Source organism: Castor canadensis, chromosome 4 (assembly GCF_047511655.1).
Source record: "Castor canadensis chromosome 4, mCasCan1.hap1v2, whole genome shotgun sequence".
NCBI lineage: Eukaryota > Metazoa > Chordata > Mammalia > Rodentia > Castoridae > Castor > Castor canadensis.
Window position 1 is genome coordinate 85,015,893 of NC_133389.1, and position 144,179 is coordinate 85,160,071.

Consider the following 144,179-nt stretch of genomic DNA (forward strand, 5'->3'; position numbering starts at 1 on the left):
TATTTTTGGTAGGCTAGTTGTTGGGTTTGATTGCCTGATTTCTTTCCCTGATTTAATTTTTTTGTTGTGGCTGCCTTGGTTGTTAGCTAGGTTGAGGTGTTCTATCTGACCCTGGTTTGGAGGTGTAACTTAGCAGTAACACCTAGGGTCAATGCTAGACCAGTCATTAGTGTATTTTATAGAGCATCCCTTGATGATAATATCTATAAACAGTTGGAGGTGGGGGGGAATGGTTATTAGGCTAGTTATAAATTTTGGGGAATTGGTAAAGGTGGCACTAAAAAGTGGGGGGCAGGAAAAGTGGTATGTGGGTGCATTAAGAGGTATGGGGGCTGCTGGGTTTTGTGGCATTTGTGTGTGTTTGGGTGTTTTTCTGTTGTTATAGTGGAGGGTGTTTGTGTTAGGGATTGCAGGTTGCTGTCATTGTGTACATTTGTTGCAGTAGGCTAGTCAACAGTTGCTAAGTGTACAGGAGGGATGGGTAGTGTGTGGTGACAGTTTGGGGGAGAATAGGAGGTGGAGGTGAAAGCAGGGGAGAGAGTCTATGGAAAGGGGCAGAAAAAGTAGTTGGGAGTGAGAACAATGGATTATAGTATAAGAGAAGAAGGAAGAGTGAAGAGGATGAGAATAAGGATAAGAGAACAGTGATGATGGAGTTAATAACACAGGAGTAATAAAGAAAAAGAAAGAAAGAAAGAAAAAGAAACACAATAAAAAACACCAGGTTCAGGAGCCACAAAAAGTTCAGTCTATTGATAAAAGTTCTGAAGTTACCTGTTAGGTGTCCAATCCTGGTATTGGTGCTCAAACAGAAACTCTGATATGGTTTCACCAGGTGACTGGCTTGTGAATGGTATTTGGATTTTCTGTCTACAAGATTAGTTGGAGTTGTGAGGTGAGGTAAGACTGCCAGCTCATGTGGGGTGGTCAGAGCTGTTGTTTTCACCAGGCTGCAACTGAGTTGTCCTTCAGCTGCAGCTCTGTTTGTTCAGCTCCTCTCCCAGCAAGGTGGGGCAATTCAGTTGTGAATGCTGCCCTCCATCCCAGAGATCAACTCTGGGATCCACCTCCTGCCTTGCTTTGGGATGTTGGCCTGTTGTCCCACCCCCACTCTCAGTCCTCAGTCTTTGTGCTTCTCTTGATCTCTTCTAGGTGCTGGCAGCACCTCTGGGTGGTTGCCTGTTGGCCCATCCCCCACTCTCAGTCTTTGCTGCTTTATGGCATGTCACTGAAAGTTTGGCGCTGAGGGCTCTACTCCTTGCTCTACCCCTGACAGTTCAGCACTGAGAGTTCAGTTCTTTGCCCTACAGGGCAGATTCAGCATTACACCCCCTCCCCCAGTGTCAGTCTTAGATTACAGTTTGTAGTTTATCCTTTTACAGTTTTGCTGGAGGTGTGGGGTTCAGTCTGCCCAGGGGCTGCACTGGATTATTTTTCTGGGGTTGGGTTGGGGGAGTGAGTAGGGGAGCCATGCGTGGTGCTCACCTGTTTCTTCTCCAGTTTCATGCAGGCAGCTTTGTAGCCAGCCAGGGGAGAAATGGTGCCAATGTTTTTAGTACAGCAAGTCATAGGGAGGCTTTCCACAGGCTAAGGGTCCAAGATGATGCAAAGTTTGATTTTGATTGATGTTCTGTCTTCTGTTTATTGGGAGAAGAAAGAAAAGAAAAAAAAAAAACTGAAGTGGTTAGGGGCTTTTTTCCTAGGGCCTTAGGCTGGACATGCCTTGCTGGCTGTGCCAGGTGGGATTTTTGCAGTTGTTAGGTGCAATTTAAAAGGTTATTTAAAGATCAGTCTTTGAATTTTATCTGTACCTAATGTGATGGCAGTTACTGTTTTGGCTAGGAGCAAATTACCAAAGTGTTGTTCCAGTGTCTCAAGGAGGTTTCTGGAGTCACAGAGATCTGATTCCTTACTTTAGCCACCAATTTGGATCTCCTTAACAGACTTTAAATTGAAAAACTTAAGCTTAAAAATGTAAAGAAATTTCTACCTTCTTTTCTATTCTATGAATTAACAAAGGTAAGTCAGAGTTAGATGTGCAATTGGACATTCTAAATACTCTATATTTATCTTTTTGAAATAGCAAATAGAATTTAAAAAATTTCTCATTTGCTAGTACAGTGATGGCCAATAGATATTTTATACACTGCATATTATGATATGATTATGTATAACAATGTATATGATGACCTATATGAAACTGTTTATGGAAAATGCTATATAAATGTTTTTAAGACATTATTATTGCCTTTTCATTGCTTATGAGAGACAGCTAGTCTGTTTGGACATCTTCATTTATTTGGTTAATCCAAGTCCAGTCTTTGCTTTCTGTAACATTAAAAAATATTATTATGTAACCATTTGAGTTAGAGATTCCTCTCCTAATGATGCTATAATTATCTTTTTTATTTAAAGTGTTTTAAAATATCTTCTTTTGTTATAGCCAATAACTAAAACAACAAAGTGATTGATTCAAGTTTTTGATGATACTTGAAAAGCAATTATCAAATAAATCAGTATTAGTAAATGAGTACTCTGTCAATCCTGTGTGTGAAGAATTTGTGTTAAGGCTATGTCAACAGCAAAAATGCACCTTTCTGAGGAAAAATGTGTTCCAGTGATTTAACCAGTTTAAATCACTGGTTGATTTAAACTGCTGGCTTAAAACAACTTGATTTCAATCAAAATTACATGTCATAGTCATATGTACTTAAATTTGTGAATAAAATAATGTGTAGTGTACAGAATGACATTAATTAAGATACATTTGTTTTTGTGTCAGATGTCTCCAAAGTTGCCAGCCTCTATTTGCTTGCTTCTTGCTACAATGCAGTCTCATTTTTCCAGTATCAGAGAGTGGATCTTGGTCTTCTACAAGCCTTGTTTCTGAATAAAGCTAGCTCTCTTCTTTATATCCTACACCTTTGCTTTCATGGACCACTCTTTTACTGGATAGGACTCTAGAACTACATTGTATCTTGGCATCATTTCAGTGTTCTTTAAATATGGAAATGTGCAAGTACCGAAATTATTGAATGCGTCTTGCTAGCTCAAGGTCAACGTGATGAATGCTCACTTTCATACTCCACAGAATTACAACATGGGAACTACTGAGGTACATGTAGAATCTATTAAGTATGTGCAGGTCTGTCTGCAGGCAAACAAGCTCAAATTTGAAAATGCTCCTAAGTCACTCAGAGGTTATATTTGTTTTACTAGATTCATTGATTCCTACTCGACTATGAGCAATTCATTCTGTATGTTGTGGGCTCATCCCTATTTTAGTCAAAAGTCAAAAATCAGTATGTTGACTATGGAGAAAGACAGAAGAGAACTAAGTGAGAACGTACTGGGATTTTTTTTTTTTAATTCCATATCACCAAAACAAGAGTAAAAAAGAAAAGAAAAAGATTCTATCTATTTATTTACTAGATTGTTGAAGAGGAAGGAGCATCATGCTCTTATATTAGTTTAGGATGAAAATTTTCAGCTGCTGCTGTTCTTATAGGGGTTTGTTTGCTTTTGTCTTTTCAAAATAAATCTGATGAAATATACATGGTACATATTTACTGTTCTAACAATTTTAAGTGTACATTTCCATGGCTTTAAGTACATTCACACTGTTTTGCCACCACAGTTACTATTAGTCTCCAGAACATTTTATCATCCCAAACCGAAACTCTGTACCCATCAAACATTGTCTTTTGATTTCTTCTTTCTCTCAGCCCCTGAAAAACGCTATTCTACTTTTTTATACCTATGAATTTGACCATTTTAGATATTTTATATAAGTAGGGAAAATTCTTGTTTCACTTTACATAAAGTTCTCAAGGTTCATACATACTGTAATATGTACTTGAATTATTTTTTCAAAGGCACTACATTGTATGTATCCACCACATTTTGTTCATTCACTCATTTATCTGTCAATGAACATTGGGTTGCTTCTACCTTGTGTCTAGGGATTGATGCTGCTATGAACACTGGTGTACAAATATCTGTTTGAGTGCCTGCTTCCCATCTGTTAAGGGACATACCTAGAAGTAGAATTGTAGGGTATATGTTGATTCTATGCTTAATTTTTGAAGAGATATCATACTCTTCTTCACAGCTATTGCATCATTTCTTTTCCCTTCCAACAATATACACAGGTTCCAATTTCTCTATATTCTTACCAATACTTGTTATTTTGGGGGTTTTACTTTTAAAAAACAGTAATTGTTTATAATGGGTATTACATTAGTCTGTTTTCTGTTGGCTGTAACGAAACACCCAAGGCTGGATACTTTATAAAGAAAAGAGAACTGTTTAGTCAACAATTTTGTTGGTCCAAGATATGACACTGGATTCTGCTCAGTTCTATTGAGGGACCCCTAGGTACACCACATCATGGTTGATGGCATAATAGTAGGAGTGCATGTGAACGGGAGAGATCACATGGCAAGACAGGTAGCCAGAAAGTAGGAGGTGTCTGTTTGCTGCTTTTGTAATAACTCACTCTTATGACAACTAACTCACTTGGATTAGAATGAAGCCATTATGAGCACAATACCACCAAATTCTTCTACTTAACACTTCTTAATAACGCTCTGTTGGGGACCAAGCTCCAACACACAAACCTTTGGGAAATACACTCAAAGGCTATCCAAACCATTGCAGGTATGACATGGAAATTTCAGCTAACTTTTGAATAGCTGTAAATGCCAATTGATTGGGCTAAGAGTTAGAAGGACAAGCAGCATTTGAACTGTGTTTATGTTTCCCCATGTCTGCTTATAACTTCCCAGATACAAAATTAAACTAAGACCTATTCATTACTGAAAGATATTTACCACTTATCTTGTGTTGAACACCACACTAGGCATAAGAATATTTGGGCTATTTAGGTCTTTGCCCATGACACATTTCCATTGAATTTAACAAATCAAATCATATGAGTTGGGAGGGGCATTCAACAATTTCCTGTAGCAATGATAGTAATTGGCCAGTTAATATGCTTGGGTAGTAATATTATTTATTTTTGAGCTTTCAAGTTACTTTGATTTGTACTACCACATTTGAGCTAATCTTTTTACTTGAGTATAAAATAGTGATTTTTATATCTGAGAGACTAGTATTTAAAATGCAAAAGAAAGAGTACAGCTGTTCTCTGATGGCTCTACCTACCTCATAGAAATCCTTCGAGCTCCAGGAGATTTGACCACTGTATTTCAAATAGATATACTCTTAGAATCTGACCGCATGTAAGCTCCTAACACTCTATTTCCTTGTTTACCTTTCTTTCTCCCTTAATAGTTGTGCCTCACTGATGACAATAACTATTATAGTGAGAAGAAATCTAGCTTGGCCTAGGGCCCAATATGACTAATTGATCATTTAACCCTCCCTTTGTGCCTGGATGTCACCTCATTATTCTTCTAAGCACCCACTATGGGAAGCCACTAGCAATTATTCCTATTTTGGCCCTCAAGCTGCCAACTGCCAGCTCTGAATTAATACAACTATCCCACATTGTGGAGACAGAAACTGAGGCTCAGAACATTAATCTTGCCACTAGTGTTGCTCTAAGGAGTCTCTTTTTAGAAGATGATGAATCAGAGAACTCAGAAAGACCCTTGGCCAAAATCCAAGGATGCCTGAATCCAGTGATCTTCCTGCTTCTCATAGGAAAATTTGGAAGGAGGTGGAATTTACCTTTATTCTTAATGCAAGATTAAAAGCAAGAAAAACAATATGCCAATGCAACTTTCTTTTTCCCTCTGTAAGCCTAATGTCTTTACTAAACAATTAAGAGTTAGAGTAGCAATTTTTGCTTTAAATTACCAGTCACATTTTTTGACTTAATGTGTTCAGAACAAAAGTTTATCCTGAGATTTTCCTACAAAAATTGTATTTTTAAGATTTATTATTTTCCCATGTTTTTTTTTAAAATTTAAGCCAACAAATTAAGAAAACAGAAATACCTGAAAAGTGAAGCTCCAAGTATTATCTTCTATAATTTAAAAATATTATAGTCATGTGTCCTGAACTCCAAATATTTATCTTAGGAGCAATCTTTCTTTTCCTAGCAATTCAAGGCCAAGTTTTAATTTGGCAGGAAACCAAATCCTCTCATATGACTTCGATCCCTGAATGACTGACTGCCTTGAAAAGGCTTATGTTTTATTACAGTACATGATTAAAACATGAAGGCAAGTGATGAACTCATGACCAGGGAGACAATCTGAATATACAGTCCACTCTCAAGAGAGGACTGATTTGGGATCTATTAAAATGAAATTATGCTGGGCCATGATGTAAGGCATATGTGATATGAGCTGCATCACAGAGCATTTCCATATGCATTGCAACACTGTACACATGAGGGCTTACACTGTCGGATCTGAGGGCACCAGTCCATCCATCTAGAGCAGTTGCCCCTGCCTACAGAGTCAACTCCTACCCTGCCTTTAGTAAAGAACTGACCTTTTGTCTCTGCTTTACAGTATTCTCTGGTCCCCAGAAGCATCATACCTTTCATAAAGACTTACCTGATCACTCCTCTCAGGTTGAGCTAGAGGCTTCTATGACATTCTCACATATTACCTAAACTTTGCTCACTTGTCACATCAATTCTGTTATGCCTTTGTAACAGAACAAATTCCTTTCTGAAATGTAAAGTGCATGGATCCTGTCCTCCAATGATCCCCCAGCACTCAACACAGTGCCTGACATATATTAGATACTTCATAACTTCACAGACTTAATACTTAATAAACATTTTTGATGAACTAGTATTCAAGTCTTCCACAATCTGGTCCCACATGCCTTAATTTTCCATATTTCATACTGCTCTTCACCTCACCCTGTTTATTCTATGCAGTGTACAGTTTAGTTCTGTCCTTGCAGTTCTGCCTAAATGCTTCCCACTTCCTCTGAAGTCAACAAATTTTCCTTTGCCTCACCAGCACTCATTCATTATTCAACTCTCAGAAATCTCTTATATTATCACTTATACCACAATGATGATTGCCTGGGGGATGTGGCATTTGCCTCCCTAATCACAGAATTCACTTTTGAAGCTTTCATGGCAGCACTGGTTCTATTTTACAGTGTTCCCTTCGCAGACTAGTTCAGACTGGACAAGACCAGATTCCACAGCACAGCTTACTATTATTTTGAATTTATGCAGAGACATGAAAAACAATTTGTGAAAAATTTTGATATTTTAAAAGAAATACAAAAATCATCATGGGCAAAAAACCTATAGTTTGTGCTTATTTTATGGTTTTATATTGTTCATTCTTTCATCCTTTCTTCTCCTCCGCTCCTTTCCCTTTCTGTCCTCTCCCCTTTACTTTCATTTCCTTTCCCTTCTCCAGGTACATTTCCCCTCCTTCACTAGCTTTTCTCTGTTTGAGGTCTTCACATTTCCAAATCTAATGCTAACACAGTCTTAAGCAAATTATTTTGACTGAAATTTCAGACCATTTTACACTCATCTTGGTAGTAGGAGAACAAGAAAGTACCCCTACATAGTTCTGTGATCTCTTACAAGGGATATTTCTTTTCTTCATCTCCAAAATTAAAGGTGGTACTTGCAGGCCCAGGGTCTTACCTGGCCAGGGTAAAGAAAGTGCACCATCACTCTCTTCTCTCATCTTTGTTTTACACTGCAGTGACTACAATTTTGCTGCCACCCAGCCCTGCCAGTGACTTTTCTATGTTCTCCCATCAGGAAGGACATTCTGATGTTTTCTCAACTGATGTTCACTTCCCTGACCATCATGATTCAATCTGTATAACTAAGAACCCCAAGGATGCTAGCCTTTTCTTTGTGTTACAGTTCATTTGGTAAACTCTTCATTTTTCTAATAGTCCTTAGTTCCAAAGTCTGTGTCAAGTTCATAGTGCTATCTATCTATCTATCTATCTATCTATCTATCATCTATCTATTTATCTCTATCTATCATCTATCCATCCATCTATTTATCTACCTACCTATCTATCTTTTTATCTATACATGCACTTGTGCACACACACACATTTGAACTCGGGACCTCATGTTTGCTCGGCAGGTTCTCTACAACTTGAACCACATGCCCAGCCCTTTTTGCTTAAGTATATTTTTCACTTTTTGCTCAGGGCTAGCTTCAAACAATGATCTTCCTGATCTCCATCTCCCTCACAGCTTGGATGACAAGCATGTACCACCATGCCTGAAGATAATATGCTATTTTAAAATGAGTTTGAGAGACCAAAGGAGAGAATAAGATGATAAGGATTTAGGGTATCCTTCAGGGAAGTGAATGAATACAAAAAGAATACAAATACCTCAAATTTGTTTCTTTAGGTAGTATCTTAGAAGGGAACTTTAGTATCAAAAGTTGAAAGTAACAATGAGGCTCAATTCAAAGAATTCCTCTTAGATTGGAGAGAGCTCTCTGACCCACAAGGGCTCAGGTCAAGACTGTAGGCTATCTAGGGACAGAACTTGTGAGATAGAACATGCTTAGGAGGGGTTAGACAACTTCTGGATTCTCTTTCAATTCTGCATCCTGTGGTTCATCATTAACAAATGCTTTTCGAGAGACTATCTTTAAATTTTAAAAATGGAATTCACTGATATGTGATATTCCTGCTAATATTCCTTTGCAGCTGCAGAAAGATAATGTGTTCAAATTTCAGCAGAAACCGGAGGAAACATACCAGTGTTCACACTTTCTACCCTTCCAGGCAGGAGGCTCATAGGATAGCGGTGAGAACTTAGGCAGTGGGTCAGGCTGCCTTTGCACTGCTTTGGGCACTCCAAAACTGTATTAGGTTTCTCAACTGTTAGGATGTCATTAAGATAAATCACAATTTTAGATGAAAGAGAAGCAAAATAATGATCTTTCAGGTATAATATTCAGGAAAATGTGCCATGAGAGCCACCCTTTTTTCTTCAAGTCTATGAAGAAAAGAGACTTCTGATGATTTATGGAATCATCTGATTCCATAAATGCTCTTTCATTGGGAACTGAAACGGGGGCTGCTCTATGATCCCTTCTCTGCGTTTTTCTATCTTTCATCTTCACATAGGCATGTTACTGAAGGGAGGCAATTATGTGCCATTGAGTGCCGCTGGAATACCAAAATATGACTTTCTATAAAAGTACTTTTTTCTCTGTAAGGGCATAGCACACAGAATTGTTTTTTGAGATATGGCTTCTCTACAAACTTTGTTCTTCACTCACCATTTTCTTACAAACTCAGAGCAGAGCTATACATTTTTCAACTGGCTTCCCATAGATTTCTGCTATCTGTCACTTCACACTCCAGATGAAAATATTTGCTTCCAGTGTTTTTTTAAGATAAATACGCTGACTAAATTGTACCTGTCCCCCAAACTGTTAATAATTCTTCACAGCACCTTTTTTCCCCTCTAAAGTAAATAGTTGGTTGCAGCCCAGAAAGTCTGATTTTGTTCATAAGGAGGAAGCTGTTCATCTTCTGGAAGGTTTTATTATCCTTTGGCATGAAGACAGACCCTGGTTTATTGGCCCAAGATGATTTGCAGCAAAAAACATGTCTGCATAACTGCAGAAGTAATTAAGCTCGCATTGGGGTTATCTTTCCTGCTGTCAGGGGTTGGAGAAAGGTCCATGGTACAATTTAACTTAGGAAATGCTAACACTGATCCTGTGTAGTACATAAGAGGCATGCCAGATTGTGGGAGTCATTTTTCCTCCAGGGGTCAGTCATCCCCACTGAAGTTGGGGCTAATTCTGAGGAAAGCAAAAGTACATTGAATTCAGATGGAAACCATGACAGCAAGAATATACCATGCTCAAACTTCAACAGAAACTAGAGGAAATGTAACAGGGTTCACATTTCGCCCTTCTAAGCAGGAGGCTTATAGGATGATGTTAAGAGTTTGGGCTAAGGGTCAGGTTACTTTGGTTTAATTTCTGCCTCTGCCCTTTGCTAACTGGTAACCTTAGGTAAAGTTCTTAATCCAAATTTCCATTTATTTTTCTATAAAATGGAAGATATTAGTGATATTACTGTGTTAGTGAATTTTTCCATTAGTATGACAAAATTCCTTAGATAATAAATTTAAAAGAAGGAAAAGTTTATCTTAACTTTGGGTTTTGGAGGATTTAGTCTATGATCACTTGGCCTTGTCCAGCTTTGTGGTAGCACAATACAACTTGGTGGGGGTGGATGATGGAGGAAGTCTGTTTACCTCATGGCAATCAAGAAGCAAGAGAGAAACAGGACTGGGCAAGGCTCCAATAATCCCTTCAAGGGCACAGCTCCAGTGATCTAACTTTATTCCACTTGGCCCTACTTTCTAAAGTTTCCATTATCTCCAAAAATCACGAAATTGGGTTAACACATGGGGTTCATTCAAGATTCAACTCATGGAGTTGTAATTATTAAATAAAATAGTAGAAATAAAGAAATTGTAATTGCTATAGTTTGATTATTTATGTCTGCCCTCCCTCCAAAATTCATATACAGAAACTTAATCCTCCAGTGAGATAACATTAGGAAGTGGAGCTATTGGGAAATGAATAGATTACGAGGGCAGAGCTTTCATGAGTGGGGTTAGTGTCCTAATAAACGAGGTCCCAGAAGGCTGCCTTTTCCCTTTAAATTTAGGATGACACAGTGAGAAAGCACCACTACGAACCATGAAGCACCAGTCACTGAATATACCAGCACTTTGATCATAGCCTTCCAATTTTCAGAATTACAATAAACTAATTTCTATTGTTTATGATCCAACAAGTCTATGGTATTTTCTCTTCATAGCCCAAATGGACTAAGCTAATAGCCAAGCCTTGCACACAGTAAACATTCAATAGATATCTACCACAAATCCCATTTGCCATATTAATCCTTTTTGTTCTCATCTTGGGTATTGAAATGATTACTTACCACTTCTACAAATCCATCTTTGACAAATTTAAGGTAAAATATCTCAAAACAGCCTTCAGTCATACTTCTCCATTCCAAGAGGTCTAATCTTTCTCTTTCAATGTTAGAGGGTGTCATTTTCACTAAATTCTCTTCTTTTGTACTGTATCAATGATACTGCATGTATGTATTTATTTTTAAGGTCTGGTAATGGGAATGAAAGATGAGATAATAATATCTAAGGTAGAGTGTAGGAAAGAGTTTGTTGAATGAGGGAAGATGAGGCAGCTTTTTCTAGAAACGTGAAGAGCTTTTTTGTAAACAATGAGTGGTGTGCAGATAAGATCAAAGTAGAGGTCCAATTCTATATCAGCCAAAATCACATGGGAAAAATCTTTTCTCATTTCATTTGGGGAAGGTGTAATCTTGTTCAAAGGAAAGGCCAAGCACAAGTCTCATAGATTCAAGGCATCCAATTAGCACACCTGGTAAAGTAGAGAAGAATGGGTCAAAGGTCTCTCTGCTCTGCTGGAGGATGGTCTTTGTTCCCTGAAGAGCGCATGGCACAACATTGCTTTCCTTGGATAAAAATCTTTAGGAAAAGATAAACTACATCTTTCAGAATGTCAAATTATTTCTGCTGAGTAGTATTTTGAAGAACATCTGTTCAATTATTCTTAATTTTTAAAAATGAGGAGACTAAAGTTCAGAGAATTTAAGTGAGTTTATCATAAGGTGCTAATAAAAAAAATAGAGACAGGACAAGAACTCCACTCTGTAGAATTTTGGTGAAAGGTACTTTGATTCAAAGATTTGAATTGGTGCTGGCCAATTACATCAGAGGTCTGGATATCTCTAACATTGATCAATAAAACCTAGCAGGGTCACAAACGTAGTAGGCAAGTATTGTGTGTCTTGGATTAAAGACACTTAATCAAAACACCAAAATGTTGAGCATCAAAAATGAAATGTTAAACACTTAAGGATCCACAGAAAGGCTAGAACAGAGTGGTAATACAAATATGACTTATCTTTAGCTTTACAACTGATACTGTAGTATATAATCAGGCAGAAATGAATGTTTTTATTATCTACCTACATAAATCTCAAAATCCAGTTGGAGAGATCAGATATCTATAGGTTTCTAGTAATGCATGTGAGGTTGCTAGAATTACCAGGATTTCTTTAAGGGTTGAATCCACATCTTATTAAACTGAATGGATTTTTTTTCTTCTAATGCTATTGGTTCCTTCTTCACTCCTTAAAAATATCAGAGAAGTAGATGTGGCATTGGGGGTCCTTTCTGATGTAGATTTTGTCTATTTTTAGTTTTCCCTCCTGTTCCCATCTTTCATTGTAATAGCCATCTTCCAACCAAAACGAAAGATAACTTTGTTGAATGAGAAATATTGCTTTAAGACAAAGTCCTTGCTTTTCATGGGCATTATTAGCAGTCATGTTTAAGGATAATCGAACAACATCAGAAAAATCCCCATGTGAGTGTTTGATGTTGAAGCAGCCACCCAAGATAATTCTTGTCTTATTTTATTGTATATATTTGTCATTTGCTCTTCATTGGAAGAACTTGAGTCACATGCCTAAACCCTGTTTCTTGAACGAAAATTCTTTGAAGAAATAACTGTGGCATTGGTGGATGGCAGGGAGGGAAGGAACCACATAAAACATTTCACACGCTCTGCTTTTAAATCTCATGGCAAGCTAGACAGCAGGTATTAGTGTTTGCATTTTACAAAAGAACTACTAAGAAATGTGACTTTGTTTATTTGCCTATGAGTTGTTGAACAAGTTTCCACACACTAATGTCTGTGCCTTATCTGTCACACCAAACTGCCCACCTCTATACCCATACACATATTTGAGAACCCAAAACATAATAAGCTCCTATTATATCTCTGTGGAATAAGTGAAGTGGCCAAGATGTTGCATGACTTATTAGGAAGGTATCAGCCTAATTGAAGTGCTTACCTCTATTGATAACTATCTTGTGGCCTTGGTAAGTCACTTTGGTTCTTGAGGCTTTATTTTGTGACATGTAAAGTGTGACATACTCTAGTGTATGGGGTTCTTTAGGGATAAAAGGGGAGCATGGATGTGAAACATCTTTAAGTTAATGCTTCCATTGTAAGGAAGGAAGTAAACACTGCTGGTGTGAGGTCACCAGGGACTACCAGATATATATAGAAAGCACCTTGGATTATCAGTCTTTGAAACCTGACTATGCCTGTGAAGATCTCCTGTCTCAAGATGAAATTGATGAAAAGCTTCTTGGTTAAGGTAGTAGATGCCTCTGTGCTAGGAGTACTTTCTTTCTAATCTTCACATTTGAAATTTGGATAAGAATTTCCAGTCAAAAGTTAATATTATAGACACACCTATGCCATTCTTGCTTAAAAGTAGAAGAGGAGGCACTTTTGGAGGAATGGGGGAGATAGGGCACCTTTCTTTCACAGTAATGGAACAAGATGGATAGAGCAGAATCCCTTAATGTCAGTACCACTCCTAGCACAGTTACATTGACAGGAAGCTTCTGAATTGTCATCTTTGTGGCCAATGTAGACAAAGTGTGGATATAGAAGCAGGCATTTCAAGAGTCCCAGTTTTGTCTAGGTAGTTCTCCTTCACTCATTAATTAATTCATGCATTCAATGCATATTTATGTCAGGTAATGGTGCCATGTATTGTTTAGGTACTGGATACAAAATGCTGAAGAAAACCTCAGACTCTCTTTTCACGTGAAACTGACATTACCATGGTACAAATAGTCAGCAAAGTAACTCATTGAATAGATTTAAAATTTTCATAGATTGCTAATTGCTATGAGGAAAACAAAGCAGGAAAGATGCCACTTGTTCTTTTCCTGTCTCACTTTTGTTATCTGTCAAATGGAATTGACAGTATCCAACTTACAGAATTCTTATGAGGCAAATACCAAGCACACAACAGGTGTTTAAGCAATATTAGTTTCTTTTTTGAAGCATTCTGTTTATTGTGGTTTTCCTTCTTGCTCCCAGTTTTATAATATAGGTGACAACAAATGAGAACAAAATTTGAAAGAGAAAAGTTCTCAGAAGAGTGGTATATAGTCTAAAAGATACTGAGCAAGGGAAAAAAGTGGCCGATTCCCATTTGGCTTGATATTTTGTGGGAGAGAGGGTTATAGTCAGTTGTCTGTACATGAGTGTTAAATACTAACTTAAGTATAAATTAGTTTTCCTTTCCATTATGGAAATTTCTCTGAATCTGCCTGATCTCCCAAGACGTAATGTCAGGTCTTCAACATTTTTGGTGTGTGTTTGTGTGTGTGGGTGTGTGTGTGTTGCCGGGGATGGAACTGAGGACACCTTGCATGCTAGACCAGCACTCTAACACTGTGGTATAGTCCCAACCCAAGGTATCTCCCTTTATCTAACAACTCCCCCCAAATCAGTTCATTTCTAAATATCTAAAAATTACTTTTACCATTGTGATAATAGTGGAAAACATTTTTTTAATGTGCACCTATTATGTTTTAGGCTCTGTGCATTATATAAAACATCTCATCTAATTCTCAGAAGAGCAGGAGGGTTGTATAATTCTCTCTTTTATTTTGTATTATATCTATATCTATTCTATTTTTATCTATATAATTTGTATGTATAAATAAAAATTAAAACCTTTATTTTTAGAGTAGTTTTAGGTTTATAGCAAAACTGAGAGGAAAGTATCTCTAACATACTCTCATATACCACCTACCGCCATGTATAGCCTCTTCCATAATCAGTCCCCACCACAGAATTACATTTGTTAGAGTAGCTGAACTTATATTGACGCATCTTGTTCAGCCAAAGTCCATGGTTTATTTTAAAGTTCCTACTTGATGTACATTCTGTGGATTTGAACAAAAGCATAAAGACATGAATCCACAATTATAGCATCATGCAGTGTATTTTCACTGTACTGGCTCTGTCTATTACTGCCTTCTTCCTACTCCCAAGCATGTCAAGCACTGATCTTTCTACTGTCTCCATGATTTCGACTTCTCCCTTTTTCATCAATGAAAAATTTAAGAGACTGGAAGATACTTGGCTTTCAAAGGATGTGGAGAGGGCACTATTTGAAACTGCCCAGGAATTGCCATAATGGTTTGTTTCAATCTGTCATCTTGGATCCAGACCTGGATCATAATGCTTGCTCTCAAGGTGGGCTTCTGCCCAAAAGTTTATAGCATCCTCTGACTTTGTCAAGTTTGAATTCCAGCTCAATATTCACTCTCTTCCTATAAGATTGTTGCTGGCATTCCTTCCTATTATTGCTTATATTCTCTCTACAACAAAATTAGAAATAAGGGCAAAATAGTTTCTGCTGAGTATTGAGGGGGTAGGGGGGAGAGGGAAGGGGTGGGAGCGGAGAGGGAGGGGGTGGGGGCAGTGGGGAGAAATGACCCAAGCCTTGTATGCACATATGAATAATAAAAGAAAAAAAAGATTGTTGCTGGCAGGTCCAACAAAGGCTAAAGTTATTGATATAAAGTCCAGTATCTTCGGTGATCAAAAGACAGAATCAGGCTAGTGTATAACATTAAGAAGGTCTGGGGACTGTGGCAAACAGAAAACACATACTCCATTTAAATGTGTGTAGCTGGCTGCTCATCTCCAATTTTTCTTACTGTATGAGAAAGCAAGTGTTATTAGTGAAGCTTAAACTTTAAACCTCAATTTACATATGAAATTTCTTTATTTGTAAGACATGATACAATCCAAACAAAGTACATCTACCCACTCATAGACTGCTAGGCTTAGAGCTCTGAATTTAAAAGTTCATGCCTAAAAATATTACATGGGTATAGTGTCAAGCTCAGATGTAATTTAATTCAAACCATTGATATTCCAAGTGTGTCTTTGTACTTATAATATAATATAGGAGGTTAACTAATGTATTCATGGTCTCATAGTTGGTCAGTTGGTTGAAGATGTGGGACTTTAGCCCAGTCTCATAGCTCTCAGACCTATGGTGTTCATACTGTGCTCTGCTACTTTCAGGCATGGTTTAGGCAGGTGCAGAAGACTAACCAGAAATAACTTTCTCCACTGATTGGATTTGAAGGTTAAAGGAGGCAGAATAAGAAAAGCACTGGATTTGGAGGGATTATACGATTGACCCAACTTAGTATTTCTTAAGTCACTGTGTAATTGAAATCATCTTTATAATATGTTTTCTCCTTCATAGGTACTCAACCTTAAGAGCCATTACTTTTCCTATATAAATAAAAAAATTCTTTTATATCACATAGGGTAAAAATACCTGCTAGCTGCTGCATTCAATAGTATTAAAAGTCTTAATAGTATACAGTAAAACTTTCCTTCTTCACAAATTCCAAGGTAGATGGCATTGGGTGATGGCTCTTCTGGAGGAATTCTTTTAAGATTGACCCAGGAACCCAGTTACCTTCCACCTTGGGACACAAGCATCCTTACCTGCCACTAGTAAAGAGGAAGACTCACTGCTGGGAGATTTTTTTTTGAGGGGTAAGAACAAGAAAGGAGATCATCGTGTCTCTTGCATTACAACATCCACAACTGGACATATGGGCCACATCTCGATGCAAGGAGGTGGGGAATATAGGCTTTGCATGTTGCCAGGAATGCAAAAAAACCCAGATTACTAAGCATATAATTATTTCCTCCATGAAGGAAAAAATAACAAAGAAATAAGGCAAGTATTGATTTGAAAACATGACTTTTTCCTATTACAAACTTGACTCTCAATGATTGGATTATGATGAACGAGTTCTGTGGCTGAGAACAGAATGATTACTGCATATCTTGTTTAAAAGCAGGTGAAATTTGGGACAAGGGTATAGAATACTTCTTATCTGTCAACTGGCTTCCAAAAAGGCATTCTGATGGACTTGGCTTTGCTGGGTGGGTGATCCTCAGGAGGCTGAATCTCAGTGGGATTGTTCCAACAAATCAGAGATTTGCTAATTTTGTAGGGTGTGAGAAAATATGGCCATTTTCAGAGAATGGACCAATCTCTCTCTGCCTGGCTTTCTTGCCTTATAAAGACAGTATATGCTTCAATGCTCTGGGAAGTTTGAGGTTTCTTTTATAATCACTGATTTTTTTTCTCACTAATTTCTAGTGATCAAATCCAGGGCCTTAGGCACTCAGGCAAGCACTCAACCAATGAGCTATATCAGAGCCCTTCTTACCAACTTTTGTAAACAAATACTATTATTTTTCATGAATGTAACAGAGAAAATTTAGTTAAGAAATAAGGGAAATAAAATGCCCTATGTGCAAATACAATGATTATTACCAGAGGAAAAACATCAGACATAAGTGGTCTTTAATTAAGAATAAAACCACTAAGCAACCTTATAAGAATATCATATTTGCAATTAATACACAGACTAAGTCCAGGCACACTATCTATTTAATTGCTTCCTACAAAAGTGAAGCATCCATAATTCAGCACATCCTCAGAAATAGTAAGTTAAATTTAGTCTGACCCATCTCTATGTTAAAGCACTTTTCTTACCATGAGCATTTCTCCTCATATTTTTTTCATCTGGGTCTTCTAGCAAAGATTTCCTCAATAAACGCCACTATGCAACTGCTGAGAATTTGGAATTCAGTAGTGAGCATAATAGAGCCTGCATTAATCCTAGGGTGGCTATAACAAATACCAAAGATTATGTGTCTTAAACAAAAGAATGTCATCTTCTCAATGTTTGAAATTCTAGTTCAAGGTGTTAGCAGCATTGCCTTCTTCTGAGGTTTCTTTCTTTGTCTTGCAGATGGTCATAATTTCCCTGTGTCTTCACATGATCTTCCCTTTGTTGTTTTCTATGTTCAAACTTCCACTTCTTATAAGAATCCCTATCATATTGGATTAGGGTCAGCTTAATGTCCTTGCTTTAATCTAACTACCTATTTTCTCTCCTTTATTGTTGTGATGGGTGGGAGTACATTGTGGCATTTACATAGGTTCTTCCAATGTATCAACTATATCATACATGAGTTTACCTCCTCTACCATTCTCCTTTCCCCTGATTCCTGGAGTAGTTTTAACATGTATCATTTTGCATTTATATACATGTGTACACATTTTTTGTGCCGTATCACCCTCCGACCCCCTTTCCCCAACAGTTAATGTCACATTCCAAGGTACAATGGGTTAGGAGGACACAATTCAAGCTGTAACACTTTCATCTTCCAGTTGTTGGGCAATATTCTGTGAGATGTTACTATATGTTCTGGAAGAAGGAAAGCTGAAAGTTTGAATATAAACTGCACATATCTTCTTCTTGAAGCTTCATACCAAACATGATGCCTGAAGATATGCCCTTGGGTCCTTCAATTCCTTTGAGCTCATAAATTCATTTTTGGAATAAGAGAGTTTGAGTTTGTTTTACTGTTGTTTGCTACATGAAGAACTCTGACTGGTTTAAACACCATTTCCACAGGGATCCTCTTCCCTAACATGTTTTGTCACATTGATAGAGACATCTCTGTACACTCTTCATTCTAAGCACTAATGTCTTATCCCTTGGCTTCACCTTGGGTATCTAATGTTTCCATTTTTCTTGAGGGTTCCTTTTCACTTTATCCTTCTTGTTTTATCCTCCCATGACATTCTTCCTACTTGCTTGGAGGAAGGATGAGGTTACAGATGTTCTCATTCAATCAACTGGTAGATTTGAAAAATGGAGTTAAGAGTCATAGGGGTTTAGGGAAGGCAGAGAACAGTCTTGATATTTACACATACAAAAACTGTTTTATTTCATAATTTTGTTCAAAGTTAATCTTCCTTTAGAAGATGTCCACATGTGATCTCATCTCTGATGACCTAATTGTGCTATGCGGGATGAAACTGCCACTTAGTCGTAAGGTATATGGCACAAAATCATGAAAGTTGAATGGGGAAGCACTTACACTGCCATCTGGCCCATCTTCAGCCCTGTGTACTCACCCCATCCCCTTGAATACTGTACTGCAAAATTGTCTTTTTGTAAGAAAGATGAGATAGTCTACGAAGGCATGTAATCCTTTGACTTCCATACATTCTGTAAATATCTTAAAACCTTAAACAATGAGTGCCTATTTCATACATTCTACACATATCCTACTTAGGCCTATCCACTCACCTCTTTCTAATGTGAATGAACTGAGGTCCAGAGAGACAAACGGAATTGATCAGTATTTCCTTTGCTATGAACTTTCCCATCACAATGGAGAAGTCACAGGACCTGATCAGAAGGGAGTATGGTTTCATCTAGAAGAGATGAAAGATGCAATGACTTTTGTTCTATGTTCCTTTAGCATTACCATATATTATGCTTTTTGGCGTTAAGATGAAAATTACAGAGAAAATCTCTTGTAGGATTATAAATTAAGGAGCATGCTTCCTTTGTAACCCATTTCCAAAAGGTCATCCATCCAGTCTCCTTCTGAGATGTGACTAATCAGATTCACATGCTTCCTTTGTTTGGGTTTTTTGTGTTTTATTCACATCAAAAGGCAATTACTTTTTGTGCACACTTAATCCCACCAGTTTAATGGGGCATATAAAATATGCCTTGCAATTTGCCCTTTATTAATCTTAAGCTTCCTGAAAACAATTCTTATGAACAACAGCATGTCCTTCAGTAACTTAACCTTTGTTTAATTCAGCTAAAATCAGAAGTATTTTAGAATTGCATTCTTGGCAGTACCAGGTTATTCTCAGGGAAAATGTCTGTAACCTCCATAATGGGAGCCAAGGAAGGGCTGGATGCTGGATGCTGGATGGCACAGGGCTGCAAGAACCTTCTTTATTGATGCATGGGTGGGGTTTGCCTCATCTGCACTAGGGCCAGAGACAGGAGATAGGGAGAAACATAGACTTGAGAGTCTTCCCAGCCTGGGATTGGACAGCATCCTTACCAAGTTCTGATGAACTGATGGTGTAACATGGTATAAATTAACATTTCCTCCTCAGTGCTTTCATCTAAAAACAGAAGAATGTATCATTTGGGCAGCAAGGACTGACATGTGATACAAGCAAACTGAATTTCACCTGGTATGGGCTTAAAGAAAAGGAATAGTAGTAGTAGTCATCAGGTAGTAGTAAGAATCACATTCTTCCTACAATTGATGCCAACATAAGGATCCAGATAGTAGCACTTTGGGTCAGAAAGACTGAAGGATATGATCTAATGCTGTTTGAGGGGAATGTAAATCAAAATCAGGAAAATAAAATATGAACATTTCAGGCAAAGAGGATTAGCAAGTTCCAAACAGAAGCACCAGTTGGAAAGACTCATCTAGACTGGATGATATCAACATAAGGCAGGTCCTTGAGGGAATGGGAGAGAGGATGGGAAGAAAAATGCAGAGGATATATTGAAGACTTATTGTTATAGTTGTCCCAGTTAAATCACATGTTAGTCAATTCATGATGCCATAGTGGAATACTACAGACTGGGTGGATTAAACAATAGAAATTTATTTCTCACACTCTGGAGGCTGGATGTGCATGATCAAGTTTCCAGTGGGATTGGCATCTACTGAGGCTTGGATCGTTGGGTTTCAGATGACTGTCTTCTCACCATATCCTATATGGCCATTCCTCTGTCACAAGTCCTTCAAGAAGTTGACAGGGTACAAAATCTTAAATTCAATTTTTGTTGCTAAGAATCTATTCAGCAGCAATAATCATGGAAATATAAGGATTGGGATGGGCTTGAAAGGTCACCTAATCTACCCCTACTAGAACCTTGAATTCCCTTAAGGCATCACTGGTAAGAGCCTCCCTCGCTCAACTCAAGTCTGAGAGTTCTGCAGCTGCACCTTTCTGCTTTGTGTTTCAGTTGGCCATTTATTGGCCAACCTTGAAAAATGCTTAATGGTGGCTACCATAACCCAACAGCACCTCATTTGTTTAGATTCATCCAACCTTAGGATTATTTATTGGTTTGAGTCAAATGCCAAGTCTCCAGACCAAGTAAAATAATATTAGAATTATTCAGAATTGATAATTGTGATATGCAATTGATAATTGTGATATGCTTCCTAATAATCCATTCTATTCACTGAAACCCGGGGAATAAGTTACTGTATATGAAAAAGCAGGCTTTTTATATGTGATAAAGAATTTGAGATTGAGAGATTATTGTAGATTATTGTAATGGGCTCAGTGGAATCACCAGGATCTTTATAAAAAGGAGAGAAGAGGGTCAAAGTCTGAGAAGAAAAGATTAGATGATGAAAACAGAAGAAAAAGAGGAAAGATTTAAATATGCTATGGTGCTGAGTTTAAAGATGGAAGTGAGTCACCAGAAAGCTTCAAATGGCAAGAGTATGAAGGGTCCTCTACAGCTTCCAGAAGGAACATATCTCCTCCAAAATGTTTGTAGCTTGTTTTCAATGCCTAATCTCTAGAACATCAGGAAAATAAATTTGTGTTATTTGTACCCACTGAATTTATGGTAATTTATTACATGGAAATAAGAAATTGATAAAGTAATTTTGGCCAGCCAGAAGTCATCATTCCTATCCCTGGGGTCACTATGAAATCCTAGAAAAAAAAAAAGGAAGATGGGGTGGGATTTAGTCATAAGGCATAGAATGGAACACTGTTTAACTTCTTCTAGAAACTTCCCAATTGATATTTGTTTTAAAATTACTTGCATTTATTTTAACCAAAAGTTTAATATATTTAACTTATATAAAAGTTTCAAGTATATGAAGATTCTAAGTCATTCCAGACTTTAGTGTATTTTTTCTCTTTTCAACTTCTTAGTGTAAGCATATACTATATACTATATATGTATAAAAAATTTCACATTTTTAAGACAGAAAGGATAAATGAGAATACTTCTTAAGATTCCAATTGGTATTGATAAGTCATTTCCCACCTGTGAATACAAATTTAAGAAATACCTTATCAGATGGAAGATGAGGATATAAAAATAATTCCACCAGAAAAAATGTTATTCTTTATTTCAAAATATGACATATAGTCAACAAAATTGGTTGCACTAAAATGATATATTATTTCACAAAGTCCATTACATTGAGCAGAACTGTTTACAAATGGGCAGCTAGTGGCAGATGGGGTGGTGACTACTGATGATGACAAGTCTGATGTGATCATTGACATTTGACACTGGGATTTTATATCCACATTCAATCCTAACAGTAAGGAAAATGTGTAACATGGAGTAATCTGAGAGTCATGCTCATGATTCAGACTTGTTTGCTTTAACAAAATATTTGAAGACGTACTACAAGGAAAAGACCTTTGACCATTTCATGGTTTAAATAATTTATTGGAATGACTCTTTCAGTGATCAAGAAATTCAATTTAAACATGTAGTGACCCAGTGAGGAAGCAAGGATTTGAGAGGTGAAAAAATGATCTACAGGGATGTGAAGTAGCTGGCCTAATGTTGTTTAGACTGTTTCAGAGAAAGTGACCAGAAATCAGCTACCCTGCCAGTTGTCTTTTTTGTCACATCATTCCACATTGAGGAAAGAAATTCTGTGGCACCCAGAACATCAAATAACATATTCTTGCCAGCCAAAAAGAAAGTATATATTGAAGAGAAGTCTTTGTAGGAAGGAGGGAAATCGTATCCTATTTTACTTTCTTGTCCTCTCCTACATAAGCCCTTGGCTATAAGTAAAATATTCTCCTTCCTTACTCTGGGAATCTGCTCTGTGCTTTCCCTCTACCCTGACATTCGTCATGCTCTGTTTATACTGCCATGCTGACTGTGTTAACACTGTATCTGTAAGAATTTCTGCCTTCCATGGACTAGCCCAGGTTCAAGATCCTCCAGGAAGCTTTCACTTTTCTATCCCTTTTCTGATTTCCTATTGAGCCCATGCTTTGTATCACACATTCTTGCAGTTTGTTTGGAACACCCATATAATCACCACCTGAACTGATCCTGCATATAGTTCTTGTGGTGGGGAAGCCTCGGTATCCACAGGATACCAGGTCTGAAGTGTGCCAGGTAAATTCTCTACTGCTTACCACATTATCTGCCCTAAAAACTCTTGCAATTAAATGTTGACACAACTATACTGGACTAAAAACAAGTAAAGAAATGTGGGAAAAGGGAGATAGAAAACATTTAAAAATTTTATTAGCATAAAATTTATTTATACTAACCTTATTTAATTGTAAAAAGAGGATTTATTGTGGTATTTACAACATGCATACAATGTATTTTGATCAAATTGACCCCATCTATATTACTCTTTCTTAACTACCCTCCCTCCTCCATCTAAACAGTTTTTGGTGGGTTTCATTGCACTGTTTTCTATAATATTACATAGCTCTATAATACCACCCTTTCCATTTCTGTCTCCTCCCATATTCATATAAAAGCATAAAAGATCCGAAGCCAAAGCAATCCTGAGCAAAAAGAGCCATACTGGAGGTGCCACAATACGTAACTTCAAATTATACTACAGAGCCATAAAAAAATAGCATGTTATTCAAAAAAACAGACACATAGACCAATGTAATAGAACCAAATATCCTGAAATAAATCCACACTGTTATAGTTATGAGTTTCGACAAAGGAGTCAGAAACATGTTGGAGAAAAGATAGTCGTATTGGGAAAACTGATATGCACATGTAGAAGACTGAAATTAGATCCCTATCTCTCATCCTGTACAAAGCTAATTCAAAATAGATCAAAGATTTAAGTGTAACACCTAAAACTTTGAAACTACTAATTGAAAATACAAGGGAAAACACTTGAAGATATAGGCATAGGCAATTACTTTCTAAATAGGACTCCAGTTGCTCAGGATATAAGAGTAAGAATTGACAAATTGGAGTGAATCAGATTATAAACTCTTGTGCATTTCAGAGGAAACAATTTCTAGAATCAACAGACAACCTCCAAAATGGAAGAAAATGTTTAAAATCTATTTATTAAATGATTAATTTCCAAAATATACAAAGAGCTCAAAACTTAAGCATCAAAAGAACAAATAAACCAATTAATAAATGGGCAAATGAAGTGAACAGACAATTCTCAAAAGAAGTACAAATAGCTAATAAATACATGAAGAAATGTTCAATATCCTATCCATAAAGGAAATGAAAATCAAAACAATAAAAGACTGCAAGGAAAAAGAAATCCTTGTATGCTATTGATGGAGTTGTAAGTTAGTCCACCTGCTATGGAAATCAGCATGAAAGTTCCTCAAGAAACTAAAAATAGAACCATATGATCCTGCTATGCCAGCCTTGGGCATATATTCCAAGGATTGTAAATCAACATAGAAGAGAAATACCTGCATACTCATGTTTATAGTAGTACTATTTGCAATAGCCAAGATATGGAATCAGCCTAGGTGCCCAATAACTGATGACTGGATAAAGAAAACATGGTACATACATACTATATATATATAGTATATATATATAGTTACTATATATAGTAACTATATATATACACACATATATATGTACATATATACAATAAAGAAGAATGAAGTTATGTCCTTTGCTGGAAAGTGGATAGAACTAGAGATCAACATGTTAAGCAAGACAAACTAAGCTCAAAAAGACAAATTCTGTTCATATGCAGAATAAAGACCTAAAAATAGAAAACATTTTGAATATGAATCAGACATTTTGTGAGAGAGATGGAATCTGAGAAGTGATGTAAGAGAGATGGAGAACCAATCTCAGTTCCTACTTTTCTAGTACCCAATTCAGTAGTTGAGACCCTGGCTACTCATCTGCTCTTAGATGAAAATTTGACATCAAACTAACTGAATTTGCATACCAGATCCACTTCTCCTTCTCTGTGAAAATTAGGCAATCTCTTTAGTGATATGAGGCTCAGTGCTCTCATTTACAGAATAAGGATATTCAAAAAACATGTATCATAATTTTCCGATTAGGATTGAATGGGAAGATAAATTAAAATTGCTTAGAACACTATGTGGCTCATATTAAACACTCAAAATATTAGCTGTAACTAATGATGCTTTGGTTATGCTTCTTATCCATATCCCTTATGTGAATTTCTTTTAATTGTGGCAGGTTGCAGAGAGGTTCAAAGACATGTTTCCTTGAAGTGATCTCTAGTCATTATAGTTGTTAGAGTTCCTTACAAATACATCAGTGGCAGACACTATTCTTTCCAATTCCTCCAAAAGTCCTGAAAAAAACCAGACTTAGAAATTGGAACAGAATAGGTACTAGGTAAATCATTAGTGAAACCCTATAACATCCTCAATCCTATATTCTGCCTTGTTCGCCAGTCCTGGTACTATCCAGTATTCATTATTTCAGTACCTTCCTCAAACACACAGAACGAATGGCCATAAACAGAGGTAGAATTTTGGCTTAACCAACTCCATTGATGTTTAAAGGCCTAGCATTGGAGATTATCTGATATGAGGCTTAGGATCAAGGGACTACCTCCCACAGCCTAGTTTAACCAGAACATGTCTTTGCTCCTTGTCATACAGCTAGCCCCGTATCTGTGGATTCCACATTCACAGATTCAATTAACCATAAATCAAAAAATTAAACTGTGTCTGCAATGAACATATATATACTTTTATATATAACAACTATTTCTATACCATTTATATTGTATTAGATAAATAACCTAGAGATGATTTAAGGTATAGGAGAGGTTTTCAACAATTATATGCAAATATGGTGTCATTTTATATTAGGGACTTGAGTATCACAGACTTTGGTACACTTTTTGGGGAGTATTGTGCAACAAATTCCATTTTGATATCAAAGGACAATTGTGTATTAGTGTAGATTACAAACTTAAAGTTGAGCCAGACCCGACTCAGTCTTGGAAAGTAGTCAGTGAGAACAATTCCCTTCAGAAACTTGACATCCTGATAGACAAACAATTTTAATCTCATGGGGCTTTTTACCAATACCCCAATACTCTTAATTCCAATACTTTCCCCAATACTTTTAATGCACAACTGTCTGAAACTACATATACTCAGAAAATCCAAATCATAGCTAGTTAAAAGGAGGTAACCTTGAAAAAATCCAGTATGGTTGGATTCATGTGTTCAGACAATATAGGTTGTCGTTCCTTTCTTAAATCTATTCTAATTTCCTGTAGGTTTGATTTATTCTTCAGAAAACTCCCCCAGGTAATATCAAGAGTGGCCACTAGCAACTCTAAGAATGTACTTTATCATTTAACACCCTAGTAAAAAATTAGAACTCATATCTAATACTTCCAGCAAAAATCCCTGGAATGATTCTCAGCGGCCTGGATTGAGACTACATACTCACATCTGAGTTGTAAGTCTAATGGGTATAAACAGACCTCCAAACCCATCATGCTAAGCCAGAGCATGTGATCTGCCCCTCTGAAACCATGTGATTAAAAATTAGGATGGCACTGGTTTTATATAGATGAATCAGAGATGCCATGCAGAGGAAAAGGAAGGGATTCTTAGAAGACAAAAAATAAGGGGTTGATTCTGCCTCTCCACCCATAATCTCCTGTAAACTATCACTTCATCTTTGCCTATGTTGTGCCTCAATTACTTGTTGGACATTTTGTTTTCCATCTGCCTATATTTTCTTCAGCTATGACGTTCTGCCATCCCTTCCCTCTCTGATTCCTTCTAAACCTCCTCTCAGTTTCTAATTTTTGCCACCAATTCCTTTTCTGCTCTCTCTCAGTGTGAAAATTAAATCATCTTCAGCCTTAGCCCTTAGCTTCTGTATACAAAATACAGCCCCAAGACACTCTATTTTTTTTGCCTGTTGCATTCTCTTTTTGTTAGCCTTCATTTGCTTCATGTTGGTCTTCTTTGTTAAATTGGAAGCCCATGAATGGTAGAGTGCCCATGTCTTCGTCATTCCCTACTGAATCACCGGGACATTGTGGAGCACCTGACCTAATACTGTTTGTTGAGTAAATAAAAGAATGGCCCCACTAAGAAAAGTTATTATGGGTTTAACAATACATTTTGCTTTTAAGATATATTCTTCTAATGAGTCCTGGGAGACTATGAAAGAGAAAAATCAGTAATTGGGGTTAAGACTAGTGAATTTTTACAACCCTTCCAGGAAATTCCTGATTTTAAAAAAGCATAAATCAATAAGTATCTTAGAACTACAAATTTCCACACAAATATGCAGATTGACAAATTTAGTGTGAATTGACTACTAAAGGTGTGATATAAAAACATAACTCTTTAGTTGTCTCCCCTTTAAAATGCATATGTTCAGCAGGAAACAACTATAAAAACTAAGATTATGTTTCTACTTACTAATTAATATTTGACATCTATAGGATATAAATGAGTTTTACCTAAAAGGAGAGATCAAGCAAAATCAACTCACAACATTCTGCAATTTTAGCAACATCTTCATGTAGGTATTTATAAAGCCAATCATTTCAAATAGACTCAATTCCTAAGACCCTTTTCATTTAACACAACTTGAGGGCTTTCTGAAAAGTCCCCTGTGTAATTACAGATATCTATCTAGACCACAAAACCTTAAATGTCACCTCCCTGGTCCTTCTGTTGGACAAAACTAAATACATAAAACTTCTGATTCACTAATGAGTCAATTTGAGTTGTAACACACTTGTGCATGGAAACAATGCTAAGAATCTCTCTGTATAGCTATCCTTATCTCAACTAGCAAAAACACTATGTCTTTCTTGCTTATGTCTATTCTTCAACAAAATTGGAGAAAAGGGCAGAACATGCTCTGCCTGGAAGAGAGGAGAGTGGGAGTAAGAGGGAGGGGGTTGAGTGGCAGGGTGGAGAAATGGCCCAAACAATGTATGCACATATGAATAAATGAATAAAAAAAGAATTAATTAAACTAAAAACCCAACTCAAAAAATAAATAAATAAAAAGGTAACAGCTTTCATGACCTGCTGGACAAAAATAAGCGCTGGGTTATTTTATTCAACTTTCCAGGCAAGGCCAAAAAAACTGAGACCTGTGTAACAGATACATGCATATCCATGTAAGTTAAGACTGTTCTAAATCTCTGAGTCAGGGGGAAGATTGATTGGAATAGACTGTCTGGTCTGTGGTGTTTTTATAGTCTAATTCTTACAGTATAGTGTTTTACATGGTGACCACAAGGTGATCAATGTGTGGTAACACATTGGTTTGGGTACAGCATTCATAGATATAGTTTTGAAAAAAACAAAGAAAGAAAATGATAAAAGACACAAAAACTCATTGATGTTCAGGTATATGTACATATATAAGATCATACATGTCTATTATGTATATATATTATGTGTATTTGTGTTTCTTAAGATGATAAGCTATTCTTACCATGGCTACAAAGAAAAAAAAGTAAGACTCGTGGGAAAGAAAAAGAAAAATACCTTCTAGGTACACATTTCAAATTTGTTCTGATTAGGTCAAAGCCAAAATTTAGTTAGAAGGAATTAGCAAAGGAGATTTGGAAATAGAGCTGGGATCAATCATCTGCTAAGTTACTTTCTTTCTTATTATGATCAAGTATCAAGTTTTCTGAGTATCAATGGTCTAGAGAAATAGGTAGGGGAGACTGGGGCAAGATGGCAGGTTGTTGACACCCCCTGAATCTGGGAGCCTAACAACCCCAAAGAAGAAGACACTGGGGACCCGAAAGGACACACACGAAGGCTCATAATGAGAGAAAAACAGAGCTCTTTTTGAAACAGACAGAGCTCTCTTGGAATGTGAAAAGAGAAAACCAACTGACTACTTGATAAAACAGCTTGCAAGTCAGCACTCCCACTCCTTCCCTCGCCTCTGAAAGCCCCAACACCACCTCCCCTCATTCTGCAACCCACTTCCCTATGCTCTGAAATGCCCAGGAAATCTGCTCCCCTGCACAAGTAGGTTCAGGGTCCTGCTGCTCCACAGGCTCCAAAAAGCACATCTTTGGCCCGCTTTGTTGCTCCATGTCCCATTGTAGCCTGCTTTGCACTCCTACTTAGTATGGGAAACCTGCTCCCTCACATAAGAAAGCTCAGGGCCTGCAGCCTTGTGGGCGCCAGAAGGCATACACAAGAGAACCTGTTTAGATTTCTAAATACCCCCTCCTCCCGACTATCAGACACTGCCCCAGAGCCAGGTGTCTGATGTGATGTCATCAAATAGATGCCATCTAGTGGACTGAAAGACTCAGTCACAAAGGTGTGGGGGAGATAATTTGCTCTCAAGAGCACTAGAAAAGTTGAAATCTTTTAATATAAAATTTGTGTTTGTCACTGTTAAGATTGTAATGTAGATTTTATATTCATCTATCTATATCTTCTGTGCTGTGTACTCCAACAGCATCTTTGCATTCTCCCCTGCCCCTATTTTCTCTTAAGCCCTATCCACTCTGAACTATCATCACAGGAGAGTCCTGTAACCAGCATTTCCAGCTTTAACCTGAAACTACTTCTTACCCCCTTTCTATCACCTTCCCCAACTCATTCTTTCCACCTAACAACCAGAACTCCTTAGCTCCCAATTTTCCTTTTTACTATTCACCCACCTACACTGATGAATATTATTAGTGATTAAATCAATTCTTAGATCAATTTTTTAATTTTGTTGTGTCCATACCTGTTTGTCCACCTGTTCAACTTTCTCTATTGTTCTCCCCCACCTTCTCACTCATTTAAACATCTACTGACTCTCTTCATTACATCTCTGTCTGTTTCTCAGTCATTCCCTTCTAATACGTAAGCTACCATCTCTTCATGCTACTTAAACTTTTCACCTCTTATAACCCACTAGTGCTTTCTCTCTGTCTTCCTTCCATCACAGCCCCTACTACCTTTAGCCTTTCAGGGCCATGAAGATACATCTTTGCTTTAATAGGCGATAAAAATACTGGAACAGTAGCAATAACTGATCTTCATGAGGGATTACTATCACTTGAAGGCTGAAATTTAACAACTGTAGCAGCTTTAATAGATAAGTTTCCTTGCTCTAAGTGGAACAGGGGGTAGAATCCAGCATCCTGAGAATAAGAAACACAAGTGAGTACTATCGAGCTTTTACCCCACCATCTAGAGACAAGAAAACACACCAGAGCTCAACCACTGTCCAGTTCTGAACAATCCTTCATTAAACCTCAATGGGAGCACAAAGGATGAGAACCCCAAACCAAAAACAACCCCATATACATTAATCTCAACCTAAAAACATGAAGTAGCAAGGCAATAGCTCTCCCTAAAAGCCAACTTCATCACTATGGATCTAAACAACAGTGAAGATGAGGAAATATCAAATATTGAATTCCAGAAACTAATAGTAAGAATAATTAATAAATTCAAAGAAAAGATACAAAAGTTAGTGTCTGATCTCAGAGAAGTTATGAACAAGTGACTAAATGAAGTCAAAGAGACTAAAAACAAACAGATGCATGAAATTAAGAATACCATGCAGGATATGAAAGAGGAAATCAATAAAGATACAGAAATCCTAAAAAATAATCAATCTGAAATGAACAGCTCAATATTCCAAATAAAAGTCTCAATCTAAAGCTTGGTGAACAGAGTGGAGCAAGTTGAAAATAGAACATCAGGAACAGAAGACAAAGTAGAAGAGTTAGATCAAGCAGTAAAAAATCATGAAAAAATACTAAGAAAATATGAATGGAACATGCAAGACATCTGGAACATCATGAAAAGACCAAACCTATGAATTATGGGTATAGAAGAAGGAGAAGAGATATAAACTAAAGGCACAGATAACTTATTTAATAAAATGATAGCTGAAAACTTTCCCAACCTTATGGAAGAGAGGGTCATTGAGGTGCAGGAAACTTACATAACACCAAATCATCAGAACAAAAAAGAAACACCTCCAGGCATATTGTAATCAAAACACTCCACATACAGAATAAAGAAAGAATACTGAAAGCTGCAAAAGAGAAAAATAAGTCACATATAAAGGCAAACCCATTAGAATAACAGCAGATTTCTCAACACAAACCAAATGCACAAAAGTCATGGAAAGATATTTCAGGCCCTGAAGGAAAATAACTGTCATCCTATCCAGCAAAACTATTCTTCTTAATTGAAAGAGAAATCAAATCTTCCACAACAAGCAAAAACTAAGCCAGCACTGCAGAAAATACTTAAAGGACTCTTACATGAAGAAGAAGACACTAGAGTGAGACAGGAAGATGCAAGAAAAAATAAACTCTTTTGACCAAGCAGGCCAGGAAACAAGGAATATGTAAATAGTAAACAAAAGGGGAACAAAAATGGAGAAAACAAGCAGCTTTCAATACCAACACTGAGTGTCAATGCCATTGATGCCTAAATCAAAAGACATAGACTAGCAAACTGGGTTCAAAAACAAGACTCAACCATATGTTGCTTAGAAGAGACTCATCTCACTGAAAAAAACAAAACATCATTATTACAGTCAAAGAGTGGAAAAAGTTTTTCCAAGTAAATGGACCCGATAAACAAGCAGAAGTAGCTATATGTATATCTGACAAAGTAGACTTCAGACTATAATCAGCCAGAAGAGACAATGAAGGTCACTTCATATTAATTGAAGGACCAATTCATTAAGAGGAAATATCAATTTTTAACATATAGCACTAAATATGGGGGCAACCAACTACATAATAGCATGGATAGACCCTAATACAGTGATAATGGGAGACCTGAATACCCCACTGTTACCAATAGATAGCTCATCAAGGCAAAAGATCAACAAAGAAACTTCAGAACTAATACACATGTTCAACCATATGGACATTATAGACATCTACAGAATATTTCACCCAACAACCATGCAATATACATTCTTTTCTACAGCTCATGGAACTTTATCCAAAATGGATAATATTTTATGACATAAAGCAAGTCTCAAAAAATTTAAGAAAATTGAAATAACCCCCTGTGTGATATCATATCACAGTGGAATAAAATGAGAACTCAACAGCAAAAGGAACCACATAAAATATTCAAATACAGGGAGGCTTAACAACACATTGTTGCATGACTTGTGGAGAAATAAGGGAAGAAATAGAATCTTATGAAAATGAAAATACATCCTACCAGAATCTGTGGGTCATAGCAAAGACTGTGCTAAGGGAAAAGTTTATTGCTATAAATGCCTACATTAAAAAACAGAGACTTCTCAAATGAACAACCTAATGACACACCTCAAGCTTCTAGAAAAAACGAGAAGAAACCAAACCCCAAACTAACAGACAGAGATAAGATCAGGGCCAATATCAATGAGATTGAGACAAAAAAAAAAAAAAACTATACAAAGAATCAATGAAACAAAAAATTGGGTCTTTGAAAAAGATTAAGAAGATCAACAAATCCTTGGCTAACATGACAAAATGGAGGAGGGAGAAAACCCAAATTAATGAAATCAAAGATGAATAAAGAACATAACCCCAAATACTAACAAAATCCAGATGCTCTTTAGAGAATACTCTCAAAACTTATATTCAAGTAAACTGGAAAATCTAAATGAAACAGATAAATTTCTAGATGAATACAACCTATCAAAACTGAATCAAGAAAATATTAACCACCTAAATAGGCCTGTAACAAGCAATGAGATTGCTTAATAAAGAGACTCCTTACGAAGAAGAGCCCAGGACCTGATGGATTCACAGCCAAATTCTGCCAAACCTGTAAAGAATAACTAATACCAATACTCCTCAAATTTTCCCAGGAAGTAGAAAGGGAAGGAACACTACCAAACTCATTTTGTGAAGCTAGATTTACACTCATTCCAAAACCCAATGATTGAAGATGCAACAAAAAAGAGAATTATGGACAAACATCTTTATTGATTATAGATGCAAAGATTCTCAACAAAATCTGACAAATGGAATTCAACAACACATCAAAAAGATCATACAGCATGACCAAGTCAGTTTCATTCCAGGGCTGCATGGATGGTTCAACATACATAGGTCCCTAAATGTAAAACAACATGGAAACAGAAGCAAGGACAAAAGCCACGTGATCATGATCATGTCAATAGATGTATAACAAACCTTTGACAAAATCCAAAATCCAACACCCCTTCTTGATAAAAGCTCTGAAGAAACTAGGAATAGAAGGAATTATCCTCAATATAATAGAGGCTATATATGATAAACCTATAGCTAACATTATACTAAATGGAGAACAACTGAAACCATTTCTGCTAAAGTCATGAATGAGACAGACATGCTTCCTTTTTCTACTCCTAACAATATAGTTTTGGAATTCTTAGCCAGATCAATAAGACAAGAACAAGAAATAAAAGGGATTCAAATAGGGAAGGAAAATGTCAAACTATCCTTACTTGCAGATGACATGATCCTATACCTAAAAGACCCTAAAAACTCTTCCAAGAACTATTAGAAGCCATTAACTTTTTTGGCACAGTAGCAGGATACAAAATTAATATACAGAAATGAATAGCCTTCCTATATACCAACAATGAACAGATTGAGAAAGAAATCAGAGAAGCAATCACATTTACAATAGCCTCAAAAAATATAAAAGACCTTGGAATAAATTTAATGAAGAAAACCAAAGACTTTTCAATGAAAACTATAAACCACTGAAGGAAGAAATCTAAGAAAACATCAGAAGATGGAGAAATCTCCCATGCTTGTGGATTGGTTGCGTCAACATTGTGAAAACAGCCATACTACCAAAAGCAATCTACATGTTCAATACTATCCTTATCAAAATTCCACTGACATTCTGCGCAGAAATAGAAAAAGCAATCTTGAAATACATATGGAAACACAAAAGACCACAAATAGCCAAAGCAATTCTGAGCAATAAGTCCAATGCTGGAGCTATCACAATACCAGACGTCACACTATGCTACAGAGCCATAACAATAAAAACAACATGGTATTGGCACGAAACAGACATGAAGACCAATATATTAGAATAGAAGACCCAGACATAAACCCATGTAGCTACAGCCAACTGATCTTTGACAAAGGATCACAAAACACAAGATGGAGAAAAGACAACCTTTTCAACAAATGTTGTTGAAAAAACTGGATATCCACATGTAGATGATTGATACTAGATCCCTGCCTCTCATCCTGTACCAAAATCAACTCAAAGTGGATCAAAGACCTTAATATAAGGGCTGAAATTTTGAGACAATTATAAGAAGTAGTTGGAAATACACTGGAACATATAGGACTTCCTCAGTAGAACTTAAAAGGCTCAGCATCTAAGAGAAAGAATGAACAAATAAGACTACATTAAACTAAAAGCTTCTGCACAGCAAAAGAAAGTCACTAGATTCAAGAGACAGCCCACAGAAAGGGAGAAAATCTTTGTCTGTTGATCTGATAAGAGACTAATTTCTAGAATCTACAGGGAACTCAAAAACTCAACCCCTAAAGAATCAATACCCAGTGAAGAAATGGGCACATGAATTAAACAAGGAATTCTCAAAGGAAGACATATGAATGGCCAGTAAATACATAAAGAAGTGTTAAACTTCCCTGGCTATAACAGATATGCAAATCAAAACTACACTAAGATTTCATCTCACTCCAGTTAGAATGGCCATATTCAAGGGCAATAACAACAACAAATGCTGGAGAGGATGTGGCAAAATAAGAAACCTTATACACTCTTGGTGGGAATGAAAATTAATATAGAGATGTGGAAATCAGTATAGAGATTCATCAAAAACTGAAGGTAGAACTGCCATATGATCCAGTGATACCAGACCTGAGCATATACCCAAAGGAACATAAGATCCTTACAATAGAGACTCCTGTATACCACTGTTTGTTGCAGCACTATTCACAATAGCCAAGTTATTGAAACAACCCAGATGTCCTACAACTGATGAATGGATCAAGAAAATGTGATATAGATATACAATGGATTTTTACTGAGCCATAGGGAATAATGACCACATGTGGTTTGAAGGTAAATGATTACAATTGGAGGACATCATGTTAAGTGACATAAGCCAGGCTCAGAAACATAAAGGCCATATGTTTTCTTTCATGCATGGAAGATAGATCCAAAAGATAAACAAATACACAAAAAACATGATCATATACAAACTCATATGTAGAACATGTTTGTAATAGTGGAACTACTTTATCGAACTCAGGGAAGGAGGGAAAGGAAAAGAGAATGATACAGCATAAACAATATAGTAAAACATAACAACTGTCAAGGTAGAGGATATAAGTCCCATTTGTCCATTCTTTCTTTTAGTTGCTGACCAGCTGGAGTTCTATTGAGGAAGTCCTTACCTATACCTATTACTTCCAGAGTGTTTCCTCCTCCTTCCTATACTAACTTCAGAGTTTCCAGTCTGATATTAAGGTCATTGATCCATTTTGAGTTGATACTAGTACAGGATGATAAACATGGATCTATTCTCAGTCTCTTGCAGATGGATAACCACTTTTCCTAGCAACATTTGTTGAAGAGGCTGTCTTTTCTCCATCTTATGTTTCTGGTGCCTTTGTCAAAAAATAAGGTGGGTACAGTTGTGTGGATTCATATCTGGATCCTCTGTTCTGTTCCACTGGTCTTCATGTCTGTTTTTGTATGAGTACCATGCTGTTTTTATTACTACTGCTTTGTAATATAGTTTGAAGTCGGGTATTGGGATACCTCCAGCATTGCTCTTTTTGCTGAGTATTGTCTTGGCTATTCACAGTCTCTTGTGTTTCCAAATGAACCTTAGGGTAGATTTTTCAATCTCTGTGATGAATGTCATTGGGATTTTGATGAGAATTGCTTTAAAGATTAGATTACTTTTGGTAGTATAGCCATTTTTACTATGTTGTTTCTACCAATCCATGAGCATGGGAGATCTCTCAACCTTCTGTAGTCTTCGTTGATCTCTTTCTTCAGGGGTTTGTAGTTCTCCTTGTAGAGGTCATTCACATCCTTTGTTAAGTTTACTCCTAGTTATTTGATTTTTTTTGAGGCTATTGTGAATGGAATTGTTTCCATATATTCCTTCTCAGTTTGTTCATTGTTGGTGTATAGAAAAGCTAATGATTTTTGTAGTTTGATTTTGTATCCTGCCACCTTACTGTAGCTGTTTATGGTATCTAAGAGTTTTTAGGTAGAGCTTTTTTGGTGTTTAAGGTATAGGATCATATTGTCTGCAAATAAGGATATTTTGACAGTTTCTTTACCTATTTGTATTCCTTTTATTCTTTCTTCTTGCCTAATTGCTCTGGCTAGGAATTCCAGGACTATGTAGAATAGGAGTGGAGATAGTGGGCATCCTTGTCTTGTTCCTGATTTTAGAGGAAATGGTTTCATTTTTTCACCATTAAAGTATGATGTTGGCTGTAGGTTTGTCATATGTAGCCTTTACAATGTTCAGGTACATTCCTTCTATTCCTAGTTTTCTTAGAGCTTTTATCATGATGTGGTGTTAGATCTTGTCAAAGGCTTTTTCTGCATCTATTGAGATGATCAAATGGTTTTTGTCTTTACTTCTATTAATGTGCTGCACTACATTTATAGATTTGCATATGTTTAACCACCCCTGTATCCCTAGGATGAAGCTGACTTATCATGGTGGATGATCTTTCTGATGTGTTGTTGGATTTGGTTTGCCATTATTTTATTGAGGATTTTTGCATCAATGTTCATTAAGGAGACTGGCCTATAGTTCCCCTTTTTGGAGGTGTCTTTTTCTGGTTTTGGAATGAGAGTAATATTGGCTTCATAAAATGAGTTTGGCAGTGTTCCTTTCCTTTCTATTTCATGGAACAGTTTAAGGAAGGTTGGTATTAGTTTTTTTTTAAATGTTTGATAGAATTCAGCAGAGAATCCATCAGGTCCTGTACTTTTCTTTTTTGGGAGACTCTTTATTGCTGCTTCTGTTTCATTTTATGTTATTGATCTATTTGGGTGATTAATATCCTCTTGGTTCAGTTCTGGATGATCATAAGTATTTAGAAATCTGTCCATTTCTTCAAGATTTTCAAATTTGTTAGTCTCTGATGAGTTCATAGATTTCCATGGTGTTTGTTGTTATCTCCCATTTTGCATTTCTGGTTTTACTTATTCAGGTTTTTTCACTCCTCATTTTAGTCCGGTTTGCCAGGGGTCTGTCAAACATATTTATTTTTTCAATGAACCAGCTTTTTATTTCATTGATTCTTTTTATGTTTTGTTTTGTTTGTTTGTTTCTATTTCATGGATTTCAGCCCTTATATTTATTATTTCTCTCCATCTGCCTGTTTTGGGATTTGCTTGTTCTTGTTTTTCTAGGAGTTTGAGATGTAGCATTAGGTCATTTATTTGAGATCTTTCTGACTTTTTAATATATGCACTCATGGCTATAAACTTTCCTCTCAGGACTGCCTTTGCTGTGTCCCATAGGTTCCAGTAGGTCGTGTTTTCATTTTTATTGACTTCCAGGAACCTTTTAATTTCCTTTGTTATTTCACCAATGACCCATTGATCATTGAGCAATGTGTTGTTCAGCCTCTAATTGTTTGCATGTTTTTACTGTTGCTTTTGTTGTTGAGTTCTAGTTTTAATTATTGTGATTAGATGGAATGCATGGGATTATTTCTATTTTCTTATATTTGCTGAGGTTTGCTTTGTGCCCTAGGATATTGTCAATTTTGGAGAAGGTTCCATTGGCTACTGAGAAGAATGTATATTGTGCAGCAGTTGGATGAAATATTCTGTAGACATCAGCTAGTTCCATTTGATCTATGGTGATTTAGTTCTAGAATTTCTTTAGTGATTTTTTGTTTGGATGACCTATGTATTGGTGATAAGTGGGTACTAACATTTCCCACTTCTACTGTGTTGGAATCTATGTTATTAGGTTGTTGAGAGTTTGTTTGATGAAATTGGGTGCATTGACATTGGGTGATGTTAGGTTGATAATTGTTATTTCCTTTCGGTGTATTTCTCCTTTTATTAGCATGGAATGTCCTTCTTTATCTTATTTGATTAATGTAAGTTTGAAGTCTACTTTGTCCAAGATAAGCATTGCTACTCCTGTCTGTTTTCAGAGGGCAATGGCTTGGTAAATCTTCTTCCAGCCTTTCACCCTAAGCCAGTCTTGTTTCTGTCAATTAGATGGGTCTCATGTAAACAACAGATTGTTAGAGATTCCTTTTTAATCCTTTGCCAAATGGTGCCTTTTGATGGGGGAATTAAGTCCATTAACATTCAGTGTTAGTATGATAGGTATGTGGTGATTCCTGTCATTTAGTTGTTTTTGTTGTTTTGTTGTTTAGTTGTTTTTGATTGTGTGCAGCTGAATCAATGTTACTCTTTACTTTCTTGCCTTTTCTTCTCCTGTGGTTTGGTACTGCCTGTCCTTTCATGGTTTTATTCACTGACACTTTGTGTGGGCAGAATTTCTTGAAAAATCTTTTGCAGTAGTGGCTTGGTGGTCATATTATGTTTTAGTTTGTGCTTATCATGGAATATTTTTATTGCTCCATCTATTTTCAATGATAGTTTTGCTGGATAGAGTATCCTAGGGTTGCTCACTCTATACTCTTTTTGTTTTAAGGTTTTCATTGAGAAATCTGCTGTGATTTTTATGGGTTTACCTTCGCATGTTATTTGTTTTTTCTCTCCTACAGCCTTCAATATTCTTTCTCTAGTCTCTGTGCTCGTTGTTTTAATGATAATATGTCATTGGGTATTTCTATTTTGGTCAAGTCTGTTTGATGTTCTGGAGGCTTCTTGTACTTGAATGGGTATAGTTTTCTCTAGATTTGGGACATTATTATTTTGTTGAATATATTACACATTCCTTTTGCTTGCACCTGCTCTCCTCCTTTAATGCCCATGGTTGTCAGGTTTGGTATTTTAATGGAGTCAGTGAGTTCTTGCATATTCCCTTCACAGGTATTGAGTTGTTCTAGTAATAGTTCTTCAGTTTTTCCTTTAATTAACATTTCATCTTCAAATTCTGAGATTCTGTTTTCTGTTTGCTCTATTCTGCTGGAATGGCCTTCCATTTTTGTTTTGTATTTCTGTTTCATTCTTTTTTCTGAGGTTTTCCATATTGTGGGTCACTTTCTCTTTAATGTTGTCAATTTTCATCCTTAATTCATTTATCTCTCTATTTATGGTGTTCTCTATTTCATTTTGGTGTTTGGTTAAGGCTCCTATGAGTTCACTTATTTGTTTTTGTGTTTTCTCATATTCTTTGTTTTTGGAATTTTAATTTATCTTGGAATTTCTTGAGTGCTTCCTGTATTTTTGGTTAACCATATCTAGTAATGTCTCTATGAAATTCTCATTGATTATTTGCAGGATTTCTTCTTTCAGAGTTTTCTTGTGGACTTCATTGGGTTCCTTGGCATAGTTTATCTTGTTTTGTTGGAGTCTGGATCTGGGTGTCTGTTTTCTTCATTTCCCTCTGAATCCTGTACTAATTGGAAAAGGGTTTCCATCCCTTTTCATCTTCCCATCATTCCACTTGGTGCTGTTTCTGTTCCTGGTTTATGTGTAATTTAGTATTAGCTAACTTACAATAGTAAAACTAACAGAACCAAGAAAGAAAGAGAAAAAAGAAAAAGAAAAAAACAAAAAAACCAAAAAAAATGGAGAACCAAAGAAATCAACAGGGAAAGATGGTGGACAAACAAATAGTGAAGAAGACAAACAAACACTTAAAAGAAAAAAAGAAATTCCAGGTTTAGTAACAGTAGAATTCTGGTGTTACTTCTTTAGCATCCAGTCCTGCTTGTCTGCTTCTCCTAAGCAGGTTTTAGCCAGCATCTGGTGGGGCAGGAGCCCTCCTGTTTTCTCAGTGTAATGTGGTGTGGAGAAGCTTTGCATGGGTTTGGGGTTCAGGGTTTCAGAGTTGTTTCTTCTTTTTGTTTTTTTCTGCCAAGTGTGGCTCCAGCAGGAAAGTATTCTGTTTGGTCTGCCAAAGGTCTCCCAAGTACATTTGGAGCCAGTGCCCAGTTCCAAAGAATTGGGTAGGGAAAATTCCATGTGAAATTTAAGGAAACATGTATTAAGCCTAAAATTCTATTTCAATGCTAGTAATTCATACCAATAGAAGGTTGAATGTAGAGAATATAAGATATCACTACTTTTGCAATGTAGATTTGTAGTAAAAACCAAATTGACAAAGTTAAATTCAAATGTTTTAAAACTTTTTCAAATAATAAAGGTTTTTATATATCTATTTTCATATGTATGGAAAGAGTTAGCTTTCAATTAAAATTCATAGTTATGATTCATATCTTTATAGATTACATTTGATATTTTATTTAAAAAATATAATGCTGGGATTCTATATTGTAACACATCCTAAGTTTGGTAATAAGTCCAGGCAGGCCTCTAGAAAATTAAGTACTTTTGCTGATAAGATAACTTAGTCTAATGGAAATAGCATCAAGATTCAAATCTGAAATAATAATTTAAGTTTAAATACCATCCTGACACTATCAGTACAAATTCAGGCCAATAATTTAACCTCTGTGCTTGAATTTCTTCTAAGCAGAAATTACTTAGAGAAAAAAATGAGAAGGTGAAAACAATAAGACTGAAAATAAGATAGCTTTGGAAGATGTCAGAGGATGAAAACTCAACCTCAAAATTCAGACATTCCCAAAGAAGAAACAGAAGGAGATGAAACATAAATAAAAAGTACACTCAAGGAAGTTTTAAGAGCATTAAAAAAGACAGGAGTCACTGATGAAATGTGTTCCCAATCTTAAAGGCAGGACTAGTAAAGGAACCTTACTACTCACATAGTGAGACACATTTTACAATACTGGAAAAAGAAAAAAAGATATTTTAGGCATTTGTGCATATATCCTGTATAAAAAATGTGTATATAATATCATGGGAAGTATTGAAATCTATCATAAATTTGATGGACAACATATACTAACTTAAGCAACATGTTTGTAAAATGTTTTTAGTTAGAGAATGTTTTAGTTAGGTAAAATTATGCCATTAGCTGATACAAAACTCAAAGAAAAAAGAAACAAAAGGTGAATTGGACAAAGAACATTTTCTTATAATATTAAGGAAAACAAGAGTCTTGAGTCTTATGAGCTCCTAAAGACCATCTTTAATTTTGTCAATAAAATCAAACAGTTTACATGTCCGGCATGCAAGTATATAGTTAACATGGAAAAGATCCATCATTAAAAAAACAAATGGAAATCATGTCTAATATCAAAGAATGTACAGATATAGGCTATGCTAAGTATTTTACACATAGTATCTTATTTAACTTTCACAATAATTTGTTGAAGTTTGGCTTGCTATGAATGAGCATGAGTATAAGCTTCATTAATATGTTGCTTTTCACTCTTTGAGGTTCTATCCAATGGGAAAATAGACACAAGAAGATCAAGTGCAATCCAATCATTGGTTTTTATCTCTGAGCAAAGACATTCTTAAAGAGTAATGTTTCCACTAAAGCTGAATGGGAAGACCTGGGTGGGAATTGAGGTCAAAGTAAGAATCTCTTTGCTGCTTTCTGATCTAAAGTTGGAGGCTCATCTGTTGCAAATGCTTGGTCTATAGAGATTGTCTCAGCTAGCTGCAAGTGCAACTTTCTTGCACACACTTGTGAAAATGCACATTGAAATATACCTTCACTGCTTTTCTTATGGAATAGCATTCCCCAGGTGTGCTTCAGTCTTGGAAGGATTAAATGAAGGATGACTACCACTTCACTTGAGCAATACTGGTCCAGGAGAAGAAGGTGACATGAACAAGCAATCATTTTTAGCAAAATAACTCTACCCAAGGGTAAACTATGACCTAAGAAAAATAGAGTTCTCAACTGTAGAACCAGATGCTCCTCTCCCGGTATGAACAGCAGATAGAAGGAGATAGAACATCAGTCTGAGTAGAGGGGTGAAAAAGAAAGACTGAATTCAGTGTATGTGGATGCCAAAGTAGAAATGTGGTATGAAGAAGAGAAGGGTGTCATTTTACAGAATCCATCAAAGTGAATACTATTACTCCCACTTTTCACAGAAGAAAACACAGCTGAGAGTAATTATGTGACATGCCTAAAGGAACATACCTTATAAGCCACAACATATACAAGACAGTAGAAGTAAAGAATTCAAGAAGAAAAATTAGCATACACTGCATTGAGCAAGTTAAGCTTGCCTTAAAGCCTAGATGCAAAAGAAAGTGTTACAATTTCTAAGTTCAGGACAAATGGATGGGGTGGATACTATGTCTTTAACACACACAATATTCAGAATCTTTGCAGGAGAGCAAACACCCTAAATTTTGGAGACATTGACAAACTAGGAAATTAAAGAACTAGAAATTTGAATGGCCATTACAAATACACAAATGGTAAATATTGCCTCTACAATTTTGTGGAAAGAAGCTACAAGGGAGGGATAAAGAGGATGTGGTAATATTCTGGTACATATCCACTTTACATTGTGGAAGTCAATACATTTTTTTCCTTCTGTGTAGGACAAAATCGAGGTTCTTTCCCTTAAGTAGGACTGAGCTTTTTCAGAGGATTTTTATAGCATTGGCTAATCAGATCCATCTTAATGCAGAAATGATTTTGAACACTTGGAAGTCTTGAAGTCACCAGAACAAATAAAAAACTACAACAGAGGAAGAAAAGAAAGTAAAGAAAGTACTCTGTTAAACTTCCTTCTATTATTTATACATTAAAATAAAGGAATCCATTTAAAAATTCAACATACAAATGATAGTATCCTTTTCAATAGAGAAGCAGTCCTCAGTATTGTCATGGGAGAAAGATAATAATTCTAAATGGTCATTTAAATCATTTTAATACATATAAACTGCACATTCAATACAGGAACATCACAGCAAAATGTGCCATAATAAGAAAACACAGGCACATTACGCCCACAATCCATTTCATTATTATGATTGCTTTGTACCTCTTCCATTTTTAGAGGGAACATCTCTCATCCTAATGTGCAATTCTTCTGCTTTAGGATAAGATAGTCCATGGATGGCAGCAATACAAAAATAACAAAGCTAGAAAGAAAGGGGGGTGGGACCCATGGCTATCAAACTTTGGTTATATGTATAATATCAATTCTGAAAACAGCAACACAGCATTCTGGGGGCTTTTAGAGGCCAGCAAGAACCAGAATTCACAATCATTTCCTTGTGTCCAGCTAACAGTCAGACATACAAAATCATTGCAAATTTAAAATGTAATATGATCCATGAATTAGCATTGGGGATCAAATCAGCATCTACAAGTTATGCAGAGGAACTACACATGCTGGCTGTATTCTTGCTCACTCTTTGATCCCCAGTAATAAGTTCCAGCTCTGGTATAATAGCCCCTTCCATAAGTCCGCTGAATGAATGTTGAGCGGCTAACTTAAAACTGAGGTTCACACATAACTACAGGGATAGAACTGTGCTTAGAGCTAGAGCAGTGCCAGTGCCATGCTAGAGTGAGTCAGGGTGTATGGAAAAGGGATGCTCAGGCATGGTAGAGGTCAATGGAGTTTAGGTTAGTAGAAGGTGGAAACCAGAAACAAATGAAGTAAATTGATTACATTGAGACCAAGGCAAAGCCCTTCTAGAATATCTCAAATCTAATAAAAATGGACAGAATCCTGTTCATTTCAACATGAAAAACTTTAATGTGTGAATTTACTATTTATAAAATAGTACAACTAGTATACACAAAAATGAATGATGTGTAAATCTTTCTTTCCAAGGAGCTTTAAATCCATGAGGATAGATTAGCATTTAATTTTTTACTTTATTACAAGTCAAGTTAAAATGTGTTGTGGTTAAAGGTTCATAAACACCAGAATGGAAGTTTTAAATAAAGAATGCTTTGCTTTTAATCAGGGAAATCTAGAACATCTTCAAAAAGTAGATGCCATCAGCTAGACCTTAAAGAATAACATTAAATAATATCGCCCAATGATGGAGGTAGGAAAGCAAGGATCTGAGCCTGGGGAAATGGCATAATGGCTTGTAATTTTTTTTGGAGTCATGGACCCCTTTATGAGGATAATTAAGTGCACATAAAAATTAGCATATAATTTGCAAGAAGTTACTGAGATTTATGAGCTCCTTGAAGCCCATTATTTGATGGCTGGACCCTTGGGCCGCAGACTAAGAACCCTTGAGAGAGAATGAGCAATTAATATAAAGCTCTGGGATCAGGGAGGACTGGTATAATGCCTAATGAGGCTGAAGTAGAAGTTTGAGGCCTGTCAACGAAAGCCTTAAAGACCATGTGAAAGGTAAATGAAAAGGAAATTAGATTTAAATTTGTTGATAATATTCCAATGCTATCATGCATTAACAAGCCCTAGAAAAAAGAATTTTGTTGACAACAGATATCCCAGCTTGATCTGATTTCAAATCACCATATGGAGTAGAATGAAACTGATAAAATCATACAGAAAATGATAAGAGAAGTTTTCATGAAGACTTTTTGCTTTTCCCCAGCTCGTGTGGTATGTACACCCTCAGGTAAGTTCTCTTGGCTGGGAAACAATGGCTATTCTTTTCCTGACACTCTGGTCCTACCTGTTATCACCTACTAAATGCTGCACTTGCTTAGGAAAGAAAGAAATGCAGGTTACCAACACTGGAGTACCCTCTGTCAATCATCTGCTGACCTTGTTTTATGCAAACTGTTCTTGACCTCAGAGTTGCTACCCATGTCCACACAGCTTCACCAAATTTCTTTTTCTTTAGGCCAGCTGTTTCTTCAACCACTTACCCAGACTTATGACACCCAGCTGGATAAACATTCCTGTTCATGGCTATTTACCTGTTCTTGCACCTCTTTCTATATTATGATTTTCTGTATGTTTATCTTTGTGATTCTGTTATACCCAGGCAATGTGGCCAACCTTCTTATGGTTACATCCTGGAGCAGGACATAGATTCTGTTGAGAGTGTATGTGTGGTTGCTGTATTCAGGGTGAGTCAATTAATAAGTGTCCAGGCTGAGGAAGAGCTGGAACAGAAAATGTTTATCATGGGGATCATAGGGACCAACAGGAAAAAGTTATTTAGAGGAAAGAGGAATGATTTTGGGGGCTAAAAATGAATTCAAATATTTAGAAAAACTGAAAAAATGATATCTATTCTTCTTCTTTCCATATCCTGTGAATTGAAACTTGAAAGATGGAAAATTTTAGGTTTATTCAATCAATATGTGAAAGCACCTCTGTGTCCTCTAGGCTTCCTTGCAGTTAAGGCCTTCCTTCACAGAGTTTTCATTCCAGCCAAGCACACCCTTCCAAACCACCATTGCTTTCATCACATGCATAAATGAATCTAAATTGGCCTTGAAATCAGAAACCTAAGTTCTAATCCTGATCTTCCACTTCCTGCCGATGTGAGGGTTTTTTTTTTTTTTTGTCAATATTATGAGCAGTTTTGTATTGGATCAGATAAGAATTTTCAGTTATTGGGAGGTTTTGGGGTACTATTCTGATGTGAGTTTTGACAAGTCAATATAGGAATATTCTAAGTTTCAGATTTCTTATCTGTAAAAGGGGTCTGGTGCTAATTACTCATGGATTGTATAAAAAGTACTTGAATTATTACACAGAGGCCATCTGCACAATAGCTAGCATTCTTTACTTACTAAAATTTAGTTATTATTATTATTATGGATATCTGCTGAGACTATTTCTGATCATATCTATGATACTGTTATAGCTGTCACAAGGATACAGACTGTATATTTGGATTAAAGGTAAGAAAATAAAACTTAAAAACTGAAATTTAAATATTTGACCACTGTCTATGTTTCTATGTAATCTGGCCCTGGCTTTCCCCCTGATTTCACTGTAAAACCACTTATTTGTGCCTACTAGACTCTAGTCACCATGCTCTCCTTGCTTTTCCTTGGTAACTCCAAGCCTCAGAATCTTAGCATTATTTGCTACTTTTGCCTGGAGCCCTTTCCTTTGTAGTGTTTACATGATCACCTTCCCTTCCTTAACCACTGAGTCTGGGATCTCATCATGCTTCTTGCAACCCACTCTCTTCTTTAGTAATTCTGTGTTTTATTTTCTTCCTACCATTATCACTTCCTGAAGCACAATCATCTATTATTTGTTAATATATTTACCTGATTATTGTCAGTCCCTACTAAAGTGTAAATTCCATTCCTGCCAAGGTCTTGCCTGGGTTATTTGTCCCTAGCGTTTGGAAGAGTCCCTGGCACACAGTATGCTAAAAAAAATTATTGAATGAACACATGCACACATGAATGAATGGCTTGTTGGGAGAGAAGTCAGTAATTCCTTTTATTCCATTGTTATTCTAACTTGCTGTGATGATGACCTCTCTGTCAGCTGTACAGGTGAGAATATCCTACGCATAAATACTACTCATTGCTGTGTTTTATATTTGCTTTCTCCTTCTTTTGCATGTTGTCCTGGAAGAATTTGTTTATTTGTCCATTTATTTACTTCACAGAGAATATGGATGGTTTTGGAACAACTATGTGAAAGTATCCTGATAAAACTGCAAAATTGAACAATGCTTAATGGCTGTTTTTTCCAGAGGCCGCAGAGACCATTAGTTTGCCAATTCTGCTCTTTGAAAAGCATAAAATTTGTGGAATGTCAGTTGCTACCCAGTTAATCACATTTTTTTTTGCAGGTAAGGAATTTTGTCCTTAAAAGATCCTCTGAGGTTATCTAATTCAGAACCCTCATTTGGCAGGTGAATAAGCTACAGTCCAGAAAGGTTAAGGATTGCCAATGACTGGTTGTCTATTATCAGCAGGGAAAAATCCAGAATACTGGCTTCCTGATTCACAGGCCAGAGCTTTTTTCCCAATGCCATGGTCTAGCAAATGAGGAAATTGTGTTATTCTTCTTGTTTTATTGATTTAAGATTAAGGAAGCACTGATGTCAGCTAGACACCTAGAACAAATGATTCAAAATCATAGCCAAATGAAGGATGACTTGTCATGGAAACTTACAAATATTCAAACAACCATGGGATATAGATGCTCAACAAACATCCATTTATGCAGCATCTACAATTTTCACATGTGACCATAGCTCTACCTTTATTTCTAGAACTTAGGTAACAAAGGGTAATAAGGAATTTCACATGTGCAATTTGCAATAAATTTGCTTTCAATGGCAGGTGAAGAAAAAAAATGCAAGACTTCTCATAAAATAACAATCATCATTTAGAAGCTCAGCGCTATTGTAATGAAAAAAGCCACTGTGTGTTCTGCATCAAAGACAAGTTGATTTTTAAAAAGCATTTTTCATAAGCAGAAAATTGCTAAAAATGAGACCATTTTATGGGGAGGAAGCCATAAAAATTAGTTCACTTTAAACCCAGGCTTTATTTAAAATTATATTGCTATACTTTACATGTATTATTTATTGACAGTTGAGTTGTAAGCAGAAATGATCCAGACCAATCAAAATTTATTTTACCTAAAAATCAGAAATAGAAAGATAAATTATATGCTCTTCTGGCAGTGGAGTGATGGTGCACATACATTGAAATATTTTGTGACCTAATGTTTCAGTTAGTGGGAATTAGAATACCTGAATTATAACCTTACCTGAGGGTGGATAATGAAATGTCAATGACTAGAGCCTCAAGAAGGAGACATTCAGGGAGGTGACATAAGCATTCCTAGGAAGCAGTGTTTATCAGTCTATCTAACTGTGCTTTTGTATTTGCTTATGGGTTTCCTCAAGCCTTCTGAATATTTTACCAATTGTGAAAAGATGACTGGTTATTGAATCAAAATGCCAGCCTGGAGTAACTTAAAGAATGTCTTATTTCACTTTGGGGAGGTAAAAACAAACACACAACAAAACACAGATTTTTAATTCTTTATCACAAGGGCATAGAGACATTAATTGCTTACTTGGATATTTTAATTTTTCTACTTTCTTCTGCACCTAAACAATATCCACTATCAAATTAGAGATGGAACAATCTCTTTCATTATCCTTAACTGCACTTTTCCCTTCCTCTCCTCCTTCACCCTTTTATACCTTCATCTTTCCCCTTTATCATATGCATTTATTTAAAAAATTTCTTCAGAAATATTTTCATTTTATCTGCAAGATAGAACATACATGTAATGGCCAGACTATATATTATGATAGAGCTCTGATCTGCAGTTACCAGACCAGGAAGTCAAGCAGAAAGGAAGACAGACAGATTTGCAATCTCTAACTTTGTTTTGTGTTTTGGATGATGTATTGGAAAATAATAGATGAAATACTATGATTTGTATCAGGAGCAGAATTCTTTATTCATTAAGGGCCAGATAGTGAATATTTTAGGCTTTTGGAGACACAGCATTTCTTTTGCAACTGCTCAACACTTCCTTCATAACTGAGAGCAGCTATAGACAGTAAACAGGCAAATGGGTGTAGCCATGTTTCAGTAAGACTTTATTTACAGAAATAGGCAGTGGCTTAGCTTTGGCCTCTGGACTTCATTTGCCAAATTCTGTTCTATGGTACAAGGTCCATTCTCAGAACACAGTGTGTTTCAGAATAGGAACCTTAAACATTGGGAGAAGTCTATAGGTATTTCTAGGGATGCCTTCCTTCTTTCAACAAAAATTTATTGAGCAGGTGTTTTCCTAGAATATCAGCAAAAGATCAACAAAATCCCTGTTTGAATGGAGTTTATTTTGAATTGCTGATGGCTGATAAACAATAAAATGTGAAATAAATAGGTAGGCTTCTAATTATGTTTGATGTTGAAGTATTAAGGGGAAGATAGCATATAAAGATATCAGAGAATGTGTTTGTGGGTGTAATGAGGAAAGGCTGGACTATAATTTTCAGTTGGATAGATAGACACTAGATAAACCATGCACACAATAGAATATAAAATCTGTTTAAAAAGGGGTTGGGAATAAGAGCAAGTAATAGAGGGGGTGAATTTGATAAAAATACATTTTATGCATGTATAGAAACCCCTTTGTACAATTAATACTCACTAATAAAAAAGAGAACAGCAACAAAAACCAAAAATAATATACTCCTTCTCAAAGAGAGTTCTTGTTTTGCAGCTTTCAGATGTAATTATGACACTGGATCCCTGTTGGTGGTGTGTTATAGTTTAGGGGAGGAAGAGTATCATTTAACACTTTTATTAAATTTCAATCTCTTACAGGTCTTGTATCTTGGAACTCTGACCTTCACAAGAGTTTCTCTAGTGGTACAACTTTTTCTGCTTCCTCATATTTCTTTACTGGGTTACATATCCTTAATTTATTTCCTTAACCTCTGTTGAATGTTTTTATCCTTAGCTGAGACTGCTGTGTTGGAAGGATCTGGAGTAAGAGGAAAGTACCTCCCTAGGCAGGATGAGGCTCTGGCAGGGTCTTTTCCTTTGGCAAGTAGCTTTTGCTATGGAGAATAGTCTTGGCTTATTTTACAATGGCTGTTCTTCCTCACCAGCTGCCCAAACCATGAAGGGATCTGCTCTTTCTCAAATATGCATCATATTTTCATAATACAGGTTCTTGAATAAGGCAAAGCCTACAAGACCCAAAGCCTACCACCTCAGGAGTATCTCGCTTTCAAACTAGGCCACTTCAGTCTCTGACAAGTTCTTAAAGTTACCAAAACTCCAGAGGCTTCTGTCCAAGCATGCAACTGTGTCTCTCTGCTTGTACCTCTGTGCGCAAATTTTGAATTGGCAGTTTGCTGTAAAACATCAGTTTTTCTAGTTGCTCTAAGAAAAGTATTGATTTTCAGTTTATTCATCTTTTCCTTGTTAGAAAATGAAGTGAGTAAGTCCATGTCATTTACACATCAGATCTGAAACTGGAGCTCTTGGAAGGTCTTTTTACAAATGAGGCTTAACACTGGCAAAATTTTCCTTCTACCCACGTGTCATTGGCCAAAGCTAGTCAGTGATCAATCAATTACAAACCAGACATCGAAATATACACCTGTCCTATATGCATGGAGGTTGGGGGAAAGAATTGAGAACCCTTATTCAGTGAATGGCAGTGTAATAGCTATTTCCTTGTTTCTTTCTTCATGGGATTTTCACTTCTTCCATCACCTCTTTAACCTAGTTAATGCATTAATTTCGCCATTTGAAATTGCTGGGTGTTTCTTTTTTCCTTAATGAACTTTGACACAATTCCAAGTTCAAGAAAGGAGGAAAGGGTGATTATTTCCTGTCCTTCTAAAGCCTCAACAACTCTTTGAGTAGTCTTTCTCTCTGTCTGTCTCAGTACTGGGGGCTGAACTCAGGGCCTACTTCTTGAGCCACTTCACCAGCTCTTTTTTGTGATAGGTTTTTTCCAGATAGGGTCTTGTGAACTGTTTGCCCTGGCTGGTTTGAGCCACCATCCTTCTGATCTCTGCCTCCAGAATAGCTAAGATTACAGGTGTGAGCCACCAGCACCTGGCCCGAATAATATCTTAACTAAGACATTTTTGCTTGCAACTAGGAGAAAGACCACACAAATCAATTCCAAGAGAAATAAATGGGGCCAGGTTATGGAGGATATTTTGAGAGGATTGTAGAATAGTTCACCAAATCAAGCACAGGATGACCATTAGTCCTATATAAGAAACAAACCTGGAAGGAGAAAGAGTAAGAAATACCATCCTGGACCCTGTGGAGTTCTTTATATATTGAGATATTTGTCCCTTGTTTGATGAATAGCTAGCAAAGATGTTCTCAAATTCTGTAAGCTGTTTCGTCACTCTGGTAACTGTTTCCTTGGTGCACAGAACCAACTCTTCATTTCATTTATTCTTTGTATTGTTCTTTTAGTCTACATTTCATCAAGTCATGATTTATTTATATTATTTATTTTCATCTCCTAATTTGGGGTTTGGTTTGTTCTTGTTTTTCTGAAATATTGACATGCATCAAAAGGGTATTTATGTGAAGTTGATTTGAATTTTTTAATGTAGGCACTCATATCTATACATTTCTTAGAAATTGCCGTATCTTAAAAGTTTTGTTATGTTTTCATTTTTTATTTGACTCTAGAAATTTTTAAAATTCCCCCCAGTGTTTCGTAATGATCCACTGATCATTCAAAAGTATATTATTTAACCTCCATGTGGTTATATAGTTTCTGTTCCCATTGATATCTTCCTAGATTAGTGTATGGTAAGTGTTCAAAGAAGTTTCATTGTGATTTTCTTTTTTGTTTTTACATGGAGTTTTCATAGTTTGGGTTTTTCTTTTTTTTTTTTTTTCATTTTTCTTTTATTATTCATATGTGCATACAAGGCTTGGGTCATTTCTCCCCCCTGCCCCCACCCCATCCCTTACCACCCACTCCGCCCCTCCCTCTCCCCCCCCAATACCCAGCAGAAACTATTTTGCCCTTATTTCTAATTTTGTTGTAGAGAGAGTATAAGCAATAATAGGAAGGAACAAGGGTTTTTGCTGGTTGAGATAAGGATAGCTTATACAGGGCATTGACTCACATTGATTTCCTGTGCGTGGGTGTTATCTTCTAGGTTAATTCTTTTTGATCTAACCTTTTCTCTAGTACTTGTTCCCCTTTTCCTATTGGCCTCAGTTGCTTTAAGGTATCTGCTTTAGTTTCTCTGCATTAAGGGCAAGAAATGCTAGCTAGTTTTTTAGGTGTCTTACCTATCCTCACCCCTCCCTTGTGTGCTCTCGCTTTTATCATGTGCTCATAGTCCAATCCCCTTGTTGTGTTTGCCCTTGATCTAATGTCCACATATGAGGGAGAACATACGGTTTTTGGTCTTTGGGGCCTGGCTAACCTCACTCAGAATGATGTTCTCCAATTCCATCCATTTACCAGCGAATGATAACATTTCATCCTTCTTCATGGCTGCATAAAATTCCATTGTGTATAGATACCACATTTTCTTAATCCATTCATCAGTGCTGGGGCACCTTGGCTGTTTGAATAACTTGGCTATTGTAAATAGTGCCGCAATAAACATGGATGTGCAGGTGCCTCTGGAGTAACAGTCTTTTGGGTATATCCCCAAGAGTGGTATTGCTGGATCAAATGGTAGATCGATGTCCAGCTTTTTAAGTAGCCTCCAATTTTTTTTCCATAGTGGTTGTACTAGTCTACATTCCCACCAACAGTGTAAGAGGGTTCCTTTTTCCCCCGCATCCTCGCCAACACCTGTTGTTGGTGGTGTTGCTAATGATGGCTATTCTAACAGGGGTGAGGTGGAATCTTGGCGTGGTTTTAATTTGCATTTCCTTTATTGCTAGAGATGGTGAGCATTTTTTCATGTGTTTTCTGGCCATTTGAATTTCTTCTTTTGAGAAAGTTCTGTTTAGTTCACGTGCCCATTTCTTTATTGGTTCATTAGTTTTGGGAGAATTTAGTTTTTTAAGTTCCCTGTATATTCTGGTTATCAGTCCTTTGTCTGATGTATAGTTGGCAAATATTTTCTCCCACTCTGTGGGTGCTCTCTTCAGTTTAGAGACCATTTCTTTTGATGAACAGAAGCTTTTTAGTTTTATGAGGTCCCATTTATCTATGCTATCTCTTAGTTGCTGTGCTGCTGGGGTTTCATTGAGAAAGTTCTTACCTATACCTACTAACTCCAGAGTATTTCCTACTCTTTCTTGTACCAACTTAAGAGTTTGGGGTCTGGTATTAAGATCCTTGATCCATTTTGAGTTAATCTTGGTATAGGGTGATATACATGGATCTAGTTTCAGTTTTTTGCAGACTGCTAACCAGTTTTCCCAGCAGTTTTTGTTGAAGAGGCTGCTATTTCTCCATTGTATATTTTTAGCTCCTTTGTCAAAGATAAGTTGCTCATAGTTGTGTGGCTTCATATCTGGGTCCTCTATTCTGTTCCACTGGTCTTCATGTCTGTTTTTGTGCCAGTACCATGCTGTTTTTATTGTTATTGCTTTGTAATATAGTTTGAAGTCAGGTATTATGATACCTCCTGCATTGTTCTTTTGACTGAGTATTGCCTTGGCTATTTGTGGCCTCTTGTGTTTCCATATAAATTTAACAGTAGATTTTTCAATCTCTTTAATGAATGTCATTGGAATTTTGATGGGAATTGCATTAAACATGTAGATTACTTTGGGGAGTATCGACATTTTTACTATGTTGATTCTACCAATCCATGAACATGGGAGATCTCTCCACTTTCTGTAGTCTTCCTCAATCTCTTTCTTCAGAAGTGTATAGTTTTCCTTGTAGAGGTCTTTCAGATCTTTTGTTAGGTTTACACATAGGTATTTGATTTTTTTTGAGGCTATTGTAAATGGAATTGTTTTCATACATTCTTTTAAGTTTGCTCATTGTTAGTGTATAGAAATGCTAATGATTTTTCTATGTTGATTTTATATCCTGCTACCTTGCTATAGCTATTTGATGATGTCTGGAAGCTTCTGAGTAGAGTTTTTTGGGTCTTTAAGGTATAGGATCATGTCATCTGCAAATAGGGATATTTTGACAGTTTCTTTACCTATTTGTATTCCTTTTATTCCTTCTTCTTGCCTAATTGCTCTGGATAGGAATTCCAGTACTATGTTGAATAGGAGTGGAGATAGTGGGCATCCTTGTCTGGTTCCTGATTTTAGAGGGAATGGTTTTAGTTTTTCTCCATTAAGTATAATGCTGGCTGTAGGTTTGTCATATATAGCTTTTATAATGTTGAGGAACTTTCCTTCTATTCCTAGTTTTCTTAGAGCTTTTATCATGAAATGATGTTGGATCTTATCAAAGGCTTTTTCTGCATCTATTGAGATGATCAAGTGGTTTTTGTCTTTGCTTCTGTTAATGTGGTTTATTACGTTTATTGATTTTCGTATGTTGAACCACCCCTGCATCCCTGGGATGAAGCCTACTTGGTCGTGGTGAATAATCTTTTTGATGTGTTGCTGAATTCGGTTTGCCATTATTTTGTTGAGGATTTTTGCATCAATGTTCATTAAGGAGATTGGCCTATAGTTCTCCTTTTTGGAGGTGTCTTTGCCTGGTTTTGGGATAAGTGTAATACTGGCTTCAAAAAATGTGTTTGGCAGTTTTCCTTCCCTTTCTATTTCATGGAACAGTTTAAGGAGGGTTGGTATCAGTTCTTCTTTAAAGGTCTGATAGAATTCAGCAGAGAATCCATCAGGTCCTGGACTTTTCTTTTTGGGGAGACTCTTGATTGCTGCTTCAATTTCATTTTGTGTTATAGGTCTATTCAGGTGATTAATTTCCTCTTGGTTCAGTTTTGGATGATCATATGTATCTAGAAATCTGTCCATTTCTTTAAGATTCTCAAATTTATTTGAATATAGGTTCTCAAAGTAGTCTCTGATGATTTCCTGGACTTCCATGGTGTTTGTTGTTATCTCCCCTTTTGCATTCCTAATTCTACTAATTTGGGTTTTTTCTTTCCTCATTTTAGTCAGGTTTGCCAGGGGTCTATCGATCTTGTTTATTTTTTCAAAGAACCAACTTTTTGTTTCATTAATTCTTTGTATGGTTTTTTTGGTTTCTATTTCATTGATTTCAGCTCTTATTTTTATTATTTCTCTCCTTCTATTTGTTTTGGGATTTGCTTGTTCTTGTTTTTCTAGGAGTTTGAGATGCATCATTAGGTCATTGATTTGGGATCTTTCAATCTTTTTAATATACGCACTCATGGCTATAAACTTTCCTCTCAAGACTGCCTTAGCTGTGTCCCATAGGTTCCAGTAGGTTGTGTTTTCATTTTCATTGACTTCCAGGAACTTTTTAATTTCCTCTTTTATTGCATCGATGATCCACTCTTCATTAAGTAATGAGTTATTTAGTTTCCAGCTGTTTGCATGGTTTTTGTCTTTACTTTTGTTGTTGAGTTCTACTTTTACTGCATTGTGGTCAGATAGTATGCACGGTATTATTTCTATTTTCTTATATTTGCTGAGGCTTGCTTTGTGCCCTAGGATATGTTCTCTTTTGGAGAAGGTTCCATGGGCTGCTGAGAAGAATGTATATTGTGTAGAGGTTGGATGAAATGTTCTGTAGACATCTACTAGGTCCATTTGATCTATTGCATATTTTAGATCTTGGATTTCATTATTGAGTTTTTGTTTGGATGACCTATCTATCGATGATAATGGGGTGTTAAAGTTTCCCACAACCACTGTGTTGGCGTTTATATGTGCTTTTATGTCTTTCAGGGTATGTTTGATGAAATTGGGTGTGTACAGATTGATGATTATTATTTCCTTTTGGTCTATTTCCCCTTTTATTAGTATGGAATGTCCTTCTTTATCTTGTTTGATCAATGTAGGTTTGAAGTCTACTTTGTCAGAGATAAATATTGCTACTCCTGCCTGTTTTCGGGGGCCATTGGCTTGGTAAATCTTCTTCCAGCCTTTCATCCTAAGCATATGCTTATTTCTGTCGGTGAGATGAGTCTCCTGTAAGCAGCAAATTGTTGGATCTTCTTTTTTAATCCATTTTGTCAAACGGTGTCTTTTGATGGGTGAATTAAGTCCATTAACATTAAGCATTAGTACTGATAGGTATGTGGTGATTCCTGCCATTTAGTTGTCTTAGTTGTTTGAAGGTTTGATTGTGTGTACCTAACTTGATGTTACTCTCTACTGTCTTGCTTTTTCTTATCCTGTGGTTTGGTGCTGCCTGCCTTTTCATGGTTAAGTTGGGTGTCACTTTCTGTGTGCAGGATCCCTTGCAGAATCTTTTGTAATGGTGGCTTTGTGGTCACATATTGTTTTAGTTTCTGCTTATCATGGAAGACTTTTATTGCTCCATCTATTTTGAATGATAGCTTTGCTGGGTAGAGTATCCTGGGGTTGAAGTTATTTTCATTCAGTGCCCGGAAGATCTCACCCCATATTGCTCCATCTATTTTGAATGATAGCTTTGCTGGGTAGATTATCCTGGGATTGAAGTTATTTTCATTCAGTGCCCGGAAGATCTCACCCCATGCTCTTCTTGCTTTTAATGTTTCTGTTGAGAAGTCTGCTGTGATTTTGTGATTTACCTTTGTATGTTATTTGTTTTTTCTCTCTTACAGCCTTCAATATTCTTTCCTTAGTTTCTGAACTTGTTGTTTTAATGATGATATGTCGTGGAGTAGTTCTATTTTGATCTGGTCTGTTTGGTGTCCTGGAGGCCTCTTGCATCTGTATGGGAATATCTTTCTCTAGATTTGGGAAATTTTCCGTTATTATTTTGTTGAATATATTACGCATTCCTTTCGCTTGCACCTCTTCTCCTTCTTTGATGCCCATGATTCTCAAGTTTGGTCTTTTGATGGAGTCAGTGAGTTCTTGCATTTTCTTTTCACAGGTCTTGAGTTGTTTAATTAATAGTTCTTTGTTTTTTCCTTTAATTACCATTTCATCTTCAAGTTCTGAGATTCTGTCTTCTGTTTGTTCTATTCTGCTGGATTGGCCTTCCGTTTTGTTTTGCAGTTCTGTTTCGTTCTTTTTTCTGAGGTTTTCCATATCCTGGCAGTTTTCTTCTTTATTGTGGTCTATTTTTGTCCTGAGTTCATTTATCCATTTATTCATTGTGTTCTCTCTTTCACTTTGGTGTTTATACAGTGCTTCTATCGTTTCCTTTATTTCTTCTTTTGCTTTTTCAAATTCTCTATTTTTATTGTCTTGGAATTTCTTGAGTGTCTCCTGTACATTTTGGTTGACCCTATCCAGTATCATCTCTATAAAATTCTCATTGAGTACTTGTAGTATGTCTTCTTTTAAATTATTCTTGTGGGCTTCATTGGGTCCTTTGGCATAATTTATCTTCATTTTGTTGGAGTCTGGATCTGAGTTTCTGTTCTCTTCATTCCCCTCTGGTTCCTGTACTAATTTTTTTGCTGTGGGGAAACTGGTTTCCCTGTTTTTTCTGTCTTCCCGTCATTGTCCTTGGTGTTGTTACTGTCCCTGTACTGTTTGCAATTAAATATTTTCTCGTAATAATAACAATGGTAATATTTAGAATGGAAGGGTGAGCTGAGTTGGAACGCAAGAAGTTAAAGAAAAGGGGAAAACAAATATACAGACAAGAGGAGAAAGCAGAACAAGGTATCAGACAAGAGAGTTTCAAAGGTATAAACAGGGAGTGTTAGTGTACTAATCGACAGTAAGCTGAACAGACATTAGAGAGACAGAGAGAGGATTGAAAATCAAAGATAAAAAAAATAAAAAATAAGTAAATGAAAGAAATATCTATATATAAAAATGAATTAAAATAAAATGGAAAATAGAAAATTAAAAAAAAAAAACAAAAAAACCAAAAAACTTCCAAGTTTATATGCAATGCAGTTTCAGTCTTAATAATTTGGGTGTCGGTCTCAATCTCCAGTCCTGGAGTTGGTGCCTCAGATGTTGTTCTGTAGTTGTCTCATCAAAGGGGGATGTATAAAGTAGAACCAAACTACACACTCACACACACACACATACACACACACACACACACACACACACACAAAAGCCCCACCAAGTGTCCCAAATTCAAATGCAATACAGTTTCAGTAAGTTTTTCAGCTTGTAGGTGTAATTCGGTTGTTCTCTCATCAAAGGTAGGGAGAAAAAGATAAAAAAGCATCTGGAGACAGTTCTGATAGTGGTATCTGCAACTGTGGCTTGCCTGCCTGCTACTCTTAGGCTGTAGCTGGCCGCATTATTTATGCAGATCTCTGGGGTGAGCTAGCACTCACCTGGTCGCACAGGCTTTGTTTGCTCAGAGTTCTCCTGTGCGGGAGCCTCTGCTACAGGCTTTCCCCTTTCCAAGCACTGGGAAAGGTGACACTGCCCCTGCGTTGTCAGGCCTGCATGTTTATTTACAGTTCATGTGGGAGGTGGGTCTTCCCCCCTGTCCTCTGAAGTTTTCCTCCCACTGCCACTTTCAGAAGCTTTCCTGCTCCTGCTTACTGGGTGGTGCTGCTGCTCCTGCCAGCCGCCTTGTTTATTTACAGTTCACGTGGGAAGTGGGTCTTCCCTCCTCTCCTGTGGAGTTTTCCTCCCTCAGCCACTCTCACAAGCTTTCCCGCTCCTGGTTGCTGGGTGCGCGCCCCGCTCCCGCCAGAGCCTCTCCGGCCCGCCCGGCTTGTTTATTTACAGTCCCGGGAAGGATTCCCTTCCCCCAATCTTCAGTGCTCAGGGTGCCCCACCCTCTTTCCAGTGTGTTCTTAACTGTTCTTATTGCTTATTACTCAGTTTCTCTTTTTTTTTCCCGGGTAGAGGTCAGTCTGTCCAGGGGGCTATGCTGCTCTGGCCCAGGCTTGTCTGTTGGGGTACCGCGGTACCCCGAAGCTCACCTGGTCCGCATCTTCCCAAGCCGTATGGGCGCCGGCCACTGGCGTCCCCGGGGGCCCTCCTCGTTTCTCTGTTTAACGTGAAGTGGAGATTCTTTGCGCTGGCTGGAGATGTGGAGGGGTCAAAGTTATGCCTTTTCTCAGTGATTATGCCTGCAAAGTGTGTTTCCAGCGTCTCTCCAAGATTTCCCTATCGGAGGGTCGCTTTCTGCTTCCTACCTCTAGCCGCCATCTTGGAATCCTCATTGTGATTTTCCATACATGCATATATGATCTGGGAAGATACTGCAAGGTATTTCAGTTATTTTCTATTTATTGAGACTTGCTTTAAAATGAGATCTATTTTGGTGAAAGTTCCAAGGACTGCTGAGAAAAGGTGTGTTCAGCAGTTGTTGGATGAAATATTCTTTAGGTGTTTGTTAAGTGCATTTGACGTATGGTGAATTTGAGCTCTAAGATTTCTTCATTGTTCTATATGCTGATGAGAGTGAGACACTAAAGTTACCTATTATTGTTTTATCTGGACCTGTCTGCCCTTTTGTGTTCAGTAGTGCTTGTTTTATGAAATTAGGTTGACCAAGGTTCAGTGCACATATATTTACAATCATTGTATCTTCTTGATGGTTTGTTCCCTTTATTAATATGTAGTGATTTTCTTTATCCTGAAAAATTTTGGCTTGAAATCTGTTTTGTCAGATATGAATACAGCTACTCCTGCTTAGTTTTCTATTATGTTTGTTTACAATATTATATTTTCCATCATTTCACTTTCAGTTTGTATACAACTTAGTCATTGAAGTGAGTTCCTTGCAGACAACAAATATAACTTTTTTTTGTAATGCATTCAACCAGTCTGGAGTTTTTGATTGGAAACTCAAGAATGTTTACATTTAGTGTTATGTTGAAAAATATGAACTCATTTCTTCCTTCTGAATCTTAAAGGTTTTCCAGCTTACTGAGTTAATAATGGTTTATTCTTCCTTATTCTCATTTATTTATTGATTCTTCTAAGGGGTGTTATTCTTTCTTGTAAATTGGTATTCTCTTGTAAATTGTTTGTCCTCTGCTCTGTGTAGGATTCCTTTAAGTATCTTCTGCAATGATGGCTTAGTGGTTATGAATTGCCTTAGTTTATGCTTACTTGGAAGATCTTTATTTCTCTTTTCATTTAAAATGATAGTTTTGCTGGATATAATATTTTTTGTTGGCAGTTATTTTGTTACAGGGCTTGAATACATTAGTCCTTGCTCTTCTGGAATTTAGGGTTTTCCATGAGATGTGTGCTGTTATTATGATGGGTTTGGTTTTGTCAGTAATTTGGCACTTCTCTCTTGCATCTTTTAGTCTGCATTCTTTATTCTGTACTCTTGGCATGTTAACTATGACATGATATGGAGAGATTCTTTTCTGGTCATGACTAGAGTTCTAAATGTCTCATGTACTTGCATGTTAATATAGTTCCTAAGGTTTGGGAAATTTTCTGATATAACTTTGTTTTGCAACTTCAGTCTGTATTTTGGGTTCCTCTTCTACACCACAGATTTATAGATTTGGTCTCTTATGTTGTAATCATGATTGCTTTTTTAGCTTATTATTATTGCTGCGCTGAATGTGGGGGGGGGGTCTTACAATGTATCAGATATATCATACTTGAATTTATACCCTCTGCTGCTCTCTTTTATTACCCTCTCCCAATTCCTGAAACAATTTCAACAGGTATCATTTTTGCATTTACATACATCTGTATACATTATTTGCACCATATTCATCTTCCTATCCCTTTTCCCAGCACCTCCCCTTTCCCCCTGGTGCCAACTCCTCACTTCCAGGCAGAACCTGTTCTCCAATTTTGTAGAAGAGAAAACATAAAAGATAATAAGAAAAACATGGCATTTTTGCTAGTTTGAGATAAAGGTAGCAATACAGGGAGATTCCTTGTGTTGTTTCTATGCAATATGTATTATAATCCAAACTGGTTCACCTCTACCAGACTTCCTCACTACTCCCTAGTCCTCATCCCAGGGTGGTCTTGGCCAGTTTAAGATTACTGTATTCATTCCTATACAGTGATCACACCAACCACATATAAGTTTTTGGTTCCTTTCCCTTGCCCTTTCCCTCCTGTTCCCAGTCTCCCTGTAGTGTGACCTGTGTCCAATAATTGCTGCATTTGTTTTAGGTCTATAATTTGCATATGAGGGAGAACTTGCTATTTTTGGCTTTCTGAGCCTGGCTAACTTCATTTAAAATGTTGTTCTCCAATTCTAACCATTTACCTGAAAATGACAAAATTTCATTCTTCTTGTGGCTGAATAAAATTCCATTGTGTATAAATACCACGTTTTCTTAATCCATTCATCAGTATTGGGGCATCTTGGTTGTTTCCATAGCTTGGCTATTGTGAATAATGCTACAATAAACATGGGTATACAGGTGTCTTTGTAGTAACCTGACTCACATTCCTTTGGGTATATCCCTAAGAGTGGTATTGCTAGATCATATGGCAGATCTATATTTAGTTTTTTAAGGAGACTCCATTGTTTTCCATTGTGGTTGTACTAGCTTACAATCCCACCAGTCATGTATGACAGTTCCTTTTTCCTTGTATTGTCACCAAAATTTGTTACCAAGCTATTCTAACAAGAGTGAGGTGGAATCTTAATGTGGTTTTGATTTGCATTTCCTTTATGTCAAGGGATAGTGAGAAGTTTTTCATGGTTTTTTTTTTTAGCAATTTGGACTTCTTCCTCTGAAAAAGTTATGCTCAGGTCAGTAGCCATTTCTTTATTGGGTCATTGGTTTTTTTGGGAGTTTATTTTTTGAGTGGTATGCATATTCTGGTTATCAGTTCCTTGTCTGATGTATAGCTAGCAAAGATTTTCTCCCATTCTGTGGATGGCCTCTTCAGTTTATAAACCATTTCTTTTGTTGTTCAGAAACTTTTAAATTTAATGTAGTCCCATTTATCAATTAAACCTTATTTCTATCTGAATGGAATAACTGCTCAATTTTGTTTTCAAGCTGTGATACTTGTTCTTCCACCTGACCTAGTTTATTAGTAGTGATTTCCATAGATTTTTATTTGATTTATTGAGTGTTTTATTTCCAAGACTTCCATTTTTTTCCAGAAACTTATTTGCTGAATTTCTCAAGAAAGTCTTGAATTGACTTCGTTACTTAATTCATCTGTATATTTGAATCCTCTTTGAGGCCATTGATCATTTTAGAAACTGGCTTTTGAATTCTTTGTTAGTATTTTAGCCACTTCAATATCTTTGGGATCAGCTATTTAAAATTACGAACTTTTGCAAGAGTCATTTTGCCTTGATTTTTAATGTTTCTTGTGCTCCTATGTTGCAATTTATGCAACAACAAACACCTGTTGTGATAGATATCTCTTCTGGTTTTATATGGGGGTCTTCTTTTATGGCAGCCTTCACTTTGGGCTGAATTCCCAGAACCACTCAAAGCATTAAAAAGCATCTGCAACTGAAATTACACAAAAATTAGTGAAATATAGACATACAATAAAATCAATTAAAGCAACTAATAAACTACCAAATTATGGAAAAAAACATGCAAAAATGAAGTAGAACAAATATTTGATAAACCTTGCAGTAGCGGTACTACTAATAAAAGAATTACATAAAATAAAGGGCTAGGAAGGGAAAAGGAAGTATGGTTACATAAAATAAAAAAGGAAAAGAAAAGTGAACACATGAGAAAGAAAACAGAGTAAGAAATTAAAATTACAATTATAAAATATAGAAAATTGCAGATAACAAATAAATAATAAATAAAATCAGATATTGATAAGAGGAGAAATAAAAATGAAAACATATGATTTTTAAAAATAAAATAAAAATATAGTAAAAATAAAAAGTAAAAACTGAACAAAATGAAAAAAAAAATCCAAAAGAACCATAAAGAAAAGTCTAAGAATTGGTGAAACTTCTTTCTGTATCCTGTAATTTTGGAACCTACCAGGTCTTGGAGGAAGGTAAATGGTCATAAGTGGAGTTCATTGTAGTTATTCTTTGCTCTCACTGTACAGGTTTGTTCTCATTACAGTCTGAGAGCTGGGTAGTCAAGTTCATGTTATCAGCATCAGGGTTGCATTCACTTTAGAAGTTTCCTTTCTTTGCATACTGGGAGCTATTGCTGGCCCCAAATTGCTTTGTACCTGGTGGGCTGGGCAGGTTCCCACATTCTCTAGATGCTCCCCTCAGTTTGTACCTCTGGGGGTGGAAAACATTTAAACTAAGGGATGCTAACCAGGGGCATCAGAAAGTGGGGAAAGCAAACAAAGTACTGAGCTCTGTACCAGAAAGGGAGATGTGAAGGAATCAGGATACTCTACCTGCTCAGTACCTTCAGATCTTGCCCAGAAGTATATCACCTGATGGGAGGGAAGTGGCTGTTGAAATTCAGTAATTCACCAGACCTGAACTCAGAGCTCTCAATTCCACCTGGCAGCAAACCACATGTGGCAGAAAGGCAGCTCTGGAGGCCAAGCACTCCCTACCCATAAGCTCAGAGTGCTCAGTCTCTGCAGTAATCCACAGGCAACAAGGCTCATTTCTCACCTCAGAGAGAGAGGCTACCACCAATGCACCTTCCACAGATTGAGCTCCCTCCAGCCTAAACTTCTCAGTGGGCCAGCCTCTGAATCTGCACCAGATCTCTTCTGGTCTTCTGATCTCTAGGACTGCCTCTCTTGGTTGTTTATCCCTCAACCAGAAAGTGTGACAGGATATCCCTAGTCTCCCAAACTTGTGATTGTCCCTTGTTTTCAGGTCTCCAGAGTAGTTCAGTATCAAACAATAGGCATATCTCAAGATGGCACCTGGTTATAGCACTCTACAATATGAGGAATAATGCAATGGACTTCTTCAATGCTAGCTTGCCACCCAGGAGAAGTCACTGTCACTGCACTTAAAGTTTGCAAGAATTGTATGTTTTTCTTGTGGCTGGTGCTGCCAGTCTGTTACAAGGGCTGTCTGATTTATCATGTGGCTCCAGTTTTGGCTTTCCTTCCCCCTTGAGAGCTGGGATTGAAAGTACAGACTGTTTCCTACTTCTTTCTGCATCACCTTTCTGTTTTTTTCATGCTTTTTAATGGTCTAGTCATCTCTTTCTTGGTTCCCAGTGCTCTGTCCCTTTCTGTCCTTATAATATAGTCTCTCCTTTATTGCTCTGGCTCTTCTGATTCAGAGTCCCATGGAGGAAACTTCTAATCCATCAATTTACCCCAGAATCTTGACTAACATCTTTTCATTGATTTCTCACAATTCTTCAGAGTAAATAGTGTTACTTCTGTTTTATGAAAAACCAAATAGGACTGTCTCCTTCCAAAGCTCTTAATGCTAAGCTAAAAGGTGACAATGAAAATTTCCATATCTTGTGGCTCTGTTCCTGTTGTGATTTAAAGTACTTAGAAAGATATAAACAAGTTATTTAGTTTTGAACTTGTGAGCTTAACAAGTGACAATAATGACAACATCTGTCATCACCTGCTAAGGAAGCATAGTAAAAGTGACAATCAGATCGCACTTTTTTTTGTTACATTTTGGAATGTAACAAAAACAGCTATACAGACATGCAGACTGACATGAACAGGGGAAGGAGACTGGTATACCAAGGTGAAAGCCTTACTCAGCTTGACTTTCTTTCCAGCCTTACTGTAGGCATTTGGTCCATACTGGGACCTTTTCCATATGCTAAAATTCAATAGGATATAACAATTATTCTGATCTGATCATTTCACATTATATACATGTATTGGAATATCACACTGTACTTCATAAATATGTAGGTTTATTTTGTGTCAATTGAAAACACAAACAAACACTCCAAATTTTTAGAATGGTGAACTTGGACATTTAAAAGGTAGGAGTTGGTGAGTGGATAGAATGTGCTAACTGCTTTACTTTTGTGAATGCTATTTTCTTGGGACACGGTTGCGGCCTTGTATTTGCATAGTATCTATAGCCACATTTCTTTTACAATAGGAGAGCTGAATAGTTGCAAATCTCAAAATGTTTCCTCTCTGTTCACATCTGGGAAAAGTTTACTGAATCCTGGAGGGGAGTGGAGGTCCTGGCACTCCATGTACATTAGTCAGCAAGCCAAGGGATCTGTGTGCTTCCTGTCAAACTGGAGAACAACTACATGTGTGTTTGTCACAGATGTGGGCCAAGATCTTCTAGCCACACTGGCTTCCAGCATTCCCACATTGCTGTCCAAAGTACAGGATTAAAAGACACATGGAAAGACAACCAAATAACATGTTTACTCACAGGAGGTGGGGATGGTTTGCTTTTGTTTTGGTGTAGGAAGAAGATAGGATAAAAAACTTGGAGTTAACACTGCTAATTACAAGAAAAGTTAATATGATGGAGAAAGCAAGAGAGTGGAGAGAAGAAGAGAGAAAAGGAGAGGAGAGGGAAAGAGAGCAAGAGAAAGAAGAGAAGAGAGGAAAGAGATGCACTCCCTGTTCCCTTGTCCCACACTCTCCCACCATGGCACCTTAATTCATGACAGCAAACAAAAGTTAGAATGTATTGAATATCTCTTATATATTCAACTGTGTTTTAAGAGCCTCATGTAACTAATTTGGTCTTCACAAAACTTTGAGATATAATAGTATTGTCAAATCTATTGTAGAGATAGGGAATTAAGACACAGAGAATTAAAGTGGATCACCCAAGGTAACACAACTAAGAGGTTAGGGAGAACTGGGACAACTTGCCCTCATCAAATTTGCTGCAGAGCTCACTGTCTTCAACACCATGCTGAATGTCAGTCTTCTGGCCCATTCAGCAGTGATTCATTTTAAGTCTAGATAGCCACCATTGCTGCCACCTTTGGTGAGAGTTCTGGTGTGTCTGGGAATGTGTGCTGAATTTATATGGCTCGTAGGGTCTCTGGGAAAAGAAAGCTATGCCCAACATAGGAAAAATCTTTGCTTAGATTTCAGAGATATGGAGGATTTCTCAGTCACGTGTAGAGGGAAATTATCAGAAACCTATCTTCAGGATGCAAATCTGTGCTAGGGAGATGGACGAGAGAGAGAGGGAGAGAGAGAAAGAGAAAGAAAGAGGGAGAGAGAGAGACAGAGAGAGAGAGAGAGAGAGAGAGAGACACACAGAGAGAGAGAATTAAGGAACTATTTCTCTATATATCTCTATGCTGTAAATTGCACTGATAGCTGACTTGTGTCCCACTCCCAATTCATGTGTTGAAACCCTAACTTCCTGTGCCTTAGAATGTAACTATTTAGAGATAAAGCCTTTAGAGAGTAATTAAGTTAAAATAAGATCCTAATCCAACCTGACTGGTATTCTTCTAAGATGAGGAAATTTGAGCACTAGGGCTACTCATGCACAGAGAGAAGTCCACATAAGGACACAGAGAGAAGGCAGCTATCTCCAAGAGAAGGAGAGAGGCCTTAGAGGAATAAAACCTGCTGACACCTTCATATTGAACTCTTACAGTTTCTAGAATTGTGAGAAAAATAAATGTCTGTCCCTGAAGCCACTAGTTTGTATATGTGCTACGTTATTGCTAGTAGGCTAATATAATGACCCAGCAACATTCTCCTGGGATGCTGTAGATTCTTGAGTGCTATTCTCAAGTTTGTCCTGGTGTAGTAGATGACTGAAGATGCTGGAGTAGGATGTGAGAGTTGAAGCAAGCATAAAGTTTATTGAAAGGATAGCAAAGTACCCTGATGTATGGGACTTAGTGAAAGAGCTAAGTCGTAGAATAGCTGAAGTCTAAAGGATAATATAAGGCTCAGTTTGACTTAGGCACCCCCTACTTTACTTTGAAGCTGCATCTATAATTGTCTGTCTAATTAACTTCTTGCTGACCACATCCTTATTGGACTGGACATTTCAGGAGGGCCTTGTTAATCCAACCTGTCCATGAGAACTGCCAAATACATTTTATGACTGTGGATCATTATTTTGGTGAGACTCCCTTTTTGTTTATATTGGGAAAGTTTGCTGTGCTATTTTCCTTAAAGGGTCTTTATTTCATCTCTTTAGATGTTTGTTTTTAGGAATTCTTCTTTGTCTCCTTTATCTAGGTGAAAGACCACTGTACTTTATTATCTAGGTGAGAAGCCCACTCCTCACATCTCCTTAGAAGTTTGCTTTTAAGTCTGCCATCTGTTTTCTTTACAATCCCAGAGCCATTTCTGCCATTTATTCCCTCTCACTGTTTGCTCCCTTCACACTGTCACCTAAATGTAGAACAAAGAGTAGGGAATCTTTCACTGTTACCATGCCATATACCATGAACCAGCTGTGGCCCAGGGAGGCTCAAGAATGCCATCAGCAAAGACATTCTGAACTCCAGGATCATCAAGGGAGACTTTGGCAGCCAGAGAGGGTGCACCCTGTGGTGACAGCTCTTGCTGCACCAAGTGGTATAGTAATAGACACCTCCAGGGACTTATTGCACACTAAAAAGTGCAACAGAGCATAAGGAGAGAGAGAGACTGTTGCCACCAGACTGCACCAAATCCTTGAAAGGCAGTGAAGGTCACACACACTTCTAGAGATTATAATAACTCTTTCTTTGTGTGTGTTTGTGGTATTGGAGTTTGAATTCAGTGCCTCAGGCTTGATAGGAATGTGCTTACCTCTTGAGCCATACCTGCAGCCCTTTCGCTTTTAATTTGTTTTTCAGGTAGGGTTTTATGCTAATTTTGCCCAGGTTATCTTTGAACCAAGATCCTCCTAACTCTGACTTCAATACCTGGGATTACAGGTTAAAAACTCTTAATAAGGGAATATTTTAGGATCATGGGGTTCATGTATTAGCAGTTTGAAAAGATAAACTAGAAAAAAGTAGATATTAATATTATTGTTCCTACATATATGCCCAGAGGATGATGAGGCCTGGGAAAATTACAGTTCTATAGTTAACCCCAGAACGGTTATCTATGAAGAAATATCTTAAAATGTAGAGATGGTACATTGGATAAAATAGGCAAAATAATGGCCAATTGGAGAAAAAAGAAGAGAAGAAGATTTGCACAAGAATAGAAAGGGAGAGCTCAGGAGAACACAATCACTTTCCAGGGCTATTAAGGGAGCTCTGATTAAAAGAACTTTGTAAATAGAATGTGCTGTGTAGATGGTTTATTAAGTGAGAAAGCTGAACTTTATTCAAGAAGATTGCAGGCAGGAATTCAATAGCATGCACTGGAAATTCACCTGGAACAAAACAATTAATAGAATATATAGAAAAGACAGGAAAGGAAAGGAAATGGGGCAGATTACAAAAAAAGACAGTTAAAAATAGAGGGTGGAGGGGCCATTGAAGCATTCTAGAGATGGAAAGGAAGAAGTTAATAATTTGTTGACTTTCTAGAGAAGGGACAGAGTGTGAGAAATAGCTCAATTACCAGATGGAAGGAATGACATGGGAGAGTGATGATATCCACTCTAGAACCAGGGTGTTGGTGTCCATGGTGTGAAATCAAATGGAGAGACCTAATACAGCTGTCCCTGAGGATATAACACTTTCTGTCCTTCATCTATCCATTTGTAATCAGGGATGACTGGAAGTTAAAGGCAAGAGTCACATGTTCCTGTTTTCTTTGTTATAGAAGGCATTAGGTGACTTTGAAAACAAGGTCTTTCTTACAAGGTTGTTGAGATATTTAATACCTTTTCCTCTTAGTAATAAAGGGGAGGAGATCTCACACATCTAGGAGAGCACAATGATGGAGGAAATTCCCAATCCTTCTACCACGAATCCTTTCCTCTGCTCACATAGCATGATATTGAAGGTATATTTAAAACTCTTGCCTATTTTCTGTCCCTTTCAGATTTGCTTGCTAAATCTCTCTCTACTCTTGTTTTCATGTAGTAAAGATGCTCAGAGTGCAGTACTGATGGTTACCACTTTCTAGTTCTCTCTAACCTGCTCTCTCAATGGGCTATGATGCCGGGTGCATGTCTCTCTGCAGATGATGAGATGAGGATGTCAAGATTTAGCTTTTCCCCAGTAGGCCTCAAGATCTAGAACAGATCTTTTCGAAGTTGCATAGGAATTGGAAGGTGGTATTTGTGGCATCAAAGGACTTTTCAGGGATCTTTTTTGTTTGAGGTGAAGCTCTAGATTGTTGAACATGAAGAAAACTAATTTCTTGGAAAATGAAGTATTGTTTTATTATGATAACATTTTCAGTGTCTTAATTCTACTCATAGTGATAGAGAGCAATGAGACTTGACCAATGGAGATATGCAAAGGGAACCTAGAATGGAGAATCCTTGGTTCAGTGTATATGTGGCGAGAGCCCTGTTCTCTCTCTCTCTCTCTCTTTCTCTCTCTCTCTCTCTCTCTCTCTCATGGCCTATTTGCTTACATGCTGTAAGCTAAACTTTTCTAGATCTGGGCTCTGGCTCCCCATTCCTGTGAAATCCCTGAGAAACCCCTGATATGACTGCCAGAGAAGAACTGAGAAGAAGGCACAATATGGCTGTATCTTCCTCAAGATTAACCTTGCTCTGGAATGTGTATGCCTCATTATGTCCCTCTGCACATGGTTCCAAGTAAAGAAAATAAGCTCTGATCTAATTTGGTTAAGGTGGGCTATGTCATTATAATGTCATAGCACTTTAAATTCCCTCCCCCCACCATGAGGTTTTCTTTTGTGGTCATGGGTAAAATCCCATGCTCAGGGTGATTCTTGAGGCATGTATTTCTTTCACAACTTTTGTGTTAATCATTCCCTATAGACTGGTCCTGGGGAGTAGCCTGACACTTCAAGCACTTACAGCTTCAATAAAAGCTTGGGCTGATGTAGAAATGATGGTCACTCTTGACTTTTGTTTCTGAGATGACCTACTTTTACATCTGAAAGTGGCTTTTAATAAACTTTCTATTGTAATAAACTATACTTTTTAATGCTTCATGCCTTGTCCGAAATCTCTCTCTTGATGCAAGAATTGAAATAGTTGTACTGACCCTCCTGTAACAAAAGCTATGTTTTTCTGTTGTTTGTTTTTAAAAATAAAGAATGTAGGCTCATTCTTTGAGATCCTTAGACTTATTTGAATAAAGTTTACAAAATGAATTTTTAGAAAATTATAGTGTAAATTGACTACCCAGGAAACACAATGTGCCTGGATAATATTGTAGATATATATGAGAGTTTGTTAGTGAAGCTGTCTATAGTCAGCTTCTATATTAACTAGAAGACCTTGGGCGAGTGATTAATATCCAAGTTTCAGTTTTGTCATTTGTATAACAGGAAGATAAGAGTATCCATCTCAGAAGATTGATTATGTCTACTAACAATTGCTGATGTATGGTTAGCACTTCATGGAGCCTGTTATGTAGTCATAGAAATTGTGCCTTAAGTGTGAAGTGGAATCATTCAAAAAGCTGTAGACTAACTAAATATATCAGTCCTGCTAAATAATATTTAAGAAATGAAACTATGTTATGAAGGTACAAGTAGATTAAAAGCTTCTGCCCAGAAAAGTTAGATGCTAGAAAGTTGGAATCATAAAATTAGAGAAAATCTTGGTCAAAATTTCAGTTCCATTATTGGGTCTTAGAATATGATTACTGTCTATCAAGCAGTTTTGAATTCAAAAACTGTAAGCAGACTAGTTCAAAAACTAAATGCAGTGTTTTTTTTTTTTTTTGGACTATTTTCCTCTCTACTGATGGAAGAGATGAAAGGAATGGAAGTAAAGTGAATCCCTATAATATCAAGGGAGAGAATTCAGCTTAGTAACAACCAAGTCTAATGTAAGAGAGGGAGCATGAGGAAGAAAAAAACTCCTTAGATAAGAGCTATGTGTCATGCTGGCAAGATGACAGAAAGAGGAAAGCTTACATATGAAACGTGTTTCTCATTGGTCTTTGAACACTAGCTGAGCAAGCTATTGTTACCTCCCAGAAAAAAAGAGTCCATTCTGAGTCAGAGACCAGAGCACTCACTTATAATGCTCAGCTGTATTAAAATACCTGGAAAGAGAGAGTAGAGACTTGAAGAGTGTAATCTACTCATTTGGAATACATTCTTAGGACGGATTCTAGCCCTCTGAGAGAGAAATCAGAGGCCGTTCAAAGGCTGCTGCTGCTTATAGGCATTTATTTATATTGCATTAAAAAAATCTTGAGTAGAGAGAGGCAATGAGCGTTGGAGGAGAAAACTCTATGTGGAGAATCCAGATCTCCACCCAGATCTCAATTTCCCCATCTGTATAGAAAAGGGGTGAGAGTTTGATTAGTAGGATTTCAAGATCTTTTCTTAGCTAGAAAATTACATGTTTGTTCATGGATATCAAAAGAATCAATCTTTCACAATTTATTCATTTTTTTTACCATATTGTTTTAAAACCTGCCATCTCATCTCTCACTACTCTTTCTGGACCTTTTTGTTACAGGCAAACAGTGAGTTTTTAATTCTCTGCGTTTGTTTGGTCTGTGCCCTTCACCTTCACTGATGCTCTTATTCCTAAATCTGCCTGTCTTTGGGACTCAATTTAGCTGTCCTCATTTTTCCTAAAAGGAATTATCTCTACTGCCATGAGGATGAATCTTTTTCTCTCTCATACTCATTTTTCTCATATGCTCTCAAGTCCTTTCAAGACATGCATCATATGCCACAAGATTTTTTAATAAATTTATATATTGTCTACCTGCATAGTAATTGCTACAAACTTTCCAGTTCCTGGGCCCTCCATGGATAGAGATATACAGTTATTACATTGTTGAAGTATGTCACAACATTTGGTAAAGAGGCACTGCCTAAGCCTTCCACGGAGAACTTCCTGTCCCAGTTTTCTCATTCCTTCCTCTAAGATGACCTATATCCCTTCATCCAATTAACTAGAAGTTGTCACCTAGCACAGTTGGGTCTCTTGTGTCTTAGTTCAAGCTATGGCTTTGCCAGAGTCCATTTTGTCCAGCTGAGTAAACATTTTGAATGTCTTTCCTACTCTATATCTCTTAAGTCTTCTGTATAGAGGTTTGCACAGAATGAGATGAATAAGTGTTCAATGAAAGAACGGGGCTTATTCGAACACTGCATCAAGTATAAGAAAAGACTTAGGGAATGGCAGTGGGTCAGAGAAGGGGCTGTCATTATTCCATGAGTCAATATTTAAGGCTTGTCCTCTGAGCTCATGATAAAAGAGGGCACCATCACTGTCTTAACTACATTTTGTGCCTCTCAATCTGTATTTTGCCTGTTTAACTTTTTTTTTTCCTTCTGAGTCATTCTCTCTTTTAGTTACCTTGGATTGCAGGAATGCAAGTTCTGATCAATAAATATATTTATGTCAGGCCACTAAAACTACCCTAAGCAACAGGGAGCCTTGCATAACAGATTATTCCATCATAAGATTATGCCTCTCCCCCTGCCTCATACACACACACACACACACACACACACACACACACACACACACAAAGAGAGAGCAGTTACCCCATAATGGGAACAAAGACTGCTCCCTTAAGGAAGAACAATCTTCTCATGATGAGAACTGAATTGCCCTTTGAGCAGAGCCAGTCCTAAAATAATCACTAGCCAGGCCACAGCCTGACCCAGATTACCTGCTATACAAACCCCACTCCCACGGCCCCATTGTACAAACCCTTCACCCTTGCCTTGCTTCTTCTCTTCTATAAAATCTCAGCATTCCTGTCAGTCCTTGACAGACAGATCTGGGGTCACTGACCTTCCTTATCTATTCTTCTTGGAGAGGCCACATTGACAAAAGCTCCTTTCCTGCCCTTCACCACTGCTTGTCTCTTTGATTGGTATTTTGGGAAGGGCATCTAAGCCTAGTACACTGGGACTCCCAAACTGGGTTTTTTTGTTCAGAACTCCAGTAACAAAAAGTTACTCAAAAATTTTGAAGTGGTAAGTATAAGCAGACAGATCAAAATTTAAAGGTTTTTAAGAAAAATTGGAATAAGTATGGGATAAGTGGAATAAATTTCTAGATCAGTGATGTATTGCACAGCAGCTTCTGAGCCTTCTGAGAATTTGGTAAAGACTGTTTGAGTTGGGGAAATATTACACAGTGCTGCTTTTGCCATTCCTTTCCTATCTCTGTTAGTGTTTCTCTTTTCTCTTTTTTTTAATTTTAATTTTTTGTTATTCATATGTGCATACAAGGCTTGGGTCATTTCTCCCCCCTGCCCCCACCCCCTCCCTTACCACCCACTCTGCCCTTTCCCTCTCCCCCCTACCCCATCAATACCTGGCAGAAACTATTTTTCCCTTATCTCTAATTGTGTTGAAGAGAGAGTATAAGCTATAATAGGAAGGAACAAGGGTTTTTGCTAGTTGAGATAGGGATAGCTATACAGGGAGTTGACTCACATTGATTTCCTGTGCATGTGTGTTACATGCACAGGTTAATTCTTCTTGATCTAACCTTTTCTCTAGTTCCTGGTCCCCTTCTCCTATTGGCCTCAGTTGCTTTTAAGGTATCTATTTTAGTTTCTCTGCGTTGAGGGAAACAAATGCTAGCTAATTTTTTAGGTGTCTTACCTATCCTCATATCTCCCTTGTGTGCACTCGTTTTCATATTGTGATCAAAGTTCAATCCCCTTGTTGTGTTTGCCCTTGATCTACTGTCCACATATGAGGGAGAACATACGATTTTTGGTCTTTTGGGCCAGGCTAACCTCACTCAGAATGATGCTCTCCAATTCCATCCATTAACCAGTGAATGATAACATTTCGTTCTTCTTCATGGCTGCATAAAATTCCATTGTGTATAGATACCACATTTTCTTGATCCATTCATCAGTAATGGGGCATCTTGGCTGTTTCCATAACTTGGCTATTGTGAATAGTGCTGCAATAAACATGGGTGTGCAGGTGTCTCTGGAGTAACCTGTGTCACAGTCTTTTGGGTATATCCCCAAGAGTGGTATTGCTGGATCAAATGGTAGATCAATGTTTAGCTTTTTAAGTAGCCTCCAAATTTTTTTTCAGAGTGGTGAGGACCCTTCCTCATCTGCAGTCCCTGTGCCCTCTCCACTTTACATTCTTTTGCTAGAATGGATAAATATATTTAGTAAGAATGCAGCATAATGGTCAATACAAAATCACCTGAAATCCTATTTACTAATAATGAAAAATGACAATCAAAAATAAAAATATCACCAAAGAAAATGAAATTGTTAGGTATAAATCGGGTAAAGGCTGTGAATAAGCATGGCTGGGAGTCATGCATATATGATAGCCATTGAAATGCTAAACACTACAAAAGGCAGCTGAATGTTATCAATAAAGACATGAAAGATATATTGTATTCATGGATTGGAAGATACAAAATATTTAAGATGTCAGATTTCATAAACTGATCTACAGGTTCAATGCAATTCTAATTAAAATTCCATCATTTTTGAGATATTAATAAGCTATTCTTAAAACATGAAAAGATAAAGAATCCATTATACCCAAAGCAATTTTGAAAGAGCATAAATGTGAAAGACTTATATCACCTGATTTTAAGATATACTAAGAATCTTAATTGCAATATAGCTAGAATAAAAAAGACAGTGTAGTAATGGAGAAAGGATATATAGATAGATAAATGGAGCAGAATAGAGAGTACAGAAATAGACAGTGAGATATGACCTAATTGATTTTTGACAAATGTGCAAAGGAAACTCAATGGAGACAGCACAATTTTTTCAACAAAATGGACAATCAGATGTGACCCAAAGAGAACCTCAAGATATAATTAACGCCTATGTAAAAATTAATTCAAAATGTATTATTAACCTAATGTAAAACTTGGAACTAGGTTTTTGAATAAAACATAAGAGAAAAATCTTTATAACCAGAATTCTTAGATAAAACCAGCAAAATTTTATTCCTTAAATGAGAAAATGATGAATTTGAAATCATCACAATAAAACATCTTTATTCTGCAAGTTATTTGATAAAAAATGGAAAGACAAGTCATGGTCTGGAAGAAAACATCTGTAAATCATACATCTTATAACACATTTTCAAAACTCAACAGTAAGAAAACAAATAAATCAATAAAAATAGGCAAAAAGATTTGACAGACACTTCACCACAGTAGGTAAATGGACAAAAAATAAGCACATGAAAAGATGCCAACATGCTTATCTATTAAGGAAATGAAAACCAAACCCCCAAAGAGCTCCCATTACATACTTCTTAGCATGCCTAAAAGAAACAGAAATTTGACAATACCTAATGTGGCAGCAAGGATGCCGAACACAGCGATTTTCATATATTGTGTTTTATGCTTATTTATTTATTGAATGCTTATTTACCATCATATCACCGGATAGATTGAATTAGTATTTCTATTTCCTTAATCCTCACTGAATCTATACCCTTTGCCCTGAGAAGTTCTTCCAACTGGATGCAGGAGATATTTCACTGTGCCTTTGCTCTCGGGTTTGTCCTAGTGAATTGCTTTATCAGCAAGTGTGATGTGAGCAAAGGCTTGACATGTATTTGGCTAAGAAAGTTTGTTCTTTGGAAATCCTTCCTGTTACTCTGAGAGGGTTGTTTTCTGGGCAACTTTCTATTTCCAGGAGAATGAGAGAAGCATGAAGTAGAGGTGGACTGAAGTCAGTGGAACTCATTCAAGATCAGCAGATCCCAGAGAATATATAGATATGTGGAAATGTTCATGCTTGTATGCAATTGAGATTTTGTAGTTATCATTTATGTAGTAGCAGTGAATGAATTGTGTTAGGCTCTTATTGATGTGACAGATTACAACAAATTTACTGGCTTACAACAATCCACATTCTTTTCTAGTTGTCAAGATCAGAAGTTCTAGATGAATCGTCCAGTTCCATCTAACATCAAGATGTTGGCAAGACTCATATCTTCTGGAGACTCTAGGGAAAATTTTTCAGTGCCTATTCTAGCTCATAGAGCGTTCTCCCAGTCCTTGATTATGGCTGCTTTATTCCCATCACTACTTCTGCCTTCACATCATTTTTTCTTGCCTCTGACTTCCTGTCTTCCTCTTAAAGACCTTTGTGTTTACATCAGATGCACATGGATTATCCACAATAGTCTTCCCATCTCAAGATTCTTAACTGTATCTGCAAAGTCCTTTTTACCATTTAACATACCATACTCAGATTCTGGGGATTTGGACATAGATATCTTTGGATGCCATTATTCATCCTATCATATTAATACAGTTGGAGAACAAAGTATAGATTTGGGATGGTGGAAATATGCTGGAAAGATAAGTTGGGATCAGATGGTAAGTGATTTGGTAGGTGCTTTGAATATTTGCTTTGTGGAGTGCATGATGTTTTTATTAGCATACAATAGTTGTACAGGAGGATGCATTGTGATGTTTACATTTATCCTTAGAATATATCTTAGATTTAGCCCCATCATTTTCCCTCTTCTCTCATCCCCCACTGCTTAGAACAATTTTCACAGGTTTCATTCTTCTATTTTCATATATGAACTTTCATATATTGTTTATCACAGTACAAAAATGGAAAAAATGGAAAATAATTACTTGGTTACTTATAAAATTAAAGGTATACCTCTTATATGACACAGAAATCCCACTTGCATGTATTTATCCTGGAGAAACAAAAGCATATGTTCACACTAACAATAGATGTGGATGTATATAGCAGCATAAAACTGCTGTCACTATTGCCCAAAACTATAAGTAATCAATTTCCCCTCTGTGATAGACTGTGTTATATATGAAATAAAATTAGTCCTCTGTGTTATGACTACAATAACTACTATGACAATTAAGATACTGAGAACAATTTCATGACTATGAAAAAATTCCTTGGCATACTCTGGCAATATTTAATAAAGTCGAATATATATAATACACACACACACACACACATACACACACACATATACTCATGTAGAGAAGCACATTATATATGTGCATACATATATAATCCATATTTATTTTTATGTAATATATTCATGAAATTTCAGTTCATTCCTTGGTATGTTATAAACTCAAGAAAAGTCCACCTTAGACCCACAGAAAGGTATGAACAAGTATGGTCATTGCAACAGTATTCTTAATAGTTCCAAACGGAGACTAAAATTCCCATCAACAGAAAAAGGGATACAATGGAATAGCAAAATAGGCATTAGAACAGTGGAACTATGATGTTTTTATGTGGTAGAATACTATATCATCAAGAGAACAAATAAACTATACTTATGTACAGCATGGATGAATTTCACAAACATTCTATTGAGTGATGGAGTCAGTCAACAAGAGTATATACTATATGTTTTCATTTATGTCAGGTTAAAAACAGGAAATCGGTCTTCAGTGTTAGTATCAGCACACTGGAGAATTTCCTTTGAGAGAGCTAGGTGGTGATTAGAAGGAGGCATAGGGAATGGGGACTTCTGAGGGGTTGGTCGTATTCTGTTTCATGAGCTGGGCTCCAGCTACATGGGGGTGTTTAGTCAGAAATGTATCAAGCTGTGCACTACTAATTAGCACATTTCTCTGTACTTGTGTCCTTCAATAAAAAGTTGATGTTAATAGGAAATATTTTTATCTTTTAAAAATGTGTTTAATTTATACTCAACTTTGCAGGAACATAAAACTTGCAAAAGAGAAAAGACACAGTTTCTTTGATATAGGCATTATCCTTTTATCATCAAGGGTCATTGCTCTGAAGTTGAAGCCTCTCTGTGTTGCAGAGTTCAGTTTAATGCAGAAGTTTAAAAAGGCTCAAGGAAAGAACTGGTTCGTTACTCTCCTCAGCCTAGTTTTCCTTCCCTAAGACCTTGCACTGTTCCACAGTGCAATCAAGATGAACCTGAAATGATGGTATGGTGAGGACATTGCTGATATAAGAAAAAGCACATTCTACTGCTGTTTCTCCTATAGTCTCTGTAGATACTTCGTCATATCTTGGAGTGTTTTATAAGACAAAACCCATGAGTGAGGCAAGGAGTCCATCACCAGAGGATTCTTATTAGACAGTCAAGCATGTACTCAGATCCTGGGAATGGTAGACTCAGTTCTTTACTTTCTTCTTTCTATTTTCCTATCAATCCACAGAGTTCATAGGCTTAAGGGAGCTCTCTCCTATGATTTCTGTCTCTTTCCTTTTCTCATGGCCTCTTGGTCTTCTAACCCTGAGTCTTCCTCACAAGGTTAATTTCTTCTTCTTCTTACCCTCTAATCTGACTGAAGACACATGGATCCAAACAGTTTTTCCCTCAGTGAAGGTAGTTGAGAGGGATAGCAGGTAGAGTCAGGTCCTGATCTTAGCCTGTGAAGATGAAGGAAAATTCCCTTTTCAGACTTACCCTGACAGTCAGGGTAAAAAAAAACCCAAAAAACCCAAAACTGCTGAAATTAACCAGCATTTGACATAACTGAAGTGCGCTAATATGACCACAAAAATCTAAGTTAATCTCCTCACCTCTTTCTGCCTACCCCCCCTTCTTATTTTAGATTGCTATGGACAGGGATGCAACAAAGGTGGGGTGGTACTCAGGAGGGCTAGGGTGGGGTAGAGATTTTCTCATCACTTTACTGTAACTCAGGAATAGTAGCACCTCATTTATCTAGCTTTATAGAGATTGAAAACTTTTGAAGGGTTCCATTTTTTTCAAATAATAAAGGCATCAATTTTTTTTCAGCCATTGCTAATGTAAATGTAATTGAAGGGCATTCCATACTCAGAGTGTTCAAAAAGTGAATCAAGATTTATGGTCAAAGTCAATTATTAAACTATTGCCAATTATTAAACTTGCCACAATTTCTTAAGTGTGGCTCCTACACAGGATGTCCAACCAATACTATGAACCTGCAGTGACAGCTTTCTGTATTTTTGATTTCCTGTCTTCTCCTGGAGTGTCAATCAACTGCCAGTAAAATTAACATACCTATAAGCCCTGAACATGTCAGTGTTTTATCAATGTCACTTGGTGTTTGCCTTCAACCCACCTTTTCACCTTGTCCTTTTCTGTTTCTTATTTTCTTTGGAACATTAAAAGGTATGGTTTCCAATCAATTGAGAATTTGTTTATTACCTGTCTTCTTTGAAATAAGAGTCCAAAATCAAAAGCCAAAGTGAAAAAATCAGTAAATTTGACTGCATTGAAATGTAAGCTATTCTTATATTTCAGTATTCTAATGCCTACCATAACAAAGCTAAAAATGAAATGTTAGACTGTGGAAAATATTTGTAACATGTATAACAAAAGGTAATTAACCAAAACAGTCAAAGAATTACATATTAATGAGGAAAAGATTTTAAAAAATTAGAAAATGGTAGATTGATGTCTAGCTTTTTAAGTAGCCTCCAAATTTTTTTCCAGAGTGGTTGTACTAGTTTACATTCCCACCAACAGTGTAAGAGGGTTCCTTTTTCCCCACATTCTCACCAACACCTGTTGTTGGTGGTGTTGCTAATGATGGATATTCTAACAGGAGTGAGGTGGAATCTTAGCGTGGTTTTAATTTGCATTTCCTTTATTGCTAGAGATGGTGAGCATTTTTTCATGTGTTTTTTGGCCATTTGAATTTCTTCTTTTGAGAAAATTCTGTTTAGTTCACTTGCCCATTTCTTTATTGGTTCATTAGTTTTGGGAGAATTTAGTTTTTTAAGTTCCCTATATATTCTGGTTGTCAGTCCTTTGTCTGATGTATAGTTGGCAAATATTTTCTCCCACTCTGTGGGTGTTGAATTGGAGAACATCATTCTGAGTGAGGTTAGCCTGGCCCAAAAGACCAAAAATCGTATGTTCTCCCTCATATGTGGACATTAGATCAAGGGCAAACACAATAATGGGACTGGACTTTGAGTACATGATAAAAGCGAGAGCACACAAGGGAGGGGTGAGGATAGGTAGGACACCTAAAAAATTAGCTAGCATTTGTTGCCCTTAATGCAGAGAAACTAAAGCAGATACCTTAAAAGCAACTGAGGCCAATAGGAAAAGGGGAACAGGTACTAGAGAAAAGGTTAGATCAAAAAGAATTAACCTAGAAGGTAACACCCATGCACAGGAAATCAATGTGAGTCAATGCCCTGTATAGCTATCCTTATCTCAACCAGCAATAACCCTTGTTTCTTCCTATTATTGCTTATACTCTCTCTACAACAAAATTAGAAATAAGGGCAAAATAGTATCTGCTGGGTATTGAGGGGGTGGGGGGGAGAGGGAGAGGGCAGAGTGGGTGGTAAGGAAGGGGGTGGGGGCAGGGGGCAGAAATGACCCAAGCCTTGTATGCACATATGAATTAAAAAAAAATTAGAAAATGGCAAAATACCTGGATGATTTATAGAGATGAAATATAAATGGCCAATAAATTTATAAGAGATTGCTCAAACTCACTGGTAATATGGAATATGCAAATTATAATAAAGTTAAATGCTATTCATCTTTTATTAGATTAGGAAAATTATTAGAGTCTGATATAAAATGCTGGCAAGTGAATGAGGAACTAACTCAATAACGTTTTACTGAAGATGGCATAAATCGGTACATTTCTCTGGAAGGAGATTTTGCAGGGTCTCTTAAAATTAAAAATGCTCATCTTTTATATGACCTAGGTCTGCAACCACTCATCTTCTACCCTTTGAAAAACATTTGCACAAGTGCATAGAGAGGCATATATATAACAGGTAACACTGTTGATAAATTGCTTCCATTGTTTTAAGTATTTTATGTGCTTGAACTCCTTTATCCCCATTAGTCTCTATTAACATCTCCTTTTACAAATTTAGGATCTAGTATTGGAACTCAAGTAGTGTGAATCTGGAAACCAGCCTTTCCCATTATGTTATGTTGCTTCTCAAAAGAATTGTTCTGTTATAAAAGAATGCTTGTTGCAACATCGTTTATGATTCGAAAAATGTTAGATGAGCTGAAATATAATGCAGTACTAGAAAGGAATGAAATATCTCTAAATAAATGGTTTTAGCCAAGGGCAGAAGATATTTGGTATTTCTTTTTTTTTTAGGAGATTTTTATTTGGGGGGTTATTTAATAAGTAGCCTTATTAATCTTATTGAGTAGCTTTATTTGGCATTTTATGGGGAGATTATTGGTTGTCACAACTGTAGTGTTGGGGGAGAGACTAGTACTCATAGCCTCTAATGGGTAGAGGTCAGGGATGTTGTTAAACATCCTGCAATACACAAGACAGCCCCAGAACAAAGAATTCTCTGGTTTGAAATGTCAATTGTGCTGAGGGTAAAAACTCCTAATCTGTATTTATATGCATCCTTGTCTAAGGAATATTGTTTGATTCAAAGACAATATGCAGACAATAATACATTTATAATAATAAAATCATGTATTATCTTTAATGTGGTGGACAAGGCAAAGAATGTGGGGAAAGGGAATTTACAGACAACAACATTTTAAAAGTTCAACTCTAATACTCTAAGCAAGCAATGTTTTCTGTGGGAGATATTTCCATTGAAGCATAATTTGAAAAGGCATGAAAACATGGAACCATTCACTCTGTACATCAGTCTATGTCCATGTGTAAATGTCTTGAAAGAAACACACTAAATTGAGAGAACTTTTTGGGGAAATGAGTGGGATTTAGCCAGGAACCAAAGGGGGATTTCCCTTTATCTGCTTTAGTTATAGACTTCATAATAAAAGTGTTTCAAAGTGTTAGTTTTATAGTTAGAAATCAAGAACAAATTAGTTTTAAAAACTGCATAAAGGTTTTCGGTTGTGATGTTATTTAAATTCAAAAACAACAATTAAAATGCAAACATTAAAGCAAAGAAAGGAATCAAGAATAATAGATAGTTGAATAAATTAGTCTCTACTCATTTAAACTAGTGTCCTTTACTTATTAAGAATAACACTCTGGAAGAATGTTCATTACTATGGGTTCATGACTAAAATACATGATTAAATGAGAAAAGGGCAATTGTGAAAACAAACACATGGAATCATATTCCAATATTTTAAGGCAAAAGAGTAAGCATAGAAGAACATGTCTGAAAGGTGCATTACAAAATATCCAGAATGCTGTACTTAAAGAACTTTTGTGTTTTCTTAATTGTGATTTGTGCTATATACTTGAGTTATCTTTATTGTAAGAAGTTTAAAGTATAAGAAAAAAGTGATTTAAATGGCAAAGAGTGTATACAATAAAATATATTTAAACTAACTAAGAAAAATAATGGAAAAGGGACCTATGGGTACAAAAGAAAAATAAAATCAGAATTAAATGGCAAAACATTACAGTAGCTTTGGTTACAAGTTTGGTTCTCTTGTTTCAAAGTCAAGGATTGTGGACAATTTACTTAAATAATTTAAACTTTAACTGCACATGAAAGGTAATATCTGTGACCATTTTGCAGGGGTGCTGTGATGATTAAAGGAAAAATTATATTAACATTATTTAGCATGGAAGTCCTTCTCAAAAGCTCAGAAGAGATAAATAATAGTTACTGAGATTTTCCAAAAGAATGCATAATCTGTTCCTTATTCTAGATCTTTATAAGGGGTTGAGTGCCCATGTGTTGGAAATTACTTTATGATAAGTACCCAGAGCATATGTAACAGTTTCTAGGCCTGGTACTGAATGTAGTTAAAGAATCAAGAGCCTTCAACTTCTTTGTTTTCCTACCCATCCCATGCATGACCTCATGTTAGTGTGACCAGAGTTTCATAATATTACTGCGTTTGTATTAGGTCTATATTCCACATATGAGAGAGAACATGCAGCATTTGGCCTTCTTAACCTGGCTAACTTCACTTAAGATGATGTTCTCCATTTCCATTCATTCATCTGTGATGAAAAAATTTCATTTTTTTGTGGCTTACTAAAATTCCATTGTATATAAATACCACATTTTTTTCAACCCATTCATCAGTAGTGGGGCATCTAGGTTGTTTCCAAAGCTTAGCTACTGTGAATAGTGCTGTCTTTGTTGTAAGCTGACTCACTATACTTCTGGTAAATTCTGGGAGTGGTATTGCTGGATTGTATGGCAGGTCTATTATTAGATTTTTAAAGAGCCTCCATGTAGTTTTCCATAGTGGTTGTATTAGCTTACATTCCCACCAGCAGTGTATGAGGGTTCCTTTTTCCCTGCATCCTTGCCATCATTTGTTGTTGTTTCTGTTCTTGATGGTAGCCATTTTAACACTAGTGAGGTGGAATCTTAGTGTGGTTTTGATTTGCATTTCATTTATGGTCAGGGACAGTGAGCATTTTTTCATGTGTTTTTCCATTTGGAGTTCTTAGAAAAGTTCTGTTTAGTTCAGTTGCCCACTTCTTTATTGGTTCATTGATTTGGGGGGAGTTTAGTTTTTTGAGCTCCCTGTATATTCTGATTATCAGTTCTTTGTCTGATGTATAGCAAGCGAATATTTTCTCCCACTCTGTGGGTGGTCTCTTCAGTTTAGAGAGCATTTCTTTTGTTGTGCAGAAGCTTTTTGATTTCATGTAGCCCCATTTGTTCATCCTTTCTCTTAATTGCTGGGCTGCTCAAGTTCTACTGAGTAAGTCCTATCCTATACCTGTTCCTTCCAGAGTATTCCCTATTCCTTCCCCAAAAGGTTTAGGGGCTGGTATTAAAGTCCTTAATCCACTTTGAGTTGATAATAGTACAAGGTGATAGGCATGAATCTAGTTTGTTTTCTGCAGGCAGATAACTACTTTTCCCAGCAACATTTGTTGAAAAGGCTGTCTTTTCTCCATTGTGTATTTTTGGCATCTTTGCCAAAAATAAAGTGAGCTTAGCTGTGTGAATTCGTATCTGGGTTCTCTATTCTGTTCTACTGTTCTTCATATCTGTTTTTGTGCCAGTACCGTGTTGTTTTTATTGCTATGGCTTTTAGTATAATTTGAGGTTGTATATTGTGATACCTCCAGCATTGCTCTTTTTGCTCAATATTGCCTTGGCTATTCGGGTCTTTTGTGTTTCCAAATGAACTCAGGGGTGATCTCTCCACCTTCTGTAGTCTTCTTCAATCTCTTTCTTCAGTGTTTTGTAGTTCTCCTTGTAGAGGTCATTTATGTCCATTGTTAAGTTTATTCTTAGGTATAATAACTGAGGCAATTGTAAATGGAATTATTTTCCTATATTCTTTCTCAATTTGTTCATTGTTGGAATATGGAAATTACTACTGATTTTTGTAAGTTGATTTTGTATCCTGCTACATTACTGAAGCTGTTTATGGCATCTAGGAGTTTTTGGGTAGAGTTTTTGGGCCTTTGAGGTGTAGGATCATGTTGTCTGCAAATAGGGATACTTTGACTATTTCTTTACCTATTTGTATTCCTATTATTTCTTCTTCTTGTCTTATTGCTTTGGCTACAAATTCCAGGACTTGGTTGAATAGGAGTGGGGAGAGTGGGCATCCTTGTTTCATTCCTGACTTTAGGGGAAATGGTTTCAGTTTTTCTCCATTAAGTATGATGCTGGCCTTTACAATATATATAGCCTTTACAATGTTGAGGTACATTCTTCCTATTCCTATTTTTCTTAAAGCTTTTATCATGAAATGGTGTTGAATACTCTCAAAGGCTTTTTCTGCATCTATTGAGATGATCAAATAGTTTTTGTCTTTGCTCTATTAATTTGCTGTATTACACTTATTGATTTGCATATGTTGAACCATCCCTGCATCACTGGGATGAATTCAACTTAGTCATGGTGAATGATCTTTCTGATATGCTGTTGGATTTGTTTTGTCATTATTTTATTGGGGATTTTTGCATCAATGTTCATTAAAGGGATTGACCTATTGTCTTCCTTTTTGGATGTGTCCTTGTCTGGTTTTGGGATGATTGTAATACTGGCTTCATAGAATGAGTTAGGCAGTGTTTCTTCTTTTCTATTTTGTGAAAAAGTTTAAGGAGTGTTGGCATTAATTATTCTTTAAAGGTCTGGTGGATTTCAGCAGAGAATCCATCAGATCCTGGACTTTTCTTTTTTGAGAGACTCTATTACTGCTTTAATTTCATTACATGTTATAGATCTGTTTAGGTGGTTAATGTCCTCTTTTTTCAGTTTTGGATGCTCATAAGTATCTAGAAATTTGTTCATTTCTTCAAAATTTTCCAATTTATTGGAATATAGGTCCTCAAAGTAGTCTCTGATGATTCCCTGGATTTCCTTGGTGTTTGTTGTCATCTCCTCATTTTTGTTTCAGATTTTACTAATTTGGGTCTTTGCCCTCCACATTTTAGTCAGATTTTCCAGGGGCTTGTGAATCTTGTTTATTTTTTCAAAGAACCACCTTTTTGTTTTGGTTCTTTTTATGTTTTTTTTTTTTTGTTCTTTATTTCATTACCTTTCTTCCCTTATTTTTATTATTTCTTTCCTTTTGTTTATTTTGGGTTTTTCTTGTTCTTGTATTTCTAGGTGTTTGAGATGTAACATTAGGTCACTTGTTTGAGAACTTTTGAGTGTCTTTTAATATATGCACTCACGGTTATAGCCTTTCCTCTGAGGACTGCCTTTGCTGTGTCCCACAGGTTCTGGTAGATGATGTTTTCATTTTCATTAGCTTTGAAGAACCTTTTGATTTTCTCCCTATTTCTCCTATGACCTACCGATGGTTGAGCAAGGTGTTATTCGGCCTCCAATTATTTGTGCATTTTCTGCTGTTGTTTTTGTTGTTGAGTTCTAGTTTTATTGCATTGTGATCAGATAGAATTCAGGAGGTTATTTCTATTTTCTTATATTTGCTGAGGCTTGCTTTGTGTCCTAAGATATGACCTAGTTTGGAGAAAGTTTCATGGGCTGCTGAGGAGAATGTATATGGTGTGGAAGTTGGATGAAATATTCTGTAGACATCAGTTAGGTCCATTTGATCTATGGTGTCATTTAGTTCTAGGATTTCTTTGTTTGGATAACCTATCTAATGTTGATAGAGGGGTACTGAAGTATCCCATTACTAGTGTTGGAGTCTATATGTGTTTTTATGTCCTTTAATGTATGTTTGATGAAATTGGGTACACTGACACTGAGTGCACATAGGTTGATAGTTGTTATTTGCTTTTAATATATTGCCCTTTTATTAGTATGAAATGTCCTTTTTTGTCTTGTTTGAGCAATGTAAGTTGGAAGTCTCCTTTGTCTAAGTATTGCTACTCCTGCCTGTTTTTGAGGGCCATTGGCTTGGTAAATCTTCTTCCAGCCTTTCACCCTAAGCCAATGTTTATTTGTGTCAATGAGGTGGGTTTCTTGTAAATAATAGATTGTCAGACCTTCTGTTTTAATCCAGTTTGCCAAACAGTGTCTTTTGATGGTATATGTAAGTCCACTGACATTCAGAGTTAATATTGATAAGTTTGAGGTGGTTCCTGCCATTTACTTATTTTTATTGTTTAAGGAGTTGATTGTATGCTGCTGAATCAATGTTACTCTCTGATTACTTGTCTTTTCTTCTCCTGTGGTTTGATACTGTCCTTCTTGCCTGTGACCTGCATGGGTGTGCTGTGTGAACCTGACTAGGAGTGATGGAGAATGAGAAATAAAAAAACACAGACATAGACACACATAGGCATAAAACAGAAAACTGGGATCGGGAGGACTACACGTTCCTGGTGGGATACATGGGTGCCTACCTGAGCCATAGTGTTTGTTTTATAGGTCAGTACAAGGAAAAGACTCAGGTAAAAATCAAGGTTCAACAATTCTTAGATCTAAGGTAAAAGGAATGAGGTTTGGTGGGCTAATTTTCCTAAGGCTATAGAAGCTTAATTACAACACATCTGTTCTGAAGTAGCCAAGGCACACAAGACACCTTATCTAAAGTATTGATTAATCTGGCATCAGGGAGTCTCCAAACAGTTCTGGTACTTTATCTAGTTTTGCATCAGGGGGCTGGTATGTGGACACAGCAGGTTGCTTTCTTCAAGGAGATGTGGGAACAAAGGTCAAGACACTAGGTGCTGGGAAAAATATGGTAGGAGAGGCTCTGCAAGCTCCTACTATGGACAGGCTCTGCAAGCTCAATTATTTCCCAGTCCAGGGTTCATGCCTGTTCCCCAACACCTTCCTCTCATGGTTTTGTTTGCTTTCATCTTTTGTATACAGAATTCCTTGTAAAATCTTCTGTAGTGATGGCTTGGTGGTCATATATTGTTTTAGTTTCTATTTATCATAGAAGATTTTTATTGCTCTGTCAAGTTTGAATAATCATTTTGCTGGGTACAGTATCCTAGGGCTGAAATTATTTTCATTCTGTGTATAAAATACCTCATTCTATGCTCTTCTTGCTTTTAAGGTTTCCATTGAGAAATCTGCTGTTATTTTGATTGCTTTATCTTTATACATTATTTGGTTTTTTTTTCCTCTCTTATATACTTCAATATTTTTTTTTCTGTTCTCATTGTTGTTTTAATGATAATATGCTTGGGGGAGGTTCTATTTTTGTCAGTTCTGTTTGGTGTCCTAGAAGCTTCCCATACCTGGGCAAAACTTTCTTAAGATTTGGGAAATTTTCTGTTATTATTTTATTGAATATATTGCATATTCCTTTGTTTTACACCTCTTCTCCTTCTTCAGTGTCCATGATTCTCAGGTTTGCTCTTTTGATGGAGTCTCTGAGTTCTTGCATATTCCTTTCACAGCTCTTGAGTTGTTTGACTAAGTGTTCTTCTGTTTTTCCTTTAATTTCTATTTTATCTTCAAGCTCTGAGATTTTGTCTTCTACTTGTTCTAGTATGCTGAAGTGGTCTTCCGTTCGCTGTGTTATTTGTTTGACTAAAGGGACTTTTTCTTCCTAAGATTTCAGTTTGATTCTTTTTTCTGAGGTTTTCCATATCTTTGTTCAAATCCTCTTTTATATTTTGTGTTGTCATTTTTAATTCATATTTCTTTTTTATGGTGTCCTTTGTTTCACTTTGGTGTTTGTTGAAGTCCTCTCAGAGTTCATTTACTTGTTTCTGTATATTCTGATGGTTTTTATTTTTGGTGTCTTGAAATTTTTTGCATGAATCTTGTACATTCTGATTAACCATGTCTAATATCTTCTCTATGAATTTCTCATAGAGTGAATTCTTCCAAGATTTCCTCTTTGAGGTTTTGTGTATATGTGTGTGTGTTGAGGGGGGTGTCACTGGGCTCCTTAGTGACATTTGTCATTGTTTTGTTGGGGTCAGGAACTGGGCATCCATTTCCTTAATTTCTCACTGAATCCTGTATTGGATCATATTTTTGGGCAGATTGGTTTCCATCCCTTCTTCCCATTGCTCCATTTGGTGCTGTGTGACTATATTCTTGATAGGCTAGTTTTTTATTTTGTCTGTTTTCTTTCCCTTGATTTAATTTTTGTGTTGTGAATAACTTGGATTTTAGCTAGGTTGATGTGCTTTTTCTGTCCCTGGCATGCAGGTGTAATTTAGCAATAATAAATTCACAGGTTTAATGCCAGACCAGTTGTTTACACATTATATAGAAAACCCCTTGGTGATAATATATATAAACAGTGGGAGTTGAGGGGGATAATTGTTATTAGGCTAGATATAGAAATTTGGGTAATTAATAAAAATGGCACTGAAAAGGGGGAGGTGGGAAAAGGGGTGGTGGGGAAAGAGGTATGGGGGCTGCTAGGTTTTGTGGCCCTTTTGCATGTTTGGGTGTATTTCTGTTGTTGTAGAGGGTACTTGTGTTAGGGATTTCAGAAGTCTGGGGTTGTGTTCAGTTGGTACAGTAGGTTAGTCAGTGGGTGGTGAGTATCTAGGAGGCAAGGGTAGGATCACACAAAGGGAAGGATAGGAGTGGGAGGTGAAAATAGGGAGAGAGTAGATAAGAAGGGGCAGAAAGAGTAGTTGAGAGAGAGTTTTTTGGTAAAAGTTCTGGATTTATTCCTTAGGTGTCTAATCCTGGTATTGGCATACAAGTGGAGTTCTGATGTGGTCTCAGCAGGTGAGTGGCTCATGAGTAGTATTTGGCTCCTTCTGTCCACAGAGTTAGTTGTAATTGGGAGGTGAGATAAGTCTGCCATTTCGTGCAGGGTGGTCAGAGCTATTGTTTTTCACCAGGTGGCAGATGTGTTGCCCTTCAGCTGCAACTCTGGTCAGCTCCTCTCCCAGAAAGGTGAGACAATTAAGTGTTGAATATTGCCCTCTGTCCCATGAGATCAGCTCCAGGATCTAACACCTCTCTGTTTTGGGAAGTTGGCCTGTCACCCCACCCCTGCTTTCAGCTTTTGTGCCTCTTCTGACCTCTGCTAGGTGCTAGATGCTCCTTTGAGAGGGTGGCTTGTCACCCCACTCCCACTCTCAGCCTTTGTACCTCTCCCAACCTTTGCTAGGTGCTAGCATCTCCTCTGGGTGGTTGATTGTTGCTCCAGCTCCCACTCTCAGCCTTTGCTTCTTTACCTGCATTTGTTCACTGAGAGTTTAGCACTGAGAATTCAACTCCTTACCCCACTTGTGGCAGGTTTAGTGTTCCACCATCATCTCTGCTCTCAGTGTTAGATTACCCTTCTCTGTTTATGCTTTTGAGCTCTGTTGAGGGGTTCAGTCTGCCCAGGGGCTACACTGGATTATGTCCCCAGGGGGTGGGTAAGGGAGTCATGGGTGGTACATGATGCTCACCTGTTTGTTCTGCAGATTCATGCAAGCAACTTTGAAACTAGCTGGTGGGGAGAAATGGTGTGGCTTAGGGAGGCTTTCCACAGGTTAGGGATCCAGGATTCCAGGATGTCACAGAGTTTGATTCTGATTGATGCTCTGTCATCTGCTTGTTGGGAGAAAAGAAAAAGGAAAAAAAAGAGAGAGAGAGAAACAGTCAGGGGGCTTTTTTTCTAGGGCTGGGCATTCCTTGCTGGTTGTGCTGTGTTGGATTTTCATGGATGTAGGTGCATTTAAAGACTGATTTAAGGGTCAATCTTTAAATTTTATGTGCGCCTAATGTGATGGCAGTTATTATTTTGACTAGAAACAATCAGAATTACCCAAGTATAGCTCTGATGTCTCAAGGTGGTTTCTGGAGTCACGGACCTTAGGATTTCTGATTTCCTACCATGTCCTCCATCTTCCTTAATGTGGCTTTGATTTGCATTTCCTTTATAGCCAAGATGGTGAGCATTATTTCATGTTTTTTTTTTTTTTTAGCCATTTGGACTTCTTTCTTTGAAAAGGCTCTGTTCCATTCATTTGTCCTTTTCTTTATTGAGTCATTGATTTTTTTGGGAGTTTAGTTTTTTTTGAGCCCCTGTATATTCTGGTTATCAGTCCCTTGTCTGATGTGTAGCTGGCAAAAATTTTCTCCCGTTCTGTGACTGCCTCTTTAATTTAGAATATGGTTGCTATACTTCCTATACAAGAATGAATATAGAATTCTTAAACTGCTTGAAACTACCACAAGAAAAGGACAGAGATAGAATGAAGAAAATTAGAGGAGATTAATCAATAGGGGTTATAATACGCATATACATGAAAATACCACAAGAAAAGTCCCTGTGTGACTACCTTTATCTCAAAAAAGCTAAAATGTTGTTTTTCTTTTTATTTTTTTCTCTTTCTTCTATAAAATCAGAGAACAGGAGTGCAGAACCAGTCCTGCTCAGGTGGGAGGGCTGGCACCAGTGGAAAGGGGAAGATGATGGAGAAAGGAGGTAAGAGGGTAAATACGGTGTGAAAAATGAGTATACATGTATGCAAAGGCAAAAATGATATCTGTTCAAACTGTTCCAAGAATTGGAGGAGGGGGGGGCAAAGGAGAATTGTGGAGGGGGAGAATTCAAGTATGATATATTTGATGCATTGTAAGAACTTGTGTAAATGCCACAATGTACCCCCACCCAGCACAACAATAAAGGAAAAAAAAGAATCAAGGGTCAGTCTGTGAGTTTGTTAGAAAACTCGAATCTTGACCTAACTTAGACCTAGGGAATGGAAAGCCATGTGGGAAGCACCTTAGGGAATTCGTGTCGGCATTAATCTATTTAATATCATGTATGTATAAAATCTGGTGCTTTAATAGTCAGCTGAGTTGCATTTGAACTGACAATTCCTTATGAAGATTAAGACATCTAATATGGACATACCACTGGTGTGATATTTATCCCATCTCTACCAAGAAGGACCAGGATTTCCTATTCTGGCCTCATGTTTAACTACCCATCTGATGAGACATTGTTCAATATAATTGCACAATGTGGCTATTTATAGCTAAAATGTCTGCACAAAAAGCAAATTATCATGAACTTGTGAAACCTTTCACAGGTTAGCTCAACTTAAAAACTTATTGAAAGAGATCCTGGGAGGATGGGAGAGTGAAAGTAGCAGGAATCTGTCTCTGCATATACAACAGTTACACTGGCAAGATCTGTTTGGTGTAACTATTTTAGAATTCTGGAGTCTCTTGAAGAATTGCAACTTTCAGAGAAAAGCTGTGCAGATAAACTGTGTTAGATTTCTGTCAGTTTCAGTGCTTAAAAATAATAACAGCTACTCATGCCATACCTTTCAGTTGTATGACAGGCAGCTGAGCACATGTTCTGGAAGCAGCTTGCACTGAACTTGCAGGAGTCAAGATAGGCAGACAGAACTTTGACTTCCAAATATCAAAGATAAAAGTTCTGATTGCTAATTGCTACTTCAGATTCCAGAGGTACACAGGGGTAAGTAGCCATTTTTGTTGCATCTCCCCACATGGTTGACTGCCCTTCCCTCTGTAGATGAGGAGATTTCCATGGATTTAAAAACCCAACACCCTTCTGTATTTTATTTTTTCCTTTTGGGGAGATATTAAAGAGAAGGATATTCAAAAGCAACTGTATATACAAGGAGAATTAGAAGTTTGTTCCTAGGAAAAGGCACAGGCTCAGGAAAGACCTAAGAAGATCTTAAGATTATATCTCAGGCTGATTATTAGCACAGAGGCATCCTACTAAAACAATGAACAAAAACAACAATAAAAAACAGCAAGCTCCATGGAAGGAGAAAATATAATTTTATAATGGTACAGTAGTATTGGATTCAAATGTCCAATTTTCAACAACAAAATCACAAAATACACAATAAGAATAAAATATGGCCGTTGAAAGGAAAATAAGTAAACAGAAACAGTCTCTTAGAAAGAACTAGTGGCAGATTTACTAGGCCAAGGATTTAAAACAACTCAACTGTCTCAAGATGCTCAGAGAATAAAAAAATTGGAGAAAGTCAGCAAGATGATGTATGAGTGAAGAGGAAATATCAATAAACAATTGAAGAATCTGAAAAAGAAAGAAATTCTGGAGATGAAATGCGCAATCATTGGAGTACAACTTTACTAGAGTGTTCCAAGGGCATATTTGATTCAGCAGAAGTAAAAATAAATGAGCTTTAAGATAGCACCTGCCTAGCAAACATGAGGCCCTGAGTTCAAACTCCAGTACCACGACCACCAAAAAAAAAAAAAAAAGATAGAAAGGAAGTTATTGAGTCTGACATACAGAAGAAAGAAAAGATTAAGGAAAAATGAATAGAGATTAAGGGACCTATAAGGCATCCTCAAGCAGACCAACTCTGTATTGAGGAAGCTCCAGAAGTAGAGGGGAGAGAGTATATTAGAAGAAATAGTGGTTGAAACTTCCCAAATTTGATGAAAGACATGAATTTACCATGATATATTATAAGAACTTTTGTAAATGTCACAAGGTAACCCCATACAATAATAATATAATAGATTAAAAAATAAAAAATAAAGTAAAAAATAAAATTCTAAGAAGCTGAACAAACTCCAAGTAGGACAAACTCCAAAGAGACCTATTTCAAGACACATTATAAACAAATTTCAAAAGAAAAAGGCAAAGAGAAGATCTTGAAAGCAGCAAGAGAGAAAAATCTTGTTACATGCAAGGGATCCTCATTAAGATTATTAGCAGATTTCTTGTCAGAAACTGGGAGGCCAGAAGGCAGTGGGATGATATATTTAAAGTACTAAGAGAAAAAAAATCTGTTAACCAAGAATCCCATATCTGACAAAACTGTTTTCCAAGAGTGATGAAGAAATAAAGACAATCTTAGAGAAATAAAAGCTCAGGGAGTTTGTTAACCCTGACCTGAGCTACAAGAAACACTTGAGGGAACCTTGTAAAGTGAAATGGAAAAATCACTAGCTGGCAAATTGAAGGAATAAAGATCTCAATAAAAGTAAATATATGGGCAACTGCAAAAGCTAGTGGTACTCTAACAACTATATCTCTACTTGTTTTTTACATGATTTAAAATATAAAACATTAAGAAATACAATTTGTGTAAAATATGGTATTGTTGTAGCTTTGGCTTTTAACTCTGATTTTTCTTTAATACATAATGTAAAACATTCAGACATTTAAAAATTATTAGTTCATATTTTTGAGAACACATGCTTAAAGATGCAATTTTGTAACATCAAAAGCAGAAAAAATGTAGGAATGGAGTCGTACGAAAGCAGTTTTTGTATATTATTGAAGTTTGTCTGGTATAAATTTGAATTAGAGTATTCCAACTTTAGGATATTAAGTGTAATACCCTACAGTAAATTCAAAGGAAATAGCTATAGAATATACAGAAAAGGAAATGAGAAAGAAATTTAAACATTTCATTACAAAATTCTAACTAAACCTAAAGATGACAATAATGCAAAGAGTAAGTGATAAAATCTGTAAGGCATATAGAAAACAAACAGCAAGGGGTTTGTGGATAGCTCAGTGGTAAAGCACTTATTTGCAAAGGGTAAGGCTCTGGACTTGATACCCAGAACTACCAAAAAAAAAAAGAAGAAAGCAAACAGCAAAATATGAGAAGTCTACCTTCTTAGTAATTACTTTAAATGTGAATGAATTAAATGCCCTAATCAAAAACACACAATCCAACTACACATAGTCTTGAAGAGACTTGTTTTAGGTCCAAAGACACAAACAGATTAAAAATGAAAGTATGGAAAAAGATATGTTATACAAATATTAACCAAAAGAGAGCAGAGGGCTATACTAGCATCGGATAAAATAGACTTCAGTTTAAAAAATTATGAGACAAAGAACATTTTATATTAAGAAACAGTTCAATGCAGCAGGAAGATAAAACATTTGTACACTCAATAAAAAACTGTCAAAATTTATGAAGCAAAACTAACAGAACCGAAGGGAGAAACAGACAATACCAGAGCAATAGTTAGAGAATCCAATATCCCATTATCAATAATGAGTAGAACAGTCAGATGAAAACAAGTAAGTAAGTAAGAATGTACACCACAATAAAATAACTAGACCAACACAATAAACCATGAAGATCTAACAGACATACATGGAATATGCAACATTACTAGCATATACATCCTTGTCATGTGCACATGGGCCAGTTTCCAAGATAAATGGCAGGTTAGGCCAGACATGAAGTTTCAATATATTTAATAGGATTGATGTCGTACAAAGCATAGTCTCTCTTCACAATGGGTTGAAAATAGAAATCAATTCTGTGAACAATTCGTAAAGTTACGGAAATCAAATACCTCACTTTTAAATGATCAATGGATCAAAGAACAAATCGCAATGGAAACAAGAAAACACTTAAAGACGAATTAAAATGAAAGTACAAAACATTAACACAGGATTCAGAAAATTCAGGGCTAAGGGGAAAATATACAGCTATAAATGCTTACATTAATAAGCAACAAACTAACTTACAACCTGGAGAACTAGAAAAAGAACAAAGTAAACTCAAATATTAAAAAAAAGGAAACAAAAATTATAGCATAAATAAATTAAACAGAGAACAGAGAAACAATAGAGAAAGTAATGGAACCAAAACCTGGTTCTCTACAAAGATCAATAAAATGGACAAGCCTTTAACTAGATAGACAGAAAAACAGGATTCAAATTACTAATATCAGAAATAAAAGTAGGAGCATTATTATCAATTATACAGAAATAAAAATGGATTATAAGAGAATGCTACTAACAATTGTCTACCAACAAACTGAATACTCTAGATGCAATGGACCAATTCTTAGAAATGAAAAACCTATAAAAACTAAAGACTAAGTTATGGAGAAATAGAATACCCAAATGGCCAAATAATTAATAAAGAGATTGAAAAAGTAGTTAAAAGATCTCATAACAAAGCCTTACATTTGGTGATTCTCAGGCCCTGCCTCAGTAGTCAGTAGTCCTAGGGTTTGAACTCAGGACATGGTGTTTGATAGGTAAGTAGTTTACCACTTTTATCATACTCCATTCCTTTTTGGTGCAGTTATTTTTCAGATACTGTTTTACCTTGATCAGTCTGGACCATGATCCTCCTACATAGCTTGGGTTAGAGATATGTACCACCACACCCAATTTTTTGTTGAAATGGAGTCTTACTAACTTTTCCCCCAAGCTGGCCTTGAACTATGATACTCCTAACTGCTTCCAAAATATCTGGGATTATAGGTGTGAGTCTCCATGCCTGATCCTAAGATTTATCTTCTGTATTATAATTTTTAAAGAAGTAAATCCAGTACTTCTCAAACCTTTTCAAAAAATTAAAGAAGAGTGAGGAGTAAGCACTTCCTAATGCAGTCTATGAAGCCAGCATTAGCCCCTTACCAAAGCCAGACAAAGATACTACAAGAAAAGAAAACTACAGACCAATAGGCCTTATGAACAGTAGCATAAAAATCTTGAACAAAATATTAGCAGACCAAACTCAGTAGCATAATAAAAAATTAAGATGAGGAAGATCTCAGTTTAAGGCCAGCGCTGGCAAATAGTTTGTGAGACTCTGTTTCAAAAATACCCAACATAAGAAAGGGCTGGCAGAGTGACTCAAGTAGTAGAGAACTTGCCTAGTAAGCATGAGGCTCTCAGTTCAAACCCCGTTACCACAAAAAAATATACACATGATGATAAACTGTGACTAATTAATGAAATACAAATTTTGTTCAGCATGTTAAAACTGATCAATGTATACACCACATTAATAGGGAAAAGAAAAAGACAAGATCAGTTCAATGGATGCACAAAAAGCATTTGAGAAAATACTGTACTCACTCTTTTATGATGAAAACTCTCAATGAATTAAGAATGGGGGAAGTTAGCTTCACATAATAAAAGCCATATGTGAAAAACTTTGGCAAATATATACTCAATGGTGAAATCTTTTCCTTTAGGTTCAGAAATAAAACAAGGATTCTTATTTTTACCATTTCTATTCAAGACAGTAATGATGTTCTTATTCCATGCAATTAGGTAAGGAAAAGAAATAAAAGACATCAAATTTGCAAAGGAAGAAGAAAAGTATCTCTGTTCACAGATGATATAATTTTATATGTTAAAAACATAAAGGTTTGACCCCTAAACACGTTAGAACTAACAAGTGAGTTTAACCAAGTAGGAGAAAACAAGAGCAACATATAAAAATCAGATGCATTTCTATACACTAATGGCAAGCAATCTGTAAAAGAAATTATGAAAAACATTCAGAAATAATTTAGCCAAATAAGTGAAAGAGCTGTATAATGAAAAGTTTAAAATGTTGCTGAATACATTTGCTGAATGACAAAAAATAATGTGAAAATTGAAGGTGACATATATAGATAGAAATGCATACTCTGTTCACGGATTGAAAGATTTAACATTGTTGACATGACAATACTACCCAAAACTGTCTACAGAGTCAATGAATCCCCTTTAAACTCCTGTTTTTAATTTGTATAAAGAGAAAAACCCATTCTATGATTCATATGGGCTCTCAAGGGATCCTGAATAGCCAACACCATGCTGAGGATGATCATATTTGGAAGACTCATATTTTCTGATTTCAAAGCTTACTACAAAGCTGCAAAAATCTAAGCAGCATGGTACTGGCATAAAGACAGACATATAGGCCAGTGGAATACAACAGAGAGTCTAGAAATAAGCCTTCACATATGTGGTCAAATTAATTTTGGCAAGGGTTCCAAGACCAGTCAATGGGGAGAAAATAGTCATTTCAATAAATAGTTCTATGAAAGCAGTATACCCACATGCAAAAAAATGTACTTGGAATTTTACCTAACGTTGTTAACAAATTAACTCAAAATGATCAACGACTAAAGTATAAGGCCTAGAACAATGAAACACTTAAGAGAAAACAGAGGGCAAAAGTTTCATGACGGTGGAGTGAATGATATTTTTGGATGTGACACCAATGGTACAGGTCTCAAAACAAAAACAATAGACAAATTTGAATTTATGAGAGGTTTTAAAATAGTTTTGTGCATCAAAACACATCGTTAAACTCAGTATAAAGTCAACTCACAGAATGGAAGAAAATATTTGCAAGTCAAATATCAGATAAGGGGCTAATATCGAGATTACAAAGACAACTCCTAAAACTCAACAATAAAAAAGCAATTTGACTCAATGATAGATAAGGAATTTGAGTAGACATTTTTCCAAAGAAAGTGTATAAGTGGCCAACAAGCACTTTATATACAAATGACAACAAACTCTTGAAAAGACAACACTAATTCTTAGAGAAATGTAAGTCAAAACTGCAATGAGATCTACCTCACACTGACTAAGGTGGCTGCTATTTTTAAAAAAGTGGTAAATAATGAAGATTGACCAGAATGTAGAGAAATTGGAAATGTATGTGAGAAGGTAAAATGGTAAAGTCAAAGTGGAAAATACTATAACAGTTTTTCAAAAAAATTAAACATAGAATTACCATAAAATCCAGCACTTCTATTTCTGATTATATACCCAAAACAATTGAAAGTAGAGTTTTGAAGTGGTATTTTTATACCCTTGTTCATAGCAGTATTGTTTACAATAGACAAATATGAAATCACCCCAGTGTCTAATAGTAGATGAATGAATAAGCAAAATGTGGAATATCCAAGCAATGGAATACTGTTCAGTTTTAAAAAGGAAGGAAGCTCTGTGATACACTAAAAAATGAATGAATCTTGAGCTCATTACACTTAGTGAAATAAGCCAGTCACAAAAAGGCAAACACTGGGGCTGAGGATGAAGATAAGTGGTAGAGTACTTGCCTACCATGCACAAGGCCATGGGTTCAATTCCAAGCACTAAAATAAATAAATTAACAACAAATACTGTGTGATTCTACTTATGTGAGGTTCTTAGAGTACTAAACTCATAGAAGCAGTGAACAAATTAGTTCACTGGGAGTGGAGAATGGTAGAGTTACTCTTTAATGAGTATAGGTTTTCAATTTTACAAGATGGAAGAGTTATCAAGATGCCTGGTAATACTGTTTGCATAATATTAAAACCACTAACATTTATACTTAAAATGGTTAAGGTATTAAATTTTCACGTTATATGTATTTTGCTATAAAAACTTTAAAAAAACAAACCTACTAGTTCCTTTTGGTTTATGTAATTAGGCTTGAATAGCAATCAGTCCATGTGTTCTCAGCCTATTAAATTTGATCACTAATTCACTCAAAATAAAGGAAAAGTACATAAGAAATGATAGTACTTAATGATGGACAGAGGGACTAACTTCAATTGACTAATATCTGTGACAATGACTGTGATCTCAGGATAAGAAACCTGGTTGTCATTAATTTGCCATCATTGAAAGACAAAGAAACCAGAAAAAGTTGTCATGACACTGAGTTTGGTCTAGGAGGTAGAGGTTAAGGAACAGATAGCAAAACTCCTTGAGTTTAATGGCTGTTATTTATCTTTGCAACCTTAGTGTTTTCCACAGAGCCTGGAAATGATATTCACCAATAAATGCTGGTGGACTCAATTTATCAATGGGTGTGATGACTAGCAGGGCAAAAGGAGAGCTCTGTAGTATAACCAGACCTGTGTTAGGGTGAAGCCAACTTCAAACCAAAGAAATACCCAGGACATCTCTGCTGAGTTCTACCTGGCCAAGGTGCTGAGGAGTTTTTATGAGTGGTTCCTAAGAGATAGTGTTAAGCAGGGCACGAACTGTAAAGCCATGTCTGATCACAGAGACCAAATTTATCACTCTCTCCAGATGGTTCTGGAACCAATTCAAATCAGGCTGAGGACAAAAGGCTTTACAATAAAAATTATGAAGTATTTTATAGGTCTTTCAGTTTGATACATGATGGCAGCCCCATTGGAACTGAACCCAAAAATTCAAGATAAAGGTTGTTTTTCTTTCTCAAGACTTTTGAGGCCCCATTCTCCACTGGAATACCATTTGATTGCCTTTATTTAACAAAACCCCCAAATCATTAAGTCTAGAGCAGTCCCACAGCCCCAGAATGCCTCATTCTCAGATAACAAAAGCAGCTGTTAAGCACCCACCAGCCCAACACGGATCAGAAATTTGGCAGGTTTCCCTCATGCTCCACCTAGGCTAAATGAAAGCTCCTTAGCATCTCCAAACTTGATGCCACCTGCCCATGTTGAGTTGGCCATCAGCCACAGCTATGACTATTTCAGCCAACCTCTGAGGAAGTGTTTTTCTGTTTTGCTGAAGGGCTTGATGATTTTCATCATTATGCTTACCTGATTCCTTTTAAAATTCAGAACACTTTTCCCGTTAGAATTGGGCTTTTGTGTACTTTTCCTTTATTGGAACTGGCAACATGAAGCTATTTAAACACAGCTCCATCTGTCAAAGTTGGGTCCTGCAGGTAGAGTGTCGTGTTTGATTTCAGATTATCATTTGTTGTGTTGTCAAGAAGGTCTTGGGGGAGGAAGAAAATATGCTTGAATTTAAGCTTCTCTTTGGATCAAATCTACAAAGAACTTATTTACAACTTTGACCATGACTCTGATCAATAGGCTTCTTGTTTCTCTATAATCATAGTAACAGTCTCTGTGACATTCTGAAGGGTGGACTCAAAAGAATTTGTTAACACTTTGTTAAAAGCCCACTTTAACCCTGTGCTTTGGAGTCCACCTGGGGTCATTCTTCATCCATAATGCAACCAAAAAGTGTAATGCCTTTTTTTAGTGGGTAAAAAGTGTAAATTTAAACAGAACCTTTTCTGCCTTGCTTAACCCAGTGATCAGTGGAGTATATGAGGAGGGAATGGGCTACTCTCAGAAATTCTGCTTCTGAGAATGTGTCTGGACCGAAAGGTGGTCTAAGTACAGAACAACTTTTCAACATCATTCTTCACAACATACTTATAAGACATTAAAAACAAGATAAACCTTAATCAATTAATAACAGAGCAGTAGAATACTGGTAATTGTTGAAGCTGAAGGGTAGGCCCAATGGGGTGAATTAGGCTGATTTTTTAAAAATAAAGTCACATGATAGAATAATCATGTCAGAAGGTATTGGTTACCAATAGCTCATATGACACAATTGTATGTGCTCTAATTCTTAGTGCAACCACATAGCTACACTGTTGAGAATGCAAGTCTCATCTCCAGGCAAATTTCACATTTGACTTGTTTGCTTAAGGGTTGGTAGTAAGACAGCAGTCATGGGAGACAGACTCTGAGAGCTGAGTGAGCAGGAAAGTGGAGAGGTAGAGCTTGGCACTGTGGAAAGAGGATTGGTTGGGTGCTGTGGCAGCTGCAGGTGGGAACTTGAGATAATTGAGCAGAAATGTACATGCATGGAAATGCTCAGAATGCAGGTAGAACATGAAATTGATCTAATTTAGATTCAGTGTGGGAAATTGATCCCCTGTTCAGACATAGATTTGTGGAAGGAGATTTGTTATGAGACACAAGGTTTCCTTCATATCCTTGCAACGACCAACACCCTTGAGTCACAATCCAGGCACCAAATAAAAATAGGTCTGAATTCTCTTGCTGTTGACACCCTCAAGCAAATAGTCTTAATCCATATTCTACAACATTCTGTGGTTTTCTTACCATTTTAGTTGTTGACATTAATGCTCTATCAATTTAAGAACACAGAGCTATAATAATACAAATTGATATGTTGTCTTCCATTGTGATTCTCTTTTCAAAATGTAGGGTATCCCTATGTTACTCTACATGTTATGGTTTGGATCTTAAATGTACCACAAAAGATCATGTGTTGAAGGCTTGGTACCCAGCTTATGGCATTATTGGGAGGTGACAGAAAAGGAGGTAGGATCTATTTGGAGGAAGTAGGTCACTGGGGTGTGTCCTTGAAGAATATATTTTGATTTTTATCCCCAGTCCTCCCTCAGTCCCTCTGTCTCTCTCTCTCTCTGCTTCCAGGATCTGAGGTGAGCATGCTGGGCCACATGTTCCCCACCATGATGCTCTGCTTTGCCACTGGCCCAAAGTGATGGGGCTAAGAAACCAGGGACTGAAGCCTCTGACACCCTGAGCTAAAGAGAAACTTTACTCGTTGTAAGTTGTTATTCTCAGGAATTTTTTCACAGTGAAAGTTGATTAACACACCATGGCTTCCCAAATGATTCCAATATGGCAGAGAAAAGTCCTGTATACACAGAAAGGGTGGAAGCAAAGTACACAATCCTACCAGCTCTGCTCTTAATTCTACAATGAGAGAATCTGGGGAAAATGTTTATGAGAAATTCCAGATGTCTCTCTAGTTCTTTCCTTAATTTCCAATTAGGGCTCATTAATATTATCAAAAAGAGAAATAGCTTCCAAGTTAAAATACAGAGATTTCCAGGAAAAAAGTAAATTGCTTTCTTTCTTTGACAGTGAGCTTGAATTTTGATTGACAAAAGTTCTAGAATTGTAACAAGTAAGTACACCTGCCACATTTGCGAAATGAATAGGGTCACAAGAAAATGACTTGGGGAATTCACTTGGGGAAGATATATATCATCCTGTGAATCTTTTAAAATTATTTTGCTCAATAATATTTTAAATTTCATTAGATATATGTGTTTAGTTAATTTTCAAGTAGTCCAACTCATAACATAGAATAAAAGCCCACAAATCCAGGTAATAATAGGTAATTCAAAATACTGCCTTTCAATAGCTTTTCACAAAGCTGGTATCAATCTGACCATGACCACCATCCCTACCTGGATAGTGTAAGATTATCACCACAGGTTGTTTAAGTTTTTATGGTTGGGATTATCTGACATGGGATTTATCAAAATCAGATAAAATTTTTTGTTTCTATAGGTTTCAGCTGTCATTTAAATTTTGATCTGAAAAGCATTAAGTATTGCAAATAGGAATATACCTCTTCTGTTGTCTGCTCTGTCCAAACTTGATTCTTCCTTGAAAGGGTGTAGTGAAAGACCTCAAATTATCATGCTTACCTATTTTGTCATGTTCATGTGCTTTGGTTACCATATCTAGTAATATTAATAACTATTTTAATTAAATGCTTATATTATACTATGAACTACATTAAGGTCCCAATATGTACTAACATGTTTTATTAAACATCATGTGGCTAATACTATTATTTTTGGACAAGGACTATGGGACACCCTGCCTTGAAATCATACAGTTGGTAAGGGTGGAACTGAGATCCAGAAGGTAGCTTGAATTCTTCACCATGACTCAGCTGCCTTATTGGCATTTGTGTTGGGCTGTGTAACAAAGGTGACCAACTTGCACCAGAGCTTAGTCCATTCTTACAGAGCACATGCAAGTTTCAGCTGGGTCTATGATTGTCACAAACAACATTTTCAACCTCTTGTGTTGCTAGATGTGGTCAAGTGATTAAATGAGGGATGTAAGTGAGCGGAAAGTATGTAGGCAGCTCCAATCATCTTAAAGAGAGTGGCAGGTCTTCTCCTTCTTCCTTATGCTACTTGGAAAGGATGTTGCTGAAGCCAGTTAGAAGCTATGCATTGAGGATGACAAAGATTACTTTCCATTCTGGTTTTGGGGATAATCAGGAAGCAGGGACACCCTAACTCATCTTTAGATATTGTGTGAGAATTCTACTCTTGTTTAGGTCACTGTCTGTTAGTTCTTTTGGTAACTGCAGTTTATTACATACCATTCTAACAAATGCAATTTCTTAGGCATTGTTGTGCTGCAGCAAGATTGTACCAACTCATGACAGCCAACTCTTAGATATTTAGGAACTTTTTGAGCTGGCCATTAAAATAGTTATGAGAGTGCTTAAAGTATGAAAATTGGAATATGCTACAAACCAGGGCTCTATTTTATTTTATTTTGGTGGGGTTGTATGCCAGCATACTACTGGTATGAGGATTCAATGAGACAAATCCATATAAATGATTGCTGTGGGAACTGGAATGCAGCAAATGCTCAATGGGTAATAATTAATAATGATAACAGTACTAATAGATTAACATATGATTAATTCATCAGCTCTTCACATTTATTGAAAAATCATTTATGTCTAATTTTCTTTTCCCAAATCATGCAAGATCCGCTTTGTGCAAAGCAAACAAACCCCTATAATGCCATTATTTTCACCCACTCATGTTGGGTGCAGTTGATGAGTGGGCCTCACAGAAAGTTTTCAAGTCCTTTTTCTTTTCCCACAGTTTAGTTAGGAATACTGCAAAGAATTTGATATCAAAACACAGTCTTCATGTCTTACTAAATACAGAGGAGGAATTCTTCCAAGTGTTCAACTTTCTTCTCTAATATTTTCAACTTTGGAGGGCCTTTTAAATCAATGAAACTTTCAGTGAAATTGTCTCATCTTTTATGTTGGGAATTGCCTCAGAGTTTCTAGAGTCAATTTAATTGTAAAATTGCTATGACATTGATAATGAGAAAAAAATCTCTTACTTTGAAAATTTGTGGTCACTAATTTATCAGATCTTGCACTTTGCATGAACCAGAGACATGAATTACATTGCATGGGTGTTCTATCCACATCCTTCTAAAACACACTTATGGGACTACACATCCCCTGTTAGCTGTAACACTGTTCCTGCAAAACTAGGATAGTACTTTGGCATCTTTATCCACAAAGAATTAGGGGCAGCCACTTTCAATTGGAGAGGAAGGCTCTTTATAATTTCATAGACTAATCTCCCGTCACAACAACAGGAATCCTAAGACTGAAGTTTTGACCAAGACTTCAGTTTGCATAGAGGGTTCTTGATGAGTAGCTGAGATTTCCTGATCTAAAGTACTTCTCCAAGTGCCTGATTAGTCCTGACATTCCCCTTCCTATTTTTCTTGAGAAAGTCCAGATTTCTTAACATAGTCTAAAATTTCTTTACACTTTGACCACAACCTATCCTCTGTCTTCACCTGTAACACTTTCCCCTTTGTTCTGGTTATTCTTTGCCTGCACCCTAGACCCTATGTCTATCCATCTTATCGTTGTCCTGAAATCTGGAAGGCTGGCCTTTCCATATGATATCACTCAGGCTCTCTAAGGGTTTGAGTGGTTTTGTTCTTCTCCTTTGGCAACAGCTCCCATCAGGCAAACTTTCTAACATACTTGCATCTTTCCTTGGTTGCAGTAACTGTGCCTGACCATGGCTTGTTAGCTTTACACCATTGTTGATATTCCAGCCCTTGTGAATCTGCCTGTCTATGCCACTGGAATAACCTCTTTAGTAAACTCTCTTTGTCTTTTTCAAACTATCTTGTACTTTTCTCCCTAAGATCTCCTTTGATCCAACACTCTTACACACACACTCTCTCACTCTCCTCTGTTAAGAGCTTAGCTCAGGTGTCACATTCTCAAGAAACCATCTCTGATTCATTTTAGTCAGATAAATAAATGTCAGCTTGTTTTGTCTGTATGTATGAGTATGCAATCAATTAATAATGATTTCAGTAACATTTGTCTCCTTTCACTAATATTTATCCCTCTGAAGGCAGTGGTCCAACTCATCATGATAACCCCAGCATCTGTCTTGGTGCTTGATATGCAGCAGAGCTAGGTCTTGAAAGTCATGATGGACCAATGTCCTGCTAATATTAGGACCTTAGAACCCACCCCAATAACTTAAACTTTTTCTTAAGGCCCATCTGGTTTTTTGGTGCCAGTTAACTATACTTAATCGGATCATGCCAGCAACCAAGTTCCTATTCAATCAGTCTCTGTTTGAATCCTTTTGGTAATGGAGTACTCACTGTCTCATAAATAAGTAAGGATGAGGGTAGTTCCATTTTTGTCATTTCTTTATATTGAAATCGAATATATTTCCCAATAGAAACACAGATTTCTATTTTGAAGCACAGAAGACTTCAAAACTCTCTTTGAGATAATCCTCAAACCTTTACATTCAGACATCAAGCTCTTGCTTTGATTGCATCTTCACTGAACATGTACAGATTTTTTTTTCTTTTCATTATTGCTTAAATAATACACCATAAAATTATTTACATAGCATTTACATTGCATTAAATATTATAACTAATCTAGAGATGACATAAATTATAGCTGTGTGTAGGTTATAATACAAATACTTCAACATCTTGAATGAAGGAATTGGGCATCTGTAGGTTTTGATAGGTGTAGGAGGACCTAGATCCAATCCTCTAGAAATATTGAGGGATAAATGAATTTGGAAATGTAGGTGAGAAGTTTCAATCTATGTCATCTGAGTTACCTTGACTTGAGGTGATAAACAGTTGTGAATTATGAGGCCACCATATTCCATCATGTACTCAGAGAAGCTGAAAAAGCCAATCACATATACCTTGCTTCTTTTCTTCATATTTTTGTTTATTTATTCAACTCACACTTTTATTATTTGCAAGCAAAAGAGTATAATAGGTATATAGCAGATGAATTGTTTTGGAATAATATGAATAAGATGAACTATCATGGTAAAATATTAGGAAAAGTCAATGTGCCTTTTATGTTAAGCTCATGAAACATGTTTACCCTGCTAAGTTATCTAATGCTTCAGGGTGGGCCACCATATTATACACAAAATAATGATTTTTAAGAATTTATTATTTTAGAATAATAATAATTTATTATTATTTATTTATTATTTTAGGATAATAATTATTATTTTGGAATAATAATTTAGTTCTTCAGAACTAAAGTCAAATAACTGATCCAAACTGATCAAAAATACAACATGCTGATCGATTACCAGGACAATAATTTATACATTTCTGTAGAAAAATAATTGACAAGCAGACTATTGTTAAAAGTGAGAAAATAATGATATTTTCTATTTATATACATCTGCCATTTGCACAGCATTCCCAGAGCCATTGTCATGTTTTGTACTTAAGATGTAGCAGCACTGTCAGTCTATTGGAGAATCTCATCTAGAAATTCTTGAAATTTTATTCTCCTTAATAATCTTCAGTCTATCCTATTTTTTCTCTCCCTTTGGCAGAAAGACAGAAGCCATTTGGGAGTGGGAAGTGTGATTTCGCTCATGCAGTCCTTCACCTTTACACTAAGCTCTACAGAGGTTATCTCTGATTTTTTTAAAATCTTTTTTCTGCTCTGAGGATGACTAAAAAGGCATTTTGGTTGTCTTTAACTTTATGTTCTCAATTTTGGATTACCCCCTTGGGCACTGTATTTATAGAGTTGAGCCTCTGTTTTGGTGCTCATTGGAGAATTGCTAGGACACATACATTAATTTTTGGTAGACTGTTTGGTGGTATTCATCTCTTAAGCTAATCTAGAGATGAATTCAAATATGAATTCTCTGGGATATCACTTAAGCTTCTAAAAGAGAGCAGTTTATAAATATTTATATAAAGAGGCATAACCCATCACCACCATCTCAATTTTCCATTTATTGAAGATTCTTCTGCCCAAATAACCAGTATTATATGTTTATAGCAACTCCCTATTTTTTTTCAGAAATTCAGAAAGGATTCAGTTCAGAAATTCACATAGATTAAAATCAGCATACTCATGTCTAGAATCCAGGCCTTGGATATTTATGCTCCAGTCACACACTCAGAGAAGGGTCAATAGGTTCTCATAGGTTTCAAATAATTTCTGTCATTTTTCAAACAAAAGACTTCATCATGTGGTTCCCTATTGATAGGCCAATCAAGTAACCGTTTTCAGATCTCTTAGGAGAGGGCATCTTGTAACTAAGTTGAGAAAAACATCTCCCTATGATTTCAGCACAGGGCCAAGAATTCTATCATCTTTGTTTTTCTACTCACACCCTGCTACCCTTTCAAGAATCTTCATTGTCATTTTCCCTTCCCCAGTCATTAGACTTGTATTATGGTCTTCCCAAGTCATGCATCTCCAACATCTCTCTGCAAATGAAGACTCCTGGGACTAGGAAGGAAGTACTCTTATCTTTTGCCTCTCCATATTGCTTCCTCATTTCCTTTGCAGTTGTTAATTTCAAACTCACTCACCATTTTATTGTGAAGGGCGGAACTGCTGTGCATATTATTCAGTTCCTGGAGGTTAACACTGCACTTCTATTACAATGGCACTCATTAGAATTAAAAGCCTTCCCACACTAAAGGTCAATTCCTGTGTAACCAATTAGTAATCAGTGCTGGACTTGATTATCCTCTTTCAAATGAAATTGTAGACAAGATATATTTTAACATTCTCATTGTTACATGATTATTTTTCTGTCTCCTTTGAGCATAAATTAAACATCGCCTAGTAGTGTTTTTTTTTATTATTGTCACTATCCATTTTTATACTGTATACTTTACAGAGAATAAATTTATTCTAATTTTGGTGGTATTGGGGTTTGAGCTCAGGGCTTCATGCTTGTTAGGCAGGCATTCCACTGTTTGGGTCATGCCTCCAGCAAATTTATTCTTTTTAAGTTTGGCATGTGATGAAGTTTGTGTCATGTAACTAACTTCACAATCAAGATATAAGCCACTTCAATTGCCCATAAACTATCCCGCCCGTCTGTTTGCAGACAATTCCTTCCTTGTAACTGTAGCACTCAGCAACCACTGATCTATTTTCTGTTCCTATGGATTTTCCTTTTCTTGAGTGTCACAAAATTAAATCATGCATATGGAATATTCTCTGTCTGGCTTTTTGCACTCGGCACAATACTTTTGAGATTTGTCCATGATGTTACATTTATAAGTAGGTTTTAAAAAATTGCAGAGTATTATGAAGTATCTCCCCCAAATGCTCATTTATTGGAGGCTTGGATCCCAGGTACTGGTGCTGTTTTGAGAGGCTCTGGAAAATTAGGAGGTGGGAACTAGAAGGAAGATGTAGTCTATGGAGGTTGGGGTCCTTGGAGCTATCTTATCTCTGGCCCTTTTCTGTCTGCCATGAGGTATAGAAACTTTTTCTTCCATACATTACTACTGCATGACGTTTTGCCCAAGCTCACGGACCAAACAACTATGGACTGAACCCTCTGAAACAATGAGCCACAATAAATAATTCTTTTAACTTGTTATGTCAGGCTTTCTGTCACAGTGAGGATAATTGTAACTAACACAGAAAATTCAATGGTATAGTGTGACTATGAAATGTATACTATAGATTCATGTGTTAAAGTTTTGGTTCCCATGGTGGTCCCTTTCGAGCAGTTCTAGAACTTAGGAGATGGAATTAGTTGAAAGAAGTAGGTCACTGTGGTGTGACTTTGAAGGATATACCAGATTCGCTACCCTCTCCTTACTCTTTATATTTCCTGTATGCTATGAGATGAATAGCTTCCTCCTTCTACAACATGAGGTTTTGCCTCACCACAGGCCTAGAATCAGTGGAGTCAGGGATTATGGACTGAAATCTCTGAAGTGAGCCAAAATAAACACTTTATCCCTTAAATTGCTTCCATCAGGTATTTTGTCACACAATGGGAAAATTAATATTAATATGAAATATTAATATTAATCCATTCACAAGAAGATGGATATTTGATTATTTCCAGTTTTGGGTGACTGCAAATAAAGCAAAATTCATATAAAAGGTCTTGTGTAAATAAATGTTTTCATTTCTCTTGGGTAAATACCTAGAAATAGTATACTGGGTTCCATGATAATTACGTGTTTAACTCTGTAAGAAACTCTCAAATGCTTTTCCAAAGTGGCTGCACCATTTTACATTCCTACCAATAATGTATGACTTTGGCATCACATTATAACAAACCCTGTATTTTAAGTAGTTTGAATTTTAAATCCAGTATTTATGATTTTAGTGTGTGTGTGTAATAGTATCTCATTGGAGCTTTGATAAACATTTCTCTTTATGTACATATTTGTCATCCATGTTTTAGTTTGATGGAGTATCTGTTCAAAAATTTGCCTATTATTTAAAAATAAATTTTTTCTTATTATAGTGTTTATGCATTCTAGATTTAAATTCTTTATCAGAATAAATATTTTCTCCTAGTGTATGGCTTGTAGTTTCAATTTTTCAACAGTTTTCTTTAAAGAGATAAAAATCTAATTTATTCTTTGTCTTTCATAATTTGTCCATTATTGTACTAAGGAAATTTTGAGTAACTCAAGGTTACCAGTATTTTTCTGCTCTGATTTCTTTTTGATTTTTTATGGTTTTAACTCTTCATTTTATGTCTAGGTATAGTTTGACTTATATTTTTTATGCATGTGATGAATGTGAATGATTTTATGGAGGTTCTGTTTTATATAATTTTTGCTTATGGATGTCCAACTGTTCAGCAACATTCATTGAAAATACTGTCCTTTCCCCACTGGATTGCTTAGAATCTTTGTCAAAAATTAACTGACCCCACTACTGTGAGGGCTGGCTACACCATACCACTGATCTTCATAAATGGATATACCAATACTCCATTATCTTGGTTAATGTAAGACTACATTAAGTATTATAATCAAGTTCTGTGTGTCTTCTAGTTTTTTTTCTTCCTTTTTTTGTTGTTCTTTCTTTTTTGCAGTACTAGGAACATATGCTAGGTAAGTGCTTTACCACTGAGCTATATCTCCAGCCCTTTTTAGAAAACGTTTTTGACACAGGATTTCACTAAGTTGCTCAAGCTGGCCTAGAACTTCTGATCCTCCTGCCTTAGCCTTGCAGGCATACACCACCATGCTGAGCCTGTCCTTTATATAATTACCTTTCTTTGTTTCACACTGTTAAAATAAAAACAACTGATACTAAACTGAGTACCAGACATTGGCTAAGTATATTATATGCATTTGTTCATGTAATCCTTACAACAATCCTAGAAAATTCACAAATTTATTATGCTCATTTTCTAGATGAAGAGGCTCAGAGAGACGATTAAATTGACCAAGGTCACATTTAATTTGTAAGTAATAAATCCAAGATTTGAGACCATCTCTGCATATTTCCAGAGATTAAGCATTCATGTACTAAGCTATATTTATTTCATCTCTTACTTACTTTTTTACATTATTTTCCCAGGGACAATATCTTTCTAATATAAAGAAGTAGCTAAATAAATTCTGTGTTTGATTAATTCTTTCACAGTGTTCAGTGGAGGTCTCAGTGACCAGGTACAGGACCTCTTGATTGAATTAATTGAGATGTGGTCCCTGTTCTGGTATTTGAGGATAGAATCATACATATTCTCAATATTACCATCCTTCTACAATCCTTGATATTCCATAACCTGAGCTGCATTTTGAGACTGAGGCAGAGCTGAAAGGGCAATAATGAAAGCCTAATGCTAGTAACATCCTGGGCCAGGGGTGTTTTTTGCCCTAGCAGAGTGTGATCTATATTTTCAGTAGCCTCCAATGCCCTTTTGAACAGTCTCTTTACAGCTCATTGGTGGGTAATAAGTCTTGACCAGTATTGGTCTTTGACATAGGTAGTAAAATACAATCTAAAAAGCACCCAGTGGAGTATAAAAGTCAGCATCAGGACAGTGAAGATGATTTCTGATGTAATATCTTTCCCATCTTGGATCACCAGGTACAAGATCCAGGGGGCAGGCATTTTGCTCACTAGACTAAATTATTAGTTTGACAAAATCATGTTTCTTGGACACAAAAGCTTCAAATTATTTTTTTATAAAGTTTTTTTTAAGTAGTTATGCTCAAAATAAAATTATCCATTTCTGATTCACACTCCCCATATTTGGATATTTCTGAGTATAATCACAAGAAGCTGACTTAGAAAGTGAAAGGCTGGGAGTAATACCACGTAGGGAGATTTGAAGATACTCAGTATGCTAAGATAAAGGAAAGGAAACCAAATTGGAAGCATGTTTCTTGTCTTCAAATGTTTAAAGTCATCTTTTTAGTATATTAAATGGTCTCCTGCTCTCCCTCACATGCATATATACCTGGAATCACAGAATGTGACATTATTTGGAAATAATCTTTGAAGACATAATTAGTTAAGGTGAGGTCAAATTGTAATAGGGTGGGCCCTAAATCCAACAGCTGTCCTTATAAGAAAAGGGAAGGACACATAGAAAAACACATAAGGAAGATGACCAGGTGTGAAGATGGAAGCACAAATTAGAATCATACAGTCATAAATCAAGGAATGTGAAGGGCTGCCAAGATCCATCAGAAGCCAGGAAGGGTTAGGAAGGGTTTTCCCCAGGGTCTCCAGAGGGACCATCGTCCTGCTGATAAATTGCTTTTAGGCTTCTAGGTTTTGGAACTGTGAGATAACCAATTTAGTTTGTTTGAATCTGTGTAGTTTGTGATATTTTGTTATGGCATCCTTAGCAAATTAAGATTGTTTTAAAATATAATTGGCAGAGGCTTTTCTAGGTTTCTAGAATTAAGGACAAGAAGAGGAGGATTGTAAATTAACTATCAATCAGATTCAGGGAGCAGTGGCATGAGCTACCTTCTGAAGATGTACATATCCCTCACTGGAAGTGTAGTATAGACTGAGCATCTGTGAGGAATGTAGTAAAATAACATAACTTCTAGAGTTGGTTTAATTTTGAAATAGATAAACTCACAGAATACTTTTAGCATTAGCATTCTATACAATAGATAAATGCATTATCTCTCAATTTATCTTTAAAAAATATAAGTCACAATTCCCAAAGTATTATAAAATAACCAGAAAATTTAGATTAGAAACTTTTGAGCCATGAAGTAATTTTCCTTTCTTGTAGGAAGAATTTAAAACTAACCAGTTATGACCAGCAGCTTCTCTTGCAAAGAGCAAAGAAATATATCATGCATCCTTACAAAAACTCTCTGCATCTAGAAATATGGCTTTTGTTTTTACATTTCTATTAGACAATAGATAAAAATTGTTCCTCCTACATTAAGTGAGAAATTATTGCTGTGATTAGATATATCGAGCTTGCTCATGATGATGATTACTGGCCTTAATTTTTTACTCATCAATGTATCTATATCCTTTTGCTAAGTGACATTAGAGTTTCTCCTTAAGGAAGCAGAGTGAGTTATGGTCTTAGTCATGTGACTGTTTTAGTTAGTAGAACTTTAGCAGACATGATAAATATAGCAGCCTAAAATACTATAAACTTGCATGGATGGGCATGCCCTTTGTGTTTCGGCCTTTTTGTTGAGAAGAACAAGTACTGGTTCATCTGTTGGTTCAAGCGGAATGAGAAACATGTGGAACAGACATGGGCCTTTCAGCATGGAGCCACTACTGACTGAGCCCAATCCAGATTATTTAAGTTTTAGACAATCTTTAAATGTATGATTAGGGTAAATTATGGTTGTTTTATGCTATAGAGTTTTATTATATAGAATTATTCTGGCAATAGCTGACTTCATCAAGATATAGAATAATAAATTGGATATAGTCATGATTTTATAATTTCCCCCCTAAAAATATGTGTAATAAAGGGGATCAGACAACCTCTTCCTACCACGCCTCACTCTAACACAAAAGCCCACAGAACACTTGGCCTAGTCTACAAGACAAACTCTCTCCTTCTATTTTACCAAGTGCATTATGCCAACTTGGGGCTATGGCAAACACAGCTAGCTATCTGGTAAATATTGGTTTTCCATTTTTCTTTCCTAAGAGAACCTCAACATTATTTGACATTAGCAATGTACCAAATAAAAAAAAGAAACACATCTTTCTAACTCCTTTATCACTCATTTCTGTGAAACAGCCATCTTTAGGTCAGGAAGATTAAAGTCATCTCTTCTGGCTGAGCAGAACATGAAGACTGACTCTCTGATGGAATCATGAATGTGGCATTTTGATCTCTTGTTTAATGACAGATGTTTGATTAAGTCACTGCTGTCAAGTTTCTATTATGTGCAGATATATGCATTGTAACTAATACAGAATTTGATGATGGATAGAGGTCAAACAGTTCTGAATATAGAACATAAAATTAACTAAATGGAAGAGGCAGGCTTTCAGTGGTTAGCACCCAGATATTGGAACTGGTGATCTTTTTTATGTAGAGGTTTTCAATAAGAAGAAACTATAGCTTGTCTAAGGGAGAAGGTGGTGCTATTTGCCTGTGGCTTGCAGTATAAATTAACTCAGAGTTCCATACATGAAGCCTGAGCATCAAGTGTAAGTCATTGTAAGAACTGCTAAGAGGGTGTAGGCAGTGACAGGAGAGTAAATTGTGGCCTTGGCCTTCTTCATTATAAATTTTCTACTAGGAGGTAAACTGAGAGGCAAAAAGGTTTTGAATTCCGAATGGAGCCTATTTTGCATTGGCTCAAAGTAATTACTTGTAACTAAGTCAAGGATTAAAGGGATGCACAGAGTTCACAAGTCAGTTGATAAAAAAAGTGTTCAGGCAAAAATGTCACTGCACATAGCATGTAACTTAAGTTTTAGATAGAAGTAAAGAAAAATCTAAGTCTGCCTTTGACCCTCATGGCTATACATGAACCTCTGAATTAAATACACAAAAAAAACAAAGGTTTTGAGCTCAAGAGGGGAATTTTCTCTAATTTTCATTTTAGGTGTTCCTTGGAATTTCAGAGACTAGACTTACCTTGCTCAGAGGTTAGAATCAGGACAATGGTAGCAATAAATTGGAGAGATTTACACAACAGAATTATTGTTGGGTTAATGAAGCTCATCTGTTTATTCACTATTTCCGTCCAGTAAGAATGTTCATTTTCCATTATTTGTTTCCAAATAACAAATTCCAAATTATTATTATTTATCTGGTTTCTTTTCTACCTTTACATATTAGGTAAGTTGAGAACAGACAACTGGCCTTCTAATCTTAAAGACCAAGCAACCATGAGGAGCCTCATATTGTCTTGTCTGAAAGAATTGCACATCACTTAGACATCAAGAATTTGACACGTTTAGGAACTGGATGGAACTTTGGGATTACCTCCTTTGGGAGGGGCTGTGTTCAATCCAAGGAGTAGAGTGTATTCAACATTGCTACTTTCTTACCAAACATTTGGACTTATTTCTTACCAAAATAATACATAATATTGTTGAAGATGACAGTGTGTCAAGTTTAAAACCCAAACTTACCTCTTCAGACTCCCTTGCAGCTGAAGATGACACTGAATCCAAATTCTAGCACCTAAGATGGATAGGTAAAGGGGAGATTCAAGGTAAGCAATTGTTTTCTTAAAAAAAACAAAAAAGAATGCCCTGGGTCTGCCACTCACGTTCCACCTTTACTGCATATCTGCAGCTCCCTTCCTGGAATGCAAATGCAGACAGATTAATTGTTTTGCTTCTATAGGGTGAGAGCAAAGTCCATATGGTAGAAGAGAGGGAACTCCTCATAGAACTATGGAGTCACTGCACTCGTCTAATCTGCTTTGTGCCCAACTGCTTGTCACATTGGAAATAGAACCCCGTTTGGTTAGATCAGTGTGACCTGATTTCTCTTATGTGGAGGTAGGTACAGTCCTAACTGATAGAAAGATTTTTAGATATTTATTTTTATTTTTGGTGCAACTGGGGTTTGAACTCAGAGACTTGTGCTTGTTAGGCAGATGCTCTTGAGTCATTTCCCAGCTTGGATTTTTGGATATTCAAACTATTAACTCTTCCAAACAGACTTAAAATTTAAATACTGCATAGCAATTTAATTTATAAGCAATAATGGGGTGGTGAAAAAAAAAAACAGTGTACAACACCCTTCAACTAATATTCCTCTCATAGTGTTCTGAAATATTCACCATTAGAGGATTTGAGTAAGATTTCCTTTAAGAAGAGGATTGAAATTCCTAATTTTGCAGGTTTTACAATACACAACTAAACACTCTCTTATTTATTGAATCTCACCAAGAAATTATCTCTTTAAAAGGAAGTTGCCTTGAGGCAGCAGTTCAGAACCATTCCAAATTGACTGGTCTTCCCTCATTAGCCAGTATGCAGGGCATGTCAGCTTTGATGCCACAGGCCAGAAAGCTGTTCTTCCCAAAGGCAGATAAACCAGACATCCATATAAATCAGATAACATTATCAGCACAATATGGAAAAGAAATTCTTGCATTCTTATTTTCTGAAGCCCAGAAGCTGTAATTTGCACTATCTGTAGGCCTTCATTTCCAGATCTTTCCCTCATCTCTTTAGATCTTCTCTAGGGGCACATGGATGATAATAAATTGTGATGATAGGTCTTTTGCCTTGGTATGAACATTTGGTGTACCACCTTTAGTGGAAAATCCCTGAAGGGTTTTTCTATGGGGCAATCTACAAAGCACTGTTATTGCAAATCTATAACCATCAATTTCTTCTATCCAAGATGAATGACAGAATGAAAAAACTCTTAGAGAGGAGGCTCTCTTGCTCAGAAAATGCAGCTACAGAAAGTGAGGAGGTTGTGTTTGAGCTAGTGAAACTGTCTGGAGCTTTTGCTATTATTTTCTTCTTTGGGTTTTCTAAAAAATAAGCACTTAGTGAAGACACAGGTAAAAGCAGATCAAATTTAACAAATGAACACGGTTATATAGTTGGCTACAATAGACTGTTAGCAAGCTGTTGCTCTCATGATGTCACTTGATGTATATGAGAAAGTGCTACATCACAGTCTCTTATATTTTTACCTTTTCTCCCATGGGTGGTGTTTGGCTTCTGATTGGCATCTGAATGAAAGGGATATACTCACACATTTTTTTTTTCACTTCAATTCCCTACTTTAAAAGGTTTTTTGGATAATCTAAAATAATTTCTACCCAAATAAATTTAGCATTGCTTATAAGGAGAAAATATTAGAGTAAAGAATATCATACCCTGTAGTTAGGACTAGCATGGAAATTTGGAGGTGTGGTAGAGATTAGGAGTCAAATCCCATGCATATTTATGTGATTTTAACAACACACGGTCCTTTGGACATTCAGAACACACAGAGATCAATTACACTGGTCTACAAATCTACCCCATCTATTAAGCAATGTGAGATGAAGTAAATATATCTCATCCATCAAATGAAATTTATGTAAGTTATGCTGATGAAACAGCACTCTGGTTCAACGGGATAACCTGGGAAGTAAGAAAGGAAAGGGCCCTATTTTCTCACTCACTAGCCTAATTCTGGCATTGACCTCATAATCAACTATAAGGTACTCTGAGAAACAGTAATTTTCCAAGGATCACAATTTATAAGCCATTGATTTAATTACAGCCTCTAATTTTACCGAAGAGGTACATGAATCATGTATGTTCAACATTTACATTGTTTTACTAACCCTTCTATTGACTTATGTGTTTTACGACCAACACTAGAACTTTCTAGGCATCTATAAGATTTATCTCTGTTCATTAGCACCAATTTTGTTCAGGGCAAGGAGACTCATGAGGAAGAAAGAGGATCAGGTTTTAGAAGTGGCTTAGTCAGGGAAGGTGAAGGGATACTTACTAGTAGTGGGAAGTGGCCTGGGGTTTTAGAATTTGTGATGGGAAATGGGATTGATGATTCAATGGGCTACGAAAAGGCTGAATGGATTTCAGTTGACCTAATTTCTAGTCAGTGGGAAGAAAACCATTGTGAGACCACCTGTGAGTCAGCCTAGGTCATCAGAACTCAACAGATAGTGGGCCATGCCAGAAAAAGGATCAAAGCACTAAAGTGAACACTGACATATCAACAGCTTAAGAATTAGAGCTTTCCCATCCTACCTAAGTGTCTGAGTATCTATCCAAGCCAAAAGGTGAGAACCTCCAACATGACAAGGGTGGATTTTTTTCAACCTTTACTAGGAAGATCTCAATGGTGGACTCATTTGAAGCATATTGTGAGGGTAGCAACAGCTGTTGATCAGTCCTTAATCATTCTGGTGTGAATCTTGCTCTGAAGATCTTGCATCTCAGCCTTAGCTCCTTGGGTGAATTCCTGTAATCATGCTTGTCTACCTCATTTTACCCAGTAAGTATTCTCTCTCTCTCTTTCTCTCTCTCTCTCAATATTGTCTGTGGTTTGCATACAGAGCCTTTACTTACTAGGCAAGAACTCTTCTACTTGAGCCATGTCACCAGCCTTCCCTAATTTTTTTGCTTTAGTTTATTTTTCAGATAGGGTCTTGTGCTTTTTGTGGGAACTGGCCTCAGGCCATTATCCTTCTATCTCCATGTGCCTCATAGCTGGGATTACACCACGTCCACCTGTTTTCACAGTTTATTTTTGAGGACAATGCCTCATATTACATTTTGTTTGCCTCAGGAAGTTTTGATTAGACTGTCATATATCCCAAGAGGCAGACACCCCACCCCTTTTGTGGATAAGAAATCATACATGAAAGACTATGTGGGATGATAACTCTCCATGATGGATCATAGCAAAGACAAAATGGATTTTTCTGTAGCATTTCTATTAAACTGTGAGAGATAAAGGGTATGTATTCTATCTTCTCTAAAAACCCAGAAACTTAGTGTTTAATGTCACAGGCAAATTCTGGGGACAGAAGGAATGATAACAATGCAAAATGAGAGTTAAAGAATGTTTAGTGGGAGTCACTGACTTTCTCAGTGATGAAATCATTTGTCCCCATCCAGCCATGCACTTTCTGATCTAAATTTTCCCTTTGGGGAAGAATAGACATGATCATTCCATGGCCCAAAGAGAAAGGGTCCTTAAGTACACAGCAGGTCTTATCTGCTCTGGCAGGTGTGCTGGCCTGTGGATTTCTCCATCAGCTTAGAAAGATGATTTATCAGCAAAGGTGAAACATCTCTATACTTTAAGCCATTTCCTGAAGCCTCAGATTGCATTTCCCAAACAGGGCAAAACAAATAGGTTGTACTCTAGCAAGAACTTACAACATGCTCACCTCTTTTGAGAAGCTAATGCTATTTAAAATTCTGTTCCTTAATAGCACTTCTACTTTTTAAAAAATTCTTCTACTAAAATATTCTGAATTTTACAATACTATATGAAAAACATAGAGATAAATAAAATGAATCCAATTGTACTCCTACCTACCTTTGTCAAATTTTAGCATTTTGTCATGTTTCCTTTAGTTTTTTTTTAAAGAACATTTTACTAAAACAGTTGTTCACTGTATTTCCCCTTCTGTTGCCATTCTCTTATCAACTTCCTTTTTTATAGGAGACCCTTGCCTGATTTATTGACTGCTGGACTAATTCAGGCTATATCTATATCTGTATCTGTATTTGTACCTGTATCTATAAGTGTATCTTTATCTATATCTATATCATCTATCCCCAAATAATATGCATACTGCAACTCTTTTAAAATATTGACTACTATGTGTGTCACTGTGTAACTTAGGATTTTTGCTTATCATTGTGTTTATGATAGCTGATTATTACAAATATATATATATGTATATATATAATTGATTATATTTGATTAATATTGAAGATATTGACTCATGCATCCAATAACTGGAAAATTACCTTTTGAATTTTTTAGAATTACCTTTTTAAAAAAATTATTGTTGTACTGGGGGTACATTGTAACATTTTCAAAACTGCTTATGATATATCATAGTTGAATTCACCCCAAGCAACATTCTCCTTGTCAGATATATACCTAGCAAAGATTTTCTCCCCTTCTATGGGCTGCCTTTTCAATCTGGTGACCATTATTTTGTTCTGCAGAAGCATTTTAGTTTCATATAGTCCCATTCGTCAATGCTTTCTCTTAGTTTCTGAGCTATTCAGGTTCTATTTTAGAAGCTATTGCCTATCCTATCAGTTCCAGCATATTCCCTGCTTTTTCTTGCACTAGCTTCAAAGTTTCAGGTCTTAAATAAGGTCCTTGATCCACTTTGAGTTGATACTAGTACAGGGTGAAAATTTTCTGTTGGCAGATATCCAGTTTTCCCATCAACATTTGTCGAAGAGGCTGTCTTTTCTCCATCATATGTTTTGGGCACCTTAGTCAAAAATCAGGTGGGTATAGCTGCCTGGATTCATAGCTGGGTCTTCTGTTCCACTGGCCTTCATGTCTGTTTTTGTGCCAGTACAATGCTGTTTTTGTTGCTATGGTTTTGTTGTACAGTTTGAAGTTGAGTATTGTGATACCTCCAGTGTTGCTCAGTACTGTCTTGACTATTTGCAGTCTTTTGCATTTCCAAATGACCTTTTGGGTTGACTTTTCAATCTCTATGATGAATGTCATTGGTATTTTGATGAGACTTTCATTGAAGAATGTAGATTGCTTTTGTTAATATGGCTATTTTCACTATGTTGATGCTACCAATCCATGAGCATGGGTGATCTTTCCATGTTCTATAGTCTCTGGTTTCTTTCTTCAATCATTTATAATTTTCATTTTAGAGGTTTTTCATTACCTTGAAAGTTTATTCCTAGGTATTTTTTGAAGCTATTGTAAATGTAATTGTTTTCCTATATTCTTTCTGAGTCCATTCATTATTGGTATGTAAAATGGCTACTAAATTTGTAAATTGATTTTGTATTTTGCTACTTTTCTAAATGTGTTCATGATGTCTAGGAGTTTTTTGGTTGTTTTCCAAGTTTTTTAGGTATAAGATCATGCTATATGCAAATAGGGATAGTTTTATGTCTTCCTTTCCTATTTGAATTCCTTCTATTTCTTTTTGCTGTCTTATTATTCTAGCTAGAAATTCTAATATTATGTTGAATAAGAGTGGAGAGAGTGGACACCCTTGTCCTGTCCCTGAGTTTAAAGCAAATGGTTTCAGTTTTCCCCCACTAACATGATGTTTGCTAAGACTGACTTTGTGACCGAAAATATGGTTTTTTTTGGCAAAAAAGTTTCATGGCTGCTGAGAATGTATATTGTGCTGTTGCAGGGTGGAATATTCTGTAGTTGTCTGTCAGGTACATTTGGTCTATGGTGTCATTCAATTTTAGAGTACTTTATTGATTTTTTTTGTTTGGATTACCTATCTATTGGTGATCAAGAAGTATTGAAGTCTCCCACCACCACTGTGTTGGGGTCTTTCTGTGTTTTTCAAATCTGTGTAGGTTTAATGAAATTCAGTGCTCTGACATTGGGCACATATAAGTTAACAAATAGTATTTCCTCTTGGTGTATTGTTCCTTGTATTAGTATGAGTGGCCTTTATTCTTTTTCACCCTTTTTCCCTAAACCTAACCCTAAGGTGGGTTTCTTATAAACAACAAATTGTGGGATCTTCCATTTTAATGCAGTTTGTCAATTGATGGGGGGAGTTGAAACCATTAACATTCAGTGTTAATTTTGAGAGGTATGTGGTGATTACTGTAATTAGGTTGTTTTTGTTTTATAAGAGTTTGTGTGTGTGCAATTAATTCTATGCTACTCTCTAATTATTTGTCTGCTCTTCTCTTGAGATTTAATAATTCCCATACTTTCAAGGCTATGTTTATTTTCCTTTTCTAAGTGAGTCTTCTTTTTCATTTTCTTTGAGAATCTTCCAGAGTGCTGGTTCTGTGGTCTTGTATTGTTTTTGTTTATCATGGAAGTGTTTCACCCCTTCTTCAATTTGAATGATAACTTTGTTGTGTAGAATATTCTGGTACTGAAATTGTTTTCTGTCTGTGCTCAAAACACCTCATTCCATGATCTTCTTTCTTTTAAGGTTTCTGTTGAGAAATCTGCTATTATTTTGATGGGTTTACATTTATATATTATTGGATTTTTCTCTTTTATAGCCTTCGATATTCTTTCCTTTGTCTCTTTACTAATTGCTTTAACTATAATATGCCACGGAGAGGTTCTATTTTGGTCATGTCTCTTTGGTGTCCAGGAGACATCCTGCACCTGGGTGAACTTTTCTTTCTTGAGATTTGGGAATTTTTCTGCTAGTGTTTGGTTGAATATATTTCCTATACCTTTGGTTTTTACCTCTTCTCCTTCTTTAGTGCCTGTGATTCATAGGTTTGGTGTTTTGATGGAGTCATAGAGTTATTGCATATTCCTTTTGCAGCTCCTCAGTCTTTTGTCTAAGTATTCTTCTTTTTTACTTTAATATGTATTTTATTTTCAAGCCCTGAAATTCTGTCTTCCACTTGTTTCAGTCTCCTAGGGTGGCTTTCAACTAAATTTTTTATTAGACTTTAGGAACTTTTTGTTTCCAGGTTTTCTGTTTGAGTCTTTGTTTCTGAGACTTTACATATCTTTGTTAAGCTCTTCTTTCATATCTTGTACTCTTTCCTTTATTTCATTTATCTCTCTTTTTAAAAATAATTTCTTTGGTTTCTTTTTAGAGTTTGTTTAAATACTCTGAGTTCATTTGGTTGTTTCTATGTCAAGTTTTTTTAATCTGTGTTTTCTTGGGATTCATTGAGTAGCTTTTGTATGTCCTCTCTAAGTTCTGATCATTCTTATCATCATTCATCTGACCTCAGCAACTGGGGATTCATCCCCTTCCCTGTCCTCTGAATCCTCTATTGTGTGATTATTGGGGAGACAATAGTCCTCTACCTTCTTCATTTCCCATGTTTCTATTTTGAGATTTGCTCATTTGTTGTTGATTAGCTAGTTAGGGATTTTAATCATGCGTTGTCTTTCCCTTGACTTAATTTCTATGCTCTGGCTAGCTTTGTTGTTAGCTATGTTATTGAAACATTTCTGTGCACTGACCTGTAGGTATATCTTAGCAATAACAAATCTACAGATTCAATACCAAACCAGTTATTTGTATAATAAATAAAACCCTTGGCAAATTATCTATAAACAGTGGGTATTAGGGAGATCACTGTTGTTTTCACAGAGATTGATATGTAGGTAATTAAAATGATGGCAATAGCAGAGGAGATGGTAAAGGTGGTATGGTGCAAGGGGGAGAAAAGGTATGAGGTGTGGGACTGTGGGGTAATAAGACCCTAACGTAGTTCAGTTGTTTTGGGGGAGGGTGCTGTTGTTAGGGATTGCAGAGGCATAGGAAGGATGTGGGCAATGTGTAAAATTGGTATAATAGACTATTCATTGAGTTATTAGTGTGAAGGAGGTAGGGAACATTGGGGGGACAAACGGGGAAGAGAGAAAGATAAGGTGATAGAAGAAAGAAAAGAAGAGAAAAAAAACAAAATTAGGGAGAGAAAAGAAAGTGGAACAAGAGAGGACTAAGCAAATGAAAATTTCAACAGAATGGAAAAAGGAGATAGCTAACAAAAAAAAAGAAACAGAAGGAAAAAATTTTTGTCACTTTCCCTGTTTATTCTCTTAATATGGTGCTAATAAGGTTTCTGATGATGAAACATGAATTTTCTTTTTCTATGGTGATTTATATTGAATGGTGTTTTACTTTAGGAATTTAATCTTTAGCAGTCTCTTAAAATTGAAACAAAAATACACAGTTTATTATAATAACTATTACAATGATATGTTAACAATCTATGATGAAAATACAAAACATTTTTAAAGGACATCAAAGATGATGTGAATATACATAATGAAAGTTAAGATTATAAGTAATGGTATTTTTGTGAGATTAGTAACACTTTTTTTCTTATTTTACTTTTATCCCATTTTTGATGAATCTATATTTTATTATTTCTGTACTAATCTTTAACAAAAGAGAAAGCATTTTAATTTTTTTATGGTTTGATGAAAATTCACCTATAAAACTGCTTGGTCCTTAGTAGCTTTAATTTTTAAAAATGAAGACACATTAATTGTACATGTTAATGTGATTTGGTGTATAGAGCATGCATGGATCAAATCCAACAACCATTCTTTCACGCCTCCCCCGCCCCCAGCTGGAACTCTTCCAAGTCCATCCATAATAATCACCATCCTAGTTTCAGTCAACATTTTTTGGTGTTTGTTTCCACATATAAGAGAAAACATGCAATACTATCACTGTCTGGTTTGTTTTGCAAAACATGATGTTTGGCATAGTATGATGTTGTTTTGCTGCAAATAACAGAATTTCCTTCTTCTTTATGGCTTAATAATACTCCATTGTGTATAAAAGCATATTTGGTTTATCCATTCAGTCTGTTCATGGACACCAACTGTATTCAAAATTTTAGCCATTGCAAATAGTACTGCAATAAACATGGGCAAGTAGGTATCTGTTTCATTTGCTGCCATCATTTCCATTGGATAGTCATCCAGGAGTGTTATAGCAGGATCATACAGTAGTTCCACTTTAGTTTTTTGAGACTCCCCCCCCATACTGTTTTCCAAAGTGGCTGTATTAATTTACATTCCCACCAACAGTGTCCAAGAGTTCCTTTATCTATGCATCATCACTAGAATTTTATTATTTTTTAATTTTTGCATTTCTAAGTATTTTAACTTGGATGAGATGACATTTCATTGTAGTTTTGATTTGCATTGCCCAAGTGGCTAATGATACTGAGACATTTTTCATATGTTTATTGACAATTCATATTTAATCTTTTAAGAAATGTCTATTCAGAAGATTTTGTCCATTTTTAATTGGAGTACTTGCTTTTTATGATGAAGTTTTCTGAGTTCTTTTATATTTTGGATATTAATCCTTTGTCAGGTGATCACCTGGCAAACATTCTCTCCCATTTAGTAGAGTGATTTTTCACTCTGTTAATCATTTTCCTTTGCTGAGCAGAAACGTTTTAGTTTTATATAATCCCAATTTATTTTTCCTTCCTGTGTTTTTGGGGTTAATTCAGAAAATCATTGCCTTGCCAATAACCTAAATTATTTCCCCTACATTTTTATCTAGTAGTTTCAGGTTTTACAACAAGTTCTTTGATTTAGTTTGAGTTGATTTTTGTGCAGCATGTGTAGTAGGGGACAGGTTTCAATCTTTTGAATGTGAACATTCCGTTTTTGCAGCATTTGTTGAATAGGCTGTTTTTTCTCCAATGCATGTTTTTGGCAATCCTGTCAAGAATCAGATGGCTTCAGATATATGGACTTATTTTGTCATTCACTACTGTGTCTGTTTTTTTATGCTAATACCATGTTGTTTGGTTATTATGGCTCTGTGGCATGTCTTGCAGTCAGGTATGTGGTGCCTCCAGAGTTGCACTTTTTGCTTAAGATGGCTTTGGCTACTCAGTGTCTTTTATACTCTCCTAGAAATTGTACAGTTGTTTCCTCTAGTTCTGTGAAAAATGTCATTGGCGTTTCCATGGAGATTGTATTGAATTGAACTATGGATTGCTTTGGGTATTATGAACACTTTAATATGTTAATTTTTCCAATTCATGAACGTGAGAAATTTTTCCATTTTTTTGTGTCTTCTTTGATTTCTTTCTTTGCAAATTTTCATTGTAAAGGCTTTTATTACCTTAGTTAAGTTTGTTCCTAGGAATTTATTGTTTTCTTTAATTTTTCTTCATTTTAGTGGCTATCATGAATTAATGGGACTGCTTCCATGATTTCTTTTGAGAAAGAAATTTGCTATTGGCATATAAAAGAGATACTCATTCTTATATGTTGATTTCATATCCTGGTACTTTACTGAATTTATGAGTTCTAATAGTTTTTGGAGGAATCTTTAGTTTTATTCTAAGTATAGACTCTATCATTTGTAAACAGGGATAATTTAATTTCCTCTTTTCCTGTTTTTATACCTTTTGTTTCTTTTTCTTGCTTCATTGCTCTGGCTAAAAACTCAAGCACTATATTGAATAAAGGTGGAGAGAGTGAAAACTCTTACTTATTGCTCTTACTTATTCAGTCTGGTTGCTTGTTATCAGTCTATGTAGGTATTTTATATTGATTCAAATTTTCTAGGTCATATATGTCTAGAAATTTATCCATTTCTACTAGATTTTCCAATTTGTTGAAATATAAATTTTGAAAATATTCCTTAATGATCCTCTAGATTTTGGTGGTATCAGTTTAAATCCTTGTTTTCAACTTTAATTTTATTAATTTGTATATTCTGTCTCTTTCTTTTAGTTAGTTTGTCTAAGGATTTATCAATCTTGGTTTTTTTTCAAAGAACCAATTCTTTGTTTCATTGATCCTTTATAATATTCTTTTAGTTTCCATTTCAGCTGTGATCTGTATTATTTCTTTCATTTATTAATTTTGGGTTTGGCTTTTTCTTTTTTCCCCCTAAGAACTTGAGGTGCATCACTGGTCATTTATTTGTGATCCCTCTGACATTTTAATGTAGGAATTTATAGCCAAAATTTATCCTCTTAGAACTGCTTTCACTATATCTTACAGGTTATGATATTTCTGATTCATTTGATTATAAAAATTTAAAATTTTTCCCCTGATTTCTTTTATGATCTACTGATCATTAAGTGCATTGTTCACTGTTGTGTATTTACATATTTTCTGTAGTTTGTACTGCTGTTGATTTCTGGTTTTGTTCCATTATGATTTGGTAAAATGCAAGAAGTGATTTAATTTTTTTGTATTTGTTAAGACTTTCTTTATGTTTAAAACATGATGTATTTTAGACAAAGTTCCACTGGCTGCTGGGAATTATATGTATTTTACAGGTGTTGGGTGGACTCTACTAGATGTGTATTAGGTCTATCTGATCTATAGTAGTTTAATACTAGTGTTTCCTTTTTGAATTTGATGACCTATCTATTGTTTGGAATGGTGTGTTGACATTACTTGCTTTTACTGTGCTGAGGTTTATCTGAGCCTTTATAGTGTTTTTTTGTTTTGTATAATTTTAGTGTTTGTTTTATTTACCTGAGTGCACTGATATTTGGTGCGTATATATACATATACAATTGTTATATCTTCTTGATGCATTGTTCCCTTTTTTCATTATGAATTGATTTTGTCTCTTTTGGCTAATTTTAGTTTGAATTCTGGTTTGTGAGATTTGAGTACAGCTACTCCTGCTTGTTTTAGGGTTCTGTTTGATTAGAGTATATTTTTCCATGCTTTTGTATTTGAGCTGTGTTTTTCTTTGCAAGTGAGATTGTTTCTTGCAATAATCAGTGTATTTTAATCCAACCCATTAGTCTTTGTCTTAATTGAACAACTGGGACAATTAACATTCAGAGTTATTTTGATTCTTTCCTAATCCTCATTTGATTTTATACTCTTCTAATGAGATTTATTATTTCCTATAGTCTATGGTTATATTTATCTTCTGTGTTTTTTGTAAGATTTCCATAAGTATCTTCTGTAGTACTGGCTTAGTGGTCATAAATTCTTTTTGTTTGTGTTTTTAAAAGAAGGTCTTTATTTGTCCTTCAATTTTGAAGTATAACTTTGCTGGATACAGTAATCTAGGTTGATAGTCATTTTCTTTAAATACCTGAGATACATCATTCCATGCCTTCATGGTGTCTAGAGTGTCTTCTAAGAAATCTGTTATTCTGGTGGGTTTTCCTTTATACGTGACTTGATCCTTCTCTTTTGCAGCCTTCAACATTGTTATCTGTATAATTGGTCTTTTAATTATAATATAACTGGAGAAGTTATTTTCTGGTCTGATTTGTTTGAGGTTCTAAAAATCCTGCTTCCCAACATTTGGAAAACTTGCTGCTGTTATTTTTTGAATATATTTTTTACAGCTTTAGTTTACACTTCTTCTTCTATGCCTTTGGCTTGTAAGTTTGATGCTTTAATGGTGTCCTAGCGTTTTGCATGATCTGTTCTTTAATATTGTTTTCTTTATTGCCATATTAATATAATTGATCTCCCTTATCTTCACACTCTGCTTTCCAGTTAATCCAGTTGATTGGTTAGGCCTTTGACTGGGTTTTTAATTTGACTTAGTAAGCATTTCATTTTCAAAATTTTGCTTAGATTTTTTCAGGATTTCTATCTCTTTTTTGAATTATTCTCTCATAGCTTGCATTGCGTTCCTTGTTCCTTGTTTATGGTCTCTTTGAATTCATTGATCATCCTTATAATCACTCTTTTGAATTATTTGTACAGAATTTCATGCTTTTTGCTATTGTTGGAATTAGTTACTGTGGGATTGTTAATTTTTGGAGAAGTGATGTTGGATTTTTTCATATTTTCTGTGTTTCTGCTTAGAATTTTCATATTTGGGACCAAATTTTTAAATTTCTGTATTGTTTGAGTTGAAGTATTCATCAATGTTTGGCTGGGACTAGGTTGTAGCATGATTGAGAAACAAATTTTCTCAGTTGGGTGGGGGTTGTGAGCTAAACATGCATCCAATATGTCAAGGCACCAGGTCCAGTACCCAGCAGACTCAGAGATATGAAAATGAACTTTAGTAGCTGCCACAACCTATAGACAAGCCTGCTATGGAAATATAGCATTAACCCATTTAAAATTACCATCAAAACTTCAATAACATTAGCATAAAAGGGAATAAAGATGATACTGCATTAACTAAGAAAATATCACCTTATCCTAAGGTGATAAGGATAGGATTGGAAAAAAAAATAAGAAAAATAATACTGGAGTATAATATCAGGAAAAAGAGAAAAACAGAAAGAGACAAGGAAAAAATAAAAAGAAGGTATAATGTGAAAAAGGAGGAGAGATATAGAAGATCAAACTAAAGAAAAAATAAAGAAGGAAAAGCCCAACCAACAGACAAAAAAATAAAAATAAAGAAAACCTTCAAAGGCAGAAAGATGAGAAAGGAGGAAAAACTAGAGAAAGAAAATCTCCCACTGACTGGATGCTATGCAAGACTGTCTGATTAGAGTGAAATTTTGGTTGGTACTGAGACCAATGATTTTCTGCATCTCTCATTTTTTTTCTTTCTCCCACATATCTTCCTCTGCCATATAGCTTTTGTGAGTTCCACTTGCTGAAGCTGTCTTTCTCTTTCCATTCTGTTCTTTAAATTACCTATCTTTTCTTTTTTTGCTAAAATAAGAATCTCTCTGTTTGTAATTGAAACAATAATGCATGTTTTCTGAGACTCTCATTCTTTCTTTTATTGACTTCTGCTATGCCATAGAATGCTCCATGGGCTGAAGCTCTCTCCCTCTCTCTCCTTCTGTTCAAATTTAAAACAAAATTTTATGAGATTCTTTCTGTTATTACTGAAACTTAGATGCCTTTTTGCCATCACCCAAAGAGTTGCTGCTCTTCAGCTGTACCACCTTTATCCCCTAGAAGTGCTAGCTGTTGATAGATGCCACTAGTATACAATCTTGAGATCCAAACTTTTTTAAAAAAAAATTCTTATTAGGCATTTCAACTTCTCTGTAATCTATTACTAGAGTTCTGATCTTTTAAATGTGTCACATTACCATATTTTTTCATTTCTTATGTTTCTACATTGAGATTTGCACATGTGGTGAAAAGGATATTTATCATTTTTATGGAATGACCTTCTTAATATCCTTCTCCTAAATTTGTGTCTTGGGGTACTGATTTGTGATGCAATTTTGGCTTTATTTCCAGCTGGAATCAAGTTGAGGAGGTGGTCAGTGGTGGGAACCATGTAGGTGTTGTCACCTCAGGAGTTGTGAGGTTTCCTTGATGCTACTTTTGGCATGCCTACCCAGGAGGGGACCTCAGGCCCCATCATAGACCTGAAAACCTCCTCCTCACTCATTCATCTGTAGTTCCTACCAGGGAACAATCAGATGTGGGTTTCAGCTAGAGCTCAAAACCCACGTCTTGGTTGTGTGTACCTAAGGGCAGGATAATGGCTAGCTAGGTCTTTTCTCCTCTGTACTCCTTCAGGTGAAGGGCTGGTAGAAGCAAGTAAGTGAAATGTGGCCAGCTTAGAAAAGTTTCTATGTGGTGCTTCTGAGACCCAGTGCTGCTAAAAAGCCACCCTAGCACACCCATGTGGGTGTAGCAGCAGTGACACCTCTGAGTTCTTTCCCACCCCATTAGTGTCAGGAGTCTGTGGGTGTGAGGTGGGGAAGGGTGGTGGAATGTGCTTCGGTCACTGTCTCCAGTCTTGGTGTAAATTGTCCACATCCATGGTCTCAGAGACCAGGCTCTCCAATCTCTTGGTTCTTGAGGGGGTGTCTTCCACTCTTTGTCCCAATGCCTGTCCCTTCATGGCATTCAGTGGGCTTGAGTCATAGTGACTGTGTGGATCCAGCTGTGGTCTGTGAGGCAGCTACCTTCTAAGACAGTGCAGTAGAATATCTGTATTGTCCCAGAAATGGAAGCATGTTGACATTTCTGACCTCTAGGGAAGTCCAAATTCATAGAGTAAGTCCCTTTTCAAGATGGTTCCTTGCTCCAGCACCCAGGTGTTTTCTGGAATGTGATGTGAAATCTTTCTTCAAGGGAAGGCTACTGTGAAACCTCAAGTTACTTATCTAGTTAGGCTATAGAGGATTGTGAAGCTTTGTCAGAGCTAGAATTTACAGAATCTGTTCTGATAAAACTTGTAGCGCTTTCACCTTTACCCTGCAGAGGTAGGACACCTCCTTGCAGATCCATGGGTCTAGCCTGTAGGTGCTGGGATATTTTGTTTCTATCAAACAACTCCCAGGTCTCTGAGTTTTACAAGTTTTCCATTTTTCTCCTGCTGATTTCCAGTGTTCTTCCATGATCACTCACCTCACAATGCAGTTATACACCTGTTGCTTTGGTTCTTTGTAGAGGAGTAAATAAGTGCTAGCCTCTATTCAGTCATCTCTGCTCTTACTTTATTTACAAGAACTCTTCCTCTCAGTTTAGACTCATGAAAATGTAGAGAAATTTTAATTTTTCTATTTCTATGCTATATTTTATCATTTTAGGAAAGTGAAACACGTTCCAGATTGTAATGCATAGAATAAGTGATGATAAATACCCTGCTAGGAACAAAGAGTCAAGCAGTTTTAGAGCATATCTATTATAATATTTTCTTGGTCTTTTTCAGTTTGTCAAACATGTTCTTTGGAATTATATTTATATAAATTAGATTCTTTTACTTTGACACATAAAGTTAACAATTAAGATAATATAGGCCTTCATATGATATGTATATATACAAAACACACACACACACACACACACACACACACACACATGTTCATTTAGAAATTATACAATACAAGGCCTAATAGTATAGGGATATAGAAATAGAGTATAGAGGACAACTCTTCATGTGAAATAAGTCAGATGGACTCATAATAGTATGTAGTATGTTAGTAATTAACTCTGTAGTCCTGGTTAAGTACCTTTATCTTTTTAGTCTCAGTCCCCTTACCTATCAATGAGAAGGCTGGAAGCAGTTCTTTAAAATTGTGCTTTATGGTGCCTAAAAGGACTCTGTAAAGTGTATCCATAAATTTCCATTGCTCAGGATTTCAAACATAGCCAAATTTCTTCAACCTATAGAGACCTTAGTCTATGTTAAATTCTCTTTTCTGTTTCATAGGTATTAATAGATTTGGTTTAATTTAATCTTTACAACTCTATAATTAGGTAGTGCGGCTGTCCACAATTTTCTGATCAAGAAAGTAAGGCAGGGAGAGCCTAAGAAACTCAAGGTCGTGTTGCTCATAAATGGTGGGGCTGAGTAGCCTTGCTCTAGGTTTTCTTGTGTCAAGTCAAATATGCTGTATTACATATTTGTAAGATTTAACTTTAAAAAGGATCTTGTAGCTAAAATGTTGAAAAATATGGAAACATTGACATCGCTATAATTTTGTAATACAATGTTTCCTGGCTCAAGTGAGAAAGGGATCACTATCAGTCCTGCAACTGTGGAACTCTGCAACTCTGTCTTATCTTCAGTATGATATCCTGCTGGGACTCATAAGGAGGTCTTCTGGTCTCCTTTTTCTACAGCAATGCAGCCCCTATGGATATTTATGTCACAGTATTCATTCTCTGTTCTAACCTCCTAAATGTATTCATCTCATTGGTTTCTTTGGAAACAAGAGTCAGTGCAAAAGTATGAGTTAAAAAAGAAAAAAGTAATAAACTAAGTCAGTCTAGACAAAAAGAATGTAGAGCCCATTTGTAAGTCTTAGCTTGGCAAACAATTGTTAGTTCTATGACTGAGGAAAATAAATTAATCTCAGCATATTTTAATTTCCTTGCCTAGGAAAAGGGACTAAAAAGCTATCTACTTCATAAAGTTGTCATGAGCATTAGAAATCAGATGCATGTGAAAGCCCCAGGACAGTACCTGGTACACCACCAATATTTAACAAATATTTTCTCTGATCTCAGAGGAGACTGTGTGCCAGAGGCTTTATTTTTCTCAGGCAGCTTGGTTGGAGGCAGTACCTGCCTGAGGGACTCTTGTCAGACAAAGTTCCTTTAAGTTTTGTATCTCTCCCACCAGCTGATCTTCTAAGTAAATCAGGAATTTGTTTCCTCAAGTTTATATTTCCTTAGAATTTTTATTTAATTTGGGCTAATAGAAAAGTTAGACACTTGTATGCTGTGTTCTCTTTCTTCTGAACCTATTCCTGACCCATCTTTATTCCTCAGCACTTGCTTTCAAATTTCTTGTTCCTTTTAAGCAATACAAGTTCCCTTGAAAATAGTCTTGAAAGCATTGGAGCTGGAGCTGAGCACAGGTCTCTGTCTCTGATGGTGAGAAATAAGGATCTAATTGTCATGAGGTGAACTCCACTCTCCAGGGAATATCTTTTGTACTGTTTTATATTTTCCCTTAACAGAAAGAATACACTAAAAAGAAAAACCTTTTGTGGTGGACGATATACTATGGATTAACCAAAGTTGCACACTTATTTAGACCTTTTTCACAGACAAAGCATAGATATTGCATTGTGAGTTCAAGTGAGAATCACAGAGATATTTAATTACTTGGATGTCTGAGGGTACAACATGGTCTGATCACAATTTGATAAAAATCTGAAAATATCCATTGTTCAAAACTACACCATCCAGAGTCAGTTTTACCCCCAAGTTAAACTTATCTATAACATCTTTTATTCTTTAATTGAACTCCAATTTGTTGACTGCCTACTTTGTGCCAGACTCTATGTGAAGTTCAAGTATATACCTGTCATCAAAAAGACATGTATGTCTCTTCTGAGGGCTTTGGCTGCCCTCTAAATATCAAGGCTCCAGAATTACAGTTTTTACCTGCAGTACAATAGGAAGTGTTATATTCCAGAGTTATTCTATAGGAATATTCTACAAGTACTAGGCAAACTTGATCAAACCGAGAGACAAACCAGAGAAATAGTGGTGAGCATTAAACATGTTTGATTATAAATGCAAGATTAATTCAAAAGTGTATGGAAGAAAATGAGGTAAATACCATATAATCACAAAGAATAGAAATTATCCAATTAAAAATCAGAGGGAAAGGAAGAAATAAAAGGAAAAATAGAATCATCTCTTTATGACAATTGCATAGGTGATTAGTATGTAGGAATCACAAACTAGCATTTAAAGCTGATAAATGAAATATCAAAAATATAGGACATTCTGGGCACTGATGATTCAAGCCCATAATCCTAGCTACTCAGGAGCTAGAGATTAGGAAGATCACAGTTTGGGGTCAGTCCAGGCAAAAAGTTCTTGAGACCCTGTAGTGAAAATACCCAACACAAAACAAGGGCTGGTGGAGTGGCTTAAGTGGTAGAGCACCTGCCTAGCAAGTGCAAGGCCTTAAGTTCCAACAGTGCCACAAATATATGTGTGTGTATGCATACACGTGTGTGTGTGTGTGTGTGAGAGAGAGAGAGAGATGACTGATGGTATTATAAAGGTAATATGTAAAAGTAACCAAAATATGGACCTTCTTAAAGACCAAGAAGTTTAAAAAACACCAATAAAACATATGACAACACACAGTTAATGTAATAATTAATGTGGCATTCATTTTCATAAAGCACAAACCATAGGAGCTACATGAGTAGAAACTGATGAAAATAAACTAGGAAATGTTAAGAAATCATTTTAATTTTAAGTCACATCAAGTGACCTAAAAAAACAGGCCATTAGGAGACCTAAACAGCATGGGCAATGAGTAACATCTGTTGTGTTGAAACAGTGTGACTCATGAGAGCGGATTTCATACACTTCTTCCTAACCCCATGCTCATTACCATATATGGCAACTGGAAACTGGCTGCTGTGGGGGCAATATTTGACCACAGATACTGACAAATTTCTTTTTAACCTTCGTTTATTTTTCTTGACAGTCAGTTTATGAGCACCTGTGTGTGTGTGTGTGTGTGTGTGTGTGTGTGTGTGTGTGTAAGACCTATGCTCCATAACAGGAAATACCTTTTCTTCTTAAGTGCACATAGAGCATTTTACAAAAAGAATTCATTGTATGTTAGGCACAAAGAACACAAATAATATCAGAGGAAAAAGCTGCTTTTATCAAACCACTCTTGTGTAATAAAGGATATGGAAAAGTTAAGTGCAATCAAAACATTAAAATATATGTTGAAATTTGTGAGATGAATTAATGTGCAGAGAAAATTCATAACATTATACACATATTAATTAATAATTTTATTCTTATGATGCACAAATAATAAAAATGAATTCAGAAAGCTAGAAAAAGAAAATTAAAACAAAAGCAGCACAAAGAATACAAAACAATGAGAAAGAATAAGAGTAAATTAAAAATAATATTTTGTATAATGCTATATAAATACATTTAAAAACATAGACGTAAAGAATATTTTGCTACATATGTACAATTCACTAAAATTGACCCCAGTATTCATTTAAATCTTAAGTATTAAAATTTCCATGAAAAGAGAAAGAATGTTATCAAATAAACAAACAATAGCAATGCCTGTGTACTGGCCCAGATGACCTCAAGGAAAATTTTACCAAAATTTCAAAGAGGGTCATCTCATTGCTACATAGATATTTCCAGACAATAGAAAATTATTTATATAAGGGAATTACAACATTAATGCCAAAAGCAGAGGAGTTGGCACAAAAACAAAAATTACATACCAGCTCAGTTTTAATTTTAAATTTCAGTGGACAAATATAAACAAAATATTAATAAGTAATGCATCACTGATAATGTAAGATTGACAGCAGAATAATTTATTTTCATGCTTGCTTATCTTTTGTGCTATTCTATGGTTTACTCCTAAAAATATTATTTTTATTAGTGTATATAAATTATACAAAGCGAATTCATTGTGGTATTTCCATATATGTATACAGTATGCTTTGATAAATTCATTCCCTCTACTTCTCTTTCTTATCCCTCTAGTTCCTTCTTTTTAAAATAATTTTAATGGATTTTGCTATTGTATTTTTCATACATGTATATTGAGTACTTGAATCATATTTGCCCCCTCCATCTTCTACTTCTATAAATATTATAACCCCACAGTATACTGTTGTTATTTTTGCTTTAAAGAGCCAATTTATTTTTAAAGAATTAAGGAAATACCTATGACTTGTATTTCATGTTTACTTATATATTTCCAGCTTTGTTCCTTTCTTTCCTGACATCTGGTTTCCCATCTGGTGCCATTTTCCTACTATCTGGATAAACAAATGCTTTTAACATTTTTGTGATGATCTACTAGCAACAATTTTGTTAGTTTTCATTTATTTGTGGCTACAAAATTCTAAGTTGACTTAATTTTTTTATTTTTTAGTAAATTGGTGATGTCAAGACATGGTCTTCTGGCTTGCATTGTTTCTGATAAAAAAGTAAACTATTATTTTCATTGTCACTGTTTTGTATATAGTGTCTTTCCCCACTGCAGAGGAGCTAATACAGTAGCCTTAAAGTGACAGAGGTCACTATGGGAAGGTGACCGGGAGGGAAGTCGTGAAGAGGTCTGGTAGAGATGAATCAATTTGGGTTGTAATTCACCTGTCCATGGAAGCAATGCTAGGAATTTCTCTGTATAGCTATCCTTATCTCAACTAGCAAAAACGCTGCGTCTTTCTTAGTGTTGCTTATGTCTACTCTTCAACAAAACTGGAGAAAAGGGTAGAACGGGTTCTGCCTGGAAGCAAAGGGGTGGGGGGAGGAGAGAAGGGGTAGAGGGCAGGGGAGAGAAATGTCCCAAACAATGTATACACATATGAATAAATGAATAAAGAAAAAAATAATAAAAAAAACTTAAAAAAATTTTTTTCTCTTTGATACACTGGTTAGCATGAGTCTATTTTACTCTAAAGCAATCTAATAACACTTGTATGTGTTTTAAACTACTAAACTGTGGGCATCATAAGGTTTTAGTTGGAGATTTGAGGTTCTTACCAAGCCTCTCTAATGTGGTAGGTGTGGAACTCAAACCTTATGTCCATTTGCTGAAATCTCTACTCTATTGTCGCTGGCTGTCAGCTGTTTTCTTCTTGGTATCTCTAGTCTTTTGCAGACATGGCCAAGTATTTACAAAAGTTTATACAGAAATTTTGGGATCTTTGAGGTTTCCCTCTTTCTTTGTAGAATTTCCTTTCAAGTTCATGCAACTCTGGCAGTCCCAAACTCCTCTTGTGATTCCTTGAACTGAGGCTTTGGCTCTGTGCTTGAAATCTATCTGAAGTTGAGTGCCATCAGAGATCAACTTGGGTCTCACTGTGGTTCTTACATTTCAAAAATTAGATACCCTCTAATTTCTGCTCACATGGATTCCAGCTATTTTCAGATTTTGTCATTGTTCTTATAATATAGGGAAAGTTTAATCAAAAACAAGTTTCATGGAATCAGAAATTAGATTGTAATGTATTGAGTTAAAATAATGTTATGAGTCCTTATTGATACTCAAGGCTTGTATATGTATGCATTTATCTCATATATGCATATACAACATGTGTACACTTGTGGGTACCAGCGAGAGCTAAAAGAAACTTTTTGGCTTTTTACAAAACAAATGACTATGTAGAAAAATGTTACTTTGCAAGTGTGCCAAATATGAAAATTACTTCAGGCCCAGGCCATCAAAGATAAAAGGCTATTGAAGAAGAGGATGTGCCCATGATGTTAAAGTGCTAGCCCACAGAGTACTTACTCATACAATTTATTCTTATTTTTGAGGTAAGTACTGGGGTTTGAACCTAGGCCCTCAAAAGTGCTAAGCAGGCACTCTACCACCCGAACCACAGCCACATCCTGTTTTTGCTTTGGTTGTTTCTCACATAAGTTCTCACTTTTTGCCTTGGGCCAGGCTCAGTATGTGATGCTCCTTCCCACGGCCTCCGGAATAGCTAGGACCACAGGTGCTTGCCACCATGTCTGACTTACTGATTGAGATGGGGTCTTGTGAACTTTTCTGTGTAGGCTGGCCAAGATCTTTGGATTTCTGCCTGCCAAGTAACTAGGATTACAGGTGTGATTTATCATTCCCAGCCTCATGCCAAGTTTTGAAAAACAAATAGGTAAATACAAGAAAATGAATTTAACCTGATTTGAATCATGATAAAACAGCCATACAAATTTTGACTATCTACAATTTCAGAAAGTGAGAATAAAGGGAAAAATATTATTTACAAAGGATTAATAATCAGATTGATCATAGATTGAATACCAGATTGCAATATTTAAACATTTAAAAAATTCTGATAAAATCGTTTGAACCCAGTACTCTATTTTTAGAAAAGTTTTCAAACAAAATCAAGAGCAAAATATAAAAAATAATTTTGTAATTATAACTGCAGAAAAATTTTCTCCTAGACATAGTATATAAAAAAGTTCTTTAGTACATGCTTCAGGAAAAAATAAATTAATCCTGAGAAACAGCAACGTTAAATGTGAGAAGCCCTGGTAGTTAACTATGTCCCAAAGGAAGTAAAAGAAATGAGAAAGAAAATGTGATATCCTCTGGACATAATACCTAGAAAATTTTCTTAAAGCCAATAAACTGCCATAGCATAAAATTGCAAAGTTATAATAATGAAAAATTTTTTTTGGTTTGATTTATGAGTTTTACCTATATTTTAAATATGAAGAGTAATAGAGTAAATAATAGTCTCACATGGAAATACAAATATTATAAACATCAAAATATAAATAAATAGTGTAAATGTAATAAACATAACTATAATATAAATGTAAATATAATAATTGAAATGAGGGGTGCTTTGAGCATGAATGCATCAGTGAAGGAAGATTAACTAGGCCAAGCTAATTTTGATGGTAGGTTGTCAGTAGAAACCCTAAATTTGGTAAAATCCAAATATATAGATAGTGTTTTATTTAAAGTCATGAGAGAAGAAGATTAGAGTCTTGGCAGGGATACTCCTAGAAGTGCAAATATGATTGAGGGAAAGGAAGATTCTTTTAATTTTTCACTCAAATTATTTTTGTTAACAAGGTCATACCTTATTTCTATTATTAGAAAAAGAGACTGGTTTTTTAAAGAAACTTCTGTTTATTAAGTATGGCTATCCGAATACCAAAATATTATTCAGCATTTAAAAAGAATAGAGTTAGATGCACATTGTGATTTGGGAAAATAGGCACTGTATGTTGTTTTAGTGAAACAAGCCAAGTTGGTAAGGAAAGGTGCATGTTTCCAGCATGTAAAGACAACACACATATGCAACCATTCATGTTTGCATATTTAATAAAAGAACACATTTTTAGATTAGAAAAAAATGTATAAAGGTGAGAACTCTAAAAACCAAGTGGTTCACAGAAGCTGTGCTGGCAGGCTGGTTTGTACCTGACCCAACCTAGGGGCACTTGAGACAGTAACAGCAGTTCTCAATAACCTGTGTTTGCACTGCACGTTTTCTCCTTTTACTGTTCATTCATATACTTGAGACTGTCTTCCTCTGGTGAGATAGGCACTTACAACCCTGCCATTACCATACAAACTTGATCCTTTTTTCAGTGAACAGATTACTGAGCTTTGTGGATCGACTTTAAAACAACTCTGTTTTAGTTTTTCCTGAAGGTGCTGGTATTAACCGCAATGGTTTAGAGGTTCCCTTGGCTCCATAATCATGCCTCTGTGAGCCTTAGTTTCCTCATTTGACAAACCTGGTGTTTAGGCAAGGAGACTTCCTCTGGTCTCTTTCCAGGCTGTGTTTTGTGAGAATCTTAAAAGGGCTTTGAATCTTTTAGGGGCACAGTTTAGGAATAATGGAAAAGTTGACTGAGAAAAACTTTAAGCAGTGCTCAGAATTTCTACCATGAACTCATCAAACATCCTATAGGGAAAGTAAAAAGGGTAGGATACAGGATGTTGCAGCCAGAGTGAAATAATGCCACGAGAGGCAATACTTGGCTCTCAGCACTTTTTCAAGCTGCATTAATTTGACAGCAGGCACGAGTTGTTGACTGCCTGCTGAAGTCTTCCACTGCCTGTCGTTTGTTGAGTGCACAACTGCTCTGATAGAGAGTAATTCTGCACCAGGCAGCTGTGGAATGAATAAGTTATACCCAGCTAGTGAAATTTGGAGCCTCAACAGCTAATCAGTGAGCACCATGGGAGAGAAATTAAAGTGGAGGAAGGTGCATATAGAAGGAGGAAGGTGATGAAGGGAAGAAATAAGTCGATATTAAGAGGTGACAAAAGTCACAGGAAAATGTGTGCATTTTAGTTAGAAACAAATGAAACACATTTGGTTCAAATTGAAGGGACTGGACTCCAATCGGAGAGTCCAATGCACAAGTATGAAAATGAGTTTGGTAAGGGAAGGTGATGAGAAACATCTAGTAAGTGAGAGAGACTTAATGAAGTTGTTAGAGAGTGCTTAATGAATATGCTCATCATAAAATACCTGAGACACCAAAGAAAACTGAAATCAAGGCTGGGTGGATTTTACATTTAACATCCATTTTCTGGCTGCTAGTTGGAACAAGAATGGACAGCGTGGACTCTTGCAGATAGGGATTTAGTTCATATTTTCAAGAGACTGTGCCTTATAGTGAAGTTCTAAGAAATATTAAGAATATAAGGTAATGGGCTTACATGGCCAAGTTCAATATTTCAAACTGTAACTGGGCTGGTATGCAGCCTCTATTAGAAAGAAACATTCTGTTCTATTTCTTTCTATGGAGAGCAATATTTAAATTCTGAGTAACTCAGAAAAGTCCAGTGTGTGTCACCATATTCTCTTGGTTGGCAAATATACTTGCTGCTTTGAACATCTGCAGGTTGTACCAACCTCCCATGCTTTCCTCCTTCTTCCTGTATGGAGACATGGCATAAAAGAATGGCAGGAATAAAAGGCTCTGAGGGATTGTCTAGGTCACTCTCTTCATTTTCCTGTTATGAAAATTACGCTCAAAAGGAATTTTCCCCAGAAACATTCAGCAAAGGCACAGTATAACTCATTTGGATTTCCATTCTCTTAATATTGTGGACTTGCCTAATCGAGCTACCTTGCTGCTATAGTTAAATGTGCCCCACTTCCCACCAAGTTCATGTACTGGAACTTAATCTTATATTTAATGGAAAGTTAACTGCAATGCAATGCAATGGTGTTGAAATGTGGGAACTTTAATAGGTGATTAGGTTATGAGGGCTTTGCTCTCATGAATAGATTAATACCATTATTATAGGACTGGCTCCTAATCAAAGGGTGAGTTAAGCTATCTCTCTCTTCTTCTTCCTCTCCCTCATTCTCTTGTCCTACTGCCTTCCACTGTGGGATGCTATAGTAGACAGCCTTTGCCAGATGTGAGTCACTTTAACTTGGACTTCCCAGCCTCCAGACTGTAAGTAATGAATGTCTATTCTTTGTGAATTATCCAGTCTCAGGTATTCTGTTATAGGAGTGAAAAAAATGGATGAAAACTTGACTTTAAAATTTGAAGATACATTTACAATATCATCTGTCTTCCTCAGGTTATTACAAAGCCACCTGCACACCCATGTTTATTGCAGTACTATTTACAATAATCAAGATGCTCCACTACCAACGAATGGATTAAGAAAATGTGGTATTTATACACAATGGAATTTTATTCAGCCACAAAGAAGAATAAAATTTTGTCATTTGCAAGTAAATAGATGGTACTGGAGAACAGGTCATAAGTGAAGTTAACCAGGCTCAGAAGGCAAAAATTGCATGTTTTCCCTCATATGTGGATTATAGACCTTAAACAAATGCAGTAATATTATTAGACATGGGTCACATAATAAGGGGAGAACGTGCACTGGGAGGAATAGGAAAAGGGAAGGAAACCTAAAACTTGAATGTGGTTGATGGTCTCACTGTAGAGGAGAGAATATAGTCATCTTAAACTGGCAGAGGCCACCACGGGAAGGGGACCAGGAAGTAGTGAAGAGGTCTGGCAGCGATGAACCAATGTGGGTTGCAACACACATATGCATGGAAGCAAAACTAGGAATCTCTCTGTATAGTTATCTTTATCTCAAACTAGCAAAAATGCTATGTCTTTCTTATTATCTCTTATGTTGTCTTTTCAACAAAATTGGAAAAAAAAAAGAGCGGAACAGGTTCTGCCCGGAGTGCATGTGCAGCGGGGGTGGTGTCCCAAACAATGTATATACATTGGAATAAACATTAAAACCACAAAAAATTTTTAAAAAGAAATGAATGTGGTCTCAGAAGAGACCACATTACTTTAGGTAGGATGTTAAGATCTGTGGGGCCAAGTTTGAATACAAATTTGAAGGGTGGGTGGGGGAATGGCATCATAGGACTATTACTTAAAAATAGACCTTCCTTAAGTTTTCTTGCATTCACATGGCATTACTTCAGGGCAAAAGGGTGTGAGGGCACACATATAGTGTACTGAATTACGATGAACAAATACGTGATTTTTCTATCCACACAGTGAAGTAATCCATTGGAGCATTTATTATGTAGCAGATCCAGTATATAATTCATTGTCTAACTAACTTATTGCATGACCTGTTTTGATCTTCTCAATATCCTTTCAAGAGAGGTTTTATTGTATTCCTGTTACTGGCGATGATACTAAGGAAGTTAAATGGCTTCAAAGTTAGCAAGGGCATGAACTGCGGTGAGATGCAGCTCTGCTGGGAAAGACAGCCCAGGGCCCTCCTCTCTTACAGCTTTCAGGCCTCCAGGAGTAAGGTTTTGGTGCCCCACCTCAGCTGTCCCTCTTTTGGATTTCCATAGCTTTTTGTATTTTTGACTCCTTTGTTATTGATAATGGAAAATTGGCTTATTGATTGGTTTCCCACTGTGGGAGTATAATGTTTAACCAAACTTATTTGAAAAATGAAAATATCATTCACTCATTTAATCAGAAACATACATTAAGCTTGCCTTGAACTATGAGTAACAGGAGGCCATTTCTCTTCCCCTATATTCTCACTAATTATGTATTTTAGAGTGCTGTCCAGGGGTACCTCATATTAAGGTGCAAAGGAGTCAAATAATCAACCAATGCCATTCCCAGTTTCATTTCTATTTCAATTTCCATTGTTTAACATATCTCTTTCTCTATTTGGGTGCCATTCTAGCTAGTCTATGCCTAACTAGCCTTTCAAATTAAACTGGGGTCTTCATTTTAATTTTTTTGTGCCTCACCTTTTGAATGAAGTCAAACCTCAGGACAATTCCTTCATGATAAAGTGGGAAATAGTAAGATAAAGATATGCCCCATTCCTATCTGGAACTCTGACATTAGAATGACTTACATGTTTTTTCCAGGCAACAATGGTCAAAACATAATTGATGCAGGATTAGAATTTGAAGGCAGAGGTATCCATTCATCAAAAACAACAGCTAAACTTACCTGGACTTCCTAGCACTCAATAAGAGTAAGAAAGGGAGAAAGGTGGTGGTGGTGGGGGGTGGAGAATAAGAGAGAGATGAAAGAAAAGGAGGAAGAGAGGAAGGAGGATGAGAAAGACAAGGAAGGGGAGGAGGAAAGAGAGGAAAGGGGAGAAGGAGAGGGTAAGAAAGGGAGGATGCTCACATTGTTTAAAGGGATGTAGTAATGTAACTGTGGGAAGACATGAAGCTGTCCTTCTAGTAGTACAGAACATTTCAGTATGGAGGGGAGACTTGACAACTGAAACATGCTTCAGAACAATTTTGCATATGAGAGAATCCCAGGACAGGAGTATTTGTGTCCTGGTACTCTATTGCTATGGTTGTGCAGCCTCTCTTCCCCCCAGACATAATCCCCAAATAGGGAAAAGAAAGGGAGTGGGAAACTTGAACTGGCTTATGTATAATTTATTAATTTCTTAAAGTGACTGAATTGATTAAATCATGATTTATTTCTAGGGGAAAGAATGTAAGTTTAATTGATGGAAAGAGTGTGCATTAGGGAAAAGGTTCATATTGGAAGGTCTGACATCCTGGAAGACATTCTGCATAAGAGAATGATCTAAGCTGTGTGAAATTAGGTGTGAGTTTATAGTACAGGTTTTACATTTTCACCAGCCTAAGGGACCCCTTCTTTTTACGCCTGTCTTGTTGAGCTACTTCATTACATTTAACCCAACCCATTGGTCCCCAAACCTGGCTGCATATTAGAATCACCTGGGGAACCTAAAAGCTCTGGATGCCTGAGCCCAATTTTCACTCATTTTGATGTAATTCATGGTGTGTGGCCCAAGCTGAAATCATTTTTATAGACTCCCTATGTCCCCCGCCCCACTCTAGGTGATAATACTGTGCTGTCAGAGTGAAGAACTACTATGTAAGAAGATTGGAGTTTCTTCCCAAACTCCTTAGAATAGGAAATAGCCTGTCGAGAAAGGTTGGGTACCAGGAACTATGTGATAAACTGTCTGGGAGGGGATCTGCAGAATGCTGGGGGAGGCATTGTTCATTTATTTTCTGGTGTGATCACAGAGACTCTTGGAGAAGATATCCTAAATATCTATTCTATGGGTAGAGATTAGTACTAAAGTATTTTATTTTAATTTTTAGCAAATATATCCTCTTCTGGCAATAGATCCTACGTGCCATTTCCAAAGGTACTCCAGAAAATCATAATGTCCAGCTCATCTATATTTTCCTGTTTAAGTTCTGGCTGGTACTCCTTACCTGCCACCTGAAGTCATCTGGATTTTACTTTACTCCCACTCCCTTCTGTGCCACTTTATTCTTTTGTTCTTCACCTTTGACCATCTCTGGTTTCTTCCTGCCACAGCAAGAAGTCTTTTTTTGAAAAGTGTGTTCCGGAACCCTGAGAACTAACAGGGCCCAGAATAAAACTGGAAGAGGAGTGGGCTAAAATTGAATGCACCTACTTTTTAGGACCAGTATTTTAGTGGTAAAACATATTTCAGATTCTGTGATATGGGAAAGACATACTAGTTCTTGATGAATTCCCCAGTTTGCATACAAAGTGACATTCTCTGTAAGAATACTTCTCTCAGAAGAAACTCACCATATAATGTTTATTACAAGGTACAGAAGCTGGAGATATGTTTTAGCACTTGCCTAACATTTGCAAGGCTTTGGGTTTGATCTACAGCACTGCAAAAATAAAAATAAAATATTTGAATATATAATATAATCTACATTCTATGATGGCAGGGAGGTAGGCTATACTAGTAAGGGGACCAGAGTTGGAGATGAATACGAATAGGGTTAATATTCATTATTCACATATGGAAAAATGGATATGATTCTGTTAGGGTAGTGACATCATACTCATTTTTCCATTTTTAAAGTGTTCTATAATGTTGTTACTTTGTTGTCTCAAAAATAAAATGAAGAGGAGTATATTCGTTTAATTGTAGTTCACAGAGTCAAGTGACAGAAACATTAGACATTTGCTTGAAATCTGTACCAAACTTATTTTCAAGTCTCAAAGATTTCCCTTCTTTTATTTTATTTATTTTTTAATTTTTATTTTATTCATATGTGCATACATTATTTGGGTCATTTCTCCCCCCTTCCACCCACCCCCTCCCTTACCCTCACCCCCTACTCCCTCCCTTACCCTACCTTACCCTTCGCTACCAGGCAGAAACTATTCTGCCCTTATCTCTAATTTTGTTGAAGAGAGAGTATAAGCAATAATAGGAAGGACCAAGGGTTTTTGCTAGTTTAGATAAGAATAGCTATAAAGGGAGTTGACATGCATTGATTTCCTGTACATGTGAGTTACCTTCTAAGTTAATTCTTCTTGATCTAACCTTTTCTCTAGTTCCTGGTCCCCTTATCCTATTGGATTCAGTTGATTTAAAGTATCTGCTTTAGTTTCTCTGCGTTGAGGGCAACAAATGCTATCTAGTTTTTTGGGTGTCTTACCTATCCTCATACCTTCCTTGTGTGTTCTCGCTTTATCATGTGATCGAAGTCTAATTCCCTTGTTGTGCTTTGGTGGTTGATCTAATGTCCACATGTGAGGGAGAACAAACGATTTTTGGTCTTTTTTGGCCAGGCTAACCTCACTCAGAATGGTGTTCTCCAATTCCATCCATTTACCAGCGAATGATAACATTTCGTTCTTCTTCATGGATGCATACCATTGTGTATAAATACCATATTTTCTTAATCCATTTGTTAGTAGTGGGGCATCTTGGCTGTTTCCATAACTTGGCTATTGTGAATAGTGCTGCAATAAACATGGGTGTGCAGGTACCTCTGGAGTAACCTGAGTCACATTCTTTTGGGTATATCCCCAAGAGTGGTATTGCTGGATCATGTGGTAGATCAATGTTCAGCTTTTTAAGTAGCCTCCAATTTTTTTTCCAGAGTGGCTGTAGTAGTTTACATTCCAACCAGCATTGTAAGAGGGTTCCTTTTTCCCCACATCCTTGCCAACACCTGTTGTTAGAGGTGTTGCTAATGATGGCTATTCTAGCAGGAGTGAGGTGGAATCTTAGTGTAGTTTTAATTTGCATTTCCTTTATTGCTAGAGATGGTGAGCATTTTTTCATGTGTTTTTGGCCATTTGAATTTTTTTTGAGAAAGTTCTGTTTAGTTCACTTGCCCATTTCTTTATTGGTTCATTAATTTTGGGAGAATTTAGTTTTTTGAGTTCCCTATATATTCTGGTTATCAGTCCTTTGTCTGATGTGTAGATTTCCCTTCTTTATAGATAATTGCACATGCAGACTATGGTGTCCATCCCTGGACCTTCTCCCCAGATCTTTGGCTTGACTGAGCCATGATTATTCAGCCAAGAGCATCACCAATAGCAGGAAAATCTATCAGCATCCTATATGCTCAGGATGTTTGGAGTTCAAAGCTTTACTGTGGATGCTTGGTTCATGTTTTTCTCCAAAAAACTGCCTAACTTCTGTTAAAGACATGTCACATTTCAAAGAATCTAAAATGTCCACTTTATCATTTAAATTAAGCACATTGCTTTTACTTAGGTTTTTGGGCACCATTTGCTTTTTGGGAGGCATATTAAGAGTAGGAAAATCCTCCTCAGGTCACACAGTTATTTAGACATAACTGATATAACGTGGGACTTGAGAGCTTCTCGGCATCAACTGAGCTGTGTAATATGTACATGGGAATTTTAAATTTT